The 144,179-nt window shown below is 33.1% G+C and overlaps 10 protein-coding genes, 2 long non-coding RNA genes, 1 other non-coding gene and 2 pseudogenes across 16 annotated transcripts; 10 read left to right on the top strand and 5 right to left on the bottom strand.

Annotated features, from left to right (window-relative positions):
* Window positions 1–2,356: 2,356 nt before the first annotated feature.
* LOC131173284 (S-adenosyl-L-methionine-dependent uroporphyrinogen III methyltransferase, chloroplastic-like) lies at window positions 2,357–4,387 on the top strand. 2 transcript variants are annotated; one of them, XM_058135381.1, is made up of 4 exons: window positions 2,844–2,982; window positions 3,069–3,159; window positions 3,574–3,651; window positions 3,742–4,387. In XM_058135381.1, exons 1-4 carry the CDS (start codon window positions 2,948–2,950, stop codon window positions 3,880–3,882), a joined length of 345 nt encoding a protein of 114 aa, XP_057991364.1. In that variant the 5' UTR covers window positions 2,844–2,947; the 3' UTR covers window positions 3,883–4,387. The 2 variants fall into 2 exon arrangements, with proteins under 2 accessions (XP_057991363.1, XP_057991364.1); XM_058135380.1 differs by having other exon boundaries at window positions 2,357–3,159; window positions 3,742–4,374.
* Window positions 4,388–34,347: 29,960 nt separating this feature from the next.
* Window positions 34,348–38,372, top strand: LOC110650581 (S-adenosyl-L-methionine-dependent uroporphyrinogen III methyltransferase, chloroplastic). 2 transcript variants are annotated; one of them, XM_021805618.2, is made up of 5 exons: window positions 34,348–35,102; window positions 35,516–35,593; window positions 35,684–35,753; window positions 36,650–36,927; window positions 37,795–38,372. In XM_021805618.2, exons 1-5 carry the CDS (start codon window positions 34,554–34,556, stop codon window positions 37,828–37,830), a joined length of 1,011 nt encoding a protein of 336 aa, XP_021661310.1. In that variant the 5' UTR covers window positions 34,348–34,553; the 3' UTR covers window positions 37,831–38,372. The 2 variants fall into 2 exon arrangements, with proteins under 2 accessions (XP_021661310.1, XP_021661309.1); XM_021805617.2 differs by having other exon boundaries at window positions 34,387–35,102; window positions 37,815–38,372.
* Window positions 38,373–43,475: 5,103 nt separating this feature from the next.
* LOC110650582 (linoleate 13S-lipoxygenase 2-1, chloroplastic) lies at window positions 43,476–49,017 on the top strand. Its single transcript, XM_021805619.2, has 9 exons — window positions 43,476–43,987; window positions 44,923–45,197; window positions 45,292–45,529; window positions 46,243–46,566; window positions 46,654–46,739; window positions 47,098–47,208; window positions 47,290–47,591; window positions 47,679–47,945; window positions 48,029–49,017. Exons 1-9 carry the CDS (start codon window positions 43,510–43,512, stop codon window positions 48,786–48,788), a joined length of 2,841 nt encoding a protein of 946 aa, XP_021661311.2. The 5' UTR covers window positions 43,476–43,509; the 3' UTR covers window positions 48,789–49,017.
* LOC131172568 (uncharacterized) lies at window positions 46,847–51,193 on the bottom strand. The gene is made up of 2 exons (XR_009143092.1): window positions 49,119–51,193; window positions 46,847–49,025 (listed from the first exon to the last, which is right to left on the bottom strand). It is a non-coding gene; the product is annotated as an uncharacterized LOC131172568 (long non-coding RNA).
* Window positions 51,194–53,386: 2,193 nt separating this feature from the next.
* On the top strand, window positions 53,387–54,892 carry LOC131172498 (disease resistance-like protein DSC1). The gene is made up of 3 exons (XM_058133368.1): window positions 53,387–53,883; window positions 54,132–54,396; window positions 54,485–54,892. Exons 1-3 carry the CDS (start codon window positions 53,387–53,389, stop codon window positions 54,890–54,892), a joined length of 1,170 nt encoding a protein of 389 aa, XP_057989351.1.
* Window positions 54,893–55,137: 245 nt separating this feature from the next.
* Window positions 55,138–57,062, top strand: LOC131172497 (disease resistance-like protein DSC1). The gene is made up of 4 exons (XM_058133364.1): window positions 55,138–55,233; window positions 55,369–55,443; window positions 55,662–56,465; window positions 56,562–57,062. Exons 1-4 carry the CDS (start codon window positions 55,138–55,140, stop codon window positions 57,060–57,062), a joined length of 1,476 nt encoding a protein of 491 aa, XP_057989347.1.
* Window positions 57,063–57,505: 443 nt separating this feature from the next.
* Window positions 57,506–64,667, top strand: LOC110659775 (disease resistance protein RPV1). Its single transcript, XM_058133363.1, has 9 exons — window positions 57,506–58,608; window positions 58,688–58,954; window positions 59,025–59,111; window positions 59,846–60,103; window positions 60,777–60,992; window positions 61,038–61,105; window positions 61,231–61,325; window positions 63,037–63,152; window positions 63,459–64,667. The coding sequence occupies exons 1-9, from the start codon at window positions 57,508–57,510 to the stop codon at window positions 64,665–64,667; spliced, it is 3,417 nt and encodes a 1,138-aa protein (XP_057989346.1). The 5' UTR covers window positions 57,506–57,507.
* A 702-nt stretch (window positions 64,668–65,369) lies between these two features.
* On the top strand, window positions 65,370–67,760 carry LOC131172566 (uncharacterized). Of its 2 annotated transcripts, XM_058133652.1 has the most exons (3): window positions 65,370–65,569; window positions 65,661–66,250; window positions 66,373–67,760. In XM_058133652.1, exons 1-2 carry the CDS (start codon window positions 65,468–65,470, stop codon window positions 66,234–66,236), a joined length of 678 nt encoding a protein of 225 aa, XP_057989635.1. In that variant the 5' UTR covers window positions 65,370–65,467; the 3' UTR covers window positions 66,237–66,250; window positions 66,373–67,760. The 2 variants fall into 2 exon arrangements, with proteins under 2 accessions (XP_057989635.1, XP_057989634.1); XM_058133651.1 differs by having other exon boundaries at window positions 65,661–67,760.
* On the top strand, window positions 66,238–67,812 carry LOC110659767 (linoleate 13S-lipoxygenase 2-1, chloroplastic-like; annotated as a pseudogene).
* A 1,552-nt stretch (window positions 67,813–69,364) lies between these two features.
* Window positions 69,365–71,530, bottom strand: LOC131172567 (uncharacterized). Its single transcript, XR_009143091.1, has 3 exons — window positions 71,164–71,530; window positions 70,374–70,430; window positions 69,365–69,799 (listed from the first exon to the last, which is right to left on the bottom strand). It is a non-coding gene; the product is annotated as an uncharacterized LOC131172567 (long non-coding RNA).
* Window positions 71,531–81,632: 10,102 nt separating this feature from the next.
* Window positions 81,633–86,504, top strand: LOC110657974 (linoleate 13S-lipoxygenase 2-1, chloroplastic-like). Its single transcript, XM_021815412.2, has 9 exons — window positions 81,633–82,002; window positions 82,265–82,539; window positions 82,659–82,896; window positions 83,603–83,923; window positions 84,152–84,237; window positions 84,751–84,861; window positions 84,970–85,274; window positions 85,385–85,651; window positions 85,745–86,504. The coding sequence occupies exons 1-9, from the start codon at window positions 81,633–81,635 to the stop codon at window positions 86,502–86,504; spliced, it is 2,733 nt and encodes a 910-aa protein (XP_021671104.1).
* A 1,526-nt stretch (window positions 86,505–88,030) lies between these two features.
* LOC110652279 (linoleate 13S-lipoxygenase 2-1, chloroplastic-like) lies at window positions 88,031–112,581 on the top strand (annotated as a pseudogene).
* Window positions 94,925–95,031, bottom strand: LOC131173606 (small nucleolar RNA R71). Its single transcript, XR_009143919.1, has one exon. It is a non-coding gene; the product is annotated as a small nucleolar RNA R71 (small nucleolar RNA).
* A 289-nt stretch (window positions 112,582–112,870) lies between the features above and the next one.
* On the bottom strand, window positions 112,871–117,485 carry LOC110652278 (O-fucosyltransferase 20). The gene is made up of 6 exons (XM_021807844.2): window positions 116,479–117,485; window positions 115,711–115,879; window positions 114,851–114,940; window positions 114,312–114,595; window positions 113,936–114,194; window positions 112,871–113,589 (listed from the first exon to the last, which is right to left on the bottom strand). The coding sequence occupies exons 1-6, from the start codon at window positions 117,243–117,245 to the stop codon at window positions 113,353–113,355; spliced, it is 1,806 nt and encodes a 601-aa protein (XP_021663536.2). The 5' UTR covers window positions 117,246–117,485; the 3' UTR covers window positions 112,871–113,352.
* A 10,691-nt stretch (window positions 117,486–128,176) lies between these two features.
* On the bottom strand, window positions 128,177–131,741 carry LOC110639375 (beta-glucosidase 24). The gene is made up of 13 exons (XM_021790290.2): window positions 131,545–131,741; window positions 131,168–131,237; window positions 131,027–131,085; window positions 130,843–130,918; window positions 130,630–130,707; window positions 130,177–130,264; window positions 129,766–130,021; window positions 129,555–129,670; window positions 129,247–129,464; window positions 129,083–129,117; window positions 128,882–128,984; window positions 128,677–128,785; window positions 128,177–128,587 (listed from the first exon to the last, which is right to left on the bottom strand). Exons 1-13 carry the CDS (start codon window positions 131,710–131,712, stop codon window positions 128,365–128,367), a joined length of 1,599 nt encoding a protein of 532 aa, XP_021645982.2. The 5' UTR covers window positions 131,713–131,741; the 3' UTR covers window positions 128,177–128,364.
* Between the last annotated feature and the right edge of the window lie 12,438 nt (window positions 131,742–144,179).

Genomic DNA, 144,179 nt, shown 5'->3' with positions numbered 1-144,179 from the left:
TGATCAAATTGATTTTTTAAAAATTTTTGTTTTAAATTCGGTTTGATCTAAAATTAAACGGACAGGTTTTAACTTGATTACATATCAATTTTAATTTATTAATTTTAATGAATTTTAATTTTGATTTAAATTAATATCATCGTAATTTTGAATCGACCATTTAAAAAAATCGTAAAATACATAATTATAAAATCGCATTTAGTGTCATGACAATGGAACAGAGTCTTGTCCACGCATTAGGTATTCTCAACAATAGATGTATTAAATGAGCCGTTGGCTCATGCAGCCAATGGGTTATTTGTTTCACTTCACATAATGAGCATGACTACACCTAATTATATAACCCAAGTATGAATTATAAAAACTTAACCTTTTGGCTTTCATTCTTTGTTTGAAATCGGAGGAAACTAAACAGTGACGAGAAAAATATTAATAAAATAATTTATATTTACAGTAATGAATAAAATAGCAGAAATAAAGTAGGATCTGCTCATGGGGCGTCTCGTGTCTAGAGTCTCTTTATTCTTTTGCATGTATATATGTGCTTACAAATTTACAATGGCAATTCTAATATATGAAAAAGAAAGCCTAAACTGAAATGATGCTGCTTAAGGTATTCAAGCTTTCGGATTTACGAGATGAAGAATATCGAAATAGAAATGATGTTGTTCATGGTCCGAAAGATGAAGAAGGATACGGATTGAATTGATGTTGATAACATTTTAAGTTATTGGAGAATCAAGAATTGAATAGAAAGTAAAATAGGATAAGCGTATTTAATAATTTTCTCTCATATAGGTATCAAACGGTACTTGTTAAGAGTTAGATTACATGTTAAGAGTTAGATTATGAGTACGAGTATGGCTACCAATGTTATCTTAGGTATTTGGAATGAGAAGTATCAAGAAACAAAAAGTGTGAAAAATATAATTATATATAATTATATTTGAAAATATCAATAAATCCAGTATTTTTGAATATTCATCTTATCGAGTTTGGAAATATTTATGCCTATGTTGTGTTTGAGTGTTATATATTAAATACTTATTATTTGAACTCATTTGTATATATAATTAATTAAATATAAATATATATAATTATTTAAATTTTATTTATAAATTTTTAATTATTATATTTTAAGAAATAGGATTAAATTAATTTTTTTATAAGATTACTAAATTTGTAAAGAAAAAATTATTGACAAAATTATTTTTTTTATACAAATTATTAATTAGATATATAACACTGATTAAATTTAATAGCATTAGATAGTAATAATGGAATTTGTAACTATTCATAAAAATGTATCACTTAAGCTAATAAAAATACTTAAATGGGGCGCCTCTTTTTATTTTTATTTTTATTTTTATTTTTATATATAAAAATTAATTTATTTAATTAAATATTACTTCTTATCTAAATATTTTTAAATTCAATTATTGAAATTTTATCTCAACTATTAAATTTAAAATTCTTTTTAGTAAATTTTTTAATAATTTTAAAATTTTCTTTAAGTTTAAAAATTTAAAAGTTATAAAACTATACTCATTATATTAAATATCTTTAAAATTATAATTTTTAATTAAAATTTTAATTATGTTAAAAAAAGAATGAATTATTTCTTAAAATATATATATAATTATTCACTAAAAAATTATTTTAAAAATTTAAATATATTTTTAAAAATATTTATTATATTTAAAATATAAGATTCTAGTAATGACATTTTAAAAATTATCAAATGACATATATTTTTTTCTATTTTATTTATCATTTTTATTAGTATATGTCAAATAATTTAAAAAATAATTAAGAAAATCTATTAATCAACTTATTATTTATTAAATTTGAGTAAAATTTTATTTGTAATATAATTATAAAAATATAAATATATTAAAATATATAATAAATTATATTATTAAAATAAAATAATAAATAATTCGCTCAGGCAAAATACTATTTTAAAATGAATTTTATATTTAAGTTATTAATTGTATTAAAGTCACAAATATTTTACTCATGATCACTCCTTCTATATATATATATATATATAAGTAATTTTATATTTAAAAAAGAAATTATGGCCGAAATGAATCCAGCCCCACCCTCTATACTTTTCCTCAAATTCGAGCTACGAGGGCCGAGATGGAGGCCCAGAACCCAAGATCAGATCTGCATTACCTTCCGGCCTTCGGCCGCGGACCGTTCTCTCCAACAGCAGCCTCGGTCTTTCATTTTCATCATTCCTTAGGAACCCAATGATGACTTCAAACGAGTTCAACTTCACATTAGCTGCAAGTTGCAACACCTTTCAAAAGAACTAATGAACTATGGCGTACCAAAGTCCGCTGAAGTTGCCCAAAGGATCCTGCGTCTCTGACTCTACCCAAAAGGGCACTTTTGCCTTCCCAACCCACCCAAAGACTACAAATTCAAATCAAACCCAACTTCTTTTTCTTTTTCTTTTTCTTTATCTCTCTTTCTCTCTCTTTAGTATGTATACAAACGCAAAAATGGTCTCTATTAACTCTCAAAGGACTAAACTTTTTCTCTCCTTTTGTATATATATTCCCTCGTAGTTTAACTCAGAATTCGCAATCTTATTGAACCATGGCTCTTGTGTATAAGCTGCCATCGCTTTCTTCTTCTTCTTCTTTATCTGGACAAAATTTCAAGCATTTCTTCTTAATCCCAAAAACCATATGCTCTTTACATTTCAAAAGCTCACCTTTTACTGAGAAACATTCAATTGAGAGATACCAAAGAGACCACTGGCTTTATAAGGATCAGCTAGATCTTTACCATTACCAATCTTCTTCTTCTTCTTCTTCATGCCCTCTCCCATCTGACAAAGAGTCTATAAGGCAAAACGACATAGCTTTGCAGCTACCAGAGCTGAGGAAGCTACTTCAAGTGCTTAAAGAGAAGAGAGAGACTTTTGGTAAAGATGGAGAGAAGTGTGGGCCAGGGCATGTGTATTTGGTAGGTACAGGCCCAGGGGATCCGGAATTGTTGACATTGAAGGCAGTGAGAGTAATACAAAAAGCTGATCTTTTGTTGTATGATAGGTTGGTGTCCAATGATGTTCTGGATTTGGTTGGTCCTGATGCTAGGTTGCTTTATGTAGGCAAGACTGCTGGCTACCATAGCAGAACCCAGGTAAACTAAGAAAAATGGCTGTCTGCTTAAATGCAAATTTTATTTTTTTTAAGCAAGTTTGGGATTGGGGAATTGGGTTTTTATTGATTTTGCAATGGGTTTTTGATTTGGTCCAGTTTTTATTGTTAAAGTTAAGATTTTTTTGGGCTCAACTGGAATTGGTTGTTTGGATTTTGTTATAAATTTTTGAACTTTTTTTTTTTCTCTTCATGAACTGTTTCAATTTCCTCCTAATAAATTTCAAATTTTCGACTTTTAAAACTGGTATTTGCGATTAATTTAGCTGGACATTTATCGTTAGTTAAGTATTTGATTTCTTGTTGGTATAATTCATTTCATGTTTCTTGAAATAATGGGATTAGGGTTGTGTTGAAATGAGTTTAGGAGTAACTTTGGAATTGGTTTCTTTTGCAGGAGGAGATACATGAGCTGCTTTTGAGTTTTGCTGAAGCAGGAGCTACTGTTGTGAGACTTAAAGGAGGGGATCCGCTGGTGAGTTTCTGTTATGAAAATTGGTTTACAAATGCACATTCATGTTCTTTCTAGTCATGCTTTGATATTACTTAATTTTGGGTTTTCAAGGTATTTGGAAGGGGTGGAGAGGAGATGGATTTTCTCCAACAGCAAGGAATTCAAGTGAAAGTTATTCCAGGTATGATTCTGTACACTTGTCTCTCAAATTTTATTCTCAAGTTTGGACATTTAAAAATGATCAACATTTAGTCTAGTGATGGTGGCTGTCCGGAAAATGGCTGCCACATCAGAAGGTGATAATAGAATTTGGAATTTGGTTATGTGCCATTTGAAGAAAATTAGGTGTTCATTTTTTTTTTCAGAAACAGCTAGCTTTGTCCTTCAATGATGTTACATAATATGATCTTCATCTATGAACTTTGGTACTAATAATACCAGGTTTGGTTGCATTCAACTTAGACAATTATTACAAGGAGGTGACATTGAATTGCCATCTTTGTTATGAGGAAAAGTGGGATATAAGACTCAGTATTGGCATTCATTTACTGTAGGGAATTCACTAAGCCTTAACCCATTGTCATAATTTTCCATCCAAATCAGGTTGAGCTATTGAGAATTGTCTTTTTAAATTAGTGAAGAACATGTAAAGTTTGTCTGGAAGTGATGTCAGCCTTTTCTTTTGTTATGCTTCTCCTATGTTTTGCTTGTTATCTACTCCACATGGGGCCGCGGACAGCACTATAATAATGCCTACTGAATCCTACATTCTCATTGTTTCTTTCCTTGAAGGGTGGATGGAATAGCGATATAAATATATAGTAATATAATTGATATATATGGTAATATAATAAATTCAATTTAATATTACCATTTGATATAAATATATTAATTTTAAAATCTTATGTAACAATTCAGGAGAAAATTTGACTGTTTTAAATATTGTCACGTAGCATAAATATGAAAGTTTTGGAATCCTGTGTGGCAACATTAGAAAAAAACATGTCTACTTTTTATTTATATATATATATATATATATAGATTATGAGTTTAAAACTATATAAGAAATAATTCTCCATTTAATTTAATAAATTTTCTCCTACTTAAATTAAAAAAAAATCATTTTCAATTTTCACAATAATTTGAGTCATATCCTAAGATCATTTAAGGAATTAATTAACTTTTGTGATTAAAAAAAAAAAAAAGCCATGCTGAGAAATCACATTAATTAGACTTCAGCAAAGCAGCTAGTCACATTAAATCTCTCTTTCTCTCTCTCTCTCTCTCTCTCTCTCTCTCTCTCTCTCTCTCTCTCTCTCTCTCTCTCTCTCTCTATATATATATATATATATATTGGGTAGTTCCTTGTGAACTTATATATATGGTAGTTATTTTCTACGTGCAATATTATAAGCTAACTACTAAAATAATAAGGTTTATGCCCAATTTCAACTCTTAAAATAATTTAAAAGTTTTAATTTAAATTTAATTTAACTTAAAAATTAATAAAATCAAAAAATTGAATTTCTTAATTTTTGAGCTATATTAAGAAATTTAACACAAAAAATAAAAAATTAAATCTTTTGATTTTTAGTTTAAATAAAAAAATTAAGAAATTTTATCAAAAAATTATTTTTTTTTATTTTTAGTCTAAATTAAAAAAATTAAGAAATTTAACTAAAAATTTTAATTTTTAAGTTAAATTGAAATTGTTAGTTAGTTTGAATGAAAAGTTAAAAATATGTTAAATTTAACATTCTTAATAAATATATAAATAAATTTCAGCATTTAGCTAAATAATAATAATAATAATAAGCAATCAAGTGGATAAAATAACAAAATCAATTGAATTTTTTTTTTAGAAGGAACTCTTTTTTTTTTTTAATTTAATTGAAATTGTAAACTCTTTTATGCTTGCTCCACAATAAAACCTGATTAATCCAAGCTTGGAGGATAAGAAAAGGACGCAGATTAATGTGTCACAAGTGGACTTCATTGCTTATCACGTCCATTTATCCATCCATGAGTTAAATAACAAAAAAAATATTGTTTGCTTCAAAAAATTGCTTTTATATATATTAATATGGTATTATTTTATTACACATCAAAACTTTTTTAAAAGTGTAGTTATTTTTTTAATTATTGAATTAATGATTTAATAATTAAATATTTAATATAAACAGTTAAATACATATTTAAATTATAATTTCTTCATTTAGAAAAATCTGATTCAACCCTAAAATTTTCTTTACTCGTAATTGTAATTTTAATTTTAATTTTTATTTTTATTTGGAACTTATGATAAATTCAATTGATGAAATTTTTTTTTCTAAATTGTTTTCCTTTTCATGAAGAAATTTTTTTTTTATTTTTACTTAAAATAAAATAAAATTGAATTGGCCAATTCTATCTAATTGAGGGTTAGATTTAATCAATCTAATTTTAATCAATTTTAATTGTTAAATTGGATCGATTTAATTTTAACTTCAAACCGGTAGAATATATATTCACTCGTTTCCATTAGATATTATTTGTTTTAAACATTATTTAATTTCCTTCTTGAAAGGGACTTAATTGCCTCTCTCATTGCCCACATGTTTCATTGCTACAGATTGCATAGGCAAAACGAAAGTGTAGTGGACTTTCTTGGTGAAGATGGAATATCACTATCATCACCCACTGCCTCTATCTGGTCAGACTTGGCAGAATCCTGGAAACTTGGAATTTCCTTCCTTGCACATCAAGTATACCCATATGAATTTCCGAGTCTCATTCTCTCTTCCTATTCTCTATATATACACCGATTCTTACCTTCATTTAACCTCATCATTCAAACACCATCTCCCATAAATTTCTCTTTCCTCAGCTCATCAAGAAAACCTCTCCCTCTAAGCTAGCTCCGCAGGTCCTCAAAATCAAGAAAATGGTTCACTTCTCAGCCGTTTTTAGTTGCTTTGTTCCTTCATCATCTTCTTCTTCGTCTTCCCGAGTTGCAGATGATGCTGTACAAGTCTCCGGCATGAAAGCGCCTAATGTAGAGAAACCCAAAAGCAAACCAAAATCATCTAGTGCTCCTATTGTGGTTTCTTACTTCCCAATGAACTCGTATATGTCAAGGTTATAGTATAGATTTGGAGTACCTATATGAAGATTGGAGGAGGAAAGGAAAAATCGTACATGACTCATGAAGAATAATTCTCTCATGAAAATTCATTCTTAATTTGCGATTTGATTATGTTTATGATAGAATATATATACATGATTTGTTTGTTATTTATTTGATTATTTTTCATAAATAAAGATACTTCACTGATCATAATACCCTTCTTTTTTTCTTTTTTTTTTGTTCTTCTATTAATTTTGCTCCGATTGAACATTCGAATTCGAAAACTTAATATCCACAGATGGCTTCAGTATCATTATGTTAGAACTTATGGATAGTACCTCAAATACTTAATATGTATGCCTCGAACCTTGTACTTGGTTTGAAGAAAGATAAAAAAGCAAGTCTTCAAGAAAACATGGAATACCATGGGGTTGGGGCTAGCAGAGTTATAAAAAGAATGTAAAAGGCGTTTAATGAACTTGATCTTTTTCACTTTTTCTTTTCAGTGGGGCTTTGTTCAATGAACTAATATGACAGGATGAATTTCCTGTAGCTTGACTTGACAATAGAAAATGACAGGAATTAGAAGAGATTCAAAGAAGTAACTGTGCTGGGAACTCAGATTAGACCCTGTCAACAAAGCAGCCAGGCAAATCTTATGATTCTGGAGATGTATCTAAAAACTGAGTCAAAGTTTATTAGAACTCCATAGTCTGTCTCCGGCCATATCAGAAACAACGCAAGAAACTTGTTCCCTACTCAACCTTGATGTCCACTCCAGGCTGATCAAAATAATATAAAAAAATAAATGACCGTTTAAGTTATCTCTATGAAGAAAATAATATATTATGAATAAGAATTAATTTAATATCTGAATTGCCTGAGATTTCAACTTCCCTGGGTTAATTATTATCCATAATTAATATCTGGTCTTGCCATCTCCTGGATCAAGTAAAAATTCGCATGAAAGTTATTTTCTTGTAGCAAATCACAATGTTTCTGTATAACGTGAGAAAACATAAATATAAACAAATAATTAATCAAAATAAATATATTACCTTTTAAAATAATAGAAAAATTAATCAAAACAATATTTTTATTAATTTAAAAATAACCACTAAAATTTATATAAAAAATTAATTAATATTAATAATGTAGATAAATATTTAAATTATTTTTGTCAAGTAAATAATTTAATTAAGTTAATTGTTAAAATTAAAATTAATGTAAAAATTTGATATTAAATTAATAAAATTAAAAAGTTTGATTAAAATTTAAAAAAAATTATAAATGTTTAGATTTTTTTAGTCATTTACTTTTTTTTTTTTAACATAGTTTAATTCTTGCCTCTCTCATTGCCCAGATGTTTAATTATTGCCACAGATTACAAATGTAAAAGGAAAGTGTTGTGGACTTTCTTGGTGAAGATGGAATATCACTATCATCACTCATCACCCGGTACCTCCATCTGGTCAGACTTGGCAGAATCCGGGAACCTTGGACTTTCTTTCATCATCCACTACCCATATGAATTTCCAAGTCTCATTCTCTCTCCCTTCTCTTTATATACACAGATTCTAACCTTGAACCTCATCATTCAAACGCCATCTCCCATTAAATTTCTCTCTTTCTTCAGCTCAAGAAAACCTCCCTCTCTAAGCTAATTCCGCAGCTCCTCCAAACCAAGAAAATGGTAAACTTGTCAGCTATTTTTAGTTGCTTTGTTCCTTCATCATCCCGAGTTACAGATGATGCAGTACAAGTCTCCAGCACGAAAGAGCCCAACATAGGGAAACCCAAGAGCAAATCAAAGTCATCTGGTGCTCCTATTGTGGTTTCTTACTTCCCCATGAACTCGTATCTGTCAAGGTTATAGTATAGATTTGAAGTACTGGTATGAAAATTGGAGGAAAGGAAACATCGTATATGATTCATGACGAATAATTCTCTCATGAAAATTCATTCTTAATTTGTGATTTCATTATGTTTATGATAGAATATACACATGATTTGTTCGTTATTTATTTGTTTATTTTTCATAAATAAAAAGATACTTCACATTTGATCAATGTGTATAATACCTTTTTTTTTCTTTTTCTTTTATTAATTTTTCTCTGATTTAATATTCAAATTTGAAAATTTACAATAAAAAAGATGATTTTAATATCATTAAATTAAAACTATATTATCTAAATACTTAATATGTATATACCATGAACCTTGCACTTGGTTTCAAGAAAGATAAAAAAGCAAGTCTTCAAGAAAACATAGAATACCAACGGGTTGGAGCTAGCAGAAAGTTAATAAAAAATTTTTCTATATCAGAACGAAAAAGAATACAAGTGGTGTTTAATGAACTTGATCTTTTTCAGTTTTTCTTTTCAATGGAGCCTTGTTCAATGAACAACTATGACTGCAGGATGAATTTCCTGCTTGATTTGAAAATGGAAAATGGCAGGAATTATAAGAGATTCAGAGAAGTAACTTTGCTGATCAGACTCTGTCAACAAAGCAGCCAGGCACATTAAAGTTATAATATATGGTTTTTATTGGGATTTGACTGCGATTTAAACTGAAAATCTTATAATTCTGGAGATATCACACTAAAAATCTTATAATATCTAGTCTTGCCATCACTTGGACCAAGTTAAAATTCACATGAAAGTTGTGTTTTGCGGCAAAACACAATGTTTCTACATAATTCTTGTAGCTTATAACAAAAACACGAGGACGATTCGCAGCCTCAAGTGATGCATTTAATTGGCCTAATGGTCATAACTGATACAATTATGCTAATAATGGTATATATATATATATACAATTATTTAGAATAAAAATTCTATGATTACTTGATTCCATACAAGGTATAATTATTTTGTTATGAAAAATAAGATAATTTTATATAAATTTACCACCTATCTCATTAAATTTTCATAAAATAATTTTTTCCTTAAATTAATTAATTATGAAAATTTTATTAATTTAATAAATAAAATAAAATTATAATAAAATGAATTCCTATAAAGATCTAAGCAGTAAATTATAATAAAATGAATATTTGGTGATTTTTTTTTCACCTCAATTTGGTTCAAACTTAATTTCATGGCTTTAAAATAAGAGAAAATTACTTTGTAGTCCTAGCATTTTAATAAAAACTAATTATTTAATTCTTTTATTTTAAAAAATATACTATTTAATCCTCTTATTTTTAATTTATAATTGTTTAAGTCCTCTAAATAGTTAATTGATGGAAAATTATGAAAATTAAATAGTTATATTATTAAAATTACAAGAACTGAATAATTAAGTTAAGAAAAAATTTTTTACTTTAAAATAAAGAAGGAGACTAAATAATTCACATAATAAAAAATAAAAAAATTAAATAACATATTTTTTTTTAAATAAAAAAATTAATTAATTAATTTCATTAAAATATAATAATTAAATAATAAATCTCCCTTAAAACAACTTCAACCAATATCATTGATGAGTTAAAATTCATCTAATGAAATTTTCAGTGATGATTTCATTGATGCAAAGTTATATGATGTTGACAACGGTCAAGAAATGAAGCTAAACACAAAGAAAAATAAAAGATGAAGGGTTTATAAAGAGTAAATAAATAAAAAAGAGATGAAGGCTTAAGGAAGATGCTTTCTTTCACCATCAACCTTTGCTTTATTACCCAATGACGTATGGTGTTGATTTCCACAACATAGACCAGTCCAAATTCATCTGAAAGTTACATTATGTGGTAACACACAATGTTTCTAAATAATTTTTTCTTTTCTCAAGAAAAACGCGTTGGAGACATTGAGTCATTCACAGTAATGGTCAAGGCAGCAGCCACAATTCTCATACTGTTCTCAGAGAATTTATCTCTCGAACTATTGGCATATTACAAGACTGGTTTGACTTCATTGGAGAATATAATAAAGCAGTATTCAGTATTTTGGGTCCAGAGGAGTCCATCGGGCCAAGTCCATGTTCATCATGCACAGGCATTTCTCTAGAAGGCCCGATCGAATACTGAGTACGAATGGAGACCTCCTTTGCTGGATTGAGGATCTTAAATCCTTGTCAAGCTGGGCAATTCTGCCTTGCAAATCTTTATACATATTCTGGGCAAATACAGTGAAAGAATCTCTACTTTTCAATAATTAGTGAATTCCTATGGAATTATGCTTTAAAAAAAAAAGAGCTCATTGGCCCAAACTGATATCGACTTCCTTGGAATGAAGTTCAAAGAAGGAAAATACCATCTCTCTCTTTCTCTTCACCATTACGAAGAACACTGTCTTCCCGAATTGATAATCTTATAGAGATTATCTACCCTGCTTGAAGATGCTCAGGTTGGAGAATCTCTCTTACTGCTTCTCAGCCCCTACAACATATACAGACGATCTGGATCCCTAACCAGATCTATCAGATCTCTCATTTCTTCCAAACACTCTTGCTGTTACTGGAAGCCCACGCCTTCCATGTAGACTGAGGATGAGTCTAACAGCTCCGAAGTGAAGATAAGAAAATCCTTCTTGCTTCCATCTAGGAATCAATTGAGGAGGGATTTCTAGAGTGAACAACTTCTGCTACTCGCACATCTTATCTAAGCAAGCCAAGGTCATCTGATGGATTTCTCCAATAGTGATGACATTCATTGCTCTTCTGGTAGCATTGAAAAACTGATGGGCCGTTTTAAGGCCGAATGGAAGGACTGTCCATTGGTATTGAGCCGTAGGAATGCAGAAAGCGGTTTTGGGCCTGTAGTGCCACTGGTGGAATCTGTAGTTTGCGAAGGACCTGTTTGAGAGGCAGTTGGCTGTGGATCTTCACTATAAATATGCAAGAAAACACCAAGCTCACTAAATCTTCATCAACTACTACTCCCAAGCTATTCTACTGAATCAAGAACCATTTTAGCTAGATATAAATCATATCATGACATTCTTTACAACTGTTTTTGGTTGCTTTCTTTCCTCATCATCATCCTCTCGAGTCTCTGATCATGTAGAAGAGAAATCCGCAAGCAAATCAAAATCATCATCAAGTGCTCCAATCATTGTTTCTTATTTCCCCACTAATTCATTTCTCTCACACTTGTAACGATTTCCAGTACAGCAGAAGTTGCTGAATTAGAGCCTACGAGCCCTTAATCATCTCCTGCACTACAAGAACGATTCCATTCGTGAGTTACTCGATTTAGGGTTGTTGAAGAAAAATTAAGGAGCAATTTAGTTGTGGGAGTGGGTATCTCTTGATAATTTCTTCTTGGGATTTTGATGATTTATAAGTTTTTGTTTCACTGTTTTGGTGCATTGTAATTAATATGTAGTTTAATTGAATTTTTAGCAACTTCAATTTGAAATTAGTGGGTGCATTAATTTTTCAATCGGCAATCGTCCAATTGGATTCAAGTAACTCCATTCTGATTCAAATCAATATTTAAAAGAAAATAATAATAATTGTATAATTGATTAAATTAAATTAAAATAAAAAATTAAAAAGGAAACTTAATTTATTTTCTTTCATCTTTATATCATAGGAATAGGAAGTGGAGATGATGCCATTTGAATCAAATTTCAAATTATTATAACTTAAAACTTAATTACATTTTTATATTTATTAAGAAATTTCAATTTAGCTCAATTTTAATTTTTTTGTCTAATTTTTAGGCTAAATTGAACTTAAATAAAAATTATTATATTAAATTGGATAAAAAATTAAAAATGGGTCAATTCAAACTTTCCCAAAAAATTTAGAAACTAAATTCAACATTTTGCAGAATTTTTATTATTTCTCTCCATTACAAAAAGTTAGGCAAAGCAACAATTATATTGTTTTATATGAACAGAAACACATTCTGTGTAGAAGTCATCCTATTAATCAGAGATTATTAAAAATTAATTTAAATAAAATATAATATTTTAGTAATAAAACTCTACAGTCGTTAAGCAGTTAAATAATTTTTTAAAATCATTTTCAATGATAATCTTTTAAAAAAATATTTCCACCAAAATGTGAAACATACTCTATATATAGTGTATATACTCCTTGCTCAGCAAGCTATAGCCCCACATTTTCTTTAAACTAAGTAATCTTTATCTCAAAAGTCTATTCTAAGAAATAAAAAATTGCACTAGTTGACTAAGTTTCTTGACTCTCTGAAAGGAAACAATTAATTAGTGAAATCCATGTTCTCTCTAGTCTAAGTAGCCACCCACTTTATGTTTTCTTGTTGCCCAAGGTGATTAACAATTTTCCAATTCTAATCTGATTATAAATAGCTAGACTAGTTCTCATCTTATGCTCATAAATCAAAACAAATCTCTTCATATTAGTGGTTTTCCTCACTTTCTTGGCTTTCTTTTTCTTCTCCTGAGATAAAGAAAGCAACAAAATGGTTCATTTCTTGGCCATTTTGAGCTGCTGTTTGCCTTGTAATAAGGTTTCTGGTGTTGAGAAGGTCTCTGATCCAAAAGAGTCTAATCAGAAGAAAGCGAAAGAGAAAGGGAAATCAGCAAAAGCTCCAATTGTAGTTTCTCACTTCCCTGTCAATTCTTATCCCTCTCGCTTGTAATAGTTCTTTTCAAGTATTTTCTTGGAATTTCGAAAATTGTTAGAAAAGATGAGACTGTCAACATCTTATTGCTAAGACAGACACTCGATCATTGAATTATTAGCACAATAAGTAATTTTGATGAATGTATATTATGTTCTTATAGTGTTTTAAATCCTTAATATTCTTGTTTTAAAAAAAAAATAATTTAACACCACTAATTACTTACAATATTATTGATTGATAAATTTATCAACGACATAAAAATAATTGATAATTTTTACCTATAATCAAAATACTGATAATTTTAATTTATAATTCAAATTATCTACAAAAGTTTTATTTTTTTTATCAGTAATTATCATGATAATTAATTAATTTTTTTATAGTGTTTAAATATTTTTATAAAATTAGAATTTAATCTGATCAAGACATATTGACTTGGTGGAAGTGTCTCTGCTTAGTCCAGGTTTAGCCATGGTTAAACCTTTAACCTTGGTCAAGTAGCCTAATGAAAGTGATAATTATTTTAAAGTTTAGTTGTGGTAGGGCCCAGTGCCCACATAATTATCAAAATTATAGTATTATCAGATGTTGGGGTCTCCATACCACATAAAAATTTATTATTATAATATGTTTATATGCTAATAAAATTTATTTCTTGTTGGTTCAGCATCAATCATCCATTGACTGTCAGGATTTATTAATTAAGGGTTCATTTGATTCAATAATTATGATTAATTGTTAGTTGCAAGCTATTGATAACTGCTAATTGCTAGTTGCAACCATTAAATCAAATAAATCTTTAATCAATTAATGCCAATAGACCCAACAGATTACTAATATTGAATTAAATAAGAACTAAAATTTTAAAATATTATAAATAATTAATTTTTATTTTGTATGGAGTGGAGTGAAACCAAATTATATATAAACAAAAGAAGAACTCTTGTTTTTGGTGAGGTTTTGGACTTGATTTGGTTTCAGTAATGGCATTAAATTTAATTTGATTGCTTAGAGAACACTTAGGCCCATATTGATAGAAATATAGTATTTCTTGGAGAACAATTTCCATGACAGACCTCAATATGTATGCTAACTCTATTTCACACTTCTATGTACTTCACAAAACTGAGGGCTAAACTGAAGCATTCTTATATTAATCGAGGAATAACGTAGAATCTAGAAACAAAGAATTACAGAAAAAAGATGAAACTAAATCTTATACTCCGCATGTGACAACTCTAGGTGCACACTTTCCTATGAATCTAAAGCCTAAGCTCTGATACCACTTTTGTCATGACCCAACCTATGGACCGGACCGGCACTAGGACTTGGGCCAGTCTAAAACCCCTGAGACCCGTAGTAAGCCTAACTATTCCTCAACCCAATCCTAAGGCCCATTTGGGCCCAATTTCAAGAATTCAACCGGACAGAGTCCGACCATAAAATGGACAATTCAACGGAGAATTTTTAACTCGCCTGACCTATAAACACAATATATAATAAATTGGAGAGCTCAGCTCACCCTCCACATAATCAAAATGTCATAACACAAATAGGAGCTCAGCTCCCTCGTCCAATCCCATCATACATACATTTAATAATTTTACAGGTCTAAGATAACTTTTATAATAAGGCCCAAAATAAAAATAAGTGCTTCTAATACATGCGGAGTCTAAAATTTAACTCAATTTTACAAAATATATTAAATACTATTAATGGACCTGCGAAGAAGAAGAGCAGGATAGTCACAACAAATAATCCTCCTGTAGCCTGGAAAAATAAATGAACAGGAGTGAGCGTTCAACTCAGAGAATAAAATACCAATTTTAATCATAATCTGTATAACTATCTAAAGCTAATGCACAATGTGGAGTGAAATACAATATCATCATAATTTTCATATCATAACAGCAAAAAGGCAATTTGGAGCACTCACACACCCAACACTGTCAAGCAATACATATATGGGAGCTGATCCCTAATACAACCCTCTTAATCCAACTTCTGCCAGCGAGTATCTCTCAAGCCGGACTTTCGCTTAATAAATCAAATGCAGGGTCCTAGCGAATGTCTCTCAAGTCGTGTCTACCCCGAAGGATTAGGTTCCAGCGAGTGTCTCTCAAGCCGTATCACCTGTCCTGTCCATATCCAATACCATACCACACACACGCCACGCACACACACTACTCCAAATTACCACAAACAACATCCATGGCACTTCAACAATTATGAATGCAATATAAGACTTGCTAGTGTTTAACTACATAGATACATATTTATAAATGATGCATGGGCATACTTGAACATATAATAATATCAAAATTATAATTAAAATTAATATTTTCCTCACAAATATGAACCGAGGTCACTACGGTAGCTGGGTGGAGGAAGAAGACTGTCCTGACTCACCTGACAATTTCATTGTAATCATTTAATATATTTGACTTGATACAAGTTTGGAAAAGACCAAAGACACCCTAAGTTGTGCTGAAAATCCTGCAGAGTCTCCCCTCTACGTATGACCTACCCAACCTGTAAAATGGTTCAAATAACACTTCTAAACTCAATCCATATCTCATCATCATTATATGGCCCCTCCTGAACTCTCTAAGCCAAGTAATAATCACAACATCAGACAACTCAATTATAAGACTTCAAAACTAATATTTTCAAAAACTATCCAAACTAACTTTAAAAATTCTATAAACCTGCCCCGCTATCCTTAACAATATTATAAGGCTATTGCAATAAGAATCGTAATTTTTTTATCATCCATGAATATTTTATAAATTTTATTCTAACCTAGTACAAGGCAAAAATTGAGTAATATAGAGTTTGAATTTACCTATGCCAAATCTGACAACCAGAATGCATCCAGAACGTCTGAAAATAGTGGAGTAGCCTACAATCTTGATCCGATTCTAAAATAGTTTCAGCGGCTTATCTACTCGACCTGAAATTACAGATCTAAGTGACGATCGAATTTTCACAAAATGAAAGTACATATGCGAAGTCCATAATACCATGATTAGAATAATATATATATATATATATATATATATATATAATTATTATTTAAAAATTAAGAATGTTACAATAATTAATTAATTTTTTTATAGTGTTTAAATATTTTTATAAAATTAAAATTTAATCTGATCAAGACATATTGACTTGGTGGAAGTGTCTCTGCTTAGTCCAGGTTTAGCCATGGTTAAACCTTTAACCTTGGTCAAGTAGCCTAATCTAAGTGATAAATATTTAAAGTTTAGTTGTGGTAGGGCCCAGTGCCCACATAATTATCAAAATTATAGTATTATCAGATGTTGGGGTCTCCATACCAAATAAAAATTTATTATTATAATATGTTTATATGCTGATAAAATTTAGTTCTTGTTGGTACAGCATCAATCATCAATTGATTTGTTAATTAAGGGTTCATTTGATTCAATAATTATGATTAATTGTTAGTTGCAAGCTATTGACAACTGCTAATTGCTAGTTGCAACCATTAAATCAAATAAATCTTTAATCAATTAATGCCAATAGACCCAATAGATTACTAATATTGAATTAAATAAGAACTAAAATTTTAACATATTATAAATAATTAATTTTTATTTTGTATGGAGTGGAGTGAAACCAAATTATATATAAACAAAAGAAGAACTCTCGTTTTTGGTGAGGTTTTGGACTTGATTTGATTTGAGTAATAAAATTAAATTCAATTTGATTGCTCGCACTAGTTTTGTATTCTTTATTATTATTCAAATAATAAAAGTATCATGTAAATTACTTATGCAATAATTTTATTTTCAAAATAAATATTACAAATATCATCTGTAAACTGAAGTTTATATCTATTATCAGTCAAACTAGATACAGAAATAATATTTTTAAAAGTATCAAGTATATATAATACATAATTTAAATACAAAAGAAGAACTCTCGTTTTTTATGAGGTTTTAGACTTGATTTGATTTGAGTAAGGAAATTAAATTCAATTTGATTGCTTGTACTAGTTTTGTATTCATTATTATTATCCAAATAATAAAAATCATCATGTAAATTACTTATGCCAATAATTTTATTTTCAAAATAAATATTACAAATATCATTTATAAACTAAAGTTTATATTCATTATCAGTCAAACTAAATACAGAAATGATATTTTTAAAAGCATCAGGTACATATAATACATAATCTAAATACAAAACATATCCTTTTAGATATAAAGATTTAGATCTTATGGCTAAGATTGTAACTGTTGCTCCATTGTCAATGTGGAGTCTAACATCTTGTGTCTTCAAGCATTCACTACTTGCTAGTTCTTACATATCAAAACATATGTGAGAACTTGCAACAGTATCTAAAATTCAAGCTGTAGATGAATATGAGTATTATCAGAATCTAAATAATAAGAAATAGACATACCTTTTAAAGGCTTATCCTTCTTGTTCTTCACATACTCTAAAATTGTATAAAATTAAACAAAATTATCAAATTAAAATAATTGAATTAAATTATAAATTTACAAAATAAAATAAAAAAAACAACAATAAAAGAATTCTTTAATTTGTTTAAACTATAACACCATTAAAATTAAGAAATTTACTACCATTATTGTCTATACAATAGTTTAATTATAACCATTAATCATAGTAGGACCTACAAATTATTATAATTATTGATCATGGTAGGATTCATGTATAGCCCATTCAACGATTATGATTTTATAGGAAATAATAGAGAGGATGTTTCTACTTTCTATGAATTTATATAAAAGTGTGGAAATTTCAAGCCTTCAGAATGTGAAGGTGCTCAATAGTCAAAGCATGCTCAATTCCAGGAAATTCTGCTTCTCTATAGTTCTCCTTGCTCCTCAAGCCTATCAACACTATAAAAGTACAAGCTTGTTAATAATACATCTGTCTTCAAGCTCATAAAATCATAATAACTACTCCAAGCTATTTCACTCATTAAACATATATAATATAATGCCATTCTTCTTCTCAGCTATTCTTAATTGCTTTCTTCTTTCCTCCTCACCCTCTCAAGTCTCTGATGATGATGATGATGGAGCAGTCTCCTCCATGGAAATGTCTGAATCTGCAGAGAAACCCAAAAGCGAATCAAAATCACTATCAACTCCATCTAATATCATTGTTTCTTACTTTCCCACGAATTCATATCTCTCTCCCTTGTAGTTATTTCCATCACATTAGTTTTGTCAACCAGGAGAATATATGAATGTGGATATCTATTTAATAGAATTATATTTGATTTATCTCTTCTCTTACACAACTTTTTTATTGTTTTATATTAATTTCTAAGCTGTTTTTGGTGCCTAGCTTGTAATTACTATGTAATTTGATTGAATATTTAGATATTGTGATTTTGTTTCATCCCAAAAACAGAGGTTTTTCATGTTTATGTTCATGTTTATGTAAAATTTATATCTTTTTACATAAGACTCATCATGATTTTAAATGATATGTCATACTCCTATATAATTTATAATTGACACATCATTTAGGGAGATAAAAATTTTGAATAATTTAATTGACCTATAAATATAATAATTCATGAGCTAATAATTTGGCTTTCACTCCACCTTATTTAATACTTAAAAGAAAAAGTGAAATTGGAAAAATCAATTTGAGAATGGAGGAAGCAAACTTTCTTTCTCTATATATAAGGACTCTTATAGGTCAACATCAAGCTCTCCTGCCATAAATAACTTAGCTATATTTTCCCTTCCCACAAACTTAAAGAGATAGCTATTCGGTAACAAAAGACAGCAATATATGTCTATCTTCTCTGCAATTTTTTGTTGCTTAGCTCCTAAATCTTCATGGAAAGTCAGCAATGAAAAAGGAAGCTCTAGAGTAATACTTCCTCCCCTAGAAAATGCTCAAAGAAGATCAAATCCATTATCATTGAGAGCGAATTCAACTCCACTTAAAAAACTTCCTTATGGGTACGTATTAATTTAATTTCCATGGTTGTGTTTTAGCTGTGCTGAAGACCCACTTGTGATCATGATCATGCAGATGTACTTTGATTTATCTTGTCTTTTTGGTTGATTAGCGAATCAAATTATGTTTCTGCAGATATATATGGCAGAAAACTAATAACTAATGCTGCTGTGAATATACATATGCTACATATATAATTTATCATTATTAGTAAATTTGGTTGGTAAAAATTTCGCTTGTAGCATTCCAAGATTTTTTTTTTCATTTGATTTTGACTGTGACCTGAACTCAAAACCTTATAACTCTACATATAATTTTAGTACTATTGAGCTAAAACTTGTTGATTTGATTTAAAATTGTTAAAAATCCTACAGGATGCACCATGTTAATTAGGAGATGTGTGCCTTTAAAATCATTTGAGGAGGAGATTTAATCTCAGTGCATATGAATTGGTTTAAAAATAACGTTAATCACAAATTAAAAAAAAAAATTCTGAGGAATGCTTTGGACAAGGGTCGGTTTCGGTCTGAATTGATGGTTTCTGTTTAAGATTCAAGAAGATTGGAATAAACTCATTAGGTTTTTTCAAGTTTGGCTTAAATTTAATTTTGATTTGATTCGATTTCAATTTTGATAAAATTCAAGTTTTTTCTTTTCAAAATATTTTATTTTGTTATAAAGAAAAAAAAATCCAATTTGATATGAAATTCAACAGATTAATTCCAATATGATTTAATATTAATTTTGATTAATTTAATTTTAATCTATTTTAATTTTGATTTAAACTACCCTTTAAAAAAAGTACTAAAATACATAGTTATAAACGACAAGGAAACCCTGTCAACACATTAGGTGTGCTCAACGACGCATAAATAAGATAGCCGTTGGCTCACTCGGCCAACCAGCTATTTATTTGTTTCACATAATGCCCATGATCATATAACTTAAGTATGAGTTATAAAAACTTAAAACCTTAACATTTTGTCTTTCATTCTTTGCTTGAAATGGGTTTTATTTCTGAGAGATTGGAGGAAATTAAATAGTGAAATGTCTACGAAAAAAGTATTAATTAGATTAGTGCTGTTCATGGATCAGTTTGGAATGAATTCACCTCTAAACTGATACAATCCAAACTTATAACAATTAAAGTGAATTTGTAATGTAATCCAACCAACTCGGTAGTAAAAAGTTGCTAGATTGAGTTGGGCAGATTAAGTCGGGCAAGTGAGTTTGGTGTTTTACTTTAAAAAACATACCAGTTTGTTAGATTACAGATTAATCTATAGAACAAATAAAAGCTCTCTCTCTCCTTTGTGGGAAAAGAGCTTAGTCCTCTCTGTTTACTGTCACGCTTTGTTTACTGTCACCCCATTAAGGCAAATCAGGTGCAGAAATGTAGATGCTTGCAATTCTTATGTGGGTAGTTGGGGTTATATGAGCACTGAACGCTTTGATCCTGATACTTATGCAGAAACTATAAAGGGGTAGATCATGTCTTGAGTCTCTTTATTTTTCTCGTATGTGTATATCCTTACGAATTTACAATGGCAATTCTAATATTCAATGTAATTAATTTAAGAAATAATAACAACAATAATAATAAATAAAATATTTTTGAATATTCATTTAGATCTGCTTCTAATAAGATGAATTTTAATAGTCAATTATTTAGTTTGGAATACATTTGAATTTAATTATTTATACATGTATAGAAATCGAGTTTTATATATTAAGTATATATTATCTGAATTTATTTATAAATAAATTATTAATTAAATATAAATATACATATTTGTATGTCTTATTTATAATTTTTTAATTATTATATTTTAAAAATAAAATTCAATTATTTTTATAACATTATTAAATTTTAAATAAAAATTATTAATATAAAATATTTTTATATAATTATGTCACGACCCAACCTATGGGCCGGACCGGCACTAGGACCTGGGCCAGCCTAAAGCCCCCGAGGCCCGTAGTAAGCCTTAACTATTCATTAACCCAACTCTAAGGCCCATTTGGGCCCAATTTCGAGAAAACAAACGGACAGAGTCCGGCCATAAAATGGACTTTCCAACGGGGAGTTTTTGACTCACCCGACCTGTAAACATAATAAATACTCAATTGGGGAGCTCAGCTCACCCTCCACATACTCATCAACATAAAATAAATGGGAGCTCAGCTCCCTCATCCAATCCATCAACATGCATAACATATTTAAGTTTACAGGTCCAACATGATAAAAATATTACAGACCAAATTCAAATAAATACTGCTAACACATGCGGAAATTCTAGGAGTAATTAAAATTACACAATATTGATAAACAACCTGCGAGGTAGAAAAGCGAGTTAACCTGAACAAAATATCCTCCTGTGGCTGTAAAAATTTTTGAGCAGAGTGGCGTTCGACTCGGATAGTAAAATATCAATCTTAACTATAATCTCTATAACTATCTCAAACTAATGCAACTTTGTAGAGTGAAATGCAACATCAACACCATATTCACATCATAGCATCAAAAGGTAATTTGGAGCACTCACACACACTGTAACAACATTCAAAGTATATGGGAGTGATCCCCTATCTGACTCTCTTAAATCCAATCTGTGCCGTGAAGAACTCACTCGGACTTCCACTTAAATACCAAATCGGGGTCCCAAATAAGAACTCAAGCCGTGTCTACCCCAGGACCGGTCCCGAAGAACTCAAGCCGTGTCTACCCGTCTTATCCATAGTCCACACCACATCACACGCACGCCAACGCACTGCTCCAAATTACCACAACAACACTTATGGCACATTAACAGTTATCAATGCAACATAATTCGTGCCTAGAGTTTAACTACATAAATATATGCATATAAGTGATGCATGGGCATGCTGAACATATAATAATATCGAAATTACAGTTAAAATTAATATTTTACTCACAAACTTGACGACAAATTACTGTGGCGGCTGGGCGGAGGAAGAAGGCTGTCCCGGCTCACCTGACAATTACATTACATCTATTTAATAAATTTGACTCAATACAACAAAGAAAAATATCAAGTACGTCCTAAGTCGTGCCGAAAATCCGGCAGAGTCTCCCCTATACCTAGGACCTACCCGACCTGCAAAAGGGCTAAAAACGCACTTCTATATTCACAATCCATATATCAACAGTTCAATCATATCACACAGCCCCTCCTGGGCCCATCAAATCAGTCATCCATCACAATACGCAAAATTTCAATTTAGTCCTTATTATTGATCATTTTTGCAAAAACTGCCCAAACAAGCTCTAAAAATTATAAAACTTTGCCCCGCGGTCCTTAGCAATATTACTAAGCTATTGCAAAAAGAATCGTAATTTTCTAAGCTACCACGAATATTTTATGGATTTTTAATCCTATTTAAGCACTAGAAAATTACGTAAAAACAAGGTTCGGGTTTACCTTTGCCGATTCCGACTTCGGGAACGCGCTCGGGACGTCTGACAATGGGGGGCTAGCCAAAACCTCGGCCCAATTCGGAGACTTTTCCGGTAACGGGTCTGTCTGGCCGGAATTTTGCAGACCCGATCAACTGTCGAATTTCCGCGAATCGAGGATACCTACACGAAGCCCATAACACGGGGGTTAGTACATAAAATTTTCAGAATTTTCTAAGCTCATTTAATGCTCGAAAATACACTGCGAAGTTCCGTGGGACCCACCGAAAAACGGTGTCGGAAAAATTCGAAATTTATGTCGTTGCGAAGCTCTCGACGAATGGAGCGTGCTGGTTGCCTAGTTTTCATAGTGGGATTCACGGTTTTCGAGAAATCTAGCCCAAAAGTCGAAATGGGCTAAAATCTTCCCGAGCTAAAATCGGACAATCCGCTCGATGGATTTCGGCGTTCTTGGTGTCTATGGAAAGCTCTCGCCGAGTAGATGGTTTTGGACACAAAACCCGATCCAATCGGTGACCGGATCGGCCGGATTTGGCCGAGGAAGCTGAAGCGGCGCGGCGCAGGGGACCTTCGCGCGGCGTTCCGGCGGCCTGCCGGGACGGCGGGAGGCCGGCGAGGAGAGGACGCAGGAGGCGGTGGCCGTGGCGAGGAGGAGAGAGAAAAGAGAGAGAGAAGGGGAGAGCGTCGCGCGCGGGAGGAAGAGGAAGAAAAAGAGAAGAGACCGGTCCGATTCGACCGGTCCGATCCGGTCCGGTTCGATTCGGCCGGTTCGATTCGAAATACAAAATTTTGAATTTTTACTCTGCCTCGGGACCGAAAACGAGGTCCAAAAATTCCGAAAAAATTCCCGAAAACTCAGAAAAATACGTAGACTCCAAATATATTTTTAGTTTTGCCACGTGGTCTTTAAATTAATTTTTAAAAATCATCAAAGTTTATATTTTCGGAAAATCGAACCCGATTTTTAAAATCCGAAAAATCTCAAAAAAATTCCTAAAATTCAAATAAAATTAAAATACCAAAAATACTCATAAATAATAAAATTTGGGGTGTTACATTCTTCCCCCCTTACAGAAAATTCGTCCTCGAATTTTTACACAAGGCAGAATAAAGTACATGATTATACATTGAACAAGTAAGGGTACTTGCTACGCATGTCCCGCTCTGACTCCCAGGTGCACTCTTCCACTGACTGACTCCTCCACAAAACCTTAACCATAGGGATCTGTTTGGATCTTAGCTGTCTTACTTGGTAGTCCACTATGGCTACAGGTTGCTCCTCAAATGTCAAATTCTCCTTTAGCTCTATCACATCCGGCTGCAGTACATGAGAAGGATCGGGAATGTATTTCCTGAGCATGGAGATGTGAAACACTGGATGAACGTGAGAAAGGTTGGTTGGTTGCTCCAACCGTGGCGGCAGCTCCAACTCTATCGGTAACCTCAAAGGTCCGATATACCGAGGTGCCAACTTGCCCTTCTTTACAAATCTCATGACTGACTTCATTGGAGATACATTAAGATATACATAGTCGCCCACTTCAAACTCCACATCCCTCCGTGCAGGTGCATAACTCTTACATCTCTGAAAAGTTGTCCTCGATCGTTCCACGATTAAAGGAACTACCTCCAAGTGTACTTGCACTAGGTCTACATCATGCACCTTCACTTCCCCATTTCCGTCCAACACGAGGAGACCTACACTTTCTTCCATATAGTGCCTCATAGGGTGCCATCCCTATCTTTGGAGTGATAACTGTTGTTATAGGCAAATTCCACCAAAGCTAGCTGCTCATCCCATTGACCTCCAAAATCCAAGACACTCATGCGAAGCATGTCTTCCAGTGTTTGGATTGTCCTTTCAGACTTGTCTGCATGCGAGGGTGGAAGGTCAGATTGATTGTGTGCCAAGTGCCTCTGCAACTTTCTCCAAAACCAGAAGTGAATCGGGCCCTCGTCGGATATTATGGAAGCCTAACTCCATGCAATCGACTATTTCTCGAATGTAGAGCCGCATCTTGTGCCACGTAGTATGTAGTCTTTACAGGTAAGAAGTGAGCTGATTTGGTCAAGCGGTCTACAATTACCCATATCGAATCATATCCTCGCGTGGTACGAGGCAACCCAGTCACAAAATCCATAGTGATCATTTCCCACTTCCATTCTCAGGATAGGAGCTCTTGCGGCTTCCACGACGGTCTCTGGTGTTCAAACTTCACCTTCTGACAAGTCAAGCACTTGGACACAAAGTCTACAATGTCTCTCTTCATGCCATTCCACCAGTAGCTATCTTTCACATCATGGTACATCTTGGTGGAACACAGGTGGACAACATGCAGTGTGTAGTGTGCCTCTTGCATGATTTCATTTCTGAGATTGTCCACATCGGGCACACATATCCTAGAACCTTGCACTAGGGCGCCATCATTGGCAAACCCAAACTCACCACCTTCACCTTGCTGTACTCTTTCTATGATCTTCATCAATTGTTGGTCTCTGTGCTGGGAAACTCTAACTCTATCCCTCAAGTCTGGCCTCACTGAAAAGTGAGCCAACAATACCCCCTCATCTGAAAGATCTAGGATTAAACCTTGATCCATCAACTCATGTACCTCCTGAATCAATGGTCTCTTCTCTACTGAAATGTGCCAAAGCGCGGAAGATTTTACGCTCAAGGCATCTGCTACAACATTGGCCTTCCTGTGGTGACCGGATGGTGCAATCATAGTCTTCGTAAGCTCCATCCATCTCCTCTGTCTCAAGTTTAAGTCCCTCTGTTGGAAGATGTACTTTAAACTCTTGTGGTCGGTGTATATCTCGCACACTTCGCCATACAGGTAGTGTCTCCAGATTTTTAGTGCAAAGATTACAGCCGCCATTTCCAAATCATGGGTGGGGTAGTTCTGCTCATGCCTCTTCAGCTGCCTTGAAGCATAAGCCACTACCTTTCCATTCTGCATCAAAACACACCCTAGGCCAACTCTGGAGGCATCACAATACACGGTGTATCCTTCACCACTCGCAGGTAGTGTCAACACAAAGCAGTGGTTAGACACTCCTTAAGCTTCTGGAAACTCACCTCACAGTCATCTGTCCAAATGAATGGAACATTCTTCCTGGTCAACTTAGTTAGGGGAGCCGCTATCCTGGAGAAATCTTGTACAAAACGCCTATAGTAACCAGCTAAACCCAGAAAACTTCGCACCTCAGTGACTGTTGTAGGCCTAAGCCAATCAGTTACAGCTTCAATTTTCTTGGGATCCACTTGAATACCGTCTCTAGAAACCACGTGTCCCAAGAATGAGATGCTTTCTAGCCAAAATTCACATTTCGAAAATTTGGCATATAGCTGGTGCTCCCTCAAAGTCTGCAACACCATCCTCAAGTGCCACACGTGTTCTTCCTCGGTCCGAGAGTATACCAGAATGTCATCTATGAATACGATGACAAAACGGTCCAAAAATGGCTTGAACACCCTGTTCATCAAGTCCATGAAGGCTGCTGGTGCATTAGTGAGTCCAAAAGACATCACCAAGAACTCATAATGACCATATCTTGTCCTGAAAGCCGTTTTGGACACGTCCTCATTCCTGATTCTCAACTGATGGTAGCCTGATCGCAGGTCTATCTTGGAAAAGAATCTAGCTCCTTGGAGCTGATCAAACAAATCATCGATCCGAGGAAGTGGATACTTGTTCTTCACAGTCACCTTGTTCGGTACCTGCGTAGTCAATGCACAACCTCAATGACCCATCCTTCTTTCTCACAAATAGAACAGGAGCACCCCAGGGTGAAGTGCTCGGACGTATGAAACCCTTGTCCAAAAGCTCCTGTAGTTGCTCCTTGACTCTTTCATTTATGCTGGTGCCTTGCTGTAAGGTGGCATGGATATGGGGTTTGTACCCGGAATAACATCAATGCAGAACTCTATTCCCCTTTCTGGTGGCAACCCTGGAAGCTCTTCAGGGAAGACACCCATAAATTCTCTGACAACAGGAACATTTTCCATGTCGACACCTTCTACAGATGTATCTCTCACTAATGCCAAATACCCTTGGCATCCACGCCTCAACATTTTTCTAGCACTAATTGCTGACACCAAATTATATGGAGCCAAGCTCCTGTCACCATCAAAACTAAACTCTTCCACACCAGGTATGTGGAAATACACCTTTTTGTTCCTGCAGTCTAAGGTGGCATAATGAGTTGCCAACCAGTCCATCCCCAGGATTACATCGAAATCCATTACTGGTAGAGGAACCAAGTCTGCTGGGAGGATCTTTCCATCCACTACCACTGGGCTACCCGGAAATACCATGTCTACTTCTATGTTGTCACTAAGTGGGGTAGCTACTGACAAAGGGCACTCTAAAGTTGTAGGGTTTCTACCCAACCTCATGGCAAACACAGGGGAGACAAATGAGTGCGTAGCACCGGATCTATCAAAACACGAGCCTCATAAGAATGTACTGAGAAGAATACCTGCCACAACTGCATTTGAAGCTTGAGCATCCTGGTGGGTCAGGGTGAAAACTCGAGCTTGTCCCCTACCCTGAGTGGCAGAACCCTGATACTGACTTCTACCTCCTGATCTGCCTCCAATTCCACGTCCCCCTTGTCCTCGGCCTTGTACCCGATCGCCGCTGCCATGTTGGAAGCACCGGATACAATTGTCGAGGAACATTTGCATGAGAACCACTGTGACCCCATCGTGGCTCATCAAAACAGGCGATCTTTAGCAAAGTGGCCCGGTTGGCCACACAAGCATACTCTCGACCCCATCAAACAAGGTCTGAATGTCCTCTTCACACCTGTGCACACGGTGCCAAAGAGGATCTGAACGAGCGAATCGCCTTGCCACGAACTATTACCACCTTTGGATCCGCACTAGTCTGAACCCTCGGGATTTGTGTCTAAAACCACTCCTCTTATTTCTGCTTCTTCCTCTGTAAGTAGTTTGGCCACCACTATCCATAGTACCCATGTGGGGAACACCTGAAGAACCCTCTGCTCTGTTTTTCTTTGCTCTTCCGCTGTCATCCACAGCATAGCTAACCTCAATCTGTCTGGCTCGATCCACCACCACATCAAAAGACTGATCAGACATCATGGCCAGGTTCGCATACCTCCTGTCAAGCCCCTTTAGGAATCTTTTCACCTTCATCTTTTCTGTAGCTACTGCTGCAGGGGCATATCTGCTCAATTCCAGAAATTCTGTAGCATATTCATCTACAGACCTGCCATTCTGTCTTAAGGCCTCAAAGGCCCACTGTTTCTGATCTCTGAAGCTTTCTGGCACAAACCGATTGATGAACAGTTCCACAAACTGAGCCCATGTCAAACCCTCCATCCGGGGTAACACGTAGTCATTCATCCATTGTCTAGGCATGGGCCCCATGACGTCTTTACACTCTATCAATCTTCTATCGATCAGCAATTACTGCTCGCCATCTGCGAGAATCCAAAAACCGATATGCGTCGTCGACACATCATAAGTACCGCACCAACTTCTTGAAGTTTATGATGCTTGTAAGATTCCTCTCTTGGTGCGGTGGATCCTCTGCTGTGGAGGATGGACCATATCTTGAGCCATCATGTCGATGGTTCTCTGCAGAACCCGGCTAGAGTAGGCGCCATGGGGTCCATGGGACCACTGTGCCATAAAGGATTCTGTCTTTGGGGTTGCTGCTCCTCTACTTGAGCGACTCTAGGCCTCCTACCCCGCCTCCTCGGGCGGCGCCTCATCTGTCCGACACCTCGTCGGGCACATCTGGTTACAGTGCGATGGCAGCTCTCACCTTCTACGCATTTTCCTGAAATTCAGCAGCATTAGCCCACAAACTTCAAAACTGCACATTATACAGCTCTATAGACTCATATTTATACATAACATATGGAGCTGAAACTAGAAGCAAAGATGACGATGCAAGACGAGTGTGGACCCTATATTTCGCATGTGACTCTATTAGACTCTTCCCAACACTTTAAACAACATTCCCTAAGAATGGAGCCTAAGCTCGATACCACATTTGTCACGACCCAACCTATGGGCCTGGGCCAAGACAAGGACACAGGCGACCTAAAGCCCCGAGGCCGTAGTAAGCCTTAACTATTCATTAACCCAACTCTAAGGCCCATTTGGGCCCAATTTGAGAAAACAAAGCGGACAGTCCGGCCATAAAATGGACTGTCCAACGGGGAGTTTTTGACTCACCCGACCTGTAAACACAATAAATACTCAATTGGGGAGCTCAGCTCACCCTCCACATACTCATCAACATAAAATAAATGGGAGCTCAGCTCCCTCATCCAATCCATCAACATGCATAACATATTTAAGTTTACAGTTCCAACATGATAAAAATATTACAGACCAAATTCAAATAAATACTGCTAACACATGCGGAAATTATATGATTAATTAAATTTACACAATATTGATAAACAACTGCGAGGTAGAAAAGCGAGTTAACCTAACAAAATATCCTCCGTGGCTGTAAAAATTTTTGAACATGAGTGAGCTTTCGTCTCAGATAGTAAAATATCAATCTTAACTATAATCTCTATAACTATCTGAAACTAATGCAACCTGTAGAGTGAAATGCAACATCAACACCATATTCACATCATAGCATCAAAAAGGTAATTTGGAGCACTCACACACCCTGTAACATCATTCATAGTATATGGGGTGATCCTATCTGACTCTCTTAAATCCAATCTGTGCCGTGAAGAACTCATTTCGGACTTCCACTTAAATACCAAATCGGGGTCCCAGAAGAACTCAAGCCGTGTATACCCCGAAGGACCGGGTCCCATCGATGAACTCAAGCCGTGTCTACACGTACTATCCATAGTCCACACCACATCACACGCACGCCAACGCTCGCACACTTCTCCAAATTACCACAACAACACTCATGGCACATTAACAGTTATCAATGCAACATAATTCATGCCTAGAGTTTAACTACATAAATATATGCATATAAGTGATGCATGGGCATGCTGAACATATAATAATATCGAAATTACAGTTAAAATTAATATTTTACTCACAGACTTGACGACAAATTACTGTGGCAGCTGGGCGGAGGAAGAAGGCTGTCCCAGCTCACCTGACAATTACATTATATCTATTTAATAAATTTGACTCAATACAACAAAGAAAAATATCAAGTACGTCCTAAGTCGTCGAAAATCCGTGAGTCTCCCTCTACCTAGGACCTACCCGACCTGCACAAGTGCTAAAATCGCACTCCTATATTCACACTACATATATCTACTGTTCATGCATATCACACTGCCCCTCCCGGCCCATCAAATCGATCATCCATCACTATACGCAAAATTTCAATTTAGTCCTTATTATTGATCATTTTTGCAAAAACTGCCCAAACAAGCTCTAAAAATTATAAAACTTTGCCCCGCGGTCCTTAGCAATATTACTAAGCTATTGCAAAAAGAATCGTAATTTTCTAAGCTACCACGAATATTTTATGGATTTTTAATCCTATTTAAGCACTAGAAAATTACGTAAAAACAAGGTTCGGGTTTACCTTTGCCGATTCTGACTTGAGAACGCGCTCGGGGCGTCGACAATGGGGCTAGCCAAAACCTTGGCCCAATTCGAGACTTTTCCAGAATGGAGTGCATGCGCGAATTTTGCGGGCAGATCAATCGTCGAATTTCCGCGAATCGAGGATACCTACGAAGCCCATAACACGGGGGTAGTACATAAAATTTTCAGAATTTTCTAAGCTCATTTAATGCTCGAAAATACACTGCGAAGTTCGTGGGACCCACCAAAAGCGGTGTCGGAAAAATTTGAAATTTATGTCGTTGCGAAGCTCTCGGCGAATGGAGTGTCTTTGGTGGCCTCGGTTTTCTCGTGGGATTCACGGTTTTCAGAAATCTAGCCCAAAAGTCGAAATGGGCTAAAATCTTCCCGAGCAAAAATCGGACAATCCGCTCGATGGATTTCGGCGTTCTTGGTGTCTATGGAAAGCTCTGCGAATAGATGGTTTTGGACATAAGACCCGGCCCAATCGGTGGCCGGATAGGCCGGATTTGGCCGGGGAAGGCTGAAGCGCGGCCGCAGGGACCTTCGCGGCGTTCCGGCTCGTCAGGCGGCTGACTGGAGGGCCGGCGAGGGGAGGCGCAGGGAGGGCGGCGGCCGGTGGCGGGAGGGGAGGAGAGAGAAAAGAGAGAGAGAAGGGGAGAGCGTCGCGCGCGGGAGGAAGAGGAAGAAAAAGAGAAGAGACCGGTCCGATTCGACCGGTCCGATCCGGTCCGGTTCGATTCGGCCGGTTCGATTCGAAATATAAAATTTTGAATTTTTACTCTGCCTCGGGACCGAAAACGAGGTCCAAAAATTCCGAAAAAATTCCCGAAAACTCAGAAAAATACGTAGACTCCAAATATATTTTTAGTTTTGCCACGTGGTCTTTAAATTAATTTTTAAACATCATCAAAGTTTATATTTTCGGAAAATCGAACCCGATTTTTAAAATCCGAAAAATCTCAAAAAAATTCCTAAAATTCAAATAAAATTAAAATACCAAAAATACTCATAAATAATAAAATTTGGGGTGTTACAAATTATTAATTAAATACATAAAACAAAATAAATTCGACAGAATTAAATAATAATAATAATAATAATAATAATAATAATAATAATAATAATAATAAAATTTGTAATGATTGACATGAATTTTAATTAAATTTAAAATAAATTTGACATGTAAGTTATTAATTGAAATTAATTTAAATATGATAAGATAATTTTTTATATGTAATTTCTCATACCAGAGATCAATGTATAGCATTATTAATACTGGGCTAAAATATATTGATTTCATACAAGGTTGTTGAAAATCCTGCATGTGAATTATAGAGGTGCGTGCCCTTAATGTAACTTGGGATGAAGACTTAACTCAGTATATATAAATTAGTCTAAAAATATCATTAATTCTAAGAGCGTTCTTTGTAAAAATTAAAAAATAAAGTTAAATATTATTTTCATAATTTTTAATATTTAAAAAAAAAATTATTAATGTAAACTTTCAATGTCAATATTAAAATTTTTTAAAAATATAAATATTAATAAAATAAAAAATTAAATATAAAATAAAAAAATTTATGAAAATATACGGATAAAATTAGACTTGGACAATGACTGATTCTGGGCATGAATTAATGATTCTGGTTCAAGGTTTAGGAAGATAGGAATTGACTCATTAGATTCCCATGATTTTAGTCCGTTTCAGTTTTAGTTTCAATTTTAATCAAATTGATTTTTTAAAAATTTTTGTTTTAAATTCGGTTTGATCTAAAATTAAACTGACATGTTTCAACTTGATTAAATATCAATTTTAATTTATTCAATTTTAATGAATTTTAATTTTGATTTAAATTAATATGATCGTAATTTTGAATCGACCCTTTAAAAAAATCGTAAAATACATAATTATAAAATCGCATTTAGTGTCATGACATTGGAACACAGTCTTGTCCACGCATTAGGTATGCTCAACAATAGATGTATTAAATGAGCCGTTGGCTCATGCAGCCAATGGGTTATTTGTTTCACATAATGACCATGACTACACCTAATTATACAACCCAAGTATGAATTATAAAAACTTAACCTTTTGGCTTTCATTCATTGTTTGAAATTGGTTTCATTACTCAGAAATTGGAGGAAACTAAACAGTAATGAATAAAATAGCAGAAATAAAGTAGGATCTGCTCATGGGGTGTCTCGTGTCTAGAGTCCCTTTATTCTTTTGCATGTATATATGTGCTTACAAATTTACAATGGCAATTCTAATATGTGAAAAAGAAAGCCAAAACTGAAATGATGCTGTTTAAGGTTTTCAAGCTTTCGGATTTACGAGATGAAGAAATATTGATGTTGTTCATGGTCCGAAGGATGAAGAATACGGATTGAATTGACGTTGATAACCTTTTAAGTTATTGAATAGAAAGTAAAATAGGATAAGCGTATTTAATAATTTTCTCTCATATAGGTATCAAATTGTACTTGTTAAGAGTTAGATTACATGTTAAGATAGAATCATGAGTACAAATATGACCACCTATATTATCTTAGGTATTTGGAATGAGAAATATCAAGAAATAAAAAGTATTTGAAAAAAATAATTATATTTGAAAATATCAATAAACCGAGTATTTTTGAGTATTCATTTTATTGAGTTTAGAAATATTTATGCATATGTTTTATTTGAGTGTTATATATTAAATACTTATTAGTTGAACTCATTTGTATATATAATTAATTAAATATATAAATATATATAATTATTTAAATTTTATTTATAAATTTTTAATTATTATATTTTAAGAAATAGGATTAAATTAATTTTTTTATAAGATTACTAAATTTGTAAAGAAAAAATTATTGACAAAATTATTTTTTTTATACAAATTATTAATTAGATATATAACACTGATTAAATTTAATAGCATTAGATAGTAATAATGGAATTTGTAACTATTCATAAAAATGTATCACTTAAGCTAATAAAAATACTTAAATGGGGCGCCTCTTTTTATTTTTATTTTTATTTTTATTTTTATATATAAAAATTAATTTATTTAATTAAATATTACTTCTTATCTAAATATTTTTAAATTCAATTATTGAAATTTTATCTCAACTATTAAATTTAAAATTCTTTTTAGTAAATTTTTTAATAATTTTAAAATTTTCTTTAAGTTTAAAAATTTAAAAGTTATAAAACTATACTCATTATATTAAATATCTTTAAAATTATAATTTTTAATTAAAATTTTAATTATGTTAAAAAAAGAATGAATTATTTCTTAAAATATATATATAATTATTCACTAAAAAATTATTTTAAAAATTTAAATATATTTTTAAAAATATTTATTATATTTAAAATATAAGATTCTAGTAATGACATTTTAAAAATTATCAAATGACATATATTTTTTTCTATTTTATTTATCATTTTTATTAGTATATGTCAAATAATTTAAAAAATAATTAAGAAAATCTATTAATCAACTTATTATTTATTAAATTTGAGTAAAATTTTATTTGTAATATAATTATAAAAATATAAATATATTAAAATATATAATAAATTATATTATTAAAATAAAATAATAAATAATTCGCTCAGGCAAAATACTATTTTAAAATGAATTTTATATTTAAGTTATTAATTGTATTAAAGTCACAAATATTTTACTCATGATCACTCCTTCTATATATATATATATATATAAGTAATTTTTATATTTAAAAAAGAAATTATGGCCGAAATGAATCCAGCCCCACCCTCTATACTTTTCCTCAAATTCGAGCTACGAGGGCCGAGATGGAGGCCCAGAACCCAAGATCAGATCTGCATTACCTTCCGGCCTTCGGCCGCGGACCGTTCTCTCCAACAGCAGCCTCGGTCTTTCATTTTCATCATTCCTTAGGAACCCAATGATGACTTCAAACGAGTTCAACTTCACATTAGCTGCAAGTTGCAACACCTTTCAAAAGAACTAATGAACTATGGCGTACCAAAGTCCGCTGAAGTTGCCCAAAGGATCCTGCGTCTCTGACTCTACCCAAAAGGGCACTTTTGCCTTCCCAACCCACCCAAAGACTACAAATTCAAATCAAACCCAACTTCTTTTTCTTTTTCTTTTTCTTTATCTCTCTTTCTCTCTCTTTAGTATGTATACAAACGCAAAAATGGTCTCTATTAACTCTCAAAGGACTAAACTTTTTCTCTCCTTTTGTATATATATTCCCTCGTAGTTTAACTCAGAATTCGCAATCTTATTGAACCATGGCTCTTGTGTATAAGCTGCCATCGCTTTCTTCTTCTTCTTCTTTATCTGGACAAAATTTCAAGCATTTCTTCTTAATCCCAAAAACCATATGCTCTTTACATTTCAAAAGCTCACCTTTTACTGAGAAACATTCAATTGAGAGATACCAAAGAGACCACTGGCTTTATAAGGATCAGCTAGATCTTTACCATTACCAATCTTCTTCTTCTTCTTCTTCATGCCCTCTCCCATCTGACAAAGAGTCTATAAGGCAAAACGACATAGCTTTGCAGCTACCAGAGCTGAGGAAGCTACTTCAAGTGCTTAAAGAGAAGAGAGAGACTTTTGGTAAAGATGGAGAGAAGTGTGGGCCAGGGCATGTGTATTTGGTAGGTACAGGCCCAGGGGATCCGGAATTGTTGACATTGAAGGCAGTGAGAGTAATACAAAAAGCTGATCTTTTGTTGTATGATAGGTTGGTGTCCAATGATGTTCTGGATTTGGTTGGTCCTGATGCTAGGTTGCTTTATGTAGGCAAGACTGCTGGCTACCATAGCAGAACCCAGGTAAACTAAGAAAAATGGCTGTCTGCTTAAATGCAAATTTTATTTTTTTTAAGCAAGTTTGGGATTGGGGAATTGGGTTTTTATTGATTTTGCAATGGGTTTTTGATTTGGTCCAGTTTTTATTGTTAAAGTTAAGATTTTTTTGGGCTCAACTGGAATTGGTTGTTTGGATTTTGTTATAAATTTTTGAACTTTTTTTTTTCTCTTCATGAACTGTTTCAATTTCCTCCTAATAAATTTCAAATTTTCGACTTTTAAAACTGGTATTTGCGATTAATTTAGCTGGACATTTATCGTTAGTTAAGTATTTCATTTCTTGTTGGTATAATTCATTTCATGTTTCTTGAAATAATGGGATTAGGGTTGTGTTGAAATGAGTTTAGGAGTAACTTTGGAATTGGTTTCTTTTGCAGGAGGAGATACATGAGCTGCTTTTGAGTTTTGCTGAAGCAGGAGCTACTGTTGTGAGACTTAAAGGAGGGGATCCGCTGGTGAGTTTCTGTTATGAAAATTGGTTTACAAATGCACATTCATGTTCTTTCTAGTCATGCTTTGATATTACTTAATTTTGGGTTTTCAAGGTATTTGGAAGGGGTGGAGAGGAGATGGATTTTCTCCAACAGCAAGGAATTCAAGTGAAAGTTATTCCAGGTATGATTCTGTACACTTGTCTCTCAAATTTTATTCTCAAGTTTGGACATTTAAAAATGATCAACATTTAGTCTAGTGATGGTGGCTGTCCGGAAAATGGCTGCCACATCAGAAGGTGATAATAGAATTTGGAATTTGGTTATGTGCCATTTGAAGAAAATTAGGTGTTCATTTTTTTTTTCAGAAACAGATAGCTTTGTCCTTCAATGATGTTACATAATATGATCTTCATCTATGAACTTTGGTACTAATAATACCAGGTTTGGTTGCATTCAACTTAGACAATTATTACAAGGAGGTGACATTGAATTGCCATCTTTGTTATGAGGAAAAGTGGGATATAAGACTCAGTATTGGCATTCATTTACTGTAGGGAATTCACTAAGCCTTAACCCATTGTCATAATTTTCCATCCAAATCAGGTTGAGCTATTGAGAATTGTCTTTTTAAATTAGTGAAGAACATGTAAAGTTTGTCTGGAAGTGATGTCAGCCTTTTCTTTTGTTATGCTTCTCCTATGTTTTGCTTGTTATCTACTCCACATGGGGCCGTGGACAGCACTATAATAATGCCTACTGAATCCTACATTCTCATTGTTTCTTTCCTTGAAGGGTGGATGGAATTGAGAGGGGTAATAGGAAAAGGTGATGCACTGATGCCCCAATAGGGCTTGGGTTGGATCAAATTGGATGAGAAATACACTGATGTCTAACCTGTAAACTTTTCCATTTAATATATTGTGCCTTATTGAGGTTAATCAGATGGTATCATACCAACACTGGATCCACTGTTTTTGCTCTTATTTTACCTTCATTTTTATGTATAGCTAATCTTATGCATCTGGAAGGGAAAATCACCTAAGTTCTGACTGTAATTTTCCATTGATTGCTGTGCAGGTATCACTGCTGCTTCAGGGATTGCAGCAGAGTTAGGCATTCCATTAACACACCGAGGTGTTGCGAATAGTGTTAGATTTCTAACAGGACATTCGAGGAAAGGAGGAACGGATCCGCTTTTTGTAGCAGAAAATGCAGCTGACCCTGATTCAACCTTGGTAGTTTATATGGGCTTGGCAACCCTCCCTTCTCTTGCATCCAAGTTGATGCATCATGGTCTCCCATTAAATACACCAGCTGCTGCAGTGGAGCGAGGGACCACACCTAAGCAGCGTGTGGTAAGTATAATCCTGGACATATATGTAAAGTAGGCTGCAGGAAGCCAAAAGCAGATTTTGGATTTTGAAGTGCCCATGTTTCTTACAGAACATGGAAAATAAGGAGAAAAAAAAAGAAGCATAATTGCTTTGGACTAAAATTTATTTAACTAGGCTTCGCTTTTTCATATTTTTCACATCGAGACCCATCATTTCTTATTGACCATGGCAAGTCTCAGGGAAGGTTTTCACAAAATGCCTACTTGATATTAATTATTTGGTTGACATAAGAAGAATTAGAAAAAGAAAAATTGATTCCCTACCTATTAAGTGAAAATTGTAGTCTGATTTTGCTTTTGCTAGTTTTATGGAGGTGTCTGGAATTGAAACATTTTTATAAGGAATCTTTCACTTGAGCATGCACATTAGTCTACACATCTCCGTCTTTCTTTCTTTCTTATTCATTTCTTTTAGCATGTAGTTCTCAGAAAAACCTTACTTGTTAAACTTGAATAATAATGTGAATGAATTGAATCCTCAAAGTTTTATGAGATGCTAAAAGTTAAATATAAAGTTTACATGTAATTGACATTTATTTGGAATTGAATGGTTCCATCTGATGGCTTGTTAGAAATGCACCTAAATGCTATGCAAAACAATGAAGAACAGATATGTAGAATCAATAATTTGCGAATTTTGCTTCTTTTCTATTCCAGCTCCCATAGGATTATGGTTTGCCTTTACTGAAATATCATATTTGTGAATTGTGAGGTCTTTTGAGCCATAGAATACTGCAAACATCATTTACTAATAGGATACTTTTTGAGGCACACATGTACATAAAAAGCATGCCTATTTTGAAGTTCTGATGCTGTCAACTGATTGTAGTTGCACCTGCAATCATCCAGGTTTTTGCAGAACTAAAGGATCTTGCTAATGAAATTGCATCAGCTGAGTTAGTTTCGCCTACACTGATTGTAATCGGGAAGGTCGTTGCACTCTCACCATTCTGGCCACATTCTTCCAAAGAAGCATCATGTTTGATGGAGGCTGTATAAGAGAAATTCACGGCATGTGCACAATGATATAATGAAATTCAGTTCTTTTGCTGCAATTCGGGGATTACCTGTTACTTGTGTGTGAAGTTATATCTGAATGTGGAACTTCAGCATTTCACGATATGCAATTTTCTTGTGTTGTGGTCGATTGGATCGGTTCCGGCAGCGTCGTGAAATTTAAACAGTCTCACTCTATATGATAGGGAGCTCTTTGATCCTTTTGCTCTTTAAGCATCTGGAAAATGGCTGCCGTTTTGTTTCTATTTTCTTGCTATTCGATTGGCCTGAAAGGGAAATATTGGCATTTGTCATTCCAATTTTGGAACATGAGTCTAAATTTCAGATTCAAATAATTGTTGTAATTCTTTCTGATGAGTTGAGGGTATAAGATTAAATTCCTTCATCAAATTGTTTCGGATTTTAAATTTCATTCTTGATCATGTATCAAGCAAATGCAGAAATACATGAAACCCCAACCAAGTACAGATGCACACGAAACATTCTGCAAATTACCAGCGGCCATATACTGCATTCCTGTCGAAAGTTGAATGAAGGATGTGCATGATATGCTTTGTAGTCATTTGTGCTTTTCATTAAGGATGTGCATAATATGTCCAGATTGATGAATTTTCTTGAACTGAATATTGAAGGTACGTTCTTGAAACTGTTCTTGAATGCATCAACTGAGTCATTTTTCTTATTGTTATTTCAAGATTTCTTGAAGTTATAATATTTCATTAAAATAAGAAGAATGCAATTAAATTTTATTGGATCAACAATTGAAATAAGAGAAATTAGAAGTTTGAAAGTGGTGATGATCAAAGATAAAGACTGGTGGTTCTAGCTAGCCTGCATATGGTTAGACCGTAAAAACAATAAGCTAGACAGGAATAATTTGCATCTATTGTTTGGAATTAAAGACAGAACAAAGAAAATGTGCAAGGATTTATTTATTTTTTAATTTTAATAAATCACATATTCCTTTGACGTGGTACAGAAGCCACCTGTGATTTTGATAAGATTTGCCACCTTTTTATATTAACATATATTTCGTTTGAGAACAGATAACTTCTTCCCAGATTATCTTCTTTGGTGAAGACTATTCCATGAATAACTTCTTCCCAAATTATCTTCTTTGGTGAAGACTATTCCATGAATAACTTCTTCCAAGAGACTTCGTTAGGAATAAATCATTTAATAAAAAAAATTCAATTAAATTTTCTTACAATCAAGTTTAATTTTTATTTTTATAAAAATAATTTTTTTTTTAAGTTAATAAGAATTTGACTCTTCCATTCCCAAAATAAAATTAACCAAATTAATTGAATTGAATTTTTATAAAATCTTAGATTTCTAACAAGAGAGAGAGGACAAGAGTTCTTGATAAAACTATATAGATTTTGATTAGTATGAACAATATATTGATGTATTTATAAACTCATTATTGGCTAATATATATTTCCACAAATAGACTTAAAGGTGGTAATTTTTTTATTAAAATCGGATTTTATAATTAAATTTTTAAAATAATAATTTTAAATATGTCAAATTGATATAAATAATTATATTTTTAAGATGTTCTAAAAATAATTTGATACGTCACACTTATTCCATGTTGGGAATAATAAAAATTTTTAGATATATCAAGATGTATAAAATAATTTATACATTTTTTAAATTTTTTTAAAAAAATATTTTTTATACTTTTTAGTGTTAGGGTATTCAGAAAAATTAATCAATAAAAAATATTTTTCTTATTAAAAAAAATTAAATAATAAAAAAAGAAATCATTTTTTATTTTAAACTTATTAAAGTATAAATATATTTATATATATAAAAAATATATATTATTAATTTAATATTATAATTAAATAATTAAAAATATTTTTATAAAAAATATTTTTTTTATCATCTATAAATTATTTTTTATAAAATAAGTGAAATTTTAACTAATTAAAATTTTTGAAAAAAGATATTTAGCTTATTAAAAATTATATAATAAGATATATTATTATATTAATTCTTAATTTAAAAAGTATTATGCACTCGGAACTACTCCAACGGGATTCCCACGGGAGAAACGTGCATATCACGCATGAAAAGGGACAGTGAAATTGGGCTCCCCGCTGCGTTCGTCAAGCGTCGGAAAGCGAAGGAAACCTGTCATTCTTTTGTAGAGAATTGCAACTTTCACGTGCTCTTCATTCATAATTTATATATTTATTTTTTATTAAATGAAGGTTGAATAGATTAAATAAATAAACAGAGAATGGTAGATTTCTCTTTTTTTTCAGCATGAAAATAAATAATTTAAAATAAAAAAAAAAACAAATAGAACCCATCAATATAAAAAAAAAAACACTACTAATCTTGAGATTTTAGACTTTGAATCTTTCAAATATCTTATAATGAATAATTATTTTAAACTAAGCCTCCTTTAATATATATATATATTTTATTAAATAGGAAAATGATTTTTTTTTTATTTTGATAAATTACAAAAAAAAAATAAAAAAAACAATTAGTGAACAGATAATGACATCAAAGACACAAGAAGAGAAATTTATAATTGTTTATTAAGAGAGATCCAAAACTATTTGGGGTGAAACCATGTGAGCCCATTCATCCTTTTCCATCGTTGAATAGGTCAGAGAAGTGAAATTAATGTCAGCTTAATTATTTTCCAGGAAAATGACAACCCAATTCGATTGGTGAATTGCAGTTTGCTCTTGTTTGCATCATTCAATGAATCTAAATTATTATAAAACGTGACCAATGTGGTTTAAGATATACATATGCTTTTACAACAAAATGTATGTGAATTTTGATCATTTTTTTCATTTTAATTATGTTATTTGGGGTTTGTACCTACTAAGTTCAATCAATATTTATATATTAAATTTTAAAATGTGATTAATTATGGCATAATGATGTCATATTTGTGAATTTTAACTTTTTAATTCAATTTTTTTTAATTTTTAATCATTTGATAATATTTTGAAAATTTGTTTATATTTTATCTAAAATTGAAATTGAAAATTCTCCCAATTTCAATTTCAATTTCAATTTCAATTTTGGATAAAATTTGATAAAAAACTTTTCAAAATTCAGTAAATTGATACAAAATTTTTAAAAAAATTGTATTAAAATGTCAAAACTTGTAAAGGTTTAAATTTTTGACACAATTAAGCCATTAATTATTTATATTTTTCTGTTTGATAGGAAATAAATTCAATTTTAATTTATATTCTTCACGTATCTTTATTATATGATCCCAACATTCAATTTTAAATTCATTTTCTTTTATTAAAAAAATTTTACAATTCATCATTAATAAGTATTATAAGATAAGTAAATCATAATCTTCTTATTAAAAAAATATAAACATAAATGATGGAAGAAATCTTTTATAATATTGCTCATTTAAAAATTTATTATTTTTTTATTACTTATAAGAGATATTAAACCATTAAATATTAGTGGAGGAATAGGCTGTATTACTAAACTCTATTAATAAAAGTTAATTACATATATAAATTATTTTTATTAATAATCTATATATAAATTATTTTTATTAATAATTTATATTTTAAAATTTTAATAATTTTATAAAATATTTAAAAATTTGTAAATATTATTATAATAAACAAATATTTTATATTTAATCAAATATTTATATAAATAAATTTAAATAACTAATATTCAACACACAAAATTTAAACTCAATAAAAAATCATCACGAATATTATTTATTAAATGCGAATCTTTATCAGACTCAATTATATATATCATCCAAACTTTTCTTATCAAAATTTCATCGGATTGAGTACTTATAAAAATGTAATATATTGTTATGCCTAAGAAAATATTTACCATAAAAATATATAATAACTCTATTAAATGAGAAAAATAAAGATAGATTTAATGATAAAAATAAAAAATGAACACATATACCAATCAAGTGATGATTATGAAGTCATTATCGCCATAACAACTTGTCTTTATTTTTTTAATGATTTTGGTTTCTATAGTCAACTATATACAAAATTATCAACGCAAAAAATTATATAAATTTTAAAATATAAAAATTCTTAATTATTGATAGTGTTTTCGTATGAAATTTTTACTATTTAAATTTAATTTATTATATAATATAAAATATAAAATATATAATATGATTTGCTTAGTAAAAACATAATAGATTAGATTTAAACAAAAATTTTCATTTCGTATATATCCTTTAAATGTTCAGTATAATATAAACAGTTCGAAAGCTAGGACCTTTACTGCTATGTCTGCATCAATTTGTCAATTTTCCTTACTGTTGGCTTGGCTTACTCATCAGCTTAGCTTAGCTAACACATGTAAGCTCCACCTTATAATCAGTTTTTGGGCACCCTTTATTACGGTTGGATGAAAGATTAATTCTTTGAAGATGGCAGCTGGATTATTAATGTTATTGCAAAATTTAGTTAGTTCCAAAGTCTTGTTTTAGCTGTGTAGATCTATTTATCTTTAATTACTATTGCAATTTGGTCATTTAGAACGATGGTCCCTCCCCTATACACATAGATACATATATTTCCAATTTTCTTTTTTCTATTATTATTCTTAATTTTCTAATTAATTTTTTGTTTGATACAAATAAAATATAACAAAAAGTCTATAAATTTATCCTTTGATATTTACTATTAAATTTTTTTGAAATTAATTTTATATATTTAAATTCAATTATTCTATTGAGCAATTTTAAAAAATTCACTCTCTCATATTGATTAAATATATTTTAAAATTTTAAAATAATTCTAGAGTATTATAATAGAGTTTAATTCTAATTAATAAAATATAGAGCTCTTTATCTTAATTAGAATTAACATAATTAATTTAACTTTTGATTAAAAGTATTTGATACGAAATTTCTTGTAAACTCTAAATTAATTTAAAATTATTTTTATATATGAACAATTTAAATTAACTCATAATTATAAATAATTATAAAAAAAATTCACTTAAAAAATAAAATTTAAAATAAATTGCAACTCAAAATCAGTCAAACCAAAACCAATCAATTTGCCACCTTTAATTCTTGCAGAAGAATTAATTTGGATAAGCAAAAGAATAGGTTATGAAATAAATGTTTTTTTTTTTTTTAGAATTAAAAGAATGGGACTCAGAGCTTAGATATTTCATATTATTATAATGTGCCTTCAATTATTGGACCAAATTAGGTTAGGATTTTTCTTATTTAGATCTAATTCATCATGCATCAATAGTGGAAATTCACCTATATTAAATAAATAAATTTTATATATTTGTATTTTAAACTTTTGATAGACCCATCTATGCAAGAAATTTCTTGGTGTCCCGTTTAATTCTAGCAAGTAAAACCTTAATGTGATTGGTTGGGGTAGGCAGCCTTTAATCTGTCTTTATTTGAGCAAACCATAAGACGGTTAGGTGTGGACTTAAAAAAATGAACAAAGCCAAGGAAACATGCAAAAAATACACGTTTACCACAAGTCCTAAATCAATAAGCCATAGATATATGATTCTCTCTTCATACTATAAATTCACGTATCCATCTCCATTACCAGCCACAGCCATAACTATAGCTATAGTTTCTCTTCTCCACCGTCATCATCAACCGATTAATCAATCTCAAAAAATGTTAAGCTCTCAGATTCAGAAGCTAAATTCAACCAAACCCTTTTCTCTTTTGCCACCAAAACCTTCTCTTTCTAGCCATGGAAACACATCTTCCTTCCCTATTTGTTATAAGCAGCAGAAACGTTTATTCCCTAAGAAAAACCCAAGCCTTATTGTGCGAGCTAGTCTAATTGATAAGGCTATATCAGCAATAAAAGATCACACTGAATCTATTTCAGTGAAGGCAACTGTTACAGTTAAAGTTACAGTTGGTGGTCTTATCTCTAGTATAGGAATTACACAGCCTCTTGAAGTGCTTACTGATATTATTGGGAAAAGTCTCCTTTTGGAGCTTGTTAGTGCAGAGCTTGATCCTAGTAAGTATATATATATATATATATATAGAGAGAGAGAGAGAGAGAGAGAGAGAGCACTCACAGGTTCGCCTGTTGGTAGATGCATCTTTTCATTTAGATAAAGATTTAAATTTGAATAATCTCTCTAGTTTTCCTAATTAATTCTTTTTTTTTTTTTTAAAAAAAACAAAAGAAGAGAAGATGTTATGAAGAAGCAGCAACCTCTGCCATTCGTCAACCTTTTCTTATCTTTTGTTTGGTTTTATGCCAATATTCAATAAATATTACGTCAATTTTGAATAATGATTTTAACTACCGAGGATTTAGAGTGGGGGACTGAATTTTCTTACTGTTCACATAAAATTTTCACGCATAATTTTTATTTTTAGGAAATTGACCTACTAAATATTAAGCATGCTCCTATTTAAATAAAATAATTAAAATTTCCTAGTGTTTCAATATTTATTAATGTGTTTAATTTGCTCAGTTAAATTATAAATATTACTTAAATTAAATAATTATTTTTTTTAATACATCAAATATATATGTGTGCATGTATTGCCCCACTAAATTTTTTCTGTTGGTTTTAACCACAATAAATATATTTTAAATCTTATTATTTTTCACGAAAAATATTTTATTTCAGTGGGTGTATTAAATCAACAAGTGTAAAATGCTCAAAATATGTATCAATCATTCATTAATTAAGAGTAAAATACTCATATTATATAGAACTCATTGATTAATTTGGTTAAATAAAATCGGATATTATCCAAGATATTCTCTATTTTCATATTGAGTTGGAAGTTTTATGGAAGGATTTTTTTTTTTTTTGCTTCATTATAAATTTGGTTACAGATGATATATTTTTATGACAGAGCAAAAGTGAAAAATCCGAGAAGTGAAAAAACTTGTATTTGTTTTAAAATATTGACAGTAGCTTAATTCTTGGACAGAAACGGGGCTGGAGAAGGACACGGTGAAGTCTTATGCTCGTATTCTTCTAGGGATTCATGAGCCTGGTGAGGTGAAGTTAGAGGCAAACTTCAAGGTTCCAGATGGATTTGGTGAGGTTGGAGCCGTCCTGATAGAGAACGAACATAACAAGGAAATCTTCATTGAAAGCATTGTTCTTGAAGGCTTTCTTAATGGTCCTGTCACTGTTTCGTGCAATTCTTGGGCTCATTCTAAACACGATAACCCCAAGAAGAGAATTTTCTTCACCAATAAGGTCTCGTATATTAATTTCAAATCTTGACAATTCCTTTCTCTTCATAAATTTCTAATGTTTGAATTGTTTTTTTTTTTTTTTTCTTGCCAACCAGTCATACTTACCTGCTGATACACCAGATGGATTGAAGAGGCTAAGAGAGGAGGAGTTGGAAAATCTAAGAGGAAATGGACAAGGAGAGAGAAAGTCTTTTGAGAGGATCTATGACTATGATGTATACAATGACCTTGGAGATCCGGATTCCAGCGAAGACCTTGCAAGACCTGTTCTTGGTGGCAAAGAGCATCCTTACCCTAGGCGTTGTAGAACTGGACGTCCTAGAACCGAAAAGGGTAACTACAATTCCATAAATCTGCCTATTATTAATCTTAATATTAAGTTTTAATTCAGTGATGTTGAAATTTTCTATAGAATTGTGATGTCTCAAATAATTTAAACAATAAGGTTCAAATTGAAAAAGTTGGCTAATTTGGTTTAATTTGATATTTTTTTTAATAAATCAGTTCGGTTTTTAATTTTACATAATTTGATGTATTGTATCCAATTTCATTTTTTGAGAAAAAATAATAAAATCAAACTAAATAGTTTTTTTTTTAATATTAGTTGTTATTAGGTCTTAAATTAAAGTTAAAAATAAAAAATATAATTAAGTCTAAAATAAGTTCAAAATAATTGAAAAAAAGCCAAGATAAAGGTCAAACCAAAAATTGAATTAAACCGAATAAAATCAAATCAAATTGATTTGGTTTTATTCAATATGATTTTCTCTCTAATTCGATTTGATTTGATCTATTATAAATTTCAGTTTTTTAAACAGACGCTCACCCCTAAGTCAGTCTAGTACACATGAGTAGGAGGTTTACTATTAAATGGAGTGATTCATTATATGCGCCGTGTAGTAACATAGGAGATCAAAGATTTGAATCCTGTGAGGTCTCTTCCATTTAACCATTTCTTGAAAAAAGAAGAAATGAGTAGGAGATTTGTTTATCACATTTCAGGATTCTAACATTGAGAATTGCATGGCACGTTATGGTATTTGCAGACCCATTGACAGAATCAAGAAGCAGCGATTTTTATGTACCAAGAGATGAGGCATTTGCAGAGTTGAAACAAGCATCATTTGGTATAAATACAGTAAAATCTTTGTTACATGCATTGGTGCCTACCATAGAGACTGCAATTGTTGATGACAAGCTTGGATTCCCATACTTCACTGCCATAGACAAACTATTTGATGAAGGAATTGAATTGCCTAAAGAAGTTAAAAAACCTTGGTACCTTCATACACTATTACCAAGAACTGTGAAAGCTGTTAAGGAAACTGGAGATGAAATCTTGCTCTTTGAGACTCCTGAACTTTTTGATAGTATGGCTTTCTCTCTTCCTTAATTACTCACATTTGTTCACAACATATATGTTGAATTTCTCTCATACATAAAATTTTCTTTTGCAGGAGATAAATTTTCTTGGTTTAGGGATGAAGAATTTTCTCGTCAAACTCTTGCCGGTCTTAATCCGTATGGCATAGAGCTAGTTACGGTAAGGCTAACAACAATTCTGCCATTGGTAGTAATCCAGGAAAATTCTTGCTTAAATTTAATTAATTATGAATTCAAGATATAAAGATATATGGTGAGACATACATGTAAAATAAGTTAAATCTTGAACATGGAGTCTAAGTAAGAAAAATACTAATAGTTTAAAGGTAGAGTACTGCTTTATTTGACTATTTATTATACAGATCTAATTCATTATGAACTCAAACAATATGATGAGATTCACATACATTGCAAGTAAATCTTCTATATTTATGTCTTGATCTATAATTCGAGGCCCGATTGAAACCAAATGATCAAACTTGTTATAAAACACTAAATTTTTGAATTTTCTATCGTAGGAATGGCCTCTAACGAGCAAACTTGATCCTAACGTCTATGGTCCTCCTGAATCAGCGATCACAAAAGAAATAATCGAAAAAGAAATCAGGGGCTTCATGACTGTTGAAGAGGTATATAGCTGTTCGATACTCCATAGACTCAAATGAAAAATTTCTTGTTTTGCAGCTGAATCAAAATTGGGGGTTTTGTAGGCTTTGAAGCAGAAGAGGCTATTTATATTGGATTACCATGATATTCTCTTACCATATGTGGCCAAAGTAAGGGAGCTTGAAGGCACCACATTGTATGGTTCCAGGACAATGTTCTTCCTCGTCAATGATAGCACATTGAGGCCTGTTGCTATTGAACTCACTCGCCCACCAATTGGTGGCCAACCACAATGGAAACAAGTGTTTACGCCAAGCTTTGATGCCACTAGCTGTTGGCTTTGGAGGATGGCAAAAGCACATGCCTTAGCTCATGACTCTGGCATCCACCAACTTGTCTCTCACTGGTAAATAGTTCACAGGATGCTGAATGCTCATTGATTCCAAACCAAAAGCCTAAATACACATGGGCTTATGAATTTTTTTTTTTCCAGGCTGAGGACACACTGCTGTGTAGAGCCATACATAATTGCAGCTCATAGACAACTCAGTGAAATGCACCCTATCTTCAGACTTTTACATCCTCATTTCCGATACACAATGGAAATCAATGCTCTCGCTCGACAACAGCTCATCAATGCAGGTGGAATTATTGAAAGCACTTTCTCTCCTGGCAAATACTCCATGGAGCTTAGCTCTGTTGCTTATGACAAGCTCTGGCGTTTCGACAAAGAAGCATTGCCAGATGACTTGATCAGCAGGTATTGATCATTCACTTTATCGCATATATACTCCATGAGAGGTCATGCAAGCCAATTGAATTAATCGTTTACCAATTTTTCAGGGGAATGGCAGTTGAGGATCCAACAGCAAAACATGGCTTGAAGCTAACCATCGAAGACTACCCATTCGCCAATGATGGCCTGATGCTTTGGGATGCAATTAAGCAATGGGTTACTGATTATGTGAACCACTACTACCCAGAAGCAAGCAAGGTCGCATCTGACAATGAACTTCAAGCATGGTGGGAAGATGTTAGGGCTAAAGGCCATGAAGACAAGAAAGATGAACCATGGTGGCCTGTCCTGAAAACCCAACAAGATTTAATCCAGGTTTTAACAACCATAATATGGGTAACTTCAGGTCATCACTCAGCTGTGAACTTTGGCCAGTATGTTTTTGCTGGGTACTTTCCCAATAGGCCAACAATCGCTAGAACCAATATGCCAACAGAGGAGCCAACAGAGGCAGAGTTTGAACTCTTCTTGAAGAAACCAGAACTTACATTGTTAAAATGCTTCCCTTCACAGCAGCAAGCAACTAAAGTGATGGCCATTTTGGATGTTCTATCTAACCATTCACCTGATGAGGAATACATTGGAGACACATTGGAACCATCCTGGGAAGCAGATCCTGTCATTAAAACTGCTTATGAAAGATTCAGTGCAAGGCTTAAGGAGCTTGAAGCTACTATTGATGAGAGGAACAATGATTTGAAGAACACAAATAGAGCTGGAGCCGGTGTTGTTCCTTATGAACTCTTGAAGCCATTATCTGAACCTGGGGTCACAGGGAAGGGAGTTCCCAATAGCATTTCAATCTAAGTTAGTTTCAATGAGCAACAATTGTATAAGATGCTAACACATTTGAAAACATGCTAATAAGCTCAAAGATCTTCGAAATTTGGTTTGTATTGAAAAAAATAAACTTGCCTGTGGTAAGTATAAGATTCAGCATTGATGAATAATTGAGTGGCATTCTTGTTGGAAACGAAAAAGTCTCCTTTGCTGTGTAGTTAACCATTCTGATTATGAAAGTCGATGTTTGAAGGCAGAGCTAGCCTTATTATATTTGAGCAAGAAAAAAAAAAATAATTAAGTTTAAACTTATTTGGACATGATTCATTCTATTAAAGAAATGGCCTAGATACTCACTTGTAGTGTCATTCACAGCTTAAAAAAAGCCCAACACGAGCTGAAGGGAATGAGAACATTGTTAGCATTTAGAAAGACAGAATAGAGACCTATTCGATCATCAGCTATCCAGCTTGTATGTGCTTATCCGTTGTCTTCCTTCATTGCATAGAATTTAGCTTTACTTTTGTTATCATGGCCTCTTCTTCTTCTTCTTCTTCTTCAATCACTCCTCAATTGAAATTAGAATCAGAAAACGTGTTCCTTTGGGATAGTCCAATTTTTCTGGATTCCAATGACGGTTTCAGCAAGGCCTCATTTCAATTCTTGGTTGAATATTATGACAATGATGGAGCTGACGAAGATATGTGTGTGTGGGATCAGATAATATGTGAGGATATGATAGTTAAATGCGGGTTTCATCCAATATTCAACATAAAAACATGAAAATCAAGATGGGAAGCCGAAATTTGGGGTCACAGGGAAGGGAGTTCCCAATAGCATTTAAATCTAAGTTAGTTTCAATGAGCAACAATGATAGAAGGTGCTTACACATTAAGATATTCTAATAAGCTCCAAGACCTTTGAAATTTGGTTTATATTGAAAAAATAAACTTCCCTGTGGCAAGTATACGATTGAGCATTGATGAATTGACTAATTAAGTGGCATTCTGATTGTGAAAGTCGATGTTTGAAGGTAGAGCTACCCCTATTATATTTGAACTTAAAAAAAAAAAAATGAATTAATTGAATTTAAAAAATTTAAAATTGACTTAAATAAGCATTTAAAAAAGTGTAAGAGTAAATTTGAGTTTTGCTCCTATTTACTTGTATGCTTTTAGTACCTATGATATGACATACTTTGATTCAAGGCAAAATCTTAGACATAGTCCAGTTTGAACCTAGGATACAAACATATGCATCTCATTGATTAAGAATCAAATGAAATTCAAATCAGAAACCGTGCTCCTGTGGGGTAGTCCAATCTTTCTGAATTCCAATGACTGTTTCAGCAAGGCCTCATTTCAGTTCTTCGTTGGATATTATGACGATGATGGAGCTGACAAAGATATCTGGTAGTAGGACCAGATAACAAGCTAGGAGAGGGGATGATAGCTAAATGTAGGGTTCATCCAATATTTGCCAACTCGAATCATGGCAAATAAGGAACATTGCACATTGACCTTAGTTTAATTTTACTGCCATTTTTACTTTGTTATTATTATTTTTATTTTAGTCTTTTTATTAACTGTTAATAAAGTGTGTTTTTTTTTTCATCAAAATTACTTATGAAAGTGACTTTTGTGTCACTGAAAGCATCATATTACTCACTAGTGAGTCCCAGGGAACTCATAGAGTCTTAGTTTAAACAAAATTGGAGACTTGGAGTTGGATGTCTATCATCATGCTCAATTTCTACTACAAAATATTTATGAGCAGAGAACTCTCAATTCAAAGATGCTTAGACCAACATCTGCATTAATAGATTTCAACATATATGTGCCACACTTCTAATCAAGAACAAATCATTCATCATCAAGAACATCCAGACCCAATCCACAAAGGTTAAAACTTTGCCCTTGGATTTCGGTGCTTTACTTTGATTTCACAAACCCAAAAATTTGTGCCTTAAAAAATAGAAATATTTTAAGGCAATACTTCATTCAATGTACAAAACGCACAGAATAACGAAAAGAAATCAACAGAAAGATGCAACAAAAATGATTACAAGAAGCTGATCAACACCTCAAGTGAATGGCTTTGGATATTTGCAGGCTCATGGAATGTGAGAAGTAATGAGAGATTTGTAATATCTGCAAATTCCACAGTACAGTACTTGCAGAAAAGGCCCGGCCTTAACCTTTCGTTCTCTGGATATTCTTCATTTCCCCTCCACAAATAGCTAGCTCCAGAGGAGAGCAAAGCAGATGATGATTTTAGGCATAAAACGGGCGGCCTTTATTTAAAGGAATTAATTTTGATTTTTACAGTTGCGAGTTCTAGGGTCTTCGAAATTGTCTTCAACTGAGCAACAATGGAGTCCTAGATTAACATGTAAAATGATTAAACTTTATCACATGTCATTTCCTATGAAACTAACCAAAGGTGAAGCAGCAGAGTCATTCTGCCATTGAATAATAATTTTAATAAGCTGGGAAGAAGGCCCCAAAGTCTTTCTATCGCAACATCAATCGATTTCTTTTTAAATATAATTATTAGTGCTAGGAAGTTGAAATATTGACCGTTTACAAATATAAAGTGAGTCAATATGTGACTTCCTTGATCTCCATTCCTTAGGGTTGGTGCTAAAGCAAATGTAATTAACTTGGAAGTGAAATTCCTTTCACACGATCAGGATAATTTTTAAGGATTTTTTTTTATTATTTTTAATGACTTATATAAAATTTAATTTATGTTATTTAAAACGATTTTAAATAATTATATTTATATAAAATTTAAAATAAATAATTCTTAAAATTAGGAGTAAATTATAAATTAATTTTTAAGATATGTTTAAAACTATAAATTTGTCCGTTTCTTTTTTTCTTTATTTAAAAAAAAAACAATTTATTCTCTAGAATTTGATTCCATCAATTTTAATTTTCAAAAGTTAATTAAATTTAATTGTTTATTATTATAATTGATTTTAAATTATATAGCTTATTAAATTTAATTCTTCATTGTTATAATACTAAATTATTATGAATATTTTTAAAAATTTCAGTATTCTTCCTCCTTCGTACATTTATATATATTATAGAAAAATAATGCATATACACATTACTATAATAATTTTAATTATTAAAAATAAATTAAATATATTATAATTACATTAAAATTTAAGAGTAAATCAAATTTAATTATTTATTACTTATAAATCAAATTCACACATTGACTAATTAATAATTTTACGTATATATTATGAAAAGTCTAACCATACTAATTTTTTTTTTACTATATTCTAGGTTATTATTATTATTATTATTATTGTTATCTAAAACATTTTAGCTCTTGCTTGAGTTCCCTTTAAATTTTTATTTAGGTGTTTTAAGCGTTTCTTATTCTAATTAAAAAATTTACTTAATTAAAAACCAAAAAATGAATTAGCATGTCAAAAGATTTTAAAATATTTCACATAAAAATTTTATTTTATTTTTTATTTTTAACAAAAAAATAAATTAAATCATAAAAATAAAAATACTTGAAATAAAGATTTATAACAGAATACTATTGTTAGAATGGTAAATTACAAATATAATTGTTTCAAAATAATTTTAAAGAAAATGATAATTAAATAATTTAAAAGTAATCAAAGTTAAAATAAAAAATTGAAAACAATATCTGAATAATAATAATAATAATGACCACACCTTGAAGAGTCCAGTCAAGAGAGGACTAACCACCAAAACTCGAGAGGACTAATATTAGATGTATAAATATAATATTTTTTTTGTTATTAGTATAATAAAAAAATATATTAAATTGAATTGTTTAATTTTAATAATAAGGAAAATATATAATATTATTATTAATTAAAAATAACATTATACTATATTATTTTTTAAAAATATTATATTTTTAAATTTTTGTAAAGTCTAAATTTTTTATTAATTTGATATATTTTTATAAAATAATTCTTTCACAAAAATATTATCACTTTATATAAATTTATGATATAAAATAAATATATTTTATAAAAATTAAAATTTTAAAATATTATTATTTTTTATTAATATAATAAATATTAAAAATACATATTATTTTTCAAAAGACAAATCCCATAATTTTGATATTATAACTTTAATTTTTTTAATCATTTTTTATAGCTAAATTTTTCATGTAATCATATTTGTAATTTATTTTTAAAATTTTATTTCTATATAAAAATATAATTAAGAGATAATTTATATATAAAAATATAAATATTTAAAGAAAATTTGAAAATAATTTTGTTAAAAATTAATAATAATAAAATATAAAAAATTAATATATTAATTATAATTACATTTGATATATAATTATAATAAAATAAAATATTAAAGAATTTTAAAAAAAATTAAATAAAAAATTTATAAAAGTTAATAATTAAATAAATATTAATTAAAAATTAATTAATTAAAAAAATTTTAATAGAAAGAATCACGTGACAATATAATAAACAATATCACATACAATATCTTGAAATAGAATGACACTTATGAGCACCATGAAAACACCTCGTTCACGCTTTTTATGGATACATAGATATCTTCTTTCATTGTTTAGAAGTTAGCTTTGCTCTTGTAATCATGGCTTCTTCTTCTTCCTTTTCTTCTTGTGCCCTCGCCCCTCGATTGAAGAAACATGATGTGTTCATTAGTTTCTATGGCAAAGATATCCGTGAAGGTTTTCTCAGCCATCTCCAAAAAGAATTGAAACAAAACCAAATATATGCATTTGTGGATGAAAACCTTGAGAGAGGAGAAGACATCTTATCATCCCTATTGGCGAAAATTGAAGAATCCTACGTCTCAATTGTCATTTTTTCAGAGAATTATGCATACTCTTCATGGTGTTTGGATGAGCTAGTAAAAATACTTGAATGCAATATAGAGAGGAAGCAAATAATCATACCAGTTTTTTACGGTATAAATCCAACCCATGTTCAAGAGCTGGAAGGGAGTTATTGCGATGCAATTGTCAAGCACAAAAAAGAATCCAACAACAATTCGAACAAGCTGGACGCTTGGATCAGCGCTTTGAAGAAAATAAGCAACCTCTCCAGCTTTGTTGCTGAGAATATTAAGTAAGTTTTTAATTTGTTAAGATATAAAACAAATTTGTATAATTTTTATTTTGAGTTTTCTCTTGACCAAATAAAAAAATAGTTTATTCTGTGTTTTTGGTGATTAGGGAAATTTTGTTAAAATAAAAAATTGTGGATAAAGCTAAAATACAATAAAAGATTTTGCTCTTATAGTCATTAATCTTTTTTGTTGCATGATCTTCTTTATAGTTTTTATAGTTATTAATTTTTTTTCCATATATGGTCAGGCCGGACTCTAAATTAATTGAGCAAATTGTCAATCACACCTTGAAAAAGCTAGATGATCTTGTAATTTCAAGTGATTATTGGAACGATGGCTTGGTGGGAATTAACTCACGTGTCAAGGATGTTGAAGAGTTATTATGCCTTGAGTTAGTAGATGTACGACGTATTGGAATTTGGGGAATGGGTGGGATAGGAAAAACAACAATTGCTAGCAAGATATTTGAGCGAATTTGGAATCAATTTCAAGGTAGATGCTTTATTGCAAATGTAAGGGAAAAATTAGAAAAGTATACATCAGATAATCTACAACGTGAAATTCTTTCTGATGTATTGAGCAGTGTAGGTTTAAATACAGGGATACCCTCTATTTTGTCCTCTTCTATCAAGAGAAAGCTCTCACAACAAAAAAATCCTCATTATTCTTGATGATGTGAGTGACGTGACTTTGGTGTCAATTGACTTCTTAATAGGAAAGCATGTTGTTATTGGTTCAGGAAGTAGAATTATTGTAACAAGTAGAGATAAACAGTTGCTCAAGAATGTGGGTACCGAAATATATAAAGTCAAGAAATTGAATGATCATGAAGCTCTTGAGCTATTCAGTTTCCATGCCTTTAAACAAAATTTTGTGAAGAAAGAGTTTATGAAGTTGTCACGCAAGGCAATCGATTATGCTAGTGGCAATCCACTAGCTCTTAAAGTTTTGGGCTCCAATTTATTTGAGAAGACTTTGGAAGAATGGGAAGATAAATTGAGAAACTAAAAGATGTTTCTGACAAGAAAATTCAAAAAATATTGAGAATTAGTTATGACAACCTAGGCCAAGATGAAAAGGAAATATTTCTTGACATTGCATGCTTCTTGAAATGGCATGATAAAGATAGAGTCATAAGTATATTAGAAGGTTGTGGTTTCTATGCAAAATGTGGAATAAGCAACCTCATTGATAAGTCTCTCATAAGCATTTCAAATAGAAATGAGTTGGTGATGCATGACTTGGCACAACAAATGGGTAAAGATATTGTTGGTGAGGAGAAAGAGATTGGAAAACGAAGTAGATTGTGTAATTCTAAGGATATATACAAAGTATTAACAAAAGATGTGGTAAGAACCAAATATATTGGCTTTCTCTCTCTCTCTCTCTCTCTCTCTCTCTCTCTCTCTCTCTCTCTCTTTTTAATAAAGGTTTAGAAGAAATCTTATAGTTTATCCTTAGTTGCTCTTGTTTTATTTTGTTAGGCGACCGAAAGAGTTGAAGGCATTTCAGCAAACATGTCCGAGATTAGATACATGGAACTAAGTTCTACAGCTTTCGTGAGAATGCATAATCTTAGATTACTTAAATTCTACTCTTTTAACCATGACCAAGTCAAAGTAGTCCTTCCGAAGGGCCATGAATCTCTCCCTGACGAGCTGAGATATTTGGAATGGGAACAATATCCTTTGACATCCTTACCATCAATTTTTGGTCCAGAGAATCTTGTTGAACTTCACATGCCCAGAAGTAAACTTAAACAGCTATGGAATGACAGAAACTCGAGGTTTTAGATTTTGAAGGCCGTACAAAATTGGTTGAGATTCCCTTGTCAAAAGGGTGTCTCTGTCAACTTCGTGAATTGCAGTTGAAATCATGCATGAGCCTCAAGAGTATTCCAAGTAGCATTGGTGAGTCAAAATTTCTCCATGAACTTGATTTCGGTGGATGCTCAAAACTAGCAAGTCTTCCAGACACCATTTGCAATCTCAAATCTCTTACGACACTTAAAGTAAGTGGATGTGTGAATCTCAATGGACTGCCAGAGAACTTGGGGAATTTAGAATCTTTGAAGTGGCTTTGTGCAGATGAAAGTGGAATAACAAAATTACCATCCTCCAAGAATCAATTGAGGCACTTGGAAGCATTGGATTGCTCTAGATGTAAAGGCTTAATATTGCCTTCTTTGACAGGTTTGAGCAGACTAGGATATCTTACTTTAAACAACTGTCAGATGTTACAACTTCACGACAGTCTCGGCTCGCTAACATCATTGGAAACAATAAATTTACGTGGAAATAATATCGAGTTTATACCTGAAAGCATCAAACAACTTTCTATGCTAAGGAAGCTTGATTTAAGAGATTGCAAGAGACTTAAATATTTACCAGAGCTCTCACTGTCATCTCTGATTAATTTGTATGCATCAAACTGCACGTCTTTGGAATCAGCATCAATTGTGTTCCCACTCCCAGAAAATAACCATTGGTTCCGCCATTTATATTTCAGTAATTCCATCAGTTTAGATGAAGGTGCATGTAGAAAAATTATAGAAAATGTGTTGGCAGCAAATCATCTTCGGGTCTCTCTCTGGCTTTAGAAAACAGTCATAATTTTCTCTAATTATCATAATAATTTTATGAACTTATCTTTTTCTTTTATGATTTTCTTGGTACAGCCCAATTATGGTGGTGCAAGGTTACAAATTGCCGGAAGTGAAGCTCCACAGAGGATTAGGTATCAGAATAAAAGAGGATCTTCTTTGTCTTTCTCACTTGACCGGCATGACTTGATGGGGCTCTCCTTCTTCGCCGTACTTGAACCCAAAATTCATCCTTCTATCGTTTATACAAAAATTGGATGTATGGCTTTGTTCACAAGCGAGTCTGGATGTAGCCGTCACGACAAATTCTATATGTCATGGTATGATTATCAACTGAAATTCCAATCAGAAAACGTGTTCCTTTGGCGTAGTTCAATCTCTCTGGATTCCAATGAGTGTTTCAGCAAGGCCTCATTTCAATTCTTCACCGAATATTATGACAATGATGGAGCTGACAAGGTAAGAAGTGAGGATGTGATAGTTAAATGTGGAGTTCATCCAATATTCAAACATAAAAGAGGAAAAATCGAGATGAGGGGGACGAGGAAAAGCAACCAACTCTCCTTCAAAGATTGAAAGAAAGCCTAGAACTAAATAATGAAAACGAGGAAGATGAACCTCCCCTTCCAAGATGGAAAGAGAGCCAAGTACTAAAGATGAACAATTGATCTTACTGGTTTTCTACCGTGTAGATCCAAGCGATGTTCAAGATGTTAAAGGAGCTATGGCGATGCACTTGTCAAGCACAAAGAAGAATCCAATTACGATTCAAACAAGCTAGACACTTGGGTCAATGCTTTGAGGACAATAAGCAACCTCTCAGGCTGGGATTCACGGACTACCAAGTAAGTTCTACATATGTGTGTTTGTGCTTATTTTGTGTTTTTGTGATTGGAGAAAGTTTGTTAAAATTAAAAATTGTGGATAAAATAAAAATACAATAAAATATTTGGCTCTAGTACTTAGTATTTATTAATTTTTTTCATATTGATTTTCACACATTAATTTTCATTGTTTATACATGATCAAGCCAGAATCTAAACTAATTGAGAAAATTATCAGTCACATCTCAAAAAAACTGAATGATCATTTGATTCCAAGTGACTCTTGCAAGGATGGCTTGGTGGGAATTAACTCCCGTGTCAAGGATGTTCAAGAGCTATTATGCCTCGAGTTAGTAGATGTGCGATGCATTGGAATTTGGGGAATGGGAGGCATAGGAAAAACAACTATTGCTAGCAAATTATTTGAGCAAATTTGCAATCAATTTCAAGGTGGGTGTTTTATTGCAAATGTGAGGGAACAATTACAAAAATATACACCAGATAATCTACAATGTGAAATTCTTTCTAAAGTATTAAACAATGAAGGTTTAAATATAGGGATGCCTTCTATGTTATCCTCTGCCATCAAGAGAAGGCTCTCACGTCAAAAATTTCTCATTATTCTTGATGATGTGAGTGATTTGGAGCTAGTTGAATTCTTAATAGGAAAGCATGTTGTTTTTGGTCCAGGAAGCAGAATTATTTTAACAAGTAGAGATAAACAATTGCTTAAGAATGTAAGCGCTGAAATATATGAAGTCAAGAAATTGAATGATGATGAAGCTCTTCAGCTATTTAGTTTCCATGCCTTCAAACCAAATTTTGTGAAGAAAGAGTATATGCAGTTGTCACGCAAGGCAATTGGTTATGCTGACGGTAATCCACTAGCTCTTAAAGTTTTGGGTTCCAAATTTGGCAAGAGAACAGAAGAATGGGAAGATAAATTGGAGAAACTAAAAGATATTCCTGACAGAAAAATTCAAGAAATATTAAGAATTAGTTACGATGACTTAGACCCAGACGAAAAAGAAATATTCCTTGATGTAGCATGCTTCTTCAAATGGTGGGATAAAAATAGAGCAATAAGTATATTAGAAGGTTGTGGATTTTTTGCAAAATGTGGAATAAGTCGCCTCATTGATAAGTCTCTCATCAGCATTTCGAAGAGAAATAGGTTGGAGATGCATGACTTAGTACAACAAATGGGTAAAGATATTGTTGGTGAGGAGAAAGAGATTGGAAAACGAAGCAGATTGTATAAATCTAAGGATATATACAAAGTTTTGACAAAAGATATGGTAAGAACCAAATACGTTGCTTTCTTTCTCACCTTGTGATTGAGGTTTATGCTTATTTTCTCTTGTTTTATTTTGTTAGGGGACTGAAAAAGTTGAAAGCATTTCAGCAAACATGAACGAGATTGGATTTATGGAACTAAGTTCTACAGCTTTCGTGAAAATGCGTAATCTCAGATTACTCAAATTCTACTCTTTTGGGCATGATCAAGTCAAAGTAGTCCTTACTAAACGCCTTAAATCTCTCCCCCAAGAGCTGAGATATTTGGAATGGCCAAAATATCCTTTGAAATCTTTGCCATCTCGCATGCCCAGAAGTCAACTTAAACAACTTTGGAACGAAGATCAGGTAAAATATCTCTTCCTTCCACATATACATTTTGTATGAAGTTCCAATATACTAATTTATTCATATGCAGGCTGCTGTAAATTTGAAGGTTATTGAACTGGCGAACTCTGTGGATCTAATCAGAATTCCAGACTTGTCTAATTCCCCAAAACTCGAGGTTTTAATTTTGAGTGGCTGTACAAATTTGGTTGAGATTTCGTCGTCAATCGGGTGTCTGTCTCAACTTTGTGAACTGGAGTTGAATTCATGTATGAGCATCAAGAGTATTCCAAGTAGCTTAGGTGTCTTGAAATGTCCCTATGAACTTGATTTATTGGATGCTCAAAATTATCATGTCTTCTCGACACCATTTGCAATCTCAAATCTCTTATAGAAATAGAACTTAAAGTAAGTAAATGCGTGAATTTCAATGGACTGCCAAAGAACTTGGGGAATTTAGAATCTTTGAAGAGGCTGTTATCTTTATGTAGCATGAATTTTGGATATGTCTTTATGGATCTGAATTGTGACCGGACCTGAAAGTCTCACTTTGTGATCCAATTGAAATAAAAAGTAAAATTTATGGTGATAGCAGAGGGCACGGGTTGACGCCCTTGCGGTATGGACTATTATAACTATTGTAATATTCTACCTTTTGCGGTAAAATTATGAGATATTCAAGAAACACATTATAGTCAGGATTTAAGAGTTATGAGTGATTGTATGTTGTCTTTTTTATCATAGTGAAACTTTTTTCTTTTATCTTGTCCGTAGATGTAAACTTTACATTCGAACCACCTAATCTTGCATTATTTTTCTTTTCTTTTTTTATATTGTGTGATTGTATGTGTGCCGTAGATTTACGTTCCTGTTATAACAAATTGATATCAGAGCTTTGCGAGTGCAATCTAGGGTTTACAGATAGCGTTGTCTTCAATGAAGTATGAGGTGGAGAAATTTAATAGTGGATCAAGTTTCAGTCTATGGAAGATTAAAATCAAATCTTCCTTGATTCTGCAAGGTCTATGGAAGGCAATCGATGATAACTTTTTAGAGGGCACGAAAGAGGCGGAGAAGGTTAACATAAAGGGGAAAGCTTTGAGTGCGATTTTCATGAACATAATTGATAATGTCCTATGCGAGATTATTGGTGAAAGCTCAGCGTCTGAGGCATGAAAGAAATTGGAGGAGTTGTACTCTGCTAAATCACTAACCGTCTATATCTGAATAAAAGGCTTTATAATATGAGAATGAGCAAAGGTACACCTATTAAAGAACATCTAGATGAATTTAATTCAATCGTTAAGGAATTGAAGAATATTGATATTAATATTGATAATGAGGATCAGGCCCTTATTGTGTTATAGCCTTTGCCACCCTCTTATGAGACTTTTGTTGTTACTCTGTTGTATGGGAAAGGCTACCAGATAATGTTAGTAATTCTTTAAAATCAAAGGGGTTGAAAAAGAATTTTTGAGATAATAGAGAAAGATTTGAGGGGAAAGGTTTGATGAGTAGGAGAAGAACACATTCAAGGGAGGGTTCTTCCAACAAGAAGAAATCTAAGGCTAGATCTAAGTCAAAAATGAAAAAGGCTAACTGTTTTGAGTGCGGGGAGTAAGGCCACTACAAGAGAGACTGTCCCAAGTTGATAAATAAAAAGGAAAGGCAACCAGAAAATTCTGCAAATATGGTTGACAGATTTAGCGATTCTAATAGCGATGACAATGCTGGAAAAATTTTATCCATGAGTTCAGATTATGGACAGAATTCCTGAATTCTTGATACTAGTGATACTTATAACATGTGTTCACACAGAAACTGATTTATCACTTACAAACAGATGAATGGTAAGGTGTTTTTAGGCAATAATCTTGCATTACCTATGGAAGGAATTGGTAACATCAGATTGAGAATGTTTGATGGCATTGTCAGAATTATGGAGTGTTGGCATGTTCCAGGACTGAAGAGAAACCTGATTTCTCTTGGGATATTTGACATTCATGGATTCAGATATCATGCAGAGAATGGAGTTCTCAAAGTGTACAAGGCCTCTATGGTATTCATGAAGAGCAGTTTGGTTTTAGAATTATATTTTCTTTAGGGCAATACAGTTTCAGGGAAACCTGCAGTAGCATCCGAAAGTAATAATCAGAATCAGACTCAATTGTGGTATTTGCATCTTGGTCATATGAATGAAAAGGGTTATTTGTGTTAAGCAAGCAGAATTTGTCAGACAGACAAAAAATAGAATCTGTGAACTTTTATGAACACTTTGTGTTTGGCAAACAAACCAGGGTGAAGTTTCACAAAAAGCAGTGCACAAGAGCAGAGGAACAGTGCCACTCAAATCTATGGGGTCCTAACAAAATCACTTCCAAAAGCGGGCCAGGTACTTCATGATTTTGATTGATAATTACCCTTGGATAATTTGGGTGTATTTATTGAAAACAAAAATGAGGCATTTTCAACTTTTGTAAAGTGGAAGACGTGATTGATAAGCAGACAGAAAAGAAGGTCAAAGGTCTTAGAACTAATAACGGGTTAAAATTTTGTAATCGTTAGTTTAATGTATTTTGCAGCAATGAAGGTATAGTGAGACACCGCACTTATACGAGGACATCACAACATAATGGTATTACAGAATGCATGAACAGAACACGTGAATAGAAAGCTTTGTGACAAAGCACGAAGCATGTTCTCACATTCAGGATGGGAAAGAATTTTTAGGCTGAAGCAATTAATACAGCTTTTTTCTTGGTTAATAGATCTCTATCTACAACTATTGAGTGCAAAACTACTTTTTGAGACCTGGTTCGATTCACCTACTGATTACTTTTAGCTGAAAGTGTTTAATTGCCCTACTTATGCTCATGTGAGGGATGGTAAACTTGAGCTGAAGGCATTAAAAATGCATATTTCTAGGGTATGTATTTGGAGTGAAAGGCTACAGAATGATCCAAAGTCTCTAGGATTAATTATTACCAGGGATGTAATGTTTAATGAGTCTGCTTCATTAGATAGTCAGAAAAAGAAGTCAATAGCAAAATCAAAACACAGTGTTAGAGAACAAGTGGAATTTGAGATTGATACTTTAACAGTTCAGTCTAGTGATTTAGAGGATGAGGTGTAAGATCCTCATCGACAAGAGGATGCACTTGAACAACGCAATAGGAACCATATAACATTGCAAGTAGTAGAGAGAGAAGACAGATTAAATACCCACATAGATATGCATATGCAGATCTAGTTACATTTGCCTTGTCAGTTGTTGAGACAGTTAACATGCATGAACCCAACAATTATAGAAAAGCTATTTTTTATTCAGATATAAATCAGTGGATCAGTGCTATGGGCGAAGAAGTTGAGTCTCATTCACAAGAATCATATTTGAGAGCTTGTAAAGCTGCCTAAGGGACAGAAAGTGGTAGGTTGCAAATAATTATTCAAGAAAAAAGAAAGCATTCCAGGGGTTAAAGCACCTCATACAAGGACGGTTCATAGCAACAGGCTAAAACTTATCGGGAGAGGATTAACGTTAATGAAGTGTTTTATCTACTTGTGAAGCATAGTTTTATCAGGTCTTACTTGCTATAGTTAAAGATATAATTTTACATGGTGAGCTGGAGTAGCAAATTTATGTGAGCCAGCTTGATGGATTTATCATTCAACTTAGAAATCTAGTCACACACATACACGCACACGCGCGCGCCAGCACACAGATATGAACAAGAGTAAACATCAATTCAGAAACAAGAATTACTAGAGTTCCTCATTAATTCCACTTCTCAAAAGAACCCTTTTTTACTTTCTAAACCTTCAAATTCATGGACCAAAAAAAAAAAAGAAAACGAATTCAATCGTCAAGAACATCCAGACCCAATCCACAAAGGTTAAAACTTTGCCCTTGGATTTCAGTGCTTTACTTTGATTTCACAAACCCAAAGATTTGTGCTTTAAAAAATAGAAATATTTGAAGGCAATACTTAAATCAATGTACAAAAAGCACAGAATAACGAAAAGCAATCAACAGAAAGATGCAACAAAAATGATTACAAGAAGCATGATCAATACCTCAAGTGAATGGCTTTGGATGTTTGCAGGCTTGTTGAATGTGAGAAGTAACGAGAGATTTCTAATATCTGCAAATTCCACAGTACAGTACTTGCAGAAAAGGCTCGGCCTTAGCCTTTCGTTCTCTGACGATTCTTTCTTCCCTGTCTGCAAATAGCTAGCTACAGGGGAGGAGCAAAGCAGATGATGATTTTAGTCATAAAGTGGACGGCCTTGATTTAATGGAATTAATTTGATTTTTATATTTTCTTTGCAAATGGGCTAAAGGGTAAACTAGCCTTAACTTATCCTTTTAAATCAAAGCCTTTCCCAGGCCTTCTAAACATATTTCAGTTCAGGGCCCAAACTGCTAGTTCAAACCTTTTTTTTTATTTTTTATAAAAAAATATAAATTAATATTACAACAAAGAAATATTTTTAATTAATATAAATTTTGATTTTTACAACAAAACTCGAGGTTTTAATTTTGAGCGGCTGTACAAATTTGGTTGAGATTTCCTCGTCAATCGGGCGTCTATCTCAACTTCGTGAGTTGGAGTTGAATTCATGTATGAGCCTCAAGAGCATTCCAAGTAGCATAGGTGACTTGAAATGTCTCTATGAACTTGATTTTAGTGGATGCTCAAAATTATCAAGTCTTCCCGACGCCATTTGCAATCTCAAATCTCTTATAGAACTTAAAGTAAGTAAATGCGTGAATCTCAATGGACTGCCAGAGAACTTGGGGAATTTAGGATCTTTGAAGAGGCTTTATGCAGATGAAAGTGGAATAACGAAGTTACCATCCTCCATGAATCAACTGAAGCAATTGATTCAATTGGATTGCTCTAAATGTAGAAATTTGGTTGGAATTCCGTCGTCAATTGGATGTCTCTCTCTACTTCGTGAATTAGAGTTGAATTCATGTATGAGCCTCAAGAGTATTCCAGGTAGCATCGGTGAGTTGAAATGTCTTTATGAACTTGATTTCAGTGGATGCTCAAAACTAGCAAGTCTTCCTGACGCCATTTGCAATCTCAAATCGCTTATATTCTTTGACGTAAGTGGATGCGTCAATCTCAATGGAATGCCAGAGAACATGGGAAATTTAGAATCTTTGAAGAGACTTCATGCAAATGAAAGTGGAATAACAAAATTACCGTCCTCCTTGAATCAATTAAGGCAAATAGAAGGATTAGCTTGCTCTAGATGTACAAATCTGGTTGAGATTCCTGACAGCATTTGTGATCTCAAATCTCTTATATCAATCAACGTAAGTGGATGCGTAAACCTCAGTGGATTGCCAGAGAACTTGGGGAATTTAAAATCCTTGGGTATGCTTATTGCAGATGAAAGTGGAATCACGAAATTGCCATCCTCCATCAATCAATTGGGGAAATTGACAATGTTGAAATGCTCTGGATGTAAAGGTTTAATATTGCCTCCTTTGACAGGTTTGACTAATCTGAGATGTCTTTTTCTTAACAATTGTGAGATGTTAGAACTTCCCGATAGTCTTGGCTCTCTAACATCATTGGAAAAAATAACTTTACATGGAAATGATTTCGAGAGCATACCAGAAAGCATTAAACAACTTTCTAAACTGCTGGTGCTTGATTTAAGAGATTGCAAGAGACTTAGGGGGTGTTTGGTTTACCTATTGAGTGTAGCTGATAGTTGATACACACCCAAATAGGTAAATTATAGTGTTTGATAAGCTTAAAAAAATAGAGCTGAGAGCTGATGGGCAACTGATATGATACCCATCAGCTTCAGTTTGTATCAACTCTATTTTTAGAACTGTTTTTCCTTATAGCTAATTTGATTTTATTTTTTATTTTGATCATATTATACTTTTTTATTTAACTTGAAAATTAATATTATTAATATTTTTATTTTTTTATTTGTAATTTTAACATTTTAATTAACGTATTTCAACTTTATTAAAATATTTTTTATTAATAATATAAAATATAAAATATTTATTTATATCTAAAAACTTAAAATTAATTATAAATTTTTCTATTAACAATAATAATTATTTTATTATTTTATCTATATTTTTAAAATTATTTAATTATCTTAAAAAATAATTATTTTCTTATTTCAATAATAAAATAAATAATATAATATAAAAGATTAATAATTATATATTTATTTAAATAATATAATATATTAATTTAATAATTTTATATTTATTTAAATAATAAAATAAATTATATGATATATACCCGTATTAGTCATTTCACATATCCAAAGCAACAGCTAAATATAATTTTACCAAACACTTAACATAAAACAGCCATAATCAGCTATCAGTTATCAGCTATCAGCTAACAGTAACAGCTATTAGTTGTATTCAATAGTTAAACCAAACAGACCCTTAAATATTTACCAGAGTTTTTATTGCCACCTTTGACTAATTTATATGTATCAAACTGCACGTCTCTGGAATCAGCATCAATTTTGTTCCTACTCCCAATGAATCATCGTTGGCGTGTATGTGATTTCAGTAATTGCATCAATTTAGATGAGGGTGCACGCAGAAAAATTATGGACAATGTCTTGGCAGCAAATCTTCAGGTCTCTTTCTCTGGCTTTAGAAAACTGTTATAATTTTCTGTAAGTACATCTATATCATAAAAATTTTATAATTTTTTTTTTAATTTTATAGGTACAGGTCAATTGCTATGGTGCTAGGTTACTTATAGCCGGAAGTGAAGTGCCGCAGAGGATGAGGTATCGGAATAATAGTGGATCTTCTTTGTCTTTCTCACTGGGCCAGCATGATTTGTTGGGGCTCTCTTTCTGCGGTGTCCTTGATCCCAAAATTCATCCTTCTCGAGTTTATACGAATATTGGATGTATGGTCCTTTTCATAGGCGAATCTGGATGTAGCCGTCATGAGAAATTGTATTGGTTATACAAACATTGGGATTGTCAAATGAAATTCCAATCAGAAAACGTGTTCCTTTGGGGTAGTTCAATCTTTCTGGATCCCGATGACTGTTTCAAAAAGGCCTTATTTCAATTCTTCGCAGTACATTATGACGATAATGGAGCTGAAATGATAACAAGCAGGGAAATGATAGTTAAATGTGGTGTTCATCCAATATTCAAACACAAAAAGAGGAAAAATCAAGATGGGGGGAAGAGGAAAAAGCAACCACCTCCATCTCAAAGATTGAAAGACACCCAAGAATTGAATAAGGAAAATGCGGAAGACGAACCTTCTGTGTCTGAAATCTGAAATGTTGTGCATTGGTATGTGGAGCTTGCCTTTCAGAGAAAGAACTCGGTCTCTTGCACACGGATTTGACGCACATTAGTTGGCCGCAGCCACATTGTATGGTTCCTGATCGTTGTTTTTCCTTACATGATTGCAGCTAATAGGCAACTAAGGTCAACGCATCCAACAGTCCAACTTCCGATACACAATGGAAATCAATGCTCTTGCTCGAGAAGACTCATCAATGCAGGTGGAATCATGGAGAGTATTTTCTCTTCTGGAAATTGCTCCATGGAACTTAGTTCTGTAGCCTGTGACCAGCTTTGTCGATTTGACATGGAAAGTTTTCCAGGTGATCTCATTCAAAGGCAAAGCACTTACTCTAGCTGCTGATAGAATTATATAGTATTACCAGAGGCAGAAGAAATTATATGACTATTTCACATTTTCCCAAACTTTCTCCGAGTACAATTTTGCTTTAATTAATTCAGGGGGGTGGCAGTTGAAAATCCAACAGCACAACATGGCCTGAAGCTAGTAACCGAAGATTATCCATTTGCTAATGATGTGCTCTAATCCTCTGGGATGCCATCAAATAATAGATAAGTGACAACATGAACCATTACTAATGAGAGGCAAAGAAGGTGGAGAGAGATCAAGATCTTCAAGCTTGGTGGACAGACGTTCGAACAAAAGGCCATGCAGACAAGTAAGATGAGCCCTGGTGGCCTGTCCTCAAAATCAAGATGATATGATCCAAACTTTTACTGCCACAATTTGGGTAAGCACAGGTCACCATGCAGCTTTGGTCAGTATATATATGGTGGTTACTTCCCTAACCAACCCACGCTAGCTCGAGCCAACATGCCAATTGAGGATCCAATTTCCAATATCATAGGAGGATTTCCATCTATTTGTTACTAAACCAGAAGTTACATTGTTAAGATGCTTCCCTTAACAAGTTCAAGCAACACAGCTGTTTTGGATGTTCATTCACCAGACGAGGAATATCTAGGAGCTAAACTGGAGCCATCCTGGACTGAAGATCCTGGCATAGAGGCTGCATTTGAAAAATTCAACACAAAATTGAAATATCTTGAAGGAATCATTTATGAGAGGAATAGAAACCACAATAAGAAGAGATCTGGAGCAGGGGTTGTAGCGTATGGGCTCTTGAAGCCATTCTCTAAAGAGAGGGTGAGTCGGATGGTAGTTCCTACTAGGATTTGCATCTAATGCTTGAAGTTCAATGATGTTTTCTATCAGGAAGATAACTACGTCCAAGGGCACGAGACTTGCAGCATTCTGGATTTATAATGGAGGATAGGTGAGGTAGAATATTTGCCAACTCCAATCATGGCAAATAAGGAACACTGCACATTGACCTTAATTTTTAGTGCCTTTTTACTTCATTTATTTTATTTTATTTTATTTTAGCGTCTTTTTCATTACCTGTTGGTAAAGAGTGTTTCTCATCAGAATGACTTTGAAAGTGACTTTCTGTCACTAAAAGTATCATATTAATCACTAGTGACTTCTAGGGAATTCCTAATAGTTTTAGTTTAAACAAAATTGGAGATTTATGTGTTTGTCATCATGCTTGATTTCTACTACAAAATGTTGATGAGCAAAGAACACTCAATTCAAAGATGCTTAGGCCAAATGGCAGTTCATGTGCATTAATAGATTTCAACATACATGTACCACATTTCTAATCAAGAATAAATCATTCATCGTAAACAATATATTGAAGAGTACAAATCAATTCAGAAACAAGTATTTATAGAGTTCCTCTAATCAATTCCTTTTCTATATCAATTCAAGGAACCCTTTTTATTTTCTAAAACTTCAAATTCATGGACCAACAGAAACGAATTCAACCAGTAAGAATATCCAGACCCAATCCAGAAAGGTTACAACACTGTTCTTTGGTTTTAGTGCTTTGATTTCACAAACCCAGGAACTTGTGCTTCAAAAAACACAACTTTTTGAAGGCAATACTGGAATCAAGGTACAAAAAGCACAGGAATCAGGGAAAGAAAACAATAGAAAGATGCAACAAAAATGATTATAAGAGGCATGATCAACACCTCAAGTGAATGGCTTTGAATATTTGCAGGCTTTTTGAATGTGAGAAGTAATGAGAGATTTCTTGTATCTGCAAATTACATAGTACTAGTTGCAGAAGAAGGCCTTGGCCATTCGTTCTCTGGCGATTCTTCCTTTCCTCTCTGCAAATAGTTATTTTCAGAGGAGAACAGGGCAGGTGATGATTTTAGTCATAAAATGGACGGCCTTAATTTATGGGAATTAATTTGATTTTTATATTTATTTATATTTTCTTTGCGAAATGGCTTAAGTGTGAGTTAGCTTCAACATGTCCTTTTAAATCAAAGCCTTTGACAGGGCTTCAAAACACATTTCAGGGCCTAAAACCCCAGTTCAACCTATATATTTTATTATTTTTTAGAAAAAATTCATAATATTCTTTAAAAAATTGAATCTTGATTGATAATAAACAAGATTACTATCTTAATCAACTGAAGTAATTCTATTGGATATTAAATTTTTGATTTTTTACACTTACGAGTTAAGTAATATTGTCTTCAATTAAGCAATATCTGATATGATTTTCTTGTAATTATCCTATTCTATAAGCCTGTCCATGTTTTTAAAGACCCTTTTGGCTTATGGCCTAGGCAGTTCATAAAAAAAAATCTTAAGATTTAGGCTTAATATATAGTTATACACACACACGCAATCTGTAGTATGAAATGAGTGTAGATAAATCTGTGATGTGATGCAGATAAGTGTGAGGTGATTAGCAATATATATGTGGACCATTTAAGAGTTTGATGCGCACACACATACATATATATATATATATATATATATATAGATTTACTTTATTAATAATTTAATTTATTTTTTAAATATTAAAATAATTATATTGATAAAGATATTTTATTTATTTTAGATATTATTTTAATCTAGAAAATTTAAATATCGTAAAATGAGTGATAATAGTAATTAAATTATAATTAAACATATATTAGTACGGTAAATCTATATATATATATATATATTATAAATTTGTAGCCAAAAATAATATTAATTATGTAAGAAAAGTAATGTTACGATGTCACGACCCAACCTATGGGCCGGACCGGCACTAGGACCTGGGCCAGCTTAAAGCCCCCGAGGCCCGTAGTAAGCCTAACTATTCCTCAAATCCATAACCAGGCCCACAATTTAGGCCCAATATGCATATAAGATAATTTAAATCAAACTGTTATAATTTCATTTCGGGCCAACTTAGCCCAGAAATTTTCAGAAACTAAAATCAGGGGAGCCCAGCTCAACCCTATTACCTCATTTACAAACTGTTTAAATACCATACAAATCTTCATTTATTAATCTTAAAAATTTAAATTAACACAATTTCTAACAAGGTCCACACTATTACTAGCACATGCGGAGTTCTAGATTTTAAATTTAGAAAAGATAGTAAAACAATTAAATAATCGACGTTAAACCTGCGAGAAAGAAAACAGGTTGCTCTGTAAAATAACTCCTCCTGTGGCCTGGAAAAATATTGAACAAGAGTGAGCGTTCGACTCAGAGAGTAAAATATCAATTTTAACCATAATCTCTATAACTATCTAAAGCTAATGCACCCTGTAGAGTGAAATGCAACATCAACAATAATTTCACATCATAACAGCAAAAAGGTAATTTGGAGCACTCACACACCCAATAATAGCAATCATAATATATGGGAGCTGATCCCCTATACAGCTCTTTTAAATCCAACCTGTGCCAGCGAAGAACTCAAGCCGGACTTTCGCTTAATAAACCAAATCGGGGTCCCAGTGAAGAACTCAAGCCGTGACTACCCCCGAAGAATCGGGTCCCAGCGAAGATCTCAAGCCGTGTCTACCCGTCCTATCCATAGTCCACACCACATCACACGCACGCTAACGCACGCACACTGCTCCAAATTACCACAACAACATCCATGGCACTTTAACAGTTGTGAATGCAACATAAAATATGCCTAGAGTTTAACTATATAGATACATACATATAAGTGATGCATGGGCATGCTTAAACATATAATAATATCAAAATTACAATTAAAATTAATATTTTACTCACAGTACACCGATGACTATTGTGGCTGCTGGATGCAGAAAAATAGCTGATCTCGATCACCTAATAATTAAATTATAAATTTATTAGTACTAAGTTAGAATAAAGCTCTAAAGAGACAATAGACAGCCTAATTTATGCTGAAAATCCGGCAGAATTTTCCCTATACCTGGGACCTACTTAACCTGCAAAAAGGCTCAAATAACACTTCTAAATTCAACTCATATCTCATCATCATTATATGGCCTCTCCTGGGCCCTCCAAACCAAGCAATACTCAAAATCTTAAAAATTACGTTTTAGTCCCTATAATTGACATTTTGTAAAAATCCACTCAAACATGCTCTAAAAATTCTAAAATTTTATCCCGCAGTCCTTAATAATATTATAAGGCTATTGCAAAATGAATTGTAATTTTCTAATCACCCATGAATATTTTATTCAAGAATATTACTCAATTCCATAAGTTTCCAATAGCTAACATATTCTTAATTCAACACAATTCAATATTCACATATTTAAACCTCCATCCTCAAGCTTCAACTAATTATATAAAATTTAAATATCTTAATTTCAAATAATTTTATATGCCCATATGCTAAAAATCTAACTAAAATCCATCTATATTTTTCAAAAATATTATACAATTACTCAAAAATTCAACAAACACCATAGAACGTCTCCAAATAATTTTACTTTCATCATATATTTTTCTTAGAATTTTTCTCCTATTTTTCCTGTTTAAGAAACACTATATTTATGCTCCACAGACAGAGAAATAATAAAAATTGTCTTACCCGAAGTTTATATGTGTCTCAAAAATTCCAAAAATTTATGAGGAAGCCTCTGGAAGTTGAATCATCTCCATAGCCCACCGGAGCCACCGCCGGAACCACCGCGAACGGTAGCCGGCCGCCGGTCGCCGGCGACATTTGCGGAATCTGATCATACCATCATGTTCCTCCCCTCTTCCTCAGTCCATATGTGGTCTCGGATCGTCGATCCAACGGTCGGATCGTCCTAGATCTGACGAAAAAGCTTGAAAAATCAGAAACTTCTCTCCTCCATATCTCACTCATCCGACCTCCATTTGCTGCAAAATTGGTATCAAAAGAAAGCTCTCGGAACAAGCTTTCCAACGCCACCTGAATCACCTCGATCGGACGTTGGATAAAGCGCCGGAATCGAGTCGGAAAGCCGCTGCCCACTGTGCGCACGTTTTCTCTCTCTTCTCCCTCTCTTGCCGCCGTTTCTGGTGGCTCTTGCCATCGCCGGAGGTTCGCCGGCAGGGTGGAGAGCCGCTTGGGAGGTCGCCGGCCGGTCACAGGAAAAAGAAAGAAGAAGAAGAGAGGGAAGGAGAGGAGAGAAGAGAGAATGAGGGGGGGGGGGGGAGGGGTTTTCCTCCTCTCGATTTTCAACTTTTTTTTTTTTTAATAAAAAGCTGGCTATGACAGTGGAATTCCACTGTCACACGCCAAAAGTCCCATCTTTTTTTTTTTTTCTGATTGTTACATTCTTCCCCCCCTTAAGAAAAATTCGTCCTCGAATTTTCGAATAAACAAGAGATAAGGAAAAGAAGATTATTAGAACAAGCACAATCATTACTCCTCCAGCTATGCAGAAATTGATAAAACATTTATTCTTTAAACTCTTCGTATATTATATATGATATTCTATTACTCTCTGATTCTACTATGGTGTCCTATTTGTCATCATCTCTATCTAGAGATGCTCTTATCTCTTGGCTATTCATTGACCATTCTTCTGTCATCTCAGGTATTCATTATAACTCCATTACTCTCGACTTGATATCTGATAACTTTAATTAACTTTGGCGCTTACCTCACTTTTATTACGCCCTAACGTGTCTCTTGATGATTTCAGTCCTCATCCCTTTGTTTCAATAATCTCTGTTTTCCCCAATGACATAACTTATGTTCCTTGTTCCATGGTATCTTATGAGTAGCTTTCCTGTAGCACCTAATCTAGGCATCCTGTTCGAGATCTTCACTCTTCTTATGACCTCAGTCGTTAATACCTATAAATCTTCTCACTCCCATGATATTTCAAAATTTTAATCTCCTTTTGTGTCATTACTAAGGTACTTAGACCAACCTCTGTCCATCTTATGTAACCAGTCAGGTAGAGTCTCCTCCAAGGGCCAAGTGTATCATTTATCAATATTGGAAAGTGAACTGGGTCTCTCCTTCTAGGTAACAAAAGTGTTTATATTCCCTGACAACTCAATCCATGCGACTTTATCAATTCTCTTCTCTGGAATGGAAATATCTAGACTTCTTCCTTTAGCTTCTTGGTATGTGACCTACTTTTGACACATTGGCACTCAGATCGAGGCTCCACTACTCCTTTAATCTATCATCTCATAATAACTTATTTTAAACATCCCTTAGTGTGTTCCTAGCATACCTATTCCTCCTTATCCTCATCATTATAACTGGCTCTATCGAGCTTTCTTCCTGTCCTTTGCATCTTATCCACTTCCCTTTTCCTATTTTTGGTATTGTTGATATCTTTTCAACCTGTTGTACTTATTCCTTAATTTTAGTCCTATCTCATCCTTACACCTTTTCCTTCAAGAATGTCCATCCCATCATCAACTTTAACTTTCATTTTATTTCTTAGTCTTATCTTGATTATTAGTTCTATTACTTCAGGAATTCTAACCTTACGATTTTCTCCTACCAGCACATTCTTCACCTTTTGTAACACTTATAATTAACCATAGAAAATTTTTCTTGTATCCCCTTTTTCCAACTTAACTATCAGAACATTATCATTCCCTACCAGCCTTAGTAGGAAATTGCTTATCCTGGATGAATAGGAGCCCCATAAACTATAAGTTCCATCTGAACTAACACGATTGTGGAAAATATGTGTCATGCCTTAATTCCAAATAAGATACTTCACGTGTTCATTCTCCTTAATATAATCACATATACTGCCCATAGCTTTCTAAACTTCAACCTCAAATTACCCATCAGCAAAAATTTCATCTATTGAAACTCATCCATAAATAGTACTTCATCTAGCTCATAGTTTAAAACAGTCGCAAGCCTTAGTAGCTAACTCAATTTAACTTCTGTCATTACTCTGATCTTCCTTTCATACTTAACACTAGGTATGCACTTACTGTCATTCTCATATCAGGAAATTGTATATGAATTGGTGCCTATCAAAATCTCAAATAACTAGGTCTCCTTGCCTCAGTCTCTGCTCCTTATATAACGCTCTAGAATAAAAAACACGAGCTAAACTTGAAAAGAAAGAAAAATATCCTCTATATTCAACTACGCCCGATTGTCCATATAATAACGTTTAACCTATGTTTCTTAGTCTTTCTCTTCAAATTTCATCATCTCCTAGCACAATTATGCTCTACCTATAAGGTATCATCTGCATGAACCCTTTACCGTACAATCGTCCTTCCTAACATAATATTTTATAATTTATTAACTTTACTTGTACTCGACCTATGATTTATATCTATCATCGTTTATATTGTGCCCTTAACCCTTATTGAATCCTGAAAGATTTCTCTCGCTAATAGATTCTTCCAACACTAATTCCACCCTTATCTATGGTCATTAATTTGATCCTTAAACTTTCTAGTGATTTATAACCACCCAGACTTATCACTTTTCGTTCTACCCCTACTGTTGTTCTATCGTTATTGCTTCACCGCAAAGAGATTCTATTGATCACACTAAAAATGTTTGCCTAACATTCATAATGAACCTCTAACTACCTTGCCACTATCTCAAAAGTCTAACTTAAAGCCTTTGTGTCATTATCTATCATTCTTTTCCTCTCATCATACCTTTTTGATCCCTTCGATTAACTTTTATTCAACTTACTACTTACTAACTTCTTCTTCTCTGCCTAATTAGATAGTCCACAATATCATCGCACATCTTCTAGCTTTTGCTCATTATTATTGTATTCCTCGCCTAATCTTCTTGATACTGTTAACAAGTTAAAAGAATCTTGCCCCATTGCTATGTACTTTACTTTAGAAATAGAGAATAGATAGAGTATGATCCAATCATGAAACTTCAAGCTCTATAATTTAGCCCCTGGCACTACCTCAACTATATCATGCTATGAGTATCACATTACTAGATTCCATATCTCCATCACTATTCTCACTAATGTGGTCCCATTTTGGGTTCTCCGTCCTTGTCATTTACCTTGCCAAGAATAACACTTAGCCTACTCTATATCTTAACTTTGTTCCTTTTATTATGCGCCCTTCAGGTTGTCCTTTCATTTATTTCCTTTGTCTTACCCAAAATAGAACTTGACTATTCTATCCCTGGTTCCATTCTTCTTCCTAACATGACAGCTGTACCTGCTAACTATATCTTTCAGAGTCTCTACCATGTTATCACATATCTGTGCTACTCAGATTTGGTCCTTTGACCACTCTAGCTAGTACTTCCACTGGCATTTAGATTATATTGCATCTGCAATCAATTGTCCAAACCTTCATCCTGCACTTTCTCTATCCATTGGTCTTCTATAATTTATCTTTGCTAATTTATTTCTCTTAATACTATTATAATTAGATTATACTATTATTTTGAACAATATGAAGTTAGAAAGGAACTCAGGAAATTGCAGTCATACTTTTATTGTATGATCTCTATTCTTATCCTTTAGCTTATATAATACCCTTACTACCTCGAGAACTGATTCTGCAGTAATTTTATTATTATTATTATTATTATTATTATTATTATTATTATTATTATTATTATTATTATTATTATTATTATTATTATTATTATTATTATTATTTTCCATGTTTACTCAATTAGCCAAAACTTAAGATTCCGGGCACCCAAACCCGTCATCCACTTCAAAGGATTTACATCAATTGTGATCTGATTATATATGATTTCTATAATGGAACTTGTATCCTCCGCAGGATACCCGAGCTAACTACTCTCTACCACACTCTACAGTCTCATCTGGGGCACTATTTTGTTGGTCACCATTATTAGTAATAACCTTCGATCCCTTCTGAAAAGATAGGTCTATACCCTAACTTGCTGCAACAAAGGTACTACATTTACCACCTTGCCAAAACCATGTCAAGTTAATGACTCTTTTATCATATCATACCTCTATAAATCATCAATTCATAGTTTCAACCTTCTCTAGGTAGTAGGGTTATACTTTACACCTTACTGATACACACAAGGTATACTATTCTCACTAAACTCTAAGCAAAACGTTTGTCGTACTACAAAAATGATCCAAAATTCCATACTGAAGACTAGATGATCTCACTCTATAGGTGTCACCTTTACTTTACAACTAATCCGAAACCTCTGGTCTGATGGCAACTCTTGATGTAACTCTAGCTCATGTTAGGGTAACTGAGTCACTGACTCTAGTTATCAGCCCACTGTGACCTTTCAATATTCTAACTCTAGACTCCTAACTAGGAGTTCCCAACTCCTCTACAGATATAGGACTCTGTTCTGGCATAACTGTACCAAAACAGAAGCCATCCGCAAACACCCTCATTATGGAACACCACGGGGATGCACGCAGCTTTACACAATAATCCCATGTCGGTACTGTAATCTGCAGCTTATAGAGCAGACATTGAAAATATTGTATAGTTACTACGATACGTCCTGACAGACTAGGTCTCTTAATCTCTTATCTCTCTTGAATCTTCTATTATCATAAACTTATTCTGACTGGGTCATCCACTGATGACTGCCAGCAATGGTATCCTCATCCTTATCTAGGGCAACTGTACTTTCAAGACTCACCTTTATGTACTCGTGCCTTGCACGAAATGGGCACACCATTTAAACCCATACTGACAAAAATATAGTATTTATTGGAGTACGTGTTTCCATGGTAGACCTCAATAAGTTTGCTAAATCTATTTTATGTTTCTATGTACTCCACGAAAATCAAGATACTAACTGAGTTACTTTTATATTTCCCGAGGTATAACGCAGAATCTAGAAACAAGGAATTACAGAAAAAGACAAAACAGAATCCTATACTCCGCATGTAACATCCTAACAAGACTCCCTTTACACTCCCAATTATATTATTTCCCATGAATCTAGAGCCTAAGCTCTGATACCAACTTTGTCACGACCCAACCTATGGGCCGGACCGGAACTAGGACCTGGGCCAGCTTAAAGCCCCCGAGGCCCGTAGTAAGCCTAACTATTCCTCAAATCCATAACCAGGCCCACAATTTAGGCCCAATATGCATATAAGATAATTTAAATCAAACTGTTATAATTTCATTTCGGGCTAACTTAGCCCAGAAATTTTCAAAAACTAAAATCAGGGGAGCCCAGCTCAACCCTATTACCTCATTTACAAACTGTTTAAATACCATACAAATCTTCATTTATTAATCTCAAAAATTTAAATTAACATAATTTCTAACAAGGTCCACACTATTACTAGTACATGCGGAGTTCTAGATTTTAAATTTAGAAAAGATAGTAAAACAATTAAATAATCGACGTTAAACCTGCGAGGAAGAAAACAGGTTGCTCTATAAAATAACTCCTCCAGTGGCCTGAAAAAATATTAAACAGGAGTGAGCGTTCGACTCAGAGAGTAAAATATCAATTTTAACCATAATCTCTATAACTATCTAAAGCTAATGCACCCTGTAGAGTGAAATGCAACATCAACAATAATTTCACATCATAACAGCAAAAAAGTAATTTGGAGCACTCACACACCCAATAATAGCAATCATAATATATGGGAGCTGATCCCCTATACAGCTATCTTAAATCCAACCTGTGCCAGCGAAGAACTCAAGCTGGACTTTCGCTTAATAAACCAAATCGGGGTCCCAGCGAAGAACTCAAGCCGTGACTACCCTCGAAGGATCGGGTCCCAGCGAAGATCTCAAGCTGTGTCTACCCATCCTATCCATAGTCCACACCACATCACACGCACGCTAACGCACGCACACTGCTCCAAATTACCACAACAACATCCATGGCACTTTAATAGTTGTGAATGCAACATAAAACGTGCCTAGAGTTTAACTACATAGATACATACATATAAGTGATGCATGGGCATGCTTAAACATATAATAATATCAAAATTACAATTAAAATTAATATTTTACTCACAGTACACCGATGACTATTACAGCTGCTGGATGCAGAAAAATAGCTGATCTCGATCACCTAATAATTAAATTATAAATTTATTAGTACTAAGTTAGAATAAAGCTCTAAAGAGGCAATAGACAGCCTAATTTATGCCGAAAATCCGGCAGAGTTTCCCCTATACCTGGGACCTACCCAACCTGCAAAAAGGCTCAAATAACACTTCTAAATTCAACTCATATCTCATCATCATTATATGGCCCCTCCTGGGCCCTCCAAACCAAGCAATACTCAAAACCTTAAAAATTACGTTTTAGTCCCTATAATTGACATTTTGTAAAAATCCACTCAAACATGCTCTAAAAATTCTAAAATTTTATCCCGCAGTCCTTAATAATATTATAAGGCTATTGGAAAATGAATTGTAATTTTCTAATCACCCATGAATATTTTATTCAGGAATATTACTCAATTCCATAAGTTTCCAATAGCTAACATATTCTTAATTCAACCCAATTCAATATTCACATATTTAAACCTCCATCCTCAAGCTTCAACCAATTATATAAAATTTAAATATCTTAATTTCAAATAATTTTATATGCTCATATGCTAAAAATCTAACTAAAATCCATCTATATTTTTCAAAAATATTCTACAATCACTCAAAAATTCAACAAACACCATAGAACGTCTCTAAATAATTTTACTTTCATCATATATTTTTCTTAGAATTTTTCTCCAATTTTTCATGTTTAAGAAACACTGTATTTATGCTCCACAGACAGAGAAATAATAAAAATTGTCTTACCCGAAGTTTATCTGTGTCTCAAAAATTCCAAAAATTTATGAGGAAGCCTTTGGAAGTTGAATCATTTCCATAGCCCACCGGAGCCACCGCGCACGGTGGCCGGCCGCCGGTCACCGGTGACATTTGCCAGATCTGATCATACCATCATGTTCCTCCCCTCTTCCTCAGTCCATATGTGGTCTCGGATCGTCAATCCAACGGTCGGATCGTCCTAGATCTGACGAAAAAGCTTGAAAAACCCGAAACTTCTCTCCTCCATATCTCACTCATCCGACCTCCATTTGCTGCAAAATTGGTATCAAAAGAAAGCTCTAGGAACAAGCTTTCCAACGCCACCTGAATCACCTCGATCGGACGCCGGATAAAGCACCGGAATCGCGCCGAAAAGCCGCTGCCCACTTTGCGCACGCTTTCTCTCTCTTCTCCCTCTCTTGTCGCCGTTTCTGGTGGCTCTTGCCATCGCCGGAGGTTCGCCGGCCGGGTAGAGAGCCGCTTGGGAGGTCCCCGGCCGGTTACCGAAAAAAGAAAGAAGAAGAAGAGAGGGAAGGAGAGGAGAGAAGAGAGAATGGGGGGGGGTGTTTTCCTCCTCCCGATTTTCAACTTTTTTTTTTTTTAATAAAAAGCTGGCTGTGACAGTGGAATTCCACTGTCACACGCCAAAAGTCCCATCTTCTTTTTTTTTTTTTTTCTGGTTGTTACATACGATATCTTTTTTATACACGCGGAAGTGATGGAAAAGAAAGAGTATATTTTACGTATTCACTTAATTTGTTAATTTTTTTGAAAATGGTAAAAAAAATATCTCTATTATAAAAAAAATTCTCCTTTAATGAATTATATAATTATTAGAATTATAAGAATGAATAAAAATAGAAATCATAAATAATATATTTATAAATTAAAAATTTTAAAAAATAATAAATTAAAATTGACAAAAAAATTAACGGCATAAAATAAATAAAATAAGAGATAAGAAGAGATGCTACCCTTTCTATATATTTTACACACTCTTCAGCCAAAAAAAAAAAGTGTTGTAAAATAACTTGAAGTTATTATAAATTGAACAAGATAAGAATTATCAAGAGAAAATTAAATATTTTTTAAATGATGCTAACTTTTTTGAAGAGTTGCAGCCCCTAATCACAATCGGTTTGGGCCTTGGACGGGAATAAAGAGAATTTGGTGCCTTGTCTGGACAGAATATCCTTTTCGGTTCAACTAGTATCAGAGCCTCGTAACGTTCCGTGCGGTCCCGGATTCGAGTCTCTCCCCAGCATAAAAAACAGCTTTGCGCTGAGAGTGGGCCTGGCGAACCCAGAGTCTGCGCAAGTGGAGTCGTGGTGGGTTTGGGCCCGTGAATTTAAAATAACTTCTATTTTCTAGGCTACTGCCATGTCAATAATTTAAGTGAAAAATTAATTGATTCATAATTAATTTATTGAATTTATTGATTTATTTTTTGTTTGTTAATTGTTAAAAAATTTTTAATGATGTCATTTAAATTTTTAAAATTATAAATAATGATAAATAAATATTAATTTTTAAACTGAAAAAAATCTCAACTGGTTCGATCAAAATAGCACCATATTTAGAGACATATATTAAAATTATTAGAAAAATAAAATTTTAGAGATATAATTTATATATTTTTATTCATTAATATATCTACTTCATACTTTTTTTTATTTATATATTTTTCTCATTAACTCTGAATTTTTTTAATTATTAATAAAATAACAATTTATTATAAAAGTGTATTAAATTATTTTTATTTTTGATAATTACAAAAATTGGAAAAATAAATATAGAATTGAAAATTTACAATATGGTTAAATTTTATTTTTTCAGTAATAAAAATTTAAATATTAATTATAATGTAACTCAACTCAACTCAACTCAACTAAGCCTTTATCCAAAAAAATTTAGGGTCGGCTATATGGATTCGCTTTCTCCACTCTGAACGATTTTGGGTTAAATCCTTCAGAGTGGAGAAAGCGAATCCATATTTTGTGCTTAGCCGGTCCTAAGTCCGGATAAAGGAAGAGGGTTGCGGTAGGTGACAACCAGCGTAAAAATTTCGTCACACCCTATGATATTAATTATAATGTAACATTAAAATAAAAATAAATAACTTATCCTAATTAAAATATTTTTTTCCCTTTCTGCTTTTTTTTTTCTTCTAGCACGGGGTATTTGGATTTTTACCTTTTAAAATTTCCCCTAAATTATGAGAAAACGCATCTTTGCTTGTCTTTTTTTGTTACTATTTACTTTTTAATATTTAATTTATAGCATTTATTAACTTATAAATCTAATAAATTGATATAAAATTGTTTTTTGGTGAGATACAATGAACTTTATGATGTGAGTTAGATTTTTAAAATTATCATTAATAATAAATAAACATTAATTTTTAAACTTAAATGGTCCAATCAAAATTAAAAGAAATTTAAAAAAAAAACTCAAATTTTCTAAAAATATACAAAAAATATTTTTACAATTCATAGAAATTGCTATTTAGGAATGAGAAATTTTGACTTGTCTTGTGCTATTGTATATGTATATAAATATAGATAGATAGATAAATAGATTTAAGATATTGTGTTAAGCAGTGTGGAATTATCTAGAATATTATTGTTTTTAGTATTTTTTATGTTGTCCCTTTCCTATTTTCCTTATAGATCTTTTACACAAGGGAAGGAAAGAAAAGGAAATAATTTGTACATTTTTTATATTTTATTGGAAAGAAAATTGATGAGAAAAATTTATTATATTTTTATTGTTATGTTCATATTGAATAAATAAAATTACATTAAAAAAAGACTATATATTGAATAGTATGATAATTTTATAGTTGAATAATTTTTTATTTAATATATTTATTTATAATATAATTTTATTTATACTAATTGAACAATAATTAATATATCTAAATTTTCTTTTCAAATATCTTTTCGAATCCTTCTTCCTCTATTCTCAAGTATATAGCTATTTAATTCATTAATGACACATTAGCTAAAAAAAGTATGTTGTATTAAATTTTCTATTATGCTAAAAATTAATGGACAATCCTATCCCTCATCACCTACTGCCTGCCTTGCCTGTAGATAGGAAAATTATACAGTATATGCGCTGTATGTATAATGAATTAATGATAATTATTGATTACGGTAGGTCTCATATAAATCTATATAATTCATATATGGTTATAATAAATTTATTGTATATATAATAATTAATCTCCTATAAATAGCCAAACCTGTAGCCTCTTTAAAGTGAATCTACACTGATATCCATCAACCTTTTGATCAATCTAAAAATGTTAAGCTCTCAGATTCAAACACTAAATTTTACAAAACCCTTCTTTCTTTTACCATCAAAATCTTCTCTTCCTAGCCAAGGAAAAATATCCTTCCCTACTTATAAGCAGAAGAAATGTTTCCCTAGGGGCAAAACAAGCTTTAGTGTATGTGCTAGTGGCAGTACGAGAACCATCATTGATAAGGCAATCTCAACAGCAATAAATTACACAGAAGCTGTTTTAGTGAAGGCAACTATTACTGTTAAATTACCAGTTAGTTTGCTCATCTCTGCTAGTCTTGGCACTATGACACAACCTCCTGATAAGATATCAGAAATCTTTTGTAAAAATCTGCATTTGGAGCTTGTAAGCGCGGAGCTTCATCCCAGTAAGTACTATTAAGTAACATATTCCAAGTCATCATAAGTATGTTTTATTTTATGTATATCGGTTTTCTTGTTGCATACGATGGACGATCAGAGTGTATCTGTTTTACGAATAACTATTATACCCGATAATTATTTCAAAAGAAAAAGAAACTTCATCCCTCCCTTCCTCAACCTTTTCTTATAAGTATGTAATCTTATTATAAAAAAACATAAATATATTTGTTCTGAAGTCCTGACAATAGCCTAATTATTCTTGGACAGAAACGGGGCTGGAGAAGGATACAGTGAAGGCTTCTGATCAAATTGATCTAGGGATCCATAAAATTCGTGAGGTGAAGTTAGAGGCAAATTTCGAGGTTCCAGAAGGGTTTGGTGAGGTTGGAGCTGTGCTTATAGAGAACGAACACAACAAGGAAATCTTTATCGACAGCATAGTTCTTGAAGGCTTTCCAAAAGGGTCTGTTGCTATTTCATGCAAATCATGGGTTCAATCCAAAAATGATGACCCCAAGAAGAGGATATTCTTTACCACCAAGGTTTTATATTCTTCTCCTCTAAATTATTTATTTATGAGAGTTTCGTTACGAAGAAAGTTGTTCTTGAGAATTAAATGTAACTTAATTTTATGTTTGATTTTTATTGCCTCCTGAACCAGTCATACTTACCAGTAGACACACCGGATGGATTGAAGAGGCTAAGAGAGGAGGAGATGGAAAATCTAAGAGGAAATGGACAAGGGGAGAGAAAGTATTTTGAGAGGATCTATGACTATGATGTATATAATGATCTTGGAGATCCAGATACCAGTGATGATCTAGCAAGACCTATTCTTGGTGGCAAGGAGCACCCATACCCCAGGCGTTGCAGAACAGGACGTCCTCGCACCGAAACGGGTAAAATTAACAAATACATTTATGGGGTTTTTGCATTGAGTTGGTTGCCTTTTCGAACAAAAATGGCGTAAGACCAAAGGCCTTCCTTGTTTTCCACCAAAATTTTCAACATATATCCGGTCCTTGTGGATAGACCTGGCCTGTGGCCGGTTCCTGTCAGTTTCCGCTAGCCTTACAGTTCGACTTGATTTTGGCTCGAAATGTTTTTGATTCAAAATAATTCCTAGACGGTTCCAATCTGGTTTCGGTTTGGTCCTAGGCATTATCAAACTAAATATCATTTATTTAGTTTCTAATATAAAAAATTAAACAGACCCAAATATAAACTCAGTATAAATTTTAGGGGAAAAAAAATTAAATCAAGCCAATTCTGAGCCTGGCTCAAGGGCGGAGGGCCCTAAATTGGCCCCTCTAACCTCAGTTCAAGGCTTGTTCAAGGCCCTGAAACCGTTGAATAAAGCCGATTCTAAGTTTAACCCGAGCCAGTCTTGATTCAATTCAAGGGCCAAATCAGCCCTTGGCCAGGTCTACTTGTGCATCGAGTGGGGTGCCTCTTGGATCATAACATAATTAAAAAATTTAGATTTTATGACATTAGCATTATTCCAGTGTAAGATCAATACTATTGGATGAGATTCTGATATATATATATATATATATATATATATATATATATATATATATATATATATTGCATGGTGTGCAGATCCATTAACAGAATCAAGAAGCGAGTATGTGTATGTACCCAGAGATGAGGCATTTTCAGAGTTGAAGCAAGTAACATTTGGTGTAAATCGACTAAAATCTCTATTATGCACGCTAGTGCCCATGTTAGAGGCTAAATATGGTAAAGAGGAGCCTCCATTTCCACACTTCGCTGCCATAGACGAACTATTTAATGAAGGAATTGAACTCGTCAAAGGTGGAAAACCACCTTCTGCACTTGACTTACTATTACCAGGAATAGTGAAGGGTAATAAGGGGGCTAGAACACTCATGCGATTCGACTCTCCTCAGTTGTTTAATGGTATGGTTCTCTTTCGCTTTTTTATTTGCACAAACATATATAAATTATGATGGAGTGAAGAAAGAGAATCCATATAGCCGACTCTAAATTTTTTTGTCTAAAATTTTGAATTAAACGCTTAGTTGAATTGAGTTGAGTATGTATAAATTATGATGGAGGCTAGTGCATGGCATTGAGTGCACTCAATAATTTTTTTTTTTTCTCCTGTATATTTTTTTTTTCTTGCAGGTGATAGATTTTCTTGGCTCAAGGATGAAGAATTTTCTCGTCAAACTCTTGGTGGTCTTAATCCATATTGCATACGATTAGTTACAGTAAGACTATAGCCTCAGTTCTCAAGTTAAACAAAAGTATTCTAGCTACTTTTTTATCCAAATATTGAAATTCTAGTTAGCAAAAGCATTCTATTTTTGAAAATGAAATTCTACCTACTCATGCTAGCATCTATTATAATTAAGTACATATAGGAATGAGGAAAGCTTGATTTAATTTTGTTTCAACGAATGAGACTAATTAAGCATTCATATTTTAATCTCTCTTAGTTTTAAGAATTTTTTTAATGTAAGAAAATTTAAATTTCTTGATATTATTTTATAATTTTAAAATTTTTGAAGCTTTTTTATGTAAAGAATGAAATTAATTCCTTCATTGTTAATCACTTACTATCCCCTCTTTTCTTAATTAGTTACTATGAAATTACATTACCAATTAGTTTTAATTTAGTGATATTAAAATCGCCTTTAAAATAATAAAATCTTATGTTTGAGTTACCATTAGAGTTAAATGAAAAAAAAGGACTATTTACGAATTTTCTCTTGCAGGAACAGGAATGGCCTCTAAAGAGTGAACTTGACCCTAAAATCTATGGCTCACCTGAATCTTTGATCACAAAAGAAATAATAGAAAAAGAAATGGGATACTTCATGACGGTTGAAGAGGTAAGTACAAGGAATAATTTGCTTTAAAAAAAAAAAAAAGACAAGAAATAATTTCTTGTTTTGCTACTAAACAAGTCCTTGAAATTTGGTTTTATAATATGTATGTAGGCTTTGAAGCAGAAGCGGCTATTCATCTTGGATTATCATGATTTGCTATTGCCATTTGTGGCCAAAGTGAGGGAGCTTAAAGGCACCACATTATATGGTTCCAGGACTCTCTTCTTCCTCGTTAATGGAAGCACCTTGAAGCCTGTAGCTATAGAACTCACTCGCCCACAGATCGGTGACAAGCCACAATGGAAGCAAGTTTTTACACCAAGATATGATGATGCCACTCTTTGTTGGTTATGGAGGCTGGCAAAAACACATGTTTTAGCTCATGACTCTGGCATCCACCAACTTCTCTCTCACTGGTAAATATTCCACAGGGTCTTTCTTATGCTCATTGAAGTCATTTAAGAAACATTGGATCCAACCCGAAAGCTTAACACTCACAATTATGAGTTCTATTCTTTTTTTCCAGGCTGCGGACACACGCCGGTGTAGAACCATACATAATTGCAGCTCATAGACAACTCAGTGAAATGCACCCTATCTATAGACTTTTACATCCCCATTTCCGATTCACAATGGAAATCAATGCTTTTGCCCGAGGAAATCTCATCAATAGAGGTGGAATCATAGAAAACGCCTTTTCTCCTGGCAAATACTCCATGGAGCTGAGCTCTGCTGCTTATGACAAGCTCTGGCGTTTCGATAACGAAGCTTTGCCAGCTGACTTGATCAAAAGGTACAGCATAAATTTATAGTTCACTAGTTCTCATATATAACTTACACTTGACCATCTACTCTAATCGTTCCAATTGGATTGGTTAATTTTCAGGGGAATGGCAGTGGAGGATCCATCAGCAAAGCATGGTCTCAAGCTAGCTATCGAAGACTACCCATTTGCCAACGATGGTCTTATACTTTGGGATGCAATTAAGCAATGGGTTACTGATTATGTGAACTACTACTACCCAGAAGCAAGCAAGGTCGCATACGATAATGAACTTCAAGCATGGTGGGAAGAAGTTAGAACTAAAGGCCATGAAGACAAGAAGGATGAGCCATGGTGGCCTGTTCTGAAAACCCAACAAGATTTAATCCAGGTTTTAACAACCATAATATGGGTAACTTCAGGTCATCATGCAGCTGTGAACTTTGGCCAGTATGCTTATGGTGGGTACTTTCCCAACAGGCCAACAATAGCTAGAACCAATATGCCAACAGAGGAGCCATCGGCGCCAGAGTTCAAAGATTTCTTGAAGAATCCAGTATTTACATTGTTGAAATGCTTCCCTTCAAAGCTGCAAGCAACTAAGATAATGGCTACTTTGGAAATTTTATCGACCCATTCACCTGATGAGGAATATATTGGACACTCACCGGACCCGTCATGGGAAGCAGATTCTGTGATTAAGGCTGCATACGAAAATTTCAGAAAGTTACTGAAGGAGCTTGAAGCTACTATTGATGAGAGGAACGAAAATTCAGATAATACAAATAGAGCTGGTGCCGGAGTCATTCCTTATGAATTCTTGAAGCCGCTCTCTGGTCCTGGGGCCACAGGCAAGGGTGTTCCCAATAGCGTTTCAATCTAAGTTAGTTTTAATAAACAAAAAGTGTCTGTTTGGTGCTTAGTTTTTGCACCGACATGTTGGCATTATGTTCCCTTTCTGATCTTTGGTGTTTAGTTATTGATCTTGTAGGCCTGTTTGTTTTCTGTTCTTTGAGTTGCTTCCTGATGTACTTGATCTTGTGGGATGCTACCTGATGTGCCTGCTGTCTCTTTGTTTTATGTAGCTCTTTGCTAGGTTTTTCCGCTTATTATGCTAGGTCTTAAGAAGTCTATTGATTTCACATGTTATGTTTTCCCCGGCCATTTTAATAAAATAGTTCGTACTTATCAAAAGGACAAAAAGCAAAAGGTGTCAACACATTTTTTGCCTATAAAATAAATTTTCATAAATAGAATAAGTTATATAACACCTTGAGGTGTCAAGTATAAACCAATCTCAGAGTTTCCTTATTATTTAATTAACTTAAATATTGGAGTCCCAAGTTGGGAAGACCCTTTTTGACCCTTCATTGTCTTGCAAATTCGCCAACCCTCAACAATTGACCATCCTAGCCCACTATGTGCTTATTTGAACCTAGCAAGTGGTTGTTCCAACTCCTTACTTTGTAGCCCAAGCCACAAAGTGGCCGTCCAGTTCACGTGGAGGCCATCGGTGCATTCACCAATTACGAAGTGCATTTGATTTGACTTTCTATTTAGTTAAATTAGATTTTACTTCCTATTTACAGCAATTTGATATGATTTTCTTATAATGTCCTATTCTATAAGGCTGTCCAAGTACCATTTAATGACCTTATGGCCTAGGCAGTTGAAAAAAGAAACAATTCGTAAGAAATTTCAGAATTATTGTACTGTATGTGTTGTTTTTCTTGAGTCTAAATGAAGACTTAGGCTTCTAATTATGATCCCTGCGTCATAGACGCATGTCATGCTTAATTGACCTTTTCTCTTGCTTCTCCTGGCTATTTTTATGCAATATACAGTCAGATTTGGTTGAAGCTTTTACTAGCTAATTTAGCATAAGTCTAAATTTTCTTCCGAAATATTTTTCTGAATCGTTCTTCTCTATACTTATGAGAGTATTAGAGAAAAGATAGGAATTGTGCCAATTGAAGATAAATTGAGAGAAGGGAAATTGAGGTGGTTTGGTAATGTAAAACGTAGACATACGGAGGCTCCAATTAGACAAGTAGAGCACATTATGTTAGAGGATAGAAAGAAAAAAAGGGATAGACCTAAATTGACTTGGAAGAGAGTAGTACAACATGACCTAGAAACATTACACATTTCTGAGGATTTAACCCAAAATCGTTCAGAGTGAAGAAAGAGAATTCATATAGCCGACCCCAAATTTTTGAGATAAAGGCTTAACTGTATGCATCTATTCAATTCATTAATGACACATAAGCTAAAAACACGGTTGTTTAATTAAATTTTCTATCATGCTAAAAATTAATAGAAATTTCCCTCGCCCTTAAATAGCCAGACCTGCTGCTTCTGCACAGTGAATATCCACTGATTTCCATCAACGTTTTGATCAATCTAAAAATGTTAAGCTCTCAGATTCAGAAGCTAAATTTTACTAAGCCCTTCACTCTTTTACCACCAAAACCTTCTCTTCCTAGTGAAGGAAAGAATTCCTTCCCTACTTATAAGAAGAAGAAATGTTTCCCTAGGAACAAAACAAGCTTTAGTGTACGTGCTAGTGGCAGTACCATCGTTGATAAGGCAATATCAACAGTATACATGGCACGGAAACTGTTTCAGTGAAGGCAACTATTACCTTGAAATTAACTGTTAGTTGGCTCGTCTCTAGCCTTGGTGTTATGACACAACCTGCTGAACAGATATCAAAAATCTTCTGTAAAAGTCTGCATTAAAAGCTTGTTAGCGCGGAGCTTGATCCCAGTAACTACTATTAATCAACATATTTCAAGTCATCATTATAGTAGTAGTTTCTCTAAAAATTAATATTTTTTACTACCATTATCAAATTTTAAGGGGATACTGGACCCTCGAGTATTTTAAAATCCTTTGTCAGTAATTTTATGAAAAAGAAAAATCCAAATTCTTTTTATTACCAATGATATCAACAGTTTAATTTGCTAAAAAAAAAAAATGATACCAACAGTGAATATTACAAAAAAAAAATCTAAACCATTATTGCCTCTTTGCTTCCTCCTTTATTAATTCTATTTTACTAATTTCTTTTTCCAACAATTCTATAAGTATCAACATCTATTTTTTAAATTTTAAATTATTGTTTAAGATCATTAAAGGAACGTTTAGCATAATTTTTTTTCGTTACTTTAAAATTTTAATAATTTTTTTCTCCTAATTTTATTGCTATTATTGGAATCTTTCTCTTGCTTAAATTTCTTAAAACTCTTATTAAAAAAATGTTTTTTTCTTTCATACTATTAGAAGTTAAAATCATATCATTTATTTTATTTAATTTATAATTTTAATTGAATTTACTTTTCATTATTGTTTTGAAAAAAATAAATTTTTAGATAAATTAGATAAGCTTTTTAATTTTAGTCTATCAATATATTTTATATTCAATAATTCACAATATTAATATTCATTGTATTTTTGAATTAATGACAATTTTATTAATTTAATTTTTAGCAAGTTAATTTTATTATAAAAAATAAAGTATTTATTTTTATTACTATATTTATTGAATATTTTCATTTTTATAGTTATGAAATGATTCTATCAATCAATCATTGAAAAATTATTATTATCCCTCTTTAATCAGCACTTAAACAAAATGATTAATTATTTAATTAGATCCCTAAATTAAATTTATGTGTTTACACAATCGATAATCAAAATATATTCGTTTACATATAATAATTTCAACCGATAATTATTTTAAAAGAAAAAGAAACTTCAACCCTCCTTCAACCTTTTCTTAAAAGTATGTAAACATATTACATTTTTTTAGTAAAAGAAAAAATTGCATATATTTTTGTAATATATATATATATATCTTAAGTCCTGACAAGTGCCTAATTATTCATGGACAGAAACGGGGAGGGAGAAAGATACGATCAAGGCTTCTGATCAAATTGATCTAGGGAACCATAAATGTTGTGAGGTGAAGTTAGAGGCAAATTTCGAAGTTCCAGAAGGATTTGGTGCGGTTGGAGCTGTACCGATAGAGAATGAAAATAACAAGGAAATCTTTATCGAGAGCATAGTTCTTGAAGGCTTTCCAAATGGGTCTGTTACTATTTCTTGCAATTCATGGGCTCATTCCAAGAATGATGACCCCAAGAAGAGGATATTCTTTACCGATAAGGTTTTGTATTCTTCTTCCTCAACTTATTCTTGAGAATGTAACTTTGATGTTTGAATGTTCTTTTTCTCTCTCTCTCTCTCTCTCTCTCTCTCTCTCTCTCTTTTGCCTCTTGAACTAGTCATACTTACCGGTCGACATGCCTGATGGATTGAACAGGCTAAGAGACGAGGAGTTGAAAAATCTAAGAGGAAATGGACAAGGGGAGAGAGTCTTTTGAGAGGATCTATGACTATCTCAACTCTCAACTCAACTCAAACTAAGCTTTTATTCCAAAAATTTGGGATCGGCTATATGGATTCATTTTCTCCACTCTAAACGATTTTGAGTTAAATCCTCAGAAATGTGTAATGCTTCTAGGTCATATTGTACTACTCTCCTTCAAGTCAATTTAGGTCTACCCCTTTTTTTCTTTCTATCCTCTAACCTAATGTGCTCTACTTGTTTAACTGGAGCCTCCATATGTCTACGCTTCACATGACCAAACCATCTCAATCTCCATCCTCTCAACTTATCCTCAATTGGCACCACTCCTATATTTTCTCTAATACTTCTAGGTCATGTTATACTACTCTCCTCCAAGTTAATTTAGGTCTACCCATTTTTTTCTTTCTATCCTCTAACCTAATGTGCTCTACTTGTCTAACTGGAGCCTCTGTATGTCTACGCTTCACATGACTAAACCATCTCAATCTCCCTTTTCTCAACTTATCCTCAATTGGCACTACTTCTATATTTTCTCTAATACTCTCTCATTACAAATTTTATCTAGTCTAGTATGACTACTCATCCACCTTAACATTCTCATCTCTGCAACTCTTATCTTAGACGCATACAACTCCTTCAGTGCCCAATACTCACTACCATATAACATAGCCGGTCGTATGGTTGTACGGTAAAATTTTTCTTTCAACTTATTGGGAATCTTGCGATCACATAAAACTCATGTGGCACGTCTCCACTTCAACCATCCGGCTTTAATCTTATGACTAACATCCTCCTCACATCCCCCATCTACTTAAAGGATTGAGTCGAGATATTTAAAGTGGTTACTTTGGGACAGTACTACTCTATCCAAACTAACTCCTTCTCTATTACTAGTTTGGCCTTCACTGAACTTACAATGCATGTATTCTGTCTTCGTTCTACTTAACTTAAAGCCCTTTGACTCTAGAGTACTTCTCCAAAGCTCTAGCTTTCTATTGACTCCTTCTCGCGTCTCATCTATCAGAACAATATCATCCGCAAACATCATACACCAAGGAATACTCTCTTGTATAAGTTTCGTCAATTCATATAAAACTAATGTAAAAAGGTTAGAGCTTATAGCTGATCTTTGGTGTAATCCAATTAAGATTGAAAAATCTCTTGTGTCCCCTTTCACTGTGTCCATAATAGTAGTTGCTCCTTCATATATATCTTTCAACACTTGTATATACTTAATAGATACCCTCTTTTGTTCTAACACACTCCATAAGACATCTCTTGGAACACTATCATAAGCCTTCTCTAAATCAATAAAAACTATGTGTAGATCTTTCTTCACATCTCTATAGTTCTCCATCAAGCTTCTAATGAGAAAGATTGCTTCTATAGTTAAACGACCGGGCATGAAGCCAAATTGATTGAGATAGATAGAAGTATCATGACGTAGTCGAGGCTCCACAACTCTCTCCCACAACTTCATAGTATGGCTCATGAGTTTAATTCCCCTATAGTATCTATGACTATGATGTATATAATGATCTTAGAGATCCAGATACTAGTGATGACCTAGCAAGACTTGTTCTTGGTGGCAAGGACCACCCATACCCTAAGCGTTGTAGAACAGGACGTCCTCGCACCCAAAAGGGTAAAATTTTTATCACATGTATGGGCTTTGTGCATTAGTTGGTGGCCTTTTTGAACCAAAATGGCCTAACGACCAAAACCCAGTTTAGTCTTAGGCTACGCAAAGAAAGATCAATAATATTGGATGAACTTTTGATGTGTAAATTTGCATGGAATGCACACCCATTGTCTAAATCAAGTAGCAAGGATGATGTGTACGTACCCAAAGATGAGGCATTTTCAGGGTTGAAGCAAGTATCATTTGGTGTAAATAAACTAAAATCTCTATTACGCATGCTAGTGCCCACCATAGAGGCTAAATATGGTAATGAGGGGCCTGAATTTCCATACTTCACCACCATAGACGAACTATTTAATGAAGGAACTGAGCTTCCCAAAGGTGGAAAACTATCTTCTGATCTTGACTCACTATTACCAAGAATAGTGAAGGTTTATATGGGGATTACAAAACTCTTGCGGTTTGAGTCTTTTCAGAGTCTGTTTGGATAAGGGTGAAGGAGGGATAAATAAAGGTGTTGTGCATCATGGAAGCGTGTAAACTACAAAAAAATAAAGCAAACACACAAATCACCAATTTTTACGTGATTTACCTTCTCAACATAGGATTACATCCATGGACATGCCATCTTCTACTAACATTAATAAATAAATCATTATTACAAGCTCATAGCTGTAGTACCCATCAACCCAATTACACACAAGAGAATGCATACTACATAACCGCTCATAGTAAATATATTAATTAGTCCCTCTCAGTCTCCTCTAGATATAACCTAATATATTTACTATTACAACACTACACCACAAAGGGTGCCTTCAACTATATGGGCAAAAGCCCTCTTATCAATGGACAAGAATTCATTCCTTTTGAATTCTATGTACTTACTCCACCTTAGGCCAAAGTCTCTCTCCACTGCAATGTGCAAGTGATGCATATATTTTGCATAGTCATTTAGGTCTAATTTTATAGCCATTTTATTTTATTATTAATTATTTTTAGCTAATTTCATTAGTTATTTAGTTAGTTTTTTTTCATAATTGTCAATTTTGGATTAATTTGTAATTTTTACTTTGTTTTGTAGGAAAAAATGGTGTTTTTGAAGGACTGAAGAGAAATTTTGCCATTGAGGAGTGACTTCTACAGCCAAAGATGTCAAAAATAAGTTTTCAAGCTGAAATATGCATTGAACAAATTGTGCATAACTTGCCGCATAAGCTATGCAGATCTGCATAAGGAGAAAAATCACTGTTCCAATACCTGCCGAAATGTGCATAAGGAGACTGCATAGCTTATGCACATTCACGCCTCCCTTATGCACTCTTATGGAATTGTGCATAACCTATGCACCAAGTCATGCAGTTTTGCATAAGTGAACCAGAACCAGCCGAAAACTGCATAAGGGACTGCATAACTTATGCAGTCCACTTATGCAGTCCCATAAAGGTTTCATTAATGAGTTAGCAGAAGATTCCCTCAGAAAATTCCTCCTAGAACACACCATTTTAGGGCTCCATGTCATAAAATGCTATAAATAGTCTCATTTCCCATTTTAGAAAGGGAGGAGACAAGGAGCAGAAAAGGAAGGGACAGGAGAGGCAGAATTTGAAGAGTCACTTTCACCTTCCACACCATTTTCAACCAAGATTTGCAGATTTCTTTCTTTCCTTACATTTTTCTATATTTCTAGTGTTTAATTTCTTATTCCTTAGCTTAGATTAAAGCTTTATTTCCATTTAAACTCAATATATCTTGTAAGCATTATGGATAGTGAGTAGTTTTACCTTTGATTCTGGAGTAAGGGTTGTAATATTTGAGATATTTTGTGGATTTTGATTGGGTAATCCATATTTGTGGTCTTAATGAGTTTTATTCATTTCTTGTGTGCTTAATGACATGCTTAGTGTAGGATCCCATTAAGTGATGTTCTTAATCCATGGTTGAAGCACCGAAAGGAGAAGCCCCTGTGATAGATAATCAAGAAATTGAACTTAATTAACTTAGACCTAGAAATAGGCTAAGGATTAAGAGGATTCACAGATTAATTAAAGAACTTAATGGGTCTTAATTAACTCTAAGTCCACGAAAGTAGGATTAGATTGATTAAGGCACTCTTTGTCTCACTCGAAAGGGAATTCAAAGGATTTAAGAATTAATCTCCTTAAAACCCATAAGTTTCATAAGATTGGATAGCCAATTTAAAATCCCAAAATAGCTCGAATATGAAATCCCGAACTCCGGAATCGCCTTTTTATCATTGCTAATTTTCAATTGAATTTAATTGCTTGCCATTTTAGAATCTTGCCATATTTGAACTTGCTTATTTCAATTTGATGCAATTTTAGTTTAATTAATACATTGATGAATAGAATATTAATTTTGCACATATAGATTTCACATTCTCAATACCCATCAATTCATTACTTTAATTTCAAAAATACTTCGATTTAGTCAACTTTTATATCAAAAATTCAATCATTAACTCAACTCCTCGTGGGAACGATATCTTTACTGTATTACTTGTACGACCCGTGCACTTGCGGTTGGGCCACATCAAATTTTTAGCGCCGTTGCCGGGGAGTTGTTTGTTTAAGATTGAATTCTTGATTATTTTAGTTGTTTTTAGTTTTATTTTGTTATATTTTCATTTTGTGTTTGTTTGTTCTTTTTCAGGTACTTTTAATCTTTTGTGAGAAAAGCTAGAAGCACAAGTGACACATCCTTATTGTTTGATCCTGAAATTGAGAAATTTTGTCAGGCCAACAAGAAAGAAACCAGAAAAAGAAAAGAAGCCTTGAGAGAAACTGAATTAGAAGAAGTCATGGCTGATGAAAGAATGAGAATTGGTGTTAATGCTGGAAATGATCAAAACAATGAAAATGCAGCCCAAGGTGAAGAAGTTGTTAATGCTAATGTGCCTAGGGGAAGTATGATGGATCATGCTTTTCCTCGTTTTGATGACTTGAGAGAGAGCATAGCAAGACCAAGAATTGATGCAAATAGTTACAAGATGGATTTTGGAGTTCTTCAAATGATTCAGAATTCTCAATTTGGAGGACATCCTTCTGAAAATCCACACACACATCTGAAGAAGTTTGCTATGATCTGTGACATGCAAAAACAACCTGGAGTGTCTGATGATGCAGCAAGATTAAAGCTATTCCCATTCTCTTTGAAAGATAGAGCATTGGATTGGCTTGATTCTTTACCTCACAACTCCATTACAAATTGGGAGCAGCTCACTGATGCATTTCTTGCACAATATTTTCCACCTGGAAAAACTCAAGAATTGAGGAATCAAATGACAGCTTTCAGACCAAGAGAAGATGAAACTCTCTATGAGTCATGGATGAGATGGAAGGAATTAGAGAGACAATGCCCACGTCATGCCATTCCAAAATGGATGATAAACCAGAATTTTTACACAAATGTCACTCCTGCAATTAGAGGGATTATTGATGCTCAAATAGGAGGAGAATTTATTATAAAGCATGAAGATGAAGCTTATGAGCTATTGGAGAAAATTGCAAAGAATACTCATCTTTGGAGTAGTCCAAGAGGACCAGCTCCAACTCAAAGGAGGCAAGCTGCTGGAATGTATGATCTTGATCCGTTCAACATGATTAATGCAAAGTTTGATGCACTCACAAATGTCTTGGCTAAGAAGATGGAAGACTTAAGTATGTTGGTTAGTTCATCATCATCTGGAAGTTCACAACAAATGGCTTATGCAGAGGGAACTACCAGCTGTGGAGTAGATTATGGAGAGCAAGCAGCATATGTTGGTAATTATGGAAACAAGCAAATGGGAAATTCTTATTCTCAAACTTATAATCCAACTTGGAGGAATCATCCCAACTTTTCATGGGGAAATCAGCAAAATCAAGTCCCAAATCAGAATTTTCAACCACTACAGCAACAAGGAATTCCATATCAGCAAAATAGGCAACCATTGCCTAATTTTCAGCAGAAAAATATGAATCCTCCACCAAAACAGCAAGAACAAAGTTCCACCACTGAAGTTTTATTACAACAGATTCTTGCCAACCAAAATAAGCATGATGAGGAGATGAGAGAGATGAAAGCAAGGCTAGAACAGATGCAAACACATAACAGAATGCTGGAAAATCAGATTGCACAACAAGCATCTTCCTCAGGTACCAAGTCTTTTGGTAAGCTTCCAAGTCAACCAGAAAACCCAAGAGAGCAGTGTCAAGCTATTACTTTAAGAAGTGGGAAAGTTGTAAATAATGAGAAGAGTGAAAATAGTGAGAAGAGAGAAAATGAGAAAGAAACTGATGAGGGTGAAAAACAAGAAAGTGAAAAATAAGAGAGTGCAGAAAAATGTAAAGAGAAAATTAAAGAGAAGGAAGAGAAGTATATACCTCCTGAGCCCTACGAGCCACAACTTCCCTTTCCACAAAGATTTCAGAAAGCCAAGCTTGATAAGCAATTTGGAAAGTTTTTAGAAGTTTTGAAGAAGCTATACATAAATGTGCCTTTTATTGATGCTCTTTCACAAATGCCCTCTTATGCAAAATTCTTAAAAGAAATTCTCTCAAACAAGAGGAGAATTGAAGACCATGAAACTGTAGCTTTGACAGAAGAATGTAGTGCTATCCTTCAAAGGAAACTTCCTCCAAAGCTCAAGGATCTAGGGAGTTTTTCAATTCCATGCCACATTGGGGAATCATGTTCTACAAAAGCTCTATGTGATTTAGGGGCTAGTGTTAGCCTTATGCCCCTTTCCATCTATGAGAAGCTCAACATGGGAGATCTAAAGCCAACCCACATTTCTCTTCAGTTAGCTGACAGATCAATCAAGTATCCTGAAGGGATTTTGGAGAATGTGCCTTTGAAGGTTGGAAAGTTCTATATACCTGTTGACTTTGTCATCTTGGACATGGAGGAAGATTCTAATATTCCAATTATCTTGGGGAGACCCTTTCTAGCTACAGCAGGAGCATTGATTGATGTTAAGGGAGAAAAGCTGACTCTTAGAGTTGGTGAAGAGCAATTGGTTTTCAACATTAATAACACTATGAAGAAGCATATCATTCTGAAGCTGATACTTGTTTAAGAATTGATATTATTGATGAGCTGGTTGAAGAACATTTCAGAAAGAAATATCCAGAAGATCCACTTGAAAATTGTTTGGTCCATGGAGGAGGCATAGACTATGACAACCCTCACGTGGCTGCATATGCTCAACACTTAGAGGGTAGTCCACCATTTATTTCTGCTCCAGTTTTTCAACTCACACAAAAGGAAAAAGCCGAATTTAAGCAACCATCATTCAAGGAAGAAGATGCACCTAAGGTAGAACTTAAGCAACTTCCTTCTCAGCTCAGGTATGAATTTCTTGGCACTAATAACACTTATCCAGTAATTGTAAATGCAAACTTGAGTACCTTAGAGGCTGATAAGTTGTTAAGAGTGTTGAGGCAATTTAGGAAAGTTTTGGGATACACCATAGATGACATTAAGGGAATAAGCCCACACTTTTGCATGCACAGAATCAGTTTGGAAGAAAATTGTAAGCCATCTATTGAACATCAGAGAAGGTTGAACCCAAATATGAAAGAAGTTGTTAAAAAGGAAATTTTGAAGTTGCTTGATGCAGGGATCATATATCCTATCTCAGACAGTACTTGGGTAAGCCCAGTACATGTTGTTCCAAAAAAGGGTGGAATGACAGTGGTCAAAAATGAAAATAATGAATTAATTCCCACCAGAACAGTGACTAGTTGGTGAATGTGCATAGATTACAGAAAGTTAAATGTTGCCACTAGAAAAGATCATTTTCCACTTCCCTTCATTGATCAGATGTTAGAAAGATTGGCTAGGCATTCTTATTTTTGCTATTTAGATGGATACTCAGGTTTTTTTCAAATCCCTATCCATCCAAATGATCAAGAGAAAACCACTTTCACTTGTCCATATGGAACCTTTGCTTATAGAAGGATGCCATTTGGGTTGTGTAATGCACCAGCCACTTTTCAAAGGTGCATGATGGCAATCTTCTCAGATTTCATTGAAGACATAATGGAGGTTTTTATGGACGATTTTTCTGTTTATGGATCTTCATTTGATATATGCTTGGCTAACCTTTCTAAAGTTTTGCAGAGATGTGCAGATACTAACCTTGTGTTAAACTGGGAGAAGTGTCATTTCATGGTTCAGGAAGGGATAGTGCTTGGACATTTGGTGTCTAACAGAGGAATAGTGGTTGATAAAGCCAAAGTTGAAGTGATAGAGAAGATGGCTCCTCCTACCAATGTCAAAGGAATTCGAAGTTTTCTAGGACATGCCGGATTCTACAGACGCTTTATCAAGGATTTTTCTAAAATAGCTAAACCTTTGTCTAATTTGTTAAGTAATGACACACCATTTATATTTGACCAAGAGTGTTTGGATGCCTTTTGCAGGTTGAAGCAAGCTCTTATCACTGCACCAATCATGCAACCACCTGATTGGAGCCTACCTTTTGAAATTATGTGTGATGCTAGCAACTATGCAATTGGAGCTGTTCTTGGTCAAAGAAAGGACAAAAAGGCTTATGCTATTTATTATGCTAGTAGAACACTGGATGAGGCTCAAACAAATTATGCAACAACTGAAAAGGAATTTCTAGCAATTGTCTTTGCATTGGAAAAGTTCAGACCTTACATTATTGACTCAAAGGTGGTTATATTTTCAGATCATGCAGCCATCAGGTATTTACTCCGTAAAAAGGAGGCTAAGCCTAGGCTCATTAGGTGGATTCTGATGCTACAAGAGTTTGACTTGGAGATTAGAGATAAGAAGGGAGCTGAAAATGTAGTTGCTGATAATCTTAGTAGGCTGAAATTGGATGATGAAGAATTGGATGAAATCCCTATTGATGAGTTTTTCTTGGATGAACAACTTTTCTCTCTTGTTGTTAAATTACCTTGGTATGCAGACTTTGTGAATTATCTATCTTGTGGAGTCTTACCTCTAGGAATGACATGGCAACAAAAGAAAAAGTTTTTGCATGAGGTGAAATTTTATAGATGGGATGATCCTTTACTCTTTAGGAGATGCTGTGATGGTCTAATTAGAAGATGTATTCCTGATGAGGAGACACAGAGTATTATGCATCATTGCCATGCTTCTGATTATGGAGGACATTTTGGAATCTCTAAAACAGCTAGTAAAATTTTGCAAGCTGGTTTCTTTTGGCCAAATCTTTTTAAGGATGTGAGGAAATTTGTGTTAGAATGTGATAAATGCCAAAGGAGTGGAAATTTGTCAAAAAGAGATCAAATGCCCCTAAATGGTATTCTTGAAGTAGAATTATTTGATGTCTGGGGAATAGATTTTATGGGGCCATTTCCTCCTTCATTTGGTAATAAATACATTCTAGTTGGAGTTGACTATGTGTCAAAGTGGGTGGAAGCTATTGCAACTCCAACTAATGATGCTAGAGTGGTAGTGAAATTCTTAAAGAAATTTGTTTTGAGTAGGTTTGGAGCTCCTAGGGCTGTAATTAGTGATGGGGGTTCACATTTTTGTAATAAACAATTTGAGAGCTTAATGAGGAAGTATGGTGTAGTGCACAAGATAGCTACCCCATACCACCCTCAAACTTCAGGACAAGTTGAAATTTCTAACAGAGAGCTCAAACATATCTTGGAGAAAACAGTGAACAATTCTCGGAAAGATTGGTCTATCAAACTAGATGATGCTTTATGGGCATATAGGACAGCCTACAAAACCCCTATAGGAACTACTCTCTTTAGGTTGGTGTATGGTAAGTCTTGTCATTTACCTGTGGAGCTAGAACATAGAGCATATTGGGCCATTCAGACCTTGAATTTTGATCTTAAGCAAGCTGGTGAAAAGAGACTATTGCAACTTAATGAGCTTGAAGAACTGAGGATGGATGCTTATGAAAGTGCCCGTATTTACAAAGAAAGAACCAAAGTTTGGCATGATAAGCATCTTAGGAAAAAGGAATTCAAAGAGGGTGATTTAGTTTTATTGTTCAACTCAAGATTGAAATTGTTCCCTGGAAAACTTAAGTCAAGGTGGACTGGTCCATATAGAGTTTCTAAGGTTTTCCCTTATGGAGCAATTGAAATTTGGAGTGAAAAATCTGGGAATTTTAAGGTCAATGGGCATAGATTGAAACATTACATAACTGGAGACCCAATAATAGGAGCAAGCTGTTACAAGCTCTCCAATCCCTCACCTCTTTTCAGTGAAATTCATGAAAAGTCCAACTAAGGACTATAAATTAGCCCTCTTGGGAGGCATCCCAAGTCCTTTTATTTTGCTTTTGCTGATTTACTTTTACTTTCATTGCTTTTGTTTTTTATCTTAAATCTCCCCAAATTCCATTTTTGACATTGTTGAATCTTGTCCCTTGTAGATGTATTTCAATGGAGAAAGGTTGGTGAACTGCTGGGGAGTGATTCTTAACTTGAAAATTTTGTCCTTCAAACTCTCCCAAAAACTGATCGGTTTTTGCTGCATAACCTGTGCAGGAGCTGCTACCTGGTTTATGCAGAGAGGAAGAAGAAATTCTGCAGCAATGAAGGGTCTGCAGCAGATTACTTATGTTCTTGGTGAGGTTGGGTGTGTAACTTTTAAGTATATGTGCTTTTAATGTTAATATGATGGTAAGTGAGTCAATTTTGTAGTTTTGAGCTTATTTGGGTTGTGGGATTCAAGGTAGGTATGCTGCATTTTCTTGGCAAAACTTGGAGAGTTCATTTCATCATTTGTGAATAGATACAACTTTATGCAGATTTTATTGAGTTTTTATTGTGCTAAATGTTGATTTGCAGAATTTGAGTAAAAATGGCATGGTTCTCAAAGGTCTTTTATGTAGGATCCATTTCTACATGCTTGTGTGATGCATTTTTGATGAACCTTGTATATATTGATGTGTTTTTGGTGAAAATTTCTCATAGTTTATGCTTCATAGAATTATATTTCTTCATTTTAGGGTATTTTTCATACTTGCAAATCATATTCTATTGCAATCCTAATCTTGTTGAATTGTGCATAAGCAACTGCATAGCTTATGCAATCCTGCATAACCATAATTCTTGCCATTTTTCACCTTTATTGCAAGTGCATAAGGAGAGTGCATAGCCTATGCAATTCTGCATAACCTCATTTGGTCAAATTTCATATCTGTCAAAACTTGCATAAGGTGAGTGCATGACTTATGCACATTTGCATAACTTCAAATTCTGCATTTTCTCTCTCTGCTGAAGTCTGCATAAGGAGGGTGCATAACTTATGCACTTTCGCATGACCAAAAATTCTGAATCTCCAAACCTGCCGAGGGGTGCATAAGCAGAGTGCATGACTTATGCACTTCTGCATAACCAGAAACCCAAAAATTCCAAACTTGCCGAGGGGTGCATAAGCAGAGTGCATGACTTATGCACTTCTGCATAACCAGAAACCCAAAAATTCCAAACTTACCGAGGGGTGCATAAGCAGAGTGCATAACTTATGCACTACTGCATGAGCTATTTCTCTAAAGTCCAAAACCCACCGAGAGGTGCATAAGGAGAGTGCATGACTTATGCACAACTGCATGACCACCAACCCCAAACACCAAAATCTGCCGAGACCTGCATAAGCAGAGTGCATGACCTATGCACTTCTGCATAACCATTTTCCACAAAAACCAGAACCCACCGAAACATGCATAAGCAGAGTGCATAGCTTATGCACACCTGCATGACCACATTTTCCAAACACTAAAATCTGCCGAGAGGTGCATGAGGAGAGTGCATAGCTTATGCACTTTCGCATGACCACTCTCCCTGAAGGTCAAAACTTGCCGAACAGTGCATAAGGACAGTGCATGACTTATGCACTTGTGCATGAGCTATTTCTTTGAAGTCCAAAATAAGCCGAGACATACATAAGTAGGGTGCATAAGTTATGCACACTCACTTTTCACTTATGCAGTCTTACACAACCTAATCCAAAACTTCCGTCGGCACCCATTTCTCCCGCCTCCCGTATTTTCTGTTCCCGACCGTCCCCTCCCCTCCATTTCTCCCGACATTTTCCTCCTTCCCTTCTTCTCCACACCTATTTCCGCCGCCTAAACCCTAATCTCTTCGTGCATATTTTCTTTTCCCCTCACCTCTTCCATCTTCTCCATCGGCAATGGAGTCGCCTCCCCATTCCCGTCCAGCTTCTCCTCTCGAGGTCTCGCCATTGTCAACGATACCTCCCAATCCCGATTCCCCTCCATAAGCGACACCCCCACCACCTCCCACAACCACCTATAAGCGGAAAGTTAGGTCGAAATCTGTGCGACCAATGTCCTCTGCCCCTCCTCTATCCAAACGCAAAGAACCACCCACCCCATTTTCAGAACCACCACCCAAAAACCGCAAAACCTCAGCCTCCACACAAGCCAAATCACCCTCTTCCAGCAAAAAGCAAATGTCAGCAGTCTCATTGGTTTCAAAACTCCCTTGGCCTCTTCCTGATGCAGTCCAAAAGGCAGCCTTTAAGAGACTTAAGGAAAGAAAGGTGCAACCCACTAGGTATATTTCTGTGGACTCTCTCCAGTCACTTGGTTTATTTGACAATGTGGTTGCTTACCTTGATGGTATGGGTTGGATGGAATTTGTGCATAAGCAGGAGATAGTTTATCCAACTCTAGTTTTGGAGTTTATTTCTTCATTCTCTGCTACCCTCAAATTGCATGATGTAGACCATAAGCCAATTATTAAATTTAGATGTTTGGGGCAAAATAGAGAGCTGTCATTGGACCAATTTCATAGCATTTTTGGGTTTGCAATTGATGGGCTATTTCGAGTGCCACATACTGGGGTAGAGGTAGCAAATAAGGGTATTTGGAATGCTGCCCAATTTTGGAGAATCATCACAAACCAACCTCAGACTTTCTCTGCTGGCAGATCAAAAACCTCTCAAATACTTGACCCTGCACTTAGGTTCATTCATAGGCTGATTGCTAGCACTATTTTAGGCAGAGGGACTAGTTCTGGTGCTGTGGGGAAATCTGAATTATTCATGTTATGGTGTGCTTTTCACAAGGTCAAGGTTTCTCCTGGTTATTTCTTTTGTGAGCATGTGTTGCATATTGCCACTAAATCCATAGGTGACATTGTTTTGGGTGGGCTCATAACAGTTATAGCCAAGCATTTTGGTTTTAATCCTAAAGAGCACCAAATACCAGCACTTGTGGACACCTTATATTTTGATGCTGCACACCTATCTAAAACAGGGTTTAGTTTGCCACATTCTGATATTGCACAACCTGCAGCAGAAACTGAGCCCATTGCACAACCAGAAGCCCAACCTTTCCCATCAGTCCCACAGCACTCTACTGAACCTACCCCACCCCTCGATGCGCACAGAGACCCAGCCTTCTCGCCACCACACCTCCCTCTGGTGAACCTTCCTCATCCACAGCCCCTCCTGCATTCAACACTAAAGCCTTATTCACCTATCTTGAAAGGCTTAGTGATGATATATACTTTATGGATAGGAAGCTTGACACTGGTCTTGATACACTCAAGGATCGTCATGATCAACTCTTTGACCTTGTCATGGAAACCAGGGACAAGCAAAAAGAATTGAAGGAGATGATGAAGCAGCTCATGATCTTTCTGGGAATGCCACCTCCACCTCCATCACCTCCTCCAGCACCATCATTTCGACAAGAAGCGTGACCACCCCTTAGCAACATCTTTGGACAAGGGCAAAACAATAGAACTAGATTAGCTTCTGTTTTACTTTTGTTCAAACTTGTAGGACTTTTCCTTTGTAAATATGTTCAAACATTTATAGTTTATTTTGAATTAGTTTGTTTTAAATTCTGTTTTTCTTGAAGTTTTATTGGATAGCTATTACATTAGTTTTCTTTGATTTTCATTGCACTTATTGCCCTTTTGTACATATTTGCCCATACTCTATATACATTTCAATGCTTCTACTGGTGGTTGCACATTTGTCCTTGCTAATCATCATGCAGCAGCTTTTGTATACACTGCACAGGCTATGAATTTCCTTATGCAAATATTTTGCATAGCCTGTGCAACCCTTTCTGCTACTTATGCAGAACTGCACAGGCTGTATTCCCCTCATGCAAATGTCCTGCATAGCCTATGCAACCCATATTGCCACTCATGCAGAATCACACGGCTTATGCACCCTACTTATGCACTTGATCTGGACAGCATATTACTCTGCCTAACCTATGCAGTTTCTTATGCATCCCTTTATATCTTGAATTCTCCTCTGCTCCATACCAGGTAACTCTTTCTCTTTGCTCTTAATTTTCACAATTCCTGGTAAATATTATTTGCTTTGAGTTTTGGTTATCTACTACTTGAGACATTGAGGACAATGTCCAATTTTGAGTTTGGGGGTGCACATTTTGATTTTTGCTTACATTTTTATTTTTGCTTTATTTTTCACATTTTGAGTATAAGAGCATCTCATCCCATTCCATTTACATATATTGTAAATATTTACATACACATCCATACATACATATACATTACACATTTACACACACATTTTACACAATTTAGAATTGTACACATTGCACACAAATAGACAAATAGATTTCCTCCATTTAGTTAATGCATTACTCATTTTTAGGAATCATACATCATGCATTAAAATCTTTTGCCAAATCCCTTGAGTTTTGAAAAGTTGCCTATGAGAGTGATTTGACTCACCCTTTAGTTGGGTTTGTGGATTGAAAGTTTCCTAAGAGGTGCAAGGTTTTGAAGTGTCTATCTCTTGCCTATATCTTCTTAGCCAAAAAGCCACCCAACTAGTCATTTGGAGATGGAAGTGTTTAGAGGGAATTATTGGATATAAGGTAGTCAAATGATGTCTCACCAATCCTAGAACAAATTTTCTAAACCTTTCAAGGCGAAATACCAGCTTGTACTTGAAAAGAGAAATGATTAGGCATTCTTTGATTTAAACCTTCTCATTTTAAACCTTTGGCCCTTTTTCCTAATTAAAATTAACCTTTGAAAACCCCTTTGAGCCTTTTTATCCCTAACTTTTCTTGAAATCCTTATTACTACCTAGCCAATGAACCAAACACTCCAACCTTTTCATGAGAATAATATTGAATATTAGGTACACTTTCTTAAAAAAAATAAAAATAAAAATAAAAATAAAAAAAGAAAAAAAGAAAAAAAGAAAAAAATATATACAATAAAAGGGAGAAGAAGTGCTTGTCATCTTGTAAAAGTGCTAATATATATGCTTTTCACTATTGCCATTCAAAATGAAAGAAATCCACCCAATGTATTAAAAGAAATGAGTTTGGGGGTGGCACTTTTAGGGACAATCATCAAAAGAAAATGCAAAATACAAGTTTAAAGTATCAAAATGTCCCTCCATTTTTATGTGTTTTGCTAGCACTTGACAATTCTCATTGTGTACTTCTCTCCTCCAAAAAAAAAAAAGAAAAAAATTATAATAAAATAAGAAGTGTACCTTATGTTGTTAAGATTGGAAATATTCTCATGCTTTGAATCCTTTTTACCCATTCTTCTTCTTAGCCTCATTTTGAACCCCATGGCCCCATTACATCCCTAAAAAGACCTTTGATCTCTTGATAGTACTTGCTACATTAGTGGAAATGGGAGTAGGGAATTTGCCTATGGGATTGGAAAACTATTCATTCATTCATTCATTCAATTCCATCATTCCATATAGAGACACTTTGACTATTGATTGTTCTAGAATTCCTTTTGAGCATGACTCTCTCTTTTGATTGGTTGGTTTGGGGATTTTGAACGATAATTGACTTGATGGCTAAGCGGTGAAAGCTTGGATAAGCATTAGATTCTTTGCATTTTGAAGGATGGGTATATGGATTGTTGGTATGGCTAAAGGTGTGTTTAGTTACTTTAATAGGTAATTTTCATAGCTCTTTGGATAAGGCACCCCTAAAAATTTTGCATTATATTTTAAAGTTTGCTTGAGGACAAGCAAAAGCTTGAGTTTGGGGGTATTTGATGCATATATTTTGCATAGTCATTTAGGTCTAATTTTATAGCCATTTTATTTTATTATTAGTTATTTTTAGCTAATTTCATTAGTTATTTAGTTAGTTTTTTTTCATAATTGTCAATTTTGGATTAGTTAGTCTCTCTCCATTGCAATGTGCAAGTGCCCCTCATCAATGGGCAGAGCCAAATCCTTAGTAATTGGCAAAGCGCCTCTCTACAATGGGTGACAGTCTCATTCCATGGGCTAAAAGCTATTCTTTTCAATGGGCAAAAGCCAAATAACCTTTTTCATCATTCTCTTATTTATATTGTTAATTCCCTCAATTCTTATCTGATTAGAAGTCTTACTCAATTTAGGAATAGCACTAAAATAAGAGTTCTACTCATTATAGGAAATATTCCTTTATCCTATTGAGGAATATTTCTCCCACTCAAATTAGAAAAAGATATCTCTCTAAATCCCATTAGGATTTTAAGTCATAATTCTAATAATCTCCATCTTGACTTAAAATCCGTCAACCATTGCATACCTCAAATTCTTAGGTGTCATCAAATCATCAAATCTCCATGCTTGAGCTTGAACCCTTCAAATCATCAATTCTTTAATCTTCATCTTGGGTGTAACTTGCTTTATTCTTTAAAAAATCTTCACGTCATCAACCATTTTGATTTTGCATCAAAGAGCTCCATCTTAAATTCAACTCTCCACTATCACCATTATTGCATGTGCGATTTTTTACATGTCGTATGTTGCACTCATTTCATATAGGCATTTTAGGGTAGTTTTGCATCCATTTTGCCCTTATATTTTAGTATATTTTATGTTTTTAGCTTATTTATTAACTTTAGTTACTTACTATTTGATTTTTATAGTTTTATTATTTTTAATAGGTTTTTGTGGCAAATTGAGGGTCAATGAGTGCATTAGAAGGTAATTTGAAAAAATTTGGAGTCCCTTAAGCATGGAGAAAAGTTGAAGAAATCAATCATTGAAAGATCAAGTTGGCCGAAATTTGTTTGAAACTTTGCTTATGATGTTGCTCAGGGTATGTCATATTGCTTAACCTTAAGCCTGGGCAAGCTGCAAGTCAAGCACAACTTAAATCTAACACATTCAAGTTTTCATCCACAAACTTGTCGAGATTTGCTTAAGGTCCTGCTTGAGATCATGCTTAGGGTAAGCGGCAGTGCTTAAGGTGCAACACATGTCAAGTTAGAAATCAAGCATGAGCAGAAAAACTCATTTCATTCCAAACCTGTCGAGATTCGCTGAGGGTCTGCTTAACCTTAAGTAGACAGTGTATGCAGAAGCCAAAAATTGCTGAAGAAGTTACTTAGGGTAAGCAATACCCTAAGCAGACTGTCCAAAACGTGAATATCTCTACTGACCTAGATATTTTTACACCTCATTTTCTATTAACTACTTGGCTCTTATCCATTTTTAAGGCAATTTTTGAAGCCATATAAAAGCATCAATTTCTAATTTTTACCACAAGAAGAAGTGAGGAGAAAGGGAGAACAATGAAAAGAAACACAAGAAAAGAATAAGAAGGAGAAGGAGCACATTATTTCTGCTGGAGAGCTGCTGCCAAGTAATATCCACTTGCAGTTTTTCAGAGTTTTGGGCTTTCCTTCCCCTGGGTTTTTCTATTCTTAGTCTATTTTTATGTTTCTTTTGTTAGTTTTATCATTTCCTCTTGTAAATTTTATCATGATAGAATAGTTTTTCTAAGATTTCAGAGTTGGGTTATAATGTTTTAAATTTATTTGTGGATTTAGATTGGGTTTTATCTAGATTTCTATAAATATGAGTTTTGATTCTTTTCCTTGTGTGCTTTATGACTTACCTAATGTTGGATCCCATTGGGTTTAGTTTTTAATCTTTGATTGAAAGACTGAAAGGTGAAAATCATTGATAGATAATCAAGGATTAGAATTTGAAATCACCTAGATTTAGAAATAAACGGGGGTTTTAAGAAGATTCATTGACTGATTACAAAACTTAATGGGTTTTAAGTTAATCAAATATCATACAAAAGTAGGTTTGGTTTTCCTAAAATACTCTTTGGTTTGCTTGAAAAAGATATCAAAGGATTTTAGAATCAATCACCTTCAAACTCTATTTTCTTTTAAAATTTGATGACCCGAGACAAATCCCAATAGATTTAATTCACAAACCCTAACTCTGGAATCATTTTTACCATAAATTAGTCTTTGTTTTTGCTTGCCCATTATTGATTTAGTTAATTTTTGCTTAGATTAAGACTTCATTTACAATACCCATTGTCTACTTTCTTTATTTTCCATTTAAATTGCTACATTTAGTAAATTTAGTTCTTATAAATTGTCATTAGTCTAAATAATCAAAACAACCATAGTCTAGTACTCAAACACAATTCGTCGTGGGAACGATACTTTACTTATCACTCTATTACTTGATACTATTTGTATACTTGCAGATTTGCACATCATCGCAACAGCTCTACCTTTAATCAAACTCACCAAGATCATCTCTATGTTCTGATACTAATTTATTGTGCACCTCAGAAGCGTGTAAATTGCAAAGAAATAAAGCAAACACACAAAACACTAATATTTATGGGGTTCACCCTCTCAACATAGGGCTACATCCACGAGCATGCCATCTTCCACTATCAATAATAAATAAATCATCATTACAAGCTCATAGCTGTACTACCCATCAACTCAATTACACCCAAGAGAACGCATACTACATAACTGCTTATAGTAAATATATTAGTTAGTTCCTCTCAGTCTTCTCTAGACATAACCCAATATATTTACCATTACAACACTACACCACAAAGGGTGTCTTCAACTATATGGGCAAGAGCCCTCTCACCAATGGACAAGAATTCCTTCCTTTTAAATTCTATGTCCTTACTCCACCTTAGGCCAAAGCCTCTCTCCACTGCAATGGGCAAGTGCCCCTCATCAATGGGTAGAGCCAAATTCTCAGCAATTGACAAAGCCCCTTTCTACAAATGGGTGACAGCCTCACTCAATGGGCTGAAAGCCACTCTCTTCAATGAGCAAAAGCCACTCTATTCAATAGGCAAAAGCCAAATATCATTTTCCATCATTCTCCTATTTGTAGTGTTAATTCTCTCAATCCTTATCTTATTAGAAGTCCTACTCAATTTAGGAATAACACTAAAATAAGAGTTCTACTCATTATAGGAAATATTCCTCCATTCTATTGAAAAATATTTCTCCCACTCAAATTAGAAAAAAAGATCTCTCTTCAAATCCCATTAGGATTTTGAGTCATAATTCTAATAAAAGGTAACGAGGGGTTAGTAATTATTTTACCCCTGTTTGGGAAGAGGTGAGTTAATGGAGGGTAAGGGCAAGTAAGGGTAAGCCTTACCCCTCAAATCCCAATTTTTCTTACACCCCAAATTGGGGTGTAAGTAGGGGGAGGTGAGAGCTGAAAATTACTTTATTTTTTATTTTCCTATTGTGTCCTTAATTTTTTATTAAAAATCCAATTATACCCATTAAAAATAAACCTAGTTTATCAATACAAACAAATGTCTTATCTCTCAAGTGGCCATATCTGATCTCTCCGCTCTCTCTCGTGGATTTCGAATTCTTGCAGAAACAATGTTAGTTTTACCTTTCTATTTAATTTCAGTTATTAAATTATTTGTTCTTTCAATAGTTTACTACAATTATTATGCTCTAATTGTTAATTATTTTTGTAAATAATTCGTTCTTTATTCAATCCTTGTTTGATTTGTCCATTATTGTTTTGATTTATTAATTTTGTGATTTATTTATGGTAGACTATTTTGAGATTTATGGACATTAGTTAAGTCATATATCTATTTTCGTTAAGTGCTTTAGTTATCTTTTGATTAGCATCTCTTTATTATGCTAATGATAATAAATATTGTTGGTTGACTATTTTGAGATTTTATGGACATTAATTAAGCTACATATCTAGTTTGCTAATTTTTATGGCCTTTTGTTCCTTTGATAGTTGGTATTATGTAATTTGACTGTCTTTATAATATTAAATATCCTTGATTTTATTTTTGATTGTGTTAGGCTTATATATAAGTATATATATATATATATTTTAAATTTTGAGATTGCAAGGGTTCTTTTTAGCTTAGCCTTCTAAATTAATTAACTTATTAATTCGCTTCATTTTTACTTTTAAGTTATCGAGTAATATAAAATCTTTTTATTGTTATTGACAATAATTATAAGCACTTATCATCTAATTTTAGTGGTTAAATTTCTTTTACATATATATATATATATATATATATATATATATATATATATATATATATATATATATATATATATATATATATATATATTCACGAAGTGAAATATAAATTCCTTTCATATAGTTAAATTTTAATCTCACCCATTAAAAAAATCCATGTATAAAATGGTTAATTGTTACTATTCAAGGTCACTAATAAATAAAAAATTGCAAAAGTTTGTTTTATAACAATATTATCGAGTAATATAAAATCTTTTTATTGTTATTGACAATAATTCTAAGTACTTATCCTCTAATTTTAGTGGTTAAATTTTTTTACATATATATATATATATATATATATATATATATATATATATATATATATATATATTCATGAAGTGAAATATAAATTCCTTTCATATAGTTAAATTTTAATCTCACCCATTAAAAAAATCCATGTATAAAATGGTTAATTGTTACCATTCAAGGTCACTAATAAATAAAAAATTATAAAAATTTGTTTTATAACAATAATATTTTACCTTTTAAAAAAATAAAATATTTTAAAATATACAAAATGACATTTGTATTAATTTATAGATATTTAAGTTGAATATTGAAATGATCCATGGCATGGTCTAATATAAAGAAATAATAAAAAAATGCAAATTATTGATTGCCAAGCTAAAAACAAAAGGCTTTAATTTGTATATTAAAAAAAATAAAAATAATAAATTTTATCTAATAGAAAATGATATTTTTATAATTTTAATAATTATTTACCCTTCTTTCCCCTATTTCCAAACATAAAAAATATACATTACCTCTCCTTACCTTTCCATTAATTCACCCATTTTCAAATATAAGATTTTTTTTATTGTAACTCTTCCCGCTCCTTACCCTCTCTTATCCTCCCATTAATTACCCTTCCCTTACCCATCCAAACAGAGCCTCAGTTGTTTGATAGTATAGTTCTCTTTCTCTCCTCAATTTGCACAAACATGTATAAATAATGGGATGCGTCGGGCCTTTCGCATATACAATGGAGGTTAGCGCATTACATTGAGTATAATTTTTCTTTTTCTCATATATAAATTTTCTTTTGCAGGACACTGAGTATAATTTCTCTTTCTCATATATAAATTTTCTCTTGCGGGAGATAGATTTTCTATGCTCAAGGATGAAGAATTTTCTCGTCAAACTCTTGCTGGTCTTAATCCATTCTGCATACGGTTAGTTACAGTAAGATTATAACCTCAATTTTCTTAAGTTAAACAATGGAGTCTCAACAAAAGTATTCTATTTATGTATCAAAATATTGAAATTCTAGTTAGCAAAAGTATTATATTTTTGAAAATGAAATTCTAGCTACTCATGCTAACATCTAATATAATTAAGCACAAATGGGAATGAAGAAAACTTGATTCAATTTTGTCTCAATGCACGAAATTACGGGTACCAATAAATTAAATTTTACTTCATTGGTACTGAAATCATTTTCAAGACAGTAAGATCTTGAATTTGAGTAAAAAAATAAATGAAAAAAAATAATTTTATGAATTTTCTCATGCAGGAACAGGAATGGCCTCTAAAGAGTGAACTTGACCCTAAAATCTATGCCTCGCCTGAATGTTTGATCACAAAACAAATATTCGAAATGGAAATTGGATGCTTCATGACTGTTCAAGAGGTAAATCCAAGAAATAATTTCTTGTTTTGCACCAAAACAAGTCCTTGAAGTTTGGGTTTATAATATGTAGGCTTTAAAGCAGAAGAGGCTATTTATGTTGGATTACCACGATTTGCAATTGCCATATGTGGCCAAAGTAAGGAAGCTTGAAGGCACCACGTTATATGGTTCCAGGACTCTCTTCTTCCTCGTTAATGGAAGTACATTGAAGCCTGTAGCAATTGAACTCACTCGCCCACAGATCGGCGACAAGCCACAATGGAAGCAAGTGTTTACACCAAGATATGATGATGCCACAGTTTGTTGGCTGTGGAGGTTGGCTAAAGCACATGTTTTAGCTCATGACTCTGGCATCCACCAACTTATCTCTCACTGGTAAATATTCCACAGGATCTTATGACCATTGAAGTCATTTAAGAAACACTAGATCCAACCCGAAAGCCTAACTCTCACGATTATGAGTTCTACTTTTCTTTTTTTTGTTTTCAGGCTGAGGACACACTGCTGTGTAGAGCCATACATAATTGCAGCTCCTAGACAACTTAGTGCAATGCACCCTATCTATAGACTTTTACATCCCCATTTCCGATTCACAATGGAAATCAATGCTTTTGCTCGAGGACAGCTCATCAACGGAGGTGGAATCATAGAAAGCACTTTTGTTCCTGGCAAATACTCCATGGAGCTGAGCTCTGCTGTTTATGACAAGCTTTGGCGTTTTGATAAAGAAGCTTTGCCGGCTGACTTGATCAAAAGGTACTGCATTAATTTATAGTTCATGCGGGGGTTGCACAGGGAAGGGAGTTCCTACTAGCATCTCCGTCTAAAAATTCAAGTGATAATGTTTTCTGTTAGATATTCAATCCAATAAAACAGATGTGTCTGCCATTTGGATTATTTATGGACGCTGTAGAGAATCAGTGTACTTGGTTCCTGTTTTTGTCATCTTAGCTTCATTAAGAACTTGGAGGTGGAAAGGTACAGAGCAAGACATCTAGAAGAGATGGAAAAAAAAAATCAAGCATAAGAAGTAGCCACAAGTATAAAAGTTTCAAAAAAATGGCAATTCTGCATCCCCACCACTTTGGAGAAGATGTGTATATATTCAGCATAAGAAATTTTACAGAGGAGTAGATCCAAACAATCCTAAGCGGTCTTGCTATTCCATTTTGGGAGTTCTGTGAATAACGATATCTGTAGAACTTGAAGTAGCTAAAATTTGGCCAGGTTTTATTAAGGACAAGATCATAGTTTTCCGGATAAATAAATGCTGACACAATAACAGAATTTGATTAACATAAAATGAACTTCCCATCTGATTAAATATAAATGGAAATTATTTATTATACATAAACAAGTATGAACCTTACGAACCCGTGGTACATAGATTTAGTACAAAGAATGAACTAGGTAAAAAAAAATGATCCTAAAGAGGAGAAAATTGGGCTATCAACTGTAAAGAATTTAAAAAATGACTCAGTATGATACATCATTCTTCTCTAAATATACCTATATTTCCTCTCATGTACAGTACATACATATAAGTAGGGCGGTTATGGATAAATAATGAGTTTACTTGCAAGAAAAGCACACCTGCCACGCATGCGCTTCAAAAATGGTGCTCCTTAAAACCAGCATTGACAGGAACATTGTCAGTATCACACTTTCAAAACAGCTTAGATTCAAGGGATTCATCGATGAAATGCTGATTTTAAGATGAAGCAATCTGTTGCATTCTAATCTTGGTGCTGGCAATTTTTGGCATTCAATCATGAGGAGGAATGAGTATGTGAATTCTTACACATGCATTCGGGAACTGGATACTTTGTGACATCTCTTCCAGCTTTGCTATCCCTCAGTTCTGGTTGCCCCAAGGAGTCACGGTGCAAGTCCTTTATGATTCTATTGAACTCTGATTCAGGTAGAGAGGAATTGAGAAAATAAGGAAGCATGTGTCTTTTGTTAGGGGTGATATATTTCTTGTGCCCAGCATATGCCCGATGTCCCTGTGTCAAGAGCAAACTTCTGTTTAGGCAAAAGTATATTTTTTGTGTATATACACCGGCAAATTTATTTCAATAAGAGCCTGTTTGACATTGAAGTTGAAACTGCTTTTTAGAAAAATGCCCTTTTAGATGTTGGGAAAAGCTATTTGAAATAGTAGTTTTGAAGTTATTATGATTAAAAGATGTCAAATTTAAATTAAAATCGAATTTTAAATTCCTCTAATAAACATTTTTAATGTAGTTCTTTTCTCAACAGCAGCTGAAACACAATGCCAAATAGACTGTAACTATGATTGGAAGTAACAACATACTAATTGGTAACAAATAAGGTGATGGTGGGCTGTACCTGGATTGCATGACCCATATTTCCACCATGAGATGGCATGAAAACATCACTCTTTTCTGAGACTATATAATCAATGGCAGCCATCAGGGAAGCCCTCTTTGCAAAGGGTTCTAATTCACCAGGCAAAGCAATGTCTTCCTTATTGTAAAAATGGGCAAATTCTCTGGTTAATGGCATCAAAGCTTCTTTACCACCAAGCGGCTGCCCTCCAGCCCAATATATTCTTGCATCTTTTGGAGCTCCAAGAGCTCTAAGCAGCCTGAAATATTAACAACGCGTGTGAAAAAATGAAATCTATTAGAAATCCATTATATGGAAAATGGGCAGATAATTGTGCAATCAAGTAGTACATGCAGCATCAGCTTCAAAGTCTAACCTTGTCACCTCCATGGCATTCAAGGGGCAGAGACCAGCTAGTATTCTATCATGGTAAGTCATATTCGATCTTCCAGTAAGGAGTTCAGGCCGTCGTTTTCTCTCATTGTTTATAATCTCATCATATTCTGGACTCAAACCAGGAAGGCACCCTGTTCTCACCCATACATCCTTTTCCATCCGTAGATGAAGAGCAAGGTATGGTCCTTTGCTCCGCATCCTCTCTGCAAGCCTGTTACCAAGCTCCAAAATTGATGGGGCAAATCTCAACGCATTAAATGCCACCTGAAGACAAACAAATAAGAGATCAGAGGCTTCCATAGTAAGAACCTTAATTTCTGAAGAACAATACTTGATGAAAAATAAAGTTCAGGACTTTCCCAACACACTTTTCACCATTTTCAGCTAAAAAAATCTTTTCATATGGCCAGAGGATGAGGAAGTTTTTTTCCCCCTCTTCCATGCAAGTCTACATTAAGATCCTCAGTTAACTAAACTGAAAATAAAAATGAAAAAAGCCAGACAGAAATCCTGCAATACCTTGCAGCGAAGTTTCTGAAGATCAGAAGGGAGATCTTTAGAAAGTCTTGAATCCAAACCACGCAAAAGCAAAACCCCTTCCCGATTAAGCTGCAGAAACCAAGAGAATTAAGAGTAAGATGAACTGTGTCAATTGACACCCACCAGAGTATTTTGTTTTTTGCTAAGTGATAAAATTTTCCATACATAGATAATAGAATGATATAAAAATCAGAAACACCTTGAATTGGTCATTCTTTTTTAGCTGGGAGTCAAATACATTGATAAAATGTTTCATTCAGGGGATAATCCAACAACTAAAGACCATTCATAACAACAAAAACTATCTAAAGTCAATAGGCCCCAACATATTAAGAAATTATTTATATACTTTTGTCCATTCTTGTGTGTCCATAGCATACACAGCTACCTTGGTAACGCAAATGTTAATTCTGCAATTACCACAGCAGAAGATAGCACTCTGAAAGCTAAAGGAAAGCATAATCCAAATGCTCATTGATTTTCTAACAAATTGTGGGCCATTTTTGCATAGCTACAAAGGCCATTTCTGCCTAGCTTCAAACTAACAGCTGGTGCCTTATCTAGCCTTCTGGTCTTTCTCTTTCTTCCATATACAAGAATCAACATGTCATTCTGACAAACAACCAAGAAGTAATTTCTCCAAAGAGCAAATTGAGCTACAATTTCTACGTAACAAGCAATACAGAAAGAAGCTAAAGCAATTACAGAAGCACAAATTCAGCAAAAGCTCCAAAATAAAAGGCAAAAGAAGCAAAATCAGTTGCTCAAAAGCATAAAGCAATAGAAAGAAGCTAAAGCAGCTACAAAAAAGCACAAATTTTTGCAGCAAGAATTCTTACTCGCTTGAGATAGCGTGCACGGATCCACTGAGGTGAGACATGTAGAGGAGTTCGACTTTCCTCCACTGGCCTTGTCCTTATATGTGTGGAAGGCAATGATGAAACTATCCTCACATCATTAGCTAAAACTCTCTTGAAATGCTCCAAATCAAATATATCAGAAAATTCACTGCATTCACCATATAGAATAACAAATACCAAAATTAATCTTCTCTGCAACGCAAGAACACGACATAAAACCATTTATAAATAGAAAAAGAAAATGAATATAATTTGCTTAACCTATGATAGAAAATGGCTATTGTAGAATCCAGTCAAAATGATGTAAACTAATAAGTTGGGCGAAAACATCAAACAATCACTGGATCAATTTGCCAAAAATACAAGAACATGGGACAAATTTTGTTTGGGAAAGCACATTTTCAACTAAAGCAGAATACTTTAGCCTTCAAAACTGAACAAAAAATGGCCTAAACAACAAACCAAGAACAATGGCGCCCAGAATAGAAAACTTCTGCATTCTAAGGTTGAATAGAACAGCCCAAATTAACCAAGAAAAGAAGTTCCTTTATTAAAACTCAGTTCCTCTCTTTTTCTTTCCTTTTCTTCACTTAAATGACAGAAAAACGCATGCTTGAAAACAAAATTTGGTAACAAATTCATTTTGGTCAGAAAACATAAATGCAACTAATGAGGTGAGCAAAGAAGAAATTTTTTAAGAAAATGGAGATATTAGCTCAGAATGTTATGTCTTGCTGGTTCTTTTACCTTTCGTCTCCCCATATGACATTGACTTGCAAGATGGGAACAACCAAAGCAGCACCGAGGATTCTTGCAATAACCACAGCATCCACAATTTGATTCCTCTGCTGATTCATACCACCCGAAACCACAACTAATAAGTACTTTCTTCTATTTTTCACTATCACCTCACTCCCTCTTCTATACTCCGAACTGAACTCCAAACATGGTTTATAACCCAATCCATCAGGCTGCTTCCAGAAATCATTCCCCTTTCCATCCCCACCTGATTTTGCATTTCTGTTTGATAGTAGGGGCTTAGATTGAACAATACTCTTCAAAAACTTGTCTTTGGGAGCACTTCGACTACCTTTTTCGATTTTTGAAGCCGAACCCACCTCAGATTTTGACCCCATACCAATAACAGCCACAGCCTCTTGATCTTTTTGGCCATTTTTTTCACCATTTGAAGGGAAAGCAAGCTGTGATCTTAAGTAACCATTTGAGAATGAGTTCCCCTGAGTTTGACTTGTGATACATGGGTATGGATAGAAAGGTACCAAAGGGTCAAGATCGAACCATAACTTAAACATACCAAGAAAACCAAAGAAAAAGAGAGAAAAGAACCAAAATCTCGGGTTCTTATACGAATTCCAGCTTAAGAACCTGTTCCTAGATGGTTTCTTTGGTGAGAAAAGCAGAGTTTGCAGAGAAGAAGAAGATAAAGTGTTGATTACTTGTGATGGAACGGAGATATAAGAAACTTTATTTGCATTGTTCTTTGATTTTGCCATTAAACTAAGAACTCTCTTTCTTCTGTTAAGAGAAAGAGAGGCCTTTTTAGCTTTCTTGATGGAGAGATGCTTAGGGAGATAATGCCTGATTACCTGATTACAGGCACATACACGGAGAGAGAATGGATAGCGGAACGCGAAGTCTCAGAGCTCAAGTTCTCTATGCGCGTTTTCGGAAATGGAAGAAAAAATAGTGTGGTTTGGACGATTTTGAAGGGATTATTTAAAGATAATGGTTAATATCTAAGTAGGATTTGTCCAATGGAAAGATTAATATAGTTAAGTCCAAGATTAAAATGAATAATTATCATAAATGAGTTTGAATTTAATTGAGTTTGTCTAAATTCACACTAATTACATACATTTTAATTTTATATAAATTTTGATAAAAATATTTAATTTAATAATTATAAAATTTATTTATGTATAAAATTAAATTTATATTAAAAGCATTTTATAGAATTTTAATTAAAAATTAAATAAAAAATTAAGTTCATGTTTTGTTAGGTAAGAAAATTGAAGAGCAATTAATTTGATGCAATCATGTATTGAAGAGAGGCAATCTAATTATGTTGTATTGGAAAATTTTTGCTCACTGATATTTAGAATTTCATATATTTATATATTAAATTTAAATTTATAATAAATTAAATTTAAATAAAAAATTATTATACCTTTTCTTACAAAAATAATTATTTCAAGATGCAAAAATTTAAAAAAAAGAATTATTCATTCTTGTTTGTTTTACTTAATTTATTTCTCTCCTTTAATACTACTAAAAAAATTTACATATTGATTATATCAATTTTTTTATTAAAGAAATGAGATTTTTTTTTCCAACTATGTTAAATTTACATTTCATATAATATTTATTAAAATTATTTTTATTGTAATGTAATATTATAATTAATTTTCATAAATCATGTTACATTTATATTTTTAATTTAATGAAAATATTTATCCATAATAAAATTAGGAGATTTTAAAAAACTATATTTTTATAATTAGTATAAAATATTAAAATTTGATTAAAAATGTGTGATACAAATTTATTTACTAGTTGAGTTAATTTTTTGAGATTTTATTTTATTTTTTAAGTGTATTAAAATTTAATTGAGGTTATAATTCAAAATTTTATAATTTTAAAAATTACATTATAACTAAATTAAATATATTAATACATTTTAAAAATACATATAATTTATTCCATTTTAGTTATAAAATAAAAATAATTTATTTTTAAAAAATATATATAGGAAATATGGAATTTGGAAATATTTTTATGTAATTTGACTTCTTAATGAATTTTGATCTTTCCCAAAACAAAAATTTTAAAGACTTTGAATTTTAGAAAATTTGGAAAATTGACCTAAAACAAATAATGTAAATTTTCGTGCTTAAATTCTTAAATTTATACTGATAACATATTACATTCTTTTATTTTTATTTACCACATTTAAATTTTTTATACTAATAAAAAAAATTAAATAATTTTATTTTTATAAAAATATATTAATAATTAATTAAATTATTTTTTATTTCTCTTATCTTATATTTTGTAGAAAAAATTGAAATTCAGAATTCAAAGAGAATTATTGGAACGAGGAAAAAAAAAAAAAAAAGAAGAGCTTTAGCCTTATATCTCGAGAACAAGTCGTGTCTTGTTGTGCAAAAGCCAGCTGTCCCACTAAAACTTATTCTTCCACTGAAATCCTCCATGTGAGCTGCCGCCATTCATCTCGTCCAATTGTCTAGTCCAGTCTGTTATATTTTCTTTTTCTTTTTCTTTTTCTTTTTAAATAAAAAATACCTCAATCATTTCTTTCTGCCAGCTGTCATGCAATATGTGTCCACGCCGGAATTATGCCCACGTGGAAGCTCAGATTTCGCCAGGTGGACCAATAGCTGACTTTCTCCTAACTTCTTTCGGTAGTGTGGGTTCCATGAGAGTTGTTTTAGTACTAGGCATAGGGACAGTGCAGAGCTCCATGGCGTACAATGTTGGGGCAGCATACGGTGTCTAGTTTTTATCTATTCTACCGTTTGTCACAATAATGTCATTATTATTATTATTATTTTTTAATAATTATTTATTATAAAATTTATTTATATGAAGTAAAAATTTAGATGAGAGAATATTCGCTCAATTCAAAATCAGGGCGTACAATATTGATTGCGGTGCAGTTAATCTGGTAATTTTCATTTTCTTTTTCTTTTTAAATCACTTCAATTTTTTTATGCCAAGTGTACGAACCTAGTTCATTGACACATCATAAACAAATGAAATCAATGCTGACATGGCAAGATAATGGGTCCCACCACCCACTTGCTTGCTTGTCGTATTTAACGCTTTGATAAATCTCAATAATGACACATGGAAAAGATACGGGCAAATTGTGCGGCCATCATAAATTTAATTGAATAATTAAATTGAATTAATGGAATTTAATTATTTTAATAAGAATAAATTTAGTTTAATTTGATTTTTATTAGTAATAATAAAATTTTTTATTATTAATTGAATTACTTTTAATTTAGTAATTAAATTAATTGAAATAAATGAATTTTAATTAATTAATGTATTAATTATAATTTTATTAATATTATATTATTTATAATTTTTTTTTTGATTTTATAATAATATTTAATTTATAATTATTATCTTATTAATATTAAATTATATTTATTATTTTTTATAAATAAAAAAGAATATAAATATATTTTTATTAATATTTTATTAAATAATTAATAATATATATTTTTTATTAATTTAATAAACTGATAATTAATTAAAAATTTTTAATTTCGATTAATTTTAATTTTTTTTATTTCACTTTAAATAAATTAATAATTTTAAAATTAATTAATAATTTAATTAGTTAAAAGTTTAATCCAGTTCAATTCTGATAATTGAATGCTCACCCTAGTTTTGGCTTTCCCAATACGCTATTCTCACCCGATCTGTCACTCACAGCTGTTAGTTTACTTGCCCCGTGCCAGTCGAGAGTGGGTTATCCATTGGTCTGTCATTTTCAAATGATGACATACATGTGGGCCCAGGTGCACAGTCCACAAATGGAGCTAAAAAAATACTCCCTGGGTCTCATTGTAAAATTCTTTTTTTTTTAACTAAAAAAATTAATTTAAATATGATAATTATAAAATATTAAAAATTAATTCATATTTTTTTTAACTATAATAATTGTAAATTGTTTTCTAATAATATTTAAAATAATATAATGTGCACTAAGCTTGAAGTTTGATTCATAGAAGCCAACTTGGTGGCATTTTGTGAAGTCAAATATTCCCAAGTCATACACTAATTAAGAGCCAACAAAAGTTTGTGAAAGAAAGGGACAACTTTCTAACATTCTCCATTTTTTTAATGAAAAACATAACATTAGTCACCTTCCTATGAAACTTCTTTCTCCTTCTCCATTTTTAGGATTTTTTTTTTCTAATTTCTTTTAATTTATTTTATTTAATGCTTAATTGCCAATGAAAGACTTGTCTATAATGAAAACAATATTATAATTATGTGAGATCATGACAAGATCATGCAAAAATATAAAAAGGGTGTTGAAAGGTAAACATCATGGAATTGGTTTTCTATCCTATCAATAATTTTAATTTTAATATTTATAGTGTGTAAAGAAAACAAATTTAATAATTTTGATATTTCTTTTGTTAGGCTATCAATTTCAAAAAAAAAAAATATATATATATATATTATTATCCATCATCAATATGTGGTTCATATGCTGGACATGTGTACATGTAAAGATCCCATATATATTTAATAAATACAAAAAAGAAAAGACTTAATAACATCTTAATTTCTTTAATTTCAACACTTGAATTTTGAGATTAGACTTTAATTTTGAATATTAATTATGCTTAATTTGTAATTAATTATCATTGATTTTCAAAATTATTTGATCCATGAATATAGTTAAAACCAACTAATAATGGGTAGATTAATTAGTTGATATACAATATCTTTTTGCAATTTAATTTCTAACTAATACTTGTTTAATTGTTTAATTAGGCAATTAATAGGTAGATTAATGTCATTGTTAGCTAACAACCATAGCTTAACAACTTTATAATTATACATCATTTTCTTAGGTGAGAGCAGTTGTATCATCTCTAATAATTGGCCACTTTTTCCACTTTCTCTTCATGTTCTAGCCAAATATATTGGATTATAATTATAAAATTAGTTGGTTTTCATCATCAAAAACAACTAGCTAACAACCAATACTTGAATAATTTTTAGTACCATCAATAGTGAAAATTGATTATGTTTGGAATTCAGCAATTGAAAGGAAAGGTTCAACTAAACAAGAAGTGTTTGTGAAGAAAGATTCAAGAATATGTAAACATCAAGCAAGTTTGGACACATATAATCTTTAATTAATTGGGCTAAAGTAAAGCTTTTCATGGCACTAAACAGAACTTTCATAATTGTTATAAAAAAAATGGCTGTTAGGTACCACATTTTTTTCTTCTCAAGAGAAAACTAAACCAGTAAATAAAATCATTTTGAGTAACTGTTTGATTGAGAATATATAGCACTGATATCAATTGGGTTGGTTAAGATTGTGACACTAATGAGGAGTTGAACCACCATAACCACATTAACAAACAAATGAGAAGAGAAAGAATAGAATAGTGGAAAGAATGATGATGAATTCCATATATATTAGGCAGTTCAATTCCAAATTCTTTACTTTAGATATGGAGGTTGATGGGAACATCATTGATGTAGAACTAAGTATTGGGATTTGATATCATGAGTTTGAATCTCAACAAGAGTCGAATGAATGACAAAAAGAAAAACAGAAGTTTTTTTTTTTTTTTTTTTTTTTTTGTTTTATTTGGGCTTTAAGGTGGCAAATTGTAAAATTTTAACCAACATTACCATAAATTTAGCTTGAATATGCATGAATAGAATTCAGAAAAGTGAGCATTAATTCTTAAAATTTCTGAGATCCCAATGTTCTATTTGCAATTTTCTATTAAAATTCTGTAGCATTTAGGCCATGAACAATGTCATGTGATAACCAAGATCTGATCTGTGCTGACACTTCAAATTGTAGGAAATGCTGGTCAAGATCTAGTTTCTGAAAATCCCCTTGAAATTTTCAGTGGTAAGAAATTAAAAATTTTTAAGAAGCTGTGATCTATATTAAGGATAATCTAGTATAATGGTTGGATTAGAAGGGGACTTATTAAAACCCTAATTGTGTCCTGTTTTTAGTGGACATGCAATGAACCACAGACTTTTGGATAGAGAAGACTCAGAAGAGAGCTTATTCATGCATGATTATTTCCCAATCATGAGAATTTTTTTTTTCTTATCAATTAAGGTTTAATTTTGTTCAAAAGTATTGTAAAATTACTTTAAAAATTATGAATGTGTCATATTAATATAAGAGTGTACTATCTAGCCTAATTTGATTCAGTAATTGAATGTATATTACTCAATCCCTCTACTTAAAAAATATAAGATAAGTATACCTTTAAAATTATTTATAAATGATATTTAATCTGGATATACATAAATTGATTCGAGAATACTGATTAATTCCCAATCATGAATCATGGGACATAAATTTTGTTTGTTGATAATGAGAACAAAGAGAAAGAAAACGAGAAATGGGCAAGTAGTATGGCACTTTTGGACACACAAGGCACCACTTCATAAAATGACCATGGAATGGGCATCTCCCATAGACTTTAGCCTCATTTCTTATGGTAAAGAGCAATTTAATTGTGCTTGCTAAGTTAAATGGGTCCCTAAAATGGACCCTCTATGAAGTAATGGCACCTTCTTTTGCTTGTATTTATAATTGGTACTGCAGTCTACATAATTTGATGAAAGCTTGTGTTACATTGGGGAAGCAAAGCAAATAAAGGTCCATGTTCCTTTCACGTGAGTATTGTTTCCTCCCCATGTGCATTTATGTCCTCTTAATTTTGGTAGTTTTTCCTTTCTTTTCAAAGCACCAAGTCACCATTCTCTCTTATTTATGCTCTTAGCATCTTTTTACTCTTGCATAGGCTCCAATTCAAAATGGGCATGCATTGTATGAAATTTGTAACTCATTTATTCTCATTAATCGTTAAGTTCACAGTACCAATGAGTTTTAACTCAGTGGTATTAAAATCATCTTCAAAGCCGCTATACTTACAATTTAATAAAAAGAGATAGTTAAGTTCACAATGTTAGCAAAACACACTTCTTCAAGAATATCAAAATGTTGATTTCATACTAATTAAGCTTGAGTAGAGGAGAAGAAAATGGTTTGCTTAGAAACAAACATTCATTTCCTAGGAGAGATAACAAAATGGGAACAAACTAAACAAAAGAAATTGTACAGCTGTTGGAATTATTTGTGCATCACCAAATAAAAAATAGCACTGCTCTACCAAGGTCCCCACTCCCCCAACACTGGCAAAAAATGACAAGCTCATTTGGGCTAAATAATTCAAAATGATTGAACCATCTCCCGAAAAAAGAAAACAAAAACTGACTATATTGTGGATAATTCTGCACAATGGCAGAGTTGGCTTAATGGCATGCTCTGTTTTCTGGAGGGATTCCATGCCAAACTGATCAGAAGAGGCCATATGTTATGTACTTTTCAATTATGAGTACTTTTGTAAAAATTAATAATATATATTTTTTTAATTTTTAATTGTTTGTGTGAGCTTATTGACATTTTTTTAAGTTTTCTTTTGTGTTAATAGTGAATTGCATCAACTAGGGATAAATGATAAATTTCTTGAAAGGGCAACCCTACTCTTTATGAAAGCAAATTGTTTATTTCCAGGCAACAAGTCATTTAATAAAGAATGACAAGTCCTAAAGTTTACATTTTTGGCTAAATCTTTTATTGGTAATAAAAAGGTAATTTCTTCTATTCAAGTTATATCTAAATTTATTAGGAGAAAACCAATTAATAGAAATATAGAATTCAGTAAAGATCAGAGAAAAATCTTATCAGTTAAAAAAAAAAAAACATGAATGAATTGATATGGGTTTTCACAGGCTGGATCTCAAGAAAATTTTATGATCTATGGTGTTTCATCTTTAGGGTTCAATCCCTTCTTGCTACTTATAAGCATGACCACCACTTGGAATTGAAATTAGACAATCCTGGCAAATGCTTATATTGTGTTTGGATCAAATTTTGTCCAAAAAACAAGATAAAATATCAAAGTAATAACATTTTTTCTTCATTTAGTTCTTACTGAAACTTGAATTTGAGAATCTAAAAATTGTGAAAACAACTATAATAGTGTAGTTATTTGTAACGGTAATAGGTAAAGGGTAATAAATTAAACTTGACTAGACTTGCTTTGATTTGATTTGACTTAGCAAGGAAAAGAAAGATACATGTTTCTCTCATATGAATATTGTCCCTCCTCTATATGCATTTATGTTTCTCTTAATTCTGATAGTTTTCCCTTTCAAATCTGCACCCTATCTTGTTTGGCTATGCTACTCATATGCTCCGTTTGGGACAAAAAAGTGATTTTCAAAAAAAACATCATTTTAAATACGATTGAAAAAACAGTTTAAAAAGAATTATTTTGTTATTTTGAAAATTTTTTGATTAGAACATATCAAATTTAATTTTAAATCAATTTTTGATATCCTTTGAACTAATATATTTAAAAAAGTATTTTTCTTAATAATAGTTTCAACAACAATATCAAACAGGCTGTTAGTTTTAACTCTTCATCAGTAGCAAATGGAGCTTCTTATAACTTCATCTGTAAAGAGATAAATGGGCGTTATTTTGCATATAATTATTTTATTGCTTACATAATCAGAATTCACCCATTTGTTTAATTTTCCCCATTTTTTTCCTTCAAGATCCACCAAGAAAGTCTTTTTAGTCACTTCTTTTTCTTGGATAGCAAATTATCAATAAATAAATTTCTAAAATAATGATCTTATCTTTTCATTTGGGAAACAAACAACTTTTATCCAAGATATTATAAGATATATGCGGTGATGAAGATTTCAAAATGAGCTATTATCTGAAGTATAGAACAAGAAAATAGCTCGTTGTTTAGTGTTTACAGCTATATGATGCTTGTTGTAACAGTCAAGAATGGACATAACGCTATCTCGACCACCACTTCTCTCACAAATATTATGGTCCAAAAACCATGTATGTCTCTGCAAGATACCTCAGGTCTTATTCAGAAACTGACTAATCATCCCTCTCTCTAACCTTTGTTTTTAATCTCCCTCTTCTAGACCAAGAGATTCCATTTCATATATATATATATATATATTATAAAGAGAGATAAATTTTAACTTAATGATATTAGCGTCATTTTTAAAACTGTTGATCTGTAAGTAATTATTTTAAACAATCATGTTGAAGTAAATTGTGGTTTAATTATATTTATAAGCTAAAGGTTGCATTAAAATCCCAGTTGGTGTTGTGTCCTTTATAGTAGACATGATGAAACACTAGTTTTGTATAGATTTGAGAGCTGCTTATTCCTTTATTAAAGTCAATCATGGAGTGGAAAAATATTCTGTGCTGAGAAGAAAAAACATGCAGTGGGTCACTTGTTTGGAACTTTTGGATACACAATGTACCACTAAATATTGAAAATTTATTATATATGCTCACAACCCATTTCAATTTGTACTTAATTCGAAATCACTCAAATTCGAAATACGGTTCAATTGATAATCCGTGTGTCAATCTTTTGGAATTACATTCTTGCTTTTATACATATATATATATATATATATATATATATATATATATATATATATATATATATATATATAAATTTATTTTAAGAATTATTAAAATTTTAAAATTTAAATTTTTACACAATGAGAAATACAATTAATTCTTAAATTACTAAGGTCTCACGTGAAGGATCCCCTATTGTTAGCAGGCTGCATGAAGTATGTGATACTATTGTTCTAGTGGTCTTGGTAATGGGGGCTGCTGGATGAATAATTTGAGCAAGAGGGTAAGTAGGGTAGATTTAGAGATGACTACAAAATAATAATAATAATAATAAGGAACCAAAACAGAAGTTGTATTGAAGCTCCATTATTTTTCTTGTGAGTGTTGTCTCACACTCCCATGTGCATTGTTTTCTCTCTCAAATCACCATCTCTTGCTATTCGCTTATGCTTTCTGGTGTAGCTTCATCCATTATTGAACAGCTAAAAGAAAGAAAGAAAGAAAGAAAAAAAAAAAAGAAAAAAGAAAAGGTAGCATTTCTGCATCATTTGGAATGTAATTCATGTATTTAAACAATCTTAATTAGGGAAGAAAACAGGTAAAGTATTTTCGACAATCTGATCCAACCCAACTCTATATAAACTATTCAACCAGTTAAAGTTTAAATTTATCATAAAATTCTTTGTAATAGTTTTATATCAGTAACACACTTCACGCATGAATATCTATAGAGCTTCGAGTGTGAATAAATACATATCCACCTTACCACATATTGAAATTAATAAAATAGCTAAAATTTAAACTATCGAAGTTTTAATATAACACGATACCATATCAAGAAACCATTAACTTAACACCCTATTTGGAGAAAGGAAAATAAGAGTGAAAAATAAAAGAATTTCCCACCCTTCACTTGTTTGGGTTGGTGGAAAATTAAGGAGAGGAAAATAAGTTAGGAAAATATTATGTGGGTCCCATAAGTAATTTTTCCTCCAAATTAGAGAGAAAGTAAATTGTAAATAAATGAAATTACATTTTTATCCTTATAATAATTTATTTTATTTATCATAGAAAAACAGATATTTTACTTTCCAAAAAGTTACTTTTCTCCCTTATTTTTCTTCCTAACATCTAAATAAGGAAAATAATTTTTCGTTCATTTTTATTTTCCCTCCTTATTTTCCTATCTTTATTTTCTTTCCTCTCAAAAAAATTTCCAAACATACTATAAAAGCTCATTAGTTAGCAGATTGGGCCTCCCATCTTTTACGTTTGAGGATGGAGTATATAAAAATGAAAAGGTGCAAGAGAGCTTATTGGGTTTGGGCTCACCGGCTGTTCTGAACCACATATTGGGCTTGAATACATATCCATTTTAATTTTATCTTCTATCTTAGTCATTGGCAATAAATTTACAATAATGTGAAAGCAGAATTGGTGTTCTTCTAGTCCAATTTGCAATTCCATGCATCCCCAGACCAAATAGGTCCACATTTTTTACAATTTAATTTTCATTTGAATTAATTTATGATTATCTGAAACTTCTTTATTAATTAATAACTTTGATATGTTGGTATTTTTCAAAAAAAAAAAAAAAAAAACTGATAAGTTGGTCCACGCTTTGTCTTAGCCTGCACTTCTGCAACTACTTAATCATCACCCTTTATAGCATGGTCAGTAATTAATTTGGCCCACTCTTGGTTAAGCCTGGTTAATTGCAGGATGAGAATGAAATTCACTACGCTTTAAACTGTATCTGGTGCTGTGACAATACCTAATAAACTACTTTTTTTTTTCTTGTCAAGCAGTGGGAAAGATCATTATCAATGAGTAAATGAAAAGGAAAGGCCAGTCATTGAGAGATTTTATCTCACGATTTAATGCAGAAGCTGTACAGATGGAGAATCTCAACCGTGAGACTGCCTATGAGGTGATTAAGAAGGCAGATTTTATTTAAAAAAAAAATGATTTTAAAAATTAAAAATTTAATTTATCCCCTAATATGGTCCAATATTCCAACAACTTTGGTAGTATGGAGAGAAACCAGCATAAGTAAAACTCAAAATTTGCAGATCCAAACCCCATATACACCCACCTATTAAGAAAGCTGGATTTTTTGAAAGCTGGATTTTGCACTTTTAGAGACCAATTTGTGTTGGTTTGGGGCAAGAGAATCAATATATAATAACATTGTAGTGCATACCAAGAGAATCAATATATATTATTGATTTCATAAAGACACAATACAAGTACATTGTGCAATGCATAACTTATTATTATCACATTGAAAACCAACAGGGCATGGAATTCCCACAGGGAAATTACATGGGATCACCACAAATTTTATTACAACGCAAGGTGACTGGAACTGAGCAGAGGCATCTTTAATTATATGCGATATTGTATGAATTCACTGGACATCGACTTCCCATTGGCCAATTTTTCAGGAACAAGCAGAACCAAGTAGCTGAATTCTTGGGGTGTCTTGTCATGTTATTTTTGTAGTCTACATAATGCAAACCAAACCTTGAACTGTAGCCCATATTCCATTCGAATTTGTCCAAAAATGACAAAGCAAAGTAACCTTTGACATTAACATTGTAATCCCTGTCAAAAGTAATCATCATTAGGCAAATTAATATAGGATTATACAGAATTTAATTCCTATATAATTAAATCTTGAAGATTGAACTTACTTGATGGATCCAAGCACATTCCACATGTGGGCTTTAAGATAGTCTATCCTGTGTTGATCGTTAGTCCCTTGTTCCCAGGTTTTGCTTTTGTTATTATACTCATCAACTCCTGCATATAATTATTCAAGAAATTTTACCAATATATATTTGAAATTAATTAATAAACAAGTTAGCATTCAACATGACAAACGCTTCAACAACTTACCATTCTCAGTGATGTAAATTACCGGATTATTGTATGTATCTTTCGTGTAATTCAAAATATGTCGGATACCTTTTGGATAGATATACAACCATGGAGAATAAGCCTACAAATTTTAATTTCTGTGTCAATGAAACCATCCATAATTATATAGTTATCTCTTTGTTATATTTATATTAATTGAGAATATTCTTGCATGCTAACCTGAGGACCAATGGGTTGACCATCATCATCATAAGCTGTAAGTTCAAAATGAAATGAAAATTACCAGTTTCAATATCATTCAACATATATATTTATACTGAAAAGAATATATTTTTCTCTTTTCACCTTCGACACATATCATGTATATTTCTACATGAACTTACCAGTTTGAGTAACTTGGCTGTCAGTTTTGTATCTAATATGATTTGGATCAATAGTAGCATTTGCTTTCGCATAATATGAAGTATAGTATTGTAACCCAACAAAATCATATGATCCTCTAAGTAATTGAGATTCCACATCCGTAAATGTTGGCAATCTATCTCCAACTAAAGTTTGCACCCTCCTTGGATACTGACCATAGGTTATAGGATCCATAAACCTGACAAATATGAAAAAAAATTGTGTATATTAATTAAAAAGTTTACATAATAAAAACTTAATTGTTAGCTTAATGTGGAAGAAAACTCACAATCCAAACATGAAATCAAGGGCTGTTTTGGCTGCTTCTTTATCAACTGTTTTATTGGAGATAGGTTCATACCAAAAAGTAAATAGTGTTATCCCGATCTTGCCCTTTTGTATTTTCTGCACAATCAATATAATAAAAACTCAAATATACTTACATATTTATTTAAGAAAGAAACAATCTAATTCATTGCGTGTATATATGTTTTACATACTTGGTATTTTTCTCTATATGTTTGTACAGTTGCAGCATGAGAAAGGAGCAAATGATGGGCAACTATGTAAGGTTCAGTGGCTGAGTTTCCAGCAGAGCATTGACGATTCACCCAAAAGGAGCAACGACCAGGGGCATGGATGCCTTCATCATATGCGAGTCCGGTAACAGCCCAGGGTTCATTTAAAGTCATCCAATACTTAACTCGATCACCAAATTTTTCAAAGAGAAAATCCGCATAGTCACGAAAATCATCCCTATATTTTATGTAATTATTTAATAAGATATTCTATTTATTAGCTGTAATATGCTATTTACGCAATGAAACATTGTTGAAAGAAATCGATATGAAGGTTGGACTGAATCTTTGATATTTTGATAATATATATGAGATGAAGTTGTGTACACTTACACAATATCAGAACTTAAAAAGCCACCATACTTATCCTCTAGAGCTTGAGGGGTATCCCAGTGAAAAATGGTTACAAAAGGTTCGAGGCCTGCATTGTGCAATAGAAGAAATTATAAGTTTTTAAAATTTGCAGCTTCATTAGAGGATTAAAACATAACTTAAGATAATGAATTAATTGTTGTACTGGTGTTGCATATTAAGTTTTTTTGAAATTCTATTATTTAATAAATTTTTTTTGCTTATAAAAAAGATGAATTAATTGTTGTAATACAAATTTCCCAATTAATTTTAAGTGTTTTATTTTATTTGGAAAAAAAAAACACGTATGGGCACATCCCTGTTTATTATTATATACTATACTTTGAACATATTTTTTTTTCTTTTAAATATTGAGGATAGGAAATTTTTATTTGCCATTTTCAATCCTTTAAGGAGAAAAGAGATAATCATCACCATTTGCTATAGTATCATTTATAATATTGTTGTAATATCCAATTCCTTCCTCATTCACTCCTTCTGATATCCTTCCACCTGAATAATTAAAAACAAAAAATGAAAAAAAGAAAAGAATAGAAAATTGCAAATATGTAATGTAGCAAATTAAAATTCATATGAAGCCAACGCATGTTTCTGAAAGATTCAAACTTTGATAATAAAAGTACTTACTAGGTATTATTCTGGACCATGAAATGGAGAATCTGTAAGCATCTATACCATTTAGCTTCATTCTTTTAATATCTGCCTGCAACATTTGTTTCACAGTTTTTGTTTAAATTTAATTATATAATTTATTTTTTAACATTAAACAATGATTTTAAGGGGAAAAAAAGAGATGGGCAACTATCTATACTTTGAAGGTATTATAGAAATCAACCCCTGCATCTCCATTGCTGCCATCCAATATCCTCTCTGCGAAATTTCATAGAATAATTGACGCACTTCGATATGATATTCATAGAGTCGATACACACTCGCATGCATACACACATACCTGGAGATTCATGTGTAAATACGTCCCATACACTAGGTCCTCTGCCCTTTTCGTTTGCTTCACCTTCAATCTGAATGGTTAATGATTGTTAGAGATATGAAACTATATTCTTGTAACCCTCATTTAAAGTTTCAGTTTTTAGATTAAGTGATTTATTAATACGATATCAGAGACTCTCAGACTTTTAGTCCAAAGTTCAAATTAACCTTTATTTATTCACTAAATATTTTAGAAGGCATGTGCTTGTGATTTTCACTTAAAAACTTGAGCTTTTAAGTATCATTGTACAAGTGTAATAAACAAACGTCGAAGAGATTGCATATTTAGCACTCATATATTAGTTTGGTGTAAAGCATTTGGTATGAGCAAGGATTTACCTGATAAGCGGATGTAGATACCCCGAAAACGAAGCCGTCCGGAAAATAGCTACGGCTAAAGTTCATTGGGATATCATCATCTGCCATTGATGGCTTAGTAAGGGCCAACAAGCTTATGAGCAAGACAAGAATCCCTAACATATGAGAGTGTTCAGTAGCCATAGCCATAATGATCTATGCTACAATATGATTGTAAGTGCTTATGGTTATTGCTTCTCATGGTAATGCCCCCTTTATATAGAGCTCATGCAAAGCAGGAAATTATTATTTTAAACGAATTGATGAAGCTTGAAGTATTACCTTGAGTTTGTATTCAAGGATTGCAAAGTTGGTAAAATATGACGCAACAAAGTAACTTTTGACAGTAACTTTGTACTCCCTTAAGAAACCACTCATCATTATTTAGGTATATTAATTAATTTAATTATGATTATACAAAACTTGTTTATTGATATGTTGGCCCACAATTTGGCTTAGCCTACACTTCTGCAACTATATATTTAATCATATCACCCTCTAAAGCATGGTATGTATTTGGCCCACACTTTGGTAAGCCTGGTTAATCGTAGGATGAGAATGAAATTTACCATGCTTTAACTGGTATATACTGTGTTGTGCCTTTTTCTTTTATATATCCTACTGAATTTAACTTTGGGATTTCATAATTACGGCTCTAATATTATTAAATAATAGTTTACTTTCATTTTTATATTTGTAATAAACTAGACCTTTCTTGGACCATAAGGATACTTTAGCCTAGGCATGAGCTTGTCCAGGTTTAGATTGAAATCGAATCAGAATTAGCTCCGTCAAAACTGGATCAAAATTGATTAGATTTAGATTTAGACTTATGACGAGATTCAATTTGAATTAGACCAAAATTAAATTAGATTGATTAATTTTAATATTTCAATCTGATTCTAAGTCAAAAATGAGAATCTTCACATTTTGTTTTTTAATTTAAATGTCGCATTTGATCAAATATCATAAAATGGATGAACTGTATTGAAATAAAGTAAAATTGAATTAGAACCGGATTAAAATCAAATCAAAATCGAAATTGAGACCATAACCAAAGGAAACCCTTCGGATCGACTCAAGTCCATAGTCCTTCCCATGATCCCTCAACTAACAAGGCTGGTCCTTTTTTATTATTTAAAACCTACTTTACATTGTAAATATACATCATTCTCATGCTTTAAATTGTAAACAATAATTATTAATAAATTTTAACTCAATGATAGTAAAGTTATTTCTAAAATTCTAAATTTCAAATTGGAATTTCAGTTGAAACTTAATTAAATAAAAAGGAAATGTTATTAAAAATTTTAAACAAAGGAAACATCTTGAATTAACCCCACATTTCCAATCATATTAATTTTCAAATGAAATTAAAATCTTACATTTATCATATATATACATGAATAAATATGGTATGATCGGAAATTGTTAGACTCAATAAAACTTGTTCAAAAATTATTGAATAACATAAAAAAAAATCCACATTTAGCATATTATATTAAAAATAAAATCCATACATTTTTCGGTTCAAAGTTTAAATTACATTCTAAATTCACAACCTCTAATACTAGAACAATTTAATATTTGAGTAATTTCTTTGGATTTTGATGGATTACTTGTTACCCATACAAAATCATTCCAATGAAAATAACAACTAGGAATAACCTACCACCATATCAATAAAATAAATTGACATCAACTCAAGCTATTAAAATCTGTCATTGAAAAGCCAAACAATAGAAAACAAGTAAATTTATATCAATGAAACTAAAACAATTAACTAAGAAAAGAAGGGAATGACATATAAGTAGAAATGATTCATAACCCCATTGTTTTAAAATTTTGAGTTGATTGTGGTTTGAAGTCCGTGAGTCAATTCTTTTACAAGGCCTATCAAGAGAATTCTCTTAAATAATCATATTCAGCTTAATAAATAGTTTCACCCAAAACATATATGTGGTTATGTTCGTCTTAATAAAAATAATAATTTGGTTATATTCATACCTCTGCTTCAAGTTTTAATATCCTTGAAGATGACTCTAGTACCGCTAAACTAATGCTCATTAGTTCTTAGCATGGCATTTCAAGCAAAGAATTGGCATTCTAGGTTCAAATTTGAACATAGACAAAATCATCCTCAGTGTTCGATGTCAAGTTTCCATGGTGAAAATGGATGTGTGAAATCCATTATGTGTAAAAGCTGATCTAATAAAAAAAATATATTACCATCTATTGGTGATATTAACAACATGTTCAGTCTTAATAAATATTAAAACTTATTATTAGTAACAACTAGGTAAGAATATAATTTATCCCCTAATATCTATTAACAGATAGCTTTAAATAATAAATATTTGATAATTTGTTAAATATTACACATCCTTCTTACCCTCAACAATTCATTTTATTTATTTTATTTTTCCATTTAATCCCAAAAAAAATGTCGTTACAATTCATTGGATCTTCATAAATAGGCCCAAATAAGAAAGAGGTGTTGGGCTTAACTGTGGGCTTATAAAAGATGGACAATCACACCAAAGCGTACAAACAGTTGAATCCAACCCCTCTTTTCCTATTTATTTATTTCCCATTAATCATGCACCAAAAATTTCTTTTTCGATAGAATCCATGATAAATCGATTCTAGAAAGAAAGTTTTCATAGTTGATAAATGCAGCTCACTTTGGCTTTTTCTGTACATGGATGGTAGCATGGACCAGCAACTATTATATATCACAGTTATATTTTATTGTATTTTTTTTATATTCAATTAATAAATAAATAGTTATTTTCAATTAATGAAAAAAAAACACATGACACTAATTAAAATAAAGATTTACTTAAAACACGTCAAAAGGATAATAGCTTTTATTTCAAAGATAGAACAATAATACAGTAAGGCATGCTTGGAATCCAAGCAAGGGAAACGGCATCACCAAAACATTTATTACAACACAGGCTAGGTCACTGGAGCTGAGCACTAGTCCAATGATATTACTTAACAGCAGGAAACACAAATGCTACACAAATCGATATGGCACCTTCACATTATGTAGTATTTGCCAAGCTTGTTTGATTTCCCTGAAATAACTTGGCCGTTGATCTTGTTTAAAGGTTGTGACTTCTTGGAGAATTCATTGTTCAGGAACTCTGTGAACCATTTAGCTGATTGCTTGGGGAGTCTTCTCAGCCTATTTTTGTAGTGTACATGGTATAAGCCAAATCTTGAAGTATAACCAGCATTCCATTCAAAATTGTCCAAATATGACCATGCAAAGTAACCTTAGATATTAACGGTGTAATTACTGCCAAAACCAACTATCATTAGAAAAATTTATTAGGATTATCAAAATTCTCTAAATTAGTATCTTGGAGACTGTACTTACTTACGAGATTCCAATACTTTCCACATATGCTTCCGATAATAGTCTATTTTGAATCGATCCTTAAGTGCTTCCGCAATATGTTGAGTTTCGTTATTATTATTGTTAATCCCTAAATTCATGCGCATCGAAAATTTTTAAAGTATCAGACTGAAATATAACTATAATTCACTAGCTACCATTCTCATCAAAGAAAAGCATTAATACTTTCCATTCTCAATAATGAAATAAATTACTGGATCATCATATCTATCTTTGGTATAGTTCAAAAGATTTTAGATACCTTTCGGAAATATGTAAAACAAAGGTGCATAAGCCTGCAAATTTTAATTTTTATGTTAGAGATATCAATCATAAATGTAACGCCCTCACCATAGGTAGTCCGTATATTTTACTGTTCCGACGACCAATGTCTGCTCGGACAGTCAAAATGTCTAGAACCACACCTAGACTATAGTGAGGAAGCATAAATTGAAGAAATAAATGTTAAAAAAATATAGAAAAAATGTAGAAAAAAATAAATTAAAATTTAGAGAATTTATAAATTGATACAAAAATAATAAAAATAACCCAATATGAACTACTAAGGGCATTTTGGTCATTTCATCCCCAATGGTGAATTTTGACCTAAATGTCAAATTAAAAATTTAGAGAATCAAAATAATTATTATGAATTAAAACTTTATAAATTGAATTAGAAAAGAAAGAAAAAGAAAAGAAAAGAAAAGAAAAGAAAAGAAAGGAAAAGAAAAGAAAAGAAAAGCTTATGAAAATTTAAAACAAATTAAGTACACATATAAATATATAAATATATAGCCATAAGAGACAAATCCCCACCAACCCACCTTCTTCACCACTCTTTCTCTCTCTCTCCCTCTACATTGCCGGCTGCCCATGCTCCCATTTCCCTCCATTGTTATCAAGCTTTCAAGCTTGATTTATCAAGCTTAATCCACCCAAAACCCATAGCCAACTTCACAAAAAATACTCTCTACGCCCTAAGGAAGCTACAGATACCAAAAAAAAGCAAGGAAAGTGAAGTTTAAAAAGTTACAAAAAAAGTTTAGTGCTCAAAACTCTTAATCTCTTCTTTAAGCATGAAAATCATGCTAAACCAAGTGAAGATTTACATGAAATTAAAAAGAAAAATTTGGGAAAGAAACCCTTGAATTCGGCAGCCCTAGAGGAACCATGAAAATGATGGATTTTGTTGGTTTTAGTTTAGTTAGGGAAGTTAATTAATAAGGTATTATATGTGGTAATTAATTTCATGGTTATATATGAGAATTTGATGTTTGAAATTAGGGTTGTGCACTTGAAATTGGGGATTTTGTGACATTTTTGAATTTGACCTAATTGTGTTGAGATTGATGCTAATATAAGTGCCATGTATGCTTATTTGGAGTTTGGAGAAGCAGGAGATTGAATTTTGGGAGTGTCAAATTTTCTGCAGGTTGGAACTCAATGAGTTCAGTGTGTTTATTGAGCCCTAACTGACAATCTGTGACTCCAATTGGTATGAGGCCAATTGGAGGTGTTTTGGGACATCCAAACCTTCATTTTTCAAGAAGAAACCCTACCCAAATTCTGTCAAAATCATGACTAATTCTCTGCCCAAACTCGGATGACCAAACACTGAAACCCAGAAAATGACCAAATAAATAGTACGTGTTCATTTGGTCATAACTCTCTCTATACTGGTCCAAATGACCTAAAATTTACATCAATGGAAAGATTATACATAGGGCTACACTTTTCATGAAGACTACATGACCCAGTTTTGCCTCTAACTAAATCAAATTGTTAGCACAAGTTGAGTCACTAAAACTGCCAACCCAGAAATTGTCCAAAATACTGTTCCTTTGGTATGCTTGAACAGTTTTGGCAAAAATGCCATAACTTGGTCTCCAAAGCTGCAAATTGAGTGAAACTAATGCCAAAAGTTTTATAAGACATAACACAATAATTTTTATGTTTTGACTAAGCTCTAGAAACCCTTGCATCCTAGGGAAAATATTACCCAAAATTAGGAATTGAAATCTGGAAAATGTTAAGTTGAACCCAGAATGCCATTTGATACCCTTGTATTCATTTGGCCATAACTCCCACTAGGAAATTCCATTTGAGATGTGCTAATATGATCTGGAAACATGATACTTAGGGCTACAATATTGATTTAGACACCTTTGCTAAATTCTAAGTGTAAAGACCCTAAAAAGAGGGTCAAACATACTGCTCTGAAGTTAGTTATTGCCCTTATAGAACTGAGAGTCCAGGTTAATACATTGATTATAACTCACTATACCAAGCTTGAAAAATTATGAAATTGTACCTAGGAGTCCCTAAGACATAGAGGAACATATCTTGTAAAGGAACCTAAGTCTAAAAATGACCATAAAATGATCAAATGGCTAGTAAAAGTTTATTGACCAGAAATTGTAAATTCTGGATAGCTTAGAGGCAAAGGGACCAGTTATGGTATTTTGACCATAACTTGAGTTCTATAACCCCAAATTCAGTGATTCAAAAACTGAAATCTAAGTTTAAACATAGAGTAGCAATTGTTATGAAGGAAGTGTGATCAAATAGACATCCTAACCTAGTCAAATTCCTAGATAAATATAACATATCAAAATGAACCTAAAGAAAGGTTCATGTGAAAAATGTTATATATGATAATTAAAATACTCATAAGGATAATTAAATATTAAAAATGATATGAATATGTAAATTGGGACTAATTTCCTATTAATATGAAATTAATGGTACTAATGAACAGTACCAAAAAATAATAAAAGTGAATAGTGCTAAAATAATTAAAAATATTTAATTGCCCATAGTATACCTAGACTTATTTATTTAGTTTGGATAAATTGGTATACCAATTAGGGACTACAGATAGCAGTACTGCCTACCAAGAAAATCATGAACTGACAAAATGTGTCTGATATGATTGTTTTTATATGCCTACAGCCATTGTGGCTACTTTATTTCGGCTTTACAAGTCTCGTGCCCAAGAGAGACATATGGGCATCCAGCTTTTATAATTTGTTATAGGTTTCTTGGGCATTGAAAATGATTAATTAAGATTGAATATACAATAAGTAAACAGAAAAGATCCTGACAAATTAAATTGTTTCCAAAGTGCAATAAAAATGTAAAAGACACAGAAATTATGAATTTACCATTATTATTTAAATTATTAAATTATTGTTATTATAAATTATGCACTACTAAGCGTTATGCTTAGCGCGTTGGTTTTCCATCACGTAGGTACCGGGATCACCCCCAATTTATGCAGCACAGAACACCGTGAGTGCAATCAAGCTTAGTCACCTCGTCTTTTGTATTTGGTAGGGCCCATGTATACACTAGTATTTTGATTCATTATGTCTAGTCATGATGTATTTCATTTTTGACTGGTAATTAAACTTTGAGATTGAAATGAAAACTTGTAATTTATTATCTATGAATTTCTATATGAATGCAATAGATGATACTTCATTTTTAGATCTCATAAATAATTGTAAATGATATGATATAAGAGAATATGATATGGAAATGTGTGAAATGAATATGGACATGTTAACAGGTGATTAGTAGAACCCGTTAGATGCTAATAAAACAGGGGAGGCTATGTCCTGGTCTCCACAGAAATAAGTTATAAAAAAAAAAATTCTACACATGGATTTTTAAATGATATTAAAAGCTTACAATAGATATGATAAAACAAGATAGGGCACTCTGGCACCGAATGTGGCACTTCTTTCTCGGCTACACAGTGGACGGGTAAGGGGCATCACATTTAGTGGTATCAGAGCAGAGGTTTAGGCGGTCTTAGACCTAAATAGTTAGAAATAGATAGAGTGCATCATATGCATGAGCCTTTAAATAGAGTCGAGGTGACACTAATGCAGATTTGTTTCTTTGTCTATTTTATAGGATCGATGGCATCTGATCCTTTGACCAATAGAGGAGGAAGTAGATAGTCACGGAGAAGTGGTAGTAGAGCGTCATCTCAGCCATTCCCACCTCCACCTCCACAGCCATAGCCGCCACCACCACCACCACCTCCACCCCTACACCGCAACACTGCACACATCTCCTCCAGAGAAGAGACCGCCAAAGTATTTGACTTCGGAGGTAAGAGGATGATGATCCAAGTGCTCTATCATATAGGAGGATGCATATAGATGGTGGGTGAGGAGTTCTTTAAAGAAACACATTAGTCATGTGTACTTGGAGGCAGAGAATTCCTGTAGCTATATGAGTGGGAATTCGTGAGACTCAATAGATATGTATTGGAGTTTATGCCCACAGAAACTGATAAATGCAGAAAGTTTGAGGACGGACTAAATGACAACATCAGGTTAATAGTGACATCCCACCATTTCACTGATTTCTCTCTGTTGGTAGCATTAGCCCTTGATGTGGAGAGAGTAAAAAATGAAGAGCAAGGATAGGCAACGTAAGAGGGTTCTGATCCGTTTAGCCACGAGTAGTAAGAGGCCCAAGGAGTCTCGTAACAAGCAAAAGTCTCGTTGCTCCAAGGAGAGGAGGAGGTGCATCGGTGGGTAGTTCACAGTGCGGCTACATGGGATCATCACCCACACCCTTGTGTACATTGTGGTAGAGGAGAGTGCAGATTGTTGGCGGGTGAATGTTTCAGATGTGGGTCTACGGATCACTTCCTAAAGGATTGTCCACAGAGGAACACTAGTGCTTCACCTCAAAGGGGTAAGAGACCTGTACATCACGAGACTAGGGTAACACCACGTGCTTATGCTATGAGAGCTCGAGATGAGCCAAAGCCACGATGTCATTAGAGGTACATTTTCTTTTATGACTCGCTAGTATGTGCATTGATTGATCCGGTTCCACACATTCATATGTGTGTATCGGGTACAAGTAGAGGAGTTGGAGGAGGACATACAAGTCACAAACCTTTTAGACCATAGTGTCATGGTGAAAAAGGTCTACAAGGATTGTCTTCTGAAAAGACAAGGGTATGAGTTTTTAACTGACTTGATTAAGCTATCATTCCATGAGTTTAATGTGATATTGGGTATGAACTGGTTATCATGTCATCAGGCGATGGTAGATTATCGGCTAAGAGGATGTCACTACAGACAGTAGATGGGGATGAGGTTACGATTGTGGGTGAAGGAACGAGTTATCTTTCCACCATCATATCGAGATTGATAAGAAAAGGCTTTCTTAGCACATGTGGTTAACACCAGGAAGACTAGCCCAAGCATGCAGGAGATTCCCACTGTATGTGATTTTCCAGATGTGTTTTCGGAAGAGTTGTTGGGTTTACCACCTGATAGAGAAGTGGATTTTGCCATAGAGGTTATGCCGGGTACTGCATTGATGTCCATTGCTTTATATAGGATGGCACCTACTGAACTGAGAGAGTTGAAAGTTTAGTTACAGGAGCTACTAGACAAGAGTGTGTCACCTGGGAGCACTAGTGCTATTTGTGAAGAAGAAGGTGAATAAGGTGAAAAACAAATACCCTTTACCTAGGATAGATGACCTGTTTGATCAGTTGAGGGGAGCTGGAGTATTCTCCAAGATATATCTCAGATTAGGCTATCACTAGTTGAGAGTGAAGGAGACAGATGTTCCTAAAACAACTTTTAGGACCAGGTATGGACACTATGAATTCCTAGTGATGTCATTTGGGCTGACAAATGCACCAGCAGCTTTCATGGACCTAATGAATCGTATCTTTCATCCCTACTTGGATCGGTTTGTTGTGGTCTTTATAGATGATATCTTGGTGTATTCTAAGAACCGGGAGGAGCATGATGAACACCTGAGAGTAGTACTTTGTCCAAGTGTGACTTCTAGTTGGATGAGATATCCTTCCTTGGACACATTGTGTCAGATGGAATCGTAGATCCAAGGAAGATTGAAGCAATAGTTGAATGGAAGCCTCCCGATAATATAATGAAGTCGTTTTTTTTTTTTTTGATACTGGATACGGAGATTTGTGAAGGATTTTCCCTTATGTAGTTGTAACACCTAAGGCAAATCCCACATCGACAAAAACGGAGAGATCTGGAGTTCATAAGATGGAGCCATTACATTTGACAAATTTAATGGCCGAACCTCCATCTTATGAACCCCTAGTGATATTGTCCATCTTATAAACCTTTGTCGATGTGGATTTAAGTGTTACAATCCACCCCCTTACGACTCTCGGCGCCTCTCGCGAGTTTGCCCCACCATCGCTTAAGGTTGCACGCGATACCACAAATGTAATGGCCTAGCCCACTAGTGATATTGTCCCCTCACGGTTTAAAACGCGTCACTATGAGTTACGAACTGTCAACTTATGAACCCAGCATCTCTCCCGTGTTTTGTCGATGTGGGATTTGCCTAGGGTGTTACAAGCAGCCCCACTGACTAAGTTACTATATAAGAATGCAAAGTTTGACTGGAATGATAAATGTCAAACCAGCTTTGAGAAAGAAGGCTATGCTAGCTCGGTGTTGACATAGAGAAAGACTATGTGATCTACAGTGATGCCTCTCACAATGGGCTTGGGTGTGTTCTAATGCAGGAAAAGAAAGTAGTTGCCTATGCTTCCAGACAGCTGAGGCCACATAAAAAGAACTACCCAACTTATGATCTGGAATTGACGGCAATAATATTTGCATTGAAGATATAGAGGCATTACCTATATAGTGAGAAGTGTTACATCTATATGGATCACAAGAGTCTGAAGTATTTGCCAACCCAGAAGGAACTCAATCTGAGACAGAGGAGATGGATTGAATTCCTTAAAGACTATGATTATGTGATCGACTACCATCCTAGGAAGGCAAATGTAGTGGCTGACGCCCTAAGCAGGAAGTCCATGATGGCTTTGAGAGCATTGAATGCTTGGTTGTCTTTAGCACAGGATGGGGTACTTTTGGTTGAGTTGTGTGTATAGCCAAGTTTGTTATAGCAAATACAAGAAGCACAGTTAAGGGATGAAAAGTTGCTAACTATTATGGGTAGAACTCAAGAGGGGAAGGAGACTGATTATAAGTTAAAAGGAGATAGGTGCCTGTACTATAAAGGCAGAACATGTGTACCAAGAGATGAGGAACTGAAGAAGAATATCTTGAAAGAGGCGCATAGTAGCTTTCATGCTATGCACCCAGGAAGTACCAAGATGTACCAAGACCTAAAAACATATTATTGGTGGCCTGGAATGAAGAAAGAGATTGGTGATTTTGTGACTAGATGTTTGACATGCCAGCATCGTTCCATCAGGGTTGTTGCAACCTATATCCATACCAGAATGGAAATGGGACCGCGTCACCATGGATTTTGTGACTGGACTACCATTGACACAGAGGAAGCATGATACTGTATGGGTGATTGTGGATAGATTGACTAAGTCAGCTCATTTCCTACTAGTTAGAATTGACTACTCATTAGAGAGATTAGCAGAAATTTACATAGATGAGATAGTCCGGCTACATGGAGTGCCAATATCGATCATATCTGACCGAGACCCGAGATTTACTTCGAGGTTTTGGAAGAGGCTACAGGAGTCTTTAGGCACTCGACTACACTTTTTCATCCACAGATGAATGGACCCTTAGAACCTAGTAAATTATTATAAACGTTAAAAGACTACTAAAAATGACATGAATCACATGATAGGTATTGGAGGATATGTTAAGAAGTTGCATGATTGATTTTGAAGGAAGTTGGTAGAAGTATCTTCCTTTGGTAGAGTTTGCTTACAACAACAGCTACCAAGCCAGCATAAAATGGCTCCATATGAAGCATTGTATGGGAGGAGATGTAGGACTTCCTTATGCTGGACAGAAATGGGTAAGAAGAAAGTAGTGGGCCCAGATTTAGTGAGATGGACTGAGAAAAAAGTGAAACTCATCAGAGACAATTTAAAAGTCACCTCGATGCATGAAGTCATATATAAGATTTGAGGAGAAAGGATATAGAGTATGAGATTGAAGGTGTTTCTTAAGGTATCACCTTGGAAGAAAGTGCTGAGATTTGGTAAGAAGGGTAAGTTGAGCCCTAGGTTTATTGGTCCATACGATGTCATTGAGCGTGTGGGTCTAGTAGTCTACAGGCTAGCTTTACCACCTGAGCTGGATAAGATTCACAGTGTATTCCATGTGTCGATACTCAGGAGATACCGATCAGATCCTTCACATTTCATTTCAGTAGAGGAGATAATTGTGCAATCTGATTTGACATATGAAGAAGAACCAGACAGAATCTTGGCACGGGAAGTGAAAGAACTCAGAAACAAGAGGATCCCACTGGTGAAAGTCTTGTGGAGACACCACAATACAGAAGAAGCGACATTGGAGAGTGAGGAGACGATGAGGTAGTAGTTTTCTCAGCTCTTCACATCAGGTAAATTTCGAGGATGAAATTTTTATTGGAGGGGAAGAATTGTAAAGCCCTCACCATAGGTAGTCCGTACATTTTATTGTTACGACGACTAATGTCTGTTCGGACAGTCAAAATGTCTGGAACCACACCTAGACTATAGTGAGGAGGCATAAATTGAAGAAATAAATGTTAAGAAAATATAGGAAAAATGTAGAGAAAAATAAATTAAAATTTAGAGAATTTATAAATTGGTATAAAAATAATAAAAATAACCCAATATGGACTACTAAGGGCTTTTTGGTCATTTCACCCCCAAAGGTAAATTTTGACCTAAATGTCAAATTAAAAATTTAGAGAATTAAAATAATTAGTATGAATTAAAACTTTATAAATTGAATTACAAAAGAAAGAAAAAGAAAAGAAAAGAAAAGAAAAGAAAGGAAAGGAAAAGAAAAGAAAAGAAAAGCTCATGAAAATTTAACACAAATTAAGTACACATATAAATATAGCCATAAGAGACAAATCCCCACCAACCCACCTTTTTCTCCACTCTTTCTCTCTCTCTCCCTCTACATTGCCGGCTGCCCATGCTCCCATTTCTCTCCATTGTTATCAAGCTTCCAAGCTTGATTTCTCAAGCTTAATCCACCCAAAACCCATAGCCCACTTCACAAAAAATACTCCCTACACCCTAAGGAAGTTATAGATACCAAAAAGAAGCAAGGAAAGTGAAGTTTAACAAGTTACAAAAAAAGGTTAGTGCTCAAAACTCTTAATCTCTTCTTTAAGCATGAAAATCATGCTAAACCAAGTGAAGATTTACATGAAATCAAAAAGAAAAATTTGGGAAAGAAACCCT

This window comes from Hevea brasiliensis, chromosome 14 (genome assembly GCF_030052815.1).
Source record: "Hevea brasiliensis isolate MT/VB/25A 57/8 chromosome 14, ASM3005281v1, whole genome shotgun sequence".
Taxonomy (NCBI): domain Eukaryota; kingdom Viridiplantae; phylum Streptophyta; class Magnoliopsida; order Malpighiales; family Euphorbiaceae; genus Hevea; species Hevea brasiliensis.
Note: the sequence above shows the minus strand (reverse complement) of the source record. Positions and strands in the feature narration are given on the sequence as shown.

Excerpts from the sequence above, each read along its gene's own strand:
- LOC131173284 (XM_058135380.1), top strand. The coding sequence starts at position 2,611 with ATGGCTCTTGTGTATAAGCTGCCATCGCTTTCTTCTTCTTCTTCTTTA. Across the intron at positions 3,160-3,573 it reads GCTACCATAGCAGAACCCAG|GAGGAGATACATGAGCTGCT; the intron begins GTAAACTAAGAA and ends TTTCTTTTGCAG. Across the intron at positions 3,652-3,741 it reads TTAAAGGAGGGGATCCGCTG|GTATTTGGAAGGGGTGGAGA; the intron begins GTGAGTTTCTGT and ends TGGGTTTTCAAG.
- LOC110650581 (XM_021805617.2), top strand. The coding sequence starts at position 34,554 with ATGGCTCTTGTGTATAAGCTGCCATCGCTTTCTTCTTCTTCTTCTTTA. Across the intron at positions 35,103-35,515 it reads GCTACCATAGCAGAACCCAG|GAGGAGATACATGAGCTGCT; the intron begins GTAAACTAAGAA and ends TTTCTTTTGCAG. Across the intron at positions 35,594-35,683 it reads TTAAAGGAGGGGATCCGCTG|GTATTTGGAAGGGGTGGAGA; the intron begins GTGAGTTTCTGT and ends TGGGTTTTCAAG.
- LOC110650582 (XM_021805619.2), top strand. The coding sequence starts at position 43,510 with ATGATTCTCTCTTCATACTATAAATTCACGTATCCATCTCCATTACCA. Across the intron at positions 46,740-47,097 it reads ATGGCATAGAGCTAGTTACG|GAATGGCCTCTAACGAGCAA; the intron begins GTAAGGCTAACA and ends TTTCTATCGTAG. Across the intron at positions 47,592-47,678 it reads CACCAACTTGTCTCTCACTG|GCTGAGGACACACTGCTGTG; the intron begins GTAAATAGTTCA and ends TTTTTTTTCCAG.
- LOC131172498 (XM_058133368.1), top strand. The coding sequence starts at position 53,387 with ATGGCTTCTTCTTCTTCCTTTTCTTCTTGTGCCCTCGCCCCTCGATTG. Across the intron at positions 53,884-54,131 it reads TTTGTTGCTGAGAATATTAA|GCCGGACTCTAAATTAATTG; the intron begins GTAAGTTTTTAA and ends ATATATGGTCAG. Across the intron at positions 54,397-54,484 it reads GTAGATGCTTTATTGCAAAT|GGATACCCTCTATTTTGTCC; the intron begins GTAAGGGAAAAA and ends GTTTAAATACAG.
- LOC131172497 (XM_058133364.1), top strand. The coding sequence starts at position 55,138 with ATGGGTAAAGATATTGTTGGTGAGGAGAAAGAGATTGGAAAACGAAGT. Across the intron at positions 55,234-55,368 it reads AAGTATTAACAAAAGATGTG|GCGACCGAAAGAGTTGAAGG; the intron begins GTAAGAACCAAA and ends TTATTTTGTTAG. Across the intron at positions 55,444-55,661 it reads AACTAAGTTCTACAGCTTTC|AAACTCGAGGTTTTAGATTT; the intron begins GTGAGAATGCAT and ends ATGGAATGACAG.
- LOC110659775 (XM_058133363.1), top strand. The coding sequence starts at position 57,508 with ATGATCAAGCCAGAATCTAAACTAATTGAGAAAATTATCAGTCACATC. Across the intron at positions 58,955-59,024 it reads AACTTTGGAACGAAGATCAG|GCTGCTGTAAATTTGAAGGT; the intron begins GTAAAATATCTC and ends ATTCATATGCAG. Across the intron at positions 63,153-63,458 it reads CTGACGATTCTTTCTTCCCT|CTCGAGGTTTTAATTTTGAG; the intron begins GTCTGCAAATAG and ends TTTACAACAAAA.
- LOC131172566 (XM_058133652.1), top strand. The coding sequence starts at position 65,468 with ATGAATCATCGTTGGCGTGTATGTGATTTCAGTAATTGCATCAATTTA. Across the intron at positions 65,570-65,660 it reads TCTTGGCAGCAAATCTTCAG|GTACAGGTCAATTGCTATGG; the intron begins GTCTCTTTCTCT and ends TTAATTTTATAG.
- LOC110657974 (XM_021815412.2), top strand. The coding sequence starts at position 81,633 with ATGTTAAGCTCTCAGATTCAAACACTAAATTTTACAAAACCCTTCTTT. Across the intron at positions 82,897-83,602 it reads ACGTCCTCGCACCGAAACGG|ATCCATTAACAGAATCAAGA; the intron begins GTAAAATTAACA and ends CATGGTGTGCAG. Across the intron at positions 84,238-84,750 it reads ATTGCATACGATTAGTTACA|GAATGGCCTCTAAAGAGTGA; the intron begins GTAAGACTATAG and ends TTGCAGGAACAG.
- LOC110652278 (XM_021807844.2), bottom strand. The coding sequence starts at position 117,245 with ATGGCAAAATCAAAGAACAATGCAAATAAAGTTTCTTATATCTCCGTT. Across the intron at positions 114,596-114,850 it reads TTCAGAAACTTCGCTGCAAG|GTGGCATTTAATGCGTTGAG; the intron begins GTATTGCAGGAT and ends GTTTGTCTTCAG. Across the intron at positions 113,590-113,935 it reads ATATGGGTCATGCAATCCAG|GGACATCGGGCATATGCTGG; the intron begins GTACAGCCCACC and ends CTCTTGACACAG.
- LOC110639375 (XM_021790290.2), bottom strand. The coding sequence starts at position 131,712 with ATGGCTATGGCTACTGAACACTCTCATATGTTAGGGATTCTTGTCTTG. Across the intron at positions 130,022-130,176 it reads TTTTTAAGTTCTGATATTGT|GGATGATTTTCGTGACTATG; the intron begins GTAAGTGTACAC and ends CATAAAATATAG. Across the intron at positions 129,465-129,554 it reads CTTGATTTCATGTTTGGATT|GTTTATGGATCCTATAACCT; the intron begins GTGAGTTTTCTT and ends CATATTTGTCAG.